A 144,179-nucleotide genomic window follows, 5' to 3' on the forward strand; every position below is an offset into this window, starting at 1 on the left:
CAAAGTGAAGTAAAATGGGGATAAAGTTAATTTATACAGTTTTTCTGTGTTTTGAGGGCTTCCAGTATTGGCATGTAATCCGCTTTTGACTATCTCTCATTTTTCCAATCAGATTCTTTCAGGACTTTGCTTCCAATGTGTATTGCCATAAAAAATAAAAATATTGCTTATTTTCTTTAGTTGAAATGTGTAACCGTTAAAATTAGAATGGAGCAGGGCAATGATTTTAAAGCAACATCTGCCCCCAAAATCTGTATGTTCCTAGGTAATCAATCATTTCCAGGTTTCAAAAATTATTAAGGAAGACAATCTGTAGTAACTACTTGGTTAGGCAACAGAATTTGTAAAACGTCATGTTTGCTTCATGGCAAAGAATTCAAAAATAGCTGAAGATAAACTGGGAAGGATTATCCTATTTGCAAATACTTATGCTGGACAGCTAGGTGGCCCAATGAATAGAACACTGATCCTGGAGTCAGGAGGACCTAAGTTCAAATCTGAGCAATCCTGGGCAAGTCACTTAACCCAGGCTGTCTTGCCAACAAAACAAAAAGCAAAAGAAATAAAAATGTATGTTCCTGTGATTTTATACTTGTTAATAGTTTTGCAAATGATTCACGTATTAAACAAAAAAATAAAGTTGATTATTGGCCTAGCCATTGGAACTGATGTGTCCTTTGTTCCACTATATTCATATCCAAATAGCTGATTTTCAAAGTGGAGTGAATGAATTTTTAATGACAAGATTTTGAGTATTTACCTTGGAGGAAAAGAGGGTCAACAGGCAAATTAATCATCATTTTCATGTACAGAAATGAGACAGGAAAATCTCTACTTCTAAAAGTGGGAAAAAAATGTCAAAGATACCCAAAATAATTAAGTTGTAATTGTCAAGAAATTGTCTGGAATTACCTAAGAATTTATTTGCTTTTATTTATTAAATTACTGTTTACCTGTATACCTATTCAAGGTGTTTACATAAAAAATACTCTATGTGAAATCTTATGAAATAAAAAAACAACTTCAAAAGACTTAAGAACTCTGACCTACCATGATTCCAGAGAACCAAGGATAACATGCTACTTACCTCCTGACTAGTGGACTTCTTTTGCAGATGAGATATACATTTTTTAAAAAATGGTCAGTGTGAAAAATTGCTTTGCTTGACTATGTATAATACAAAGATTCTGCTTTTCTTTTTTCAGGGAGAGGATAGGGTAGATGGAGAGAAAATAAATGCTAGACAATCCCCCCCTCCCCCCCCAAAAAAATCAACGCGTAGTCCCAAGAAATAAACTTTGTAGTCTTTTCCCCCACATAATTTTCAATAAAGGAATACCAGAATATGTTAATGACAGAGTGTTATACCTGGAGTCAAAAGGTCTGAATTCAAATCCGACCTTAGGTGCTTTACCAGCTACATGGCCCTGAAGAAATAATCTATTTCAGTTTCTTCATGTATAAAGTGGAGATAATATCACTTAACTCTTGGTTGTTTTAAGGATAAAATGAGGTAATATTTTTAAAAGCATTTTCTAAACTTAAAACACTATATATATACATCACTAATGCAGAAAATAATTCCAAAAGCCAGCCCAAGGTTGCCACTGCTAACTAAGCAAGTAGTAACTTACTGAGTGAAGGCTTCTGTCCCTGCACCTGAAAGGTGGACAAACCTGCTTCCCTGAATTCAGACCTGTAAAACCCTGGGAACCCCTGATTGGAGGTTATTATAAATAAGAGGATGTGACTGTCATATATTTCTTATGGAATGTTAAGAGTTGGAAGGGAACAAAAAATTCATCTACTCCAACATTCTTGCTTTTATACATTAGGAAATTTGTGATTTGTCGTTAGTTCTTCAAGAAAACCCAGATGATGCGATGACTTGCACTGAATTGGATCTGAGTGAGGGAAGGCTGTGCAAGTCACCAGCCTCACTTTCTCATCCAGAGGCATCTGGGTCCAGTGGCCACATACAGATCAGAAGAACTGGAGATGACATAGCATGCAGTGGGAAACCTTGGCTTTTTTAAGCTCAGGTCTTTCCAAGTTCTCACTCTGAATGAGGCAACAGATATTCCATGAATAGATCTGTTGAAGAGTGAGTCAAGGGATGGCCCCTTAAAAAAAAGAAAGTCAAACTGGGAGGGGAAGACTCTCAGGCTTACTGGCCAAAAGAGAAACAATGGCTAAAGCACCAGAAAAGATACGACTTGTCCCAACATCACAAAATCAATTGGCAACAAAGCTTTCACACTAAGTAAAACAGCAGTGCTGTTTTCTTTTTTTTTAAGCCAATCAGAGCAACACTTGGACTAGGCTTAAATAATCCAGAGCATCATGTGAGCCCAAAGACCCAGGTTAGAACAGTGAGAGAGAAGGAAGGAAGCAAGGGAAGATTACATCCTGTTAAGTCTCTCCCTCCCTCCTCTGCTCTCCATGATCTAGAATGGTGAGAAACAGCACCTCTTAACCCCTACTTGTCAGACCTTCAGCAGGGAGGTACTGGGTCCAGCTCAAATCTGCTCTCAAGAGTCAGCTGTTAAATTTTTAGTTGTGAGTATTAATACCCCTGAGGCTAGAAATTAGGCCCTGGTTGATTGTTTTTTTGGCTGTCTACACTTAAGAAAGTGATGGAGAAAATGTTATCCTGCAAATTAAACTTAGAAGTGTGTTAAGCTTACTTCCCCCAACCCCCAACCTCCCAGAGCCAACTGTCCCATTACAGCACACTGAGACCTTCCCCAGTTCTAAAGAGGAAAGCCACAGCCATGAATGGCCACATCTCTGTGGCCAGGTGTCACTGACCTAGAATAAGTAGTCCTCAAAATAGAAACAGAGGCTGATGGACTTGTGTCTTCCTTGCTATATGGAATTCTCAGTTAAGGAAACTCCTTCTTCCAGTGCAGGTCAGGTCCTTCTCTGAAACTGCAGAGTTTGCAAGGTAGTGTACTGATAAATTTTAACAACTGGCTCTCCATACAAGACATACTTTAAATTTTAATCTATACTGTATAACATTTTCTTCACTGCTTTGTTAAGTGTAGCTAATCAACAAAAACAATAACTCAAGCCCTGACTTCCAGCGTTTGCCCATGTTGGAGGTGTAAATGTTCACAGTTTCTAGTGTTCACCAATGTCTGAAGTGTACATGAAAATTTCAGAATCTGCTTTCCAGAGCTGGTTGGAGCTCAGCACACCTCTGGACATGACTTGCCCAGAGACACACAGCTAGGCTTCAGGGACAGCTGTCATACCACCTTGTGATACTAAGTGGGTGGCGGGGAGGAGGAGGGAAAGACATAATTCTTTGGCTTTTAACACCCCCTGGCAAGCTATGAGGAAGTTTGAATCCGCTGTTTCTCTAAGGAAAGACAACCCAAGCTTCTCGAATATTGTACTTTATTGGATGATTAAGAACAAGTGTGCAAATCCTGAAATCACTCATTTATTGAAACCAACCAACAATAAGCGTATTATGAAGAAACAAAACTGCTCAGTGCAAACCCGTGCCTGGCGTTTTTACTTCTGTGATGCTCGGGTACAAAAGTGTGTTTATGCTGCTCAACACTAACGCCCCCAGATTATATGAGGACAAAAATCGCCTCAGACAGAATGCACGACACACAGATGTGCTGTGTTCATGCTCGCACACATGAAGAATCTGGGGAGCAGGAAGAGAGTGGAGTGGACGCGCAGAATTCTATGAAACATCATCTAAAAAAAACTTATTATCAACCATATTTTTCTCTATTAAATTCATGTTTATTGTTTAAGTTGTTTGTTTTATCACAGTGGAGATTAACTTAGGCTTAATCATCCGGTCAGTGCTTGTCTTAGCTATTTTCTTCAATACCCAAAACAGTAAAACCAGCTCATTCATACACTCTAAGTCCTATTACCACCCCACCAATCATTGCCTGTGTTTATGAGTGCTCTTTTAATTGTCCCATTATGCTAAGAATGTAAAAAAAGGAAAAAAAGGAAGAAAAAAGAAAAAAAGCATCGCTAATAGGCTTATTTATAATACCATTTCTTCAAGTATTCAGAAAGCAGCATCCTTGTCTGCACTGTACATCAGAAACCTATATGTGACATGAACTTGCACAAAGGGATGGCGGCTCCTGGTGGGATTGCTAATGAAATGTCACGTCACTGTGTATGATGATGATTCTTCCATGCTCTTATCTAATTTTCATAACGTTTCCTATGTTAGTGAACAAGACTAGATAAATGGTTCTTTTCCCTTTTCTTGGTGAGACATGAGATTTAAAACTATATATAAATAAAGCATACACTCAGCATCTGTAGTGCAAACACCAAGTAAACAGAATGACATGGAAATAAACTCATAGTTGCCGACCTCGACGGTTTCAGCAGGATGGATCGTTTTGGTTATTTTCTGCCCAATTTCCAGCATCCCTGTTCTCAATTCAATACTGTTGATGTCCCACGTCAGCCACAATGATTGAAAGAGACTGCCAGGGGAAGGGGGCAATGAGGATCATGTTGGGAAAAGAAAGACATGATCTCTGTGGTCTTTATGTATGGTACATAGGATTTGATTTTAAACTTCTTGTCAAAAAAGCAGTTCCCAACTAAGAGAAGTGCCTGTCCCATTTTTGAGAGCATAAAATATTGTCAACAGTGGAATGAGAGAGTGTGGCCCGAACCAGCAGAAGGAACAAAGAAGATGCTGACTTTTTTTTTCTCCTTTTGATACAGAACTGTTCAAATGGAACAAATTTTAGGTATAAATATCCTATTATAGGAAAGACTTGAAATATTTTTTCATATACCACTTTCCCTCCTCTGGTAAAAAAAAGTCTGTAAGAGAGAAAGACAGGAAGGAATAAAGGAAGGAATGGAAAACAGAAAAAGAGGAAGGAAGAAAAGGATGGGAGGGGAGAGAGGGGAGAAAGGAGAGAGAGAAACTCCCTTTCATAATGCTATGTATACAAGGTGAAACCTTCTGCAAAAACATTGTTGTCAGAGCTTCATTTCTTCTTAATTATTATTTTCAACACGTCTGTGCTCTTTGTTGAAATTAACTTTTTAAAAAATCCCATAAAATTTGTCCAGAGGAAAGTTATTGGTAAATGGAAAACACAAGAAGAAAACAAAATATGTGTACATCTCTTAAGTGACAATCATTTGTACCATTACTTAATTTCATGTTTTCAATAGCAGAGGCCAAGAGTTCACATATAATAAAAAGATCATTTTCTCCTTCAGTGCTCAGTTTAGGGAGGAAACATTCTTTCATAGTAGAATTCTGTGTCTCCAATCTGTTAAATTTCTGGGTGCTAAATATTCTGGGATCATGGCCTTATTCTCAATCTCATTCTTAGGACTGTTATGACTTCAACAAATTTAATACATAGCCAGCAGAAATTCTCTCAATTAAGAGAGAAGCATTAAAAAAAACTAAACTAAAAAATACTTTTTATAAGACAGAAAATTTCTTACCTGGGTCATACACATTCTGGTTTTGAAACTAAAAACTCTTAGGGTCATTCAATCGATTCAAAGAATTAAGGCTACTAAAAATTTCATTGCCAAAATACCTCTCTGCATCAGTATTAAGAATGAAATACATTTTTGCATTTTAGGTTTGTGCTTTTTTTCTTTTTTAAGACATCTTAGTTCCGTAGAATTTCATCCTGTAAGGTTACAAAGGGGAGTGTTAGAATTTGTTTACTGAGGTTTTCCTTTAAGTAGCTGTTAGACTAAGTTACAGTGATAAAAATTCAACTACTGAACTGATTCCTTGAGATAATGCAGGTGGGTTGGCTCATTTGACCTTCTTCTCATGTTTAATGTGGCCATTTCTTTTATACTTGCCGTTGGGGATTCCATTGTGGTAATGTCCATTAATAGTGCTGTGCTCATTTCTAGACCAGAGACGTGTGCTTTGTTTGTAGGTGAATTTGACCATCCTTGCCAGAATGAAGTAAAGTAATGCAGCACCCAGTAACAGCACAAAGACGATATCCAGTAAAAAATACTGATAGAAAGAGATATGGTGGACAGCGGCCCGCAGGTGGTGTGCTCCATTATGACGGAGAATGTAATCAATCCAATAGACAGTCCGATTAACAGGGTGACTAGGCTGATCCTTGTGAATTTCTGACAACTTCTGGGCACGTGCACGGTAGCTAAGTGGCAACAAGGGAAGAGAAAATAAGGTTTAAAACGTTAATATCACACATTCTTCAATGGGACTTGATAATAACAATCTGTCTAGTTGAGCAATGGGTAAGTACACCATTTATAGAGGGAGGATGAGATTCACTCCTTAGACACACTATTTGCAGTTCACACCCCACCATCTGGAACACACTAAGACTACAAGAGGGTAGCCCCTTAATACGTTTCTTGGCTTGCCTGTGGTTTAGGATAACAGAGCAGGTGGGGGAGGTAACATCTCAGAGTAGTTACTCACTTATTCACAATATTCCCATTGACAATGTTTTTTAATGGTGCTGGTCTGTTTGTTTGAACTGGACCAATAGACCGCCCCTCCGTCATCCCCTATTATATCATTTCTTTTCAATCTTTCCCTCTCTATTGGCTCATTCTCAACAGCCTACACACTCTTCCTCACCTGAACCTTCCATCCCTACTTATGATCTCATTTCTTCTGCCCTTGGCAGCTAACCTCCTTGAGAAGGCCCTGTCTACCATAGGTACCTCTACTTACTTTCCACCTACTCTCTTCTTAACCCTCTAATCCAGCTTCCTATCTCCAAAGTTCCCAAGGATCTCAGCTGCCAAATCCAAAGCCCTTCTCTCGGTCCTGGTTCTCCTTAAGCTCTCTGGAGCCTCTCTCCTCCCTGATGGTCTTCAGCACACTGCTCTCTTCTGGTTCTCCTCCTGGCCACCTGACTGCTCCTTCCCAGTCTCCTCTGCTGGATTCTCTTCTAGATCATGCCCTCTAACGCCAAGTGTCCCCCGGCTTCTGTCTTTTATTCTCTTCTCCCACTGCACTACTTTACTCCCATGGATTTAACGACCGTCTCTGTGCTGACAATTCTCCAATCTGTCTGCCCTGCTCCAAACCCTCTGATGCCCTCCATTCCTCTACCTCCAACTTCATTTAGTAATCTCAACCTACATGTCCAGGACACATCTTAACCTCAGCATATTCAAAGCCAAACTCTTCATCTTTGCCCCCCGAACCCTCCTAACTTCCCTATTACTGCAGAGGGCAGCACCATCCTCCCAGACCCTCAGGTTCACAACCTAGGAGTCATCATGGATTCCTCTCTACTTCCCCCAATCTAATCTGTTGCCAGGGTATAATGATTTTACTGCCACAAAATCTCTCATCTAACATGGCCACAACTCTGGTGTAGGCACTAATCATTTCACATCTGAATAAATACAACAGCCTGCTGATGAGTCTGCCATTCTCAAGTATCTCCCCACTCCAATCCATTTTTCGTTCAGTGATTTTTCTAAAACACAAGTTTGACCAAATCAATACCCCCCTCCCCAACCCCATCTCGTGCCCCACCCCTCAATAAACTTAAGAAGCTTATAATCACCTCCAGGATCAAATAAAAAATGCTCTATTTGGCATTCAAAACTCTTCATAACCTTCATCCCTCCTACCTTTCCAATCTTCCTACACTTTTCTCTCTTACATGTTCTTTGATCCAGTGACCCTGGCCTCTTGGCTGCTCCTCCATGTCTTCACTCCAGGCATCCTGTATGTCTTGCATCCTTCATCTAGCTTGCTTTGTACATATTTATTTGCAATTTGTCTCTTTGTTAGACAGTAAGCTCCTTGAGGGCAGAGACCGTCTTTTACTTTATGTGTTCCCAGCACTCAGCACAGTTGCTGGCACATAGATGGCACTTAATATATATTGATTAATTGATTGAATTTGTGATTTTATCAATATGGGAACTCCTAAAGAGGAAACCTCTTCTGCCAAGGCAGATGGTTGCCCAAGACAGTGAGAAGTTAAATAAGTTACTCAGGGTTATGTACAGCAAGTACAGAGGCATAGCCTAAACCTAGTTCTTCCTGACCAGTTCTCTATTCATTAAGCCACCCTGACTTCCATAATGTAATCATATTATAATAAAGTTTAACTTTTCTAAAATATGTAATAGCATAAACTGACTTCTCCTGAATCTTCAAACTCTAACCCTATACTGTGAGATTTAATATTACTTCTAATGAGCTAATAAAAGAGAAATAGAAGTTTCCCATTACAAAGTTTTTTGAAAACAAAATGTTCAGAGAGAGAAAGACAATCCTATTAATGTTAAACTTGGACACTAGAGATCTAGAAAATGAATTTTAATCATTTATTTGTAAATAACAACTAATAATAAAATCTACCTCCAAATACAATTTAAATCTTGTTGCTAAAAAACGAAAGTAAGTCACATTTGTGAAGGCTTTTCTGGGGAGGATCGCCTTTCAGGAGGTATGACATTTAATATCACAAGATGGGAACAGGGTATCATAAGCCTGGTCAGTTTGGATAAGTCATTTGATCACCATTCTAAACCTGTCTCCATATCTATAAAAGAGGGCTGACCAATCGGACCAGTGATTTCATTAGCACAGGGAACTGTAAGTTGAGGCAGTTCTCTCTACCAATGCAGGCTGGAACATTCTCTGCAATTTACAGTCTAAAGCTAGGTGATGCAGTGGATAGAGCACCAGTGCAGGAGTCAGGAGGACCTGAGCTCAAATCTCACCTCAGACACTTGACACTCACTAGCTGTGTGATCTTGGGCAAGTCACTTAATCCCAATTGCCTCATCCTGGGTCATCTCCAGTCATCCTGAAGAATATCTGGTCACTGGATTCAGATGGCTCTGGAGGAGAAGTGAGGCTAGTGACCTGCATAGCCCTTCCTCACTCAAAACAAAGTAAGTCATGTCATCATTTCTCTGATGGCATGGTCTTCTTGGGCAACAAAGGAAGAACACACAGTCTAAAGAGAGTTGTCTAGAACCTTGAGATATTGTCACTTATGCATGGTCACACAGTCAGGATATGTCAGAGTTGTGACCTGAATGCTAGCATTCTAGGCTTTGAATTCAGTTCTTAAATCTGCCATGCCAAGCTACTTCTCTTTGTAAAAAAAAAAAAAAAAGGGTACTGTACTACCTGCCTGTATTACTGATCTCCCTCAGTTGTTGGAAATCAGCAATTCTTTTTAAAATTATAAAGCCACATTAAGAATATATTCAGCTACTCAAATGAGGCCATGAGAGAACTAGTCTCTTGTTAGATGATTCTTTATCCCCAAGTTGGTTGGGTTCATGCCTGTCCCAAATTGTTGCAGTAGCTTTGGGACAACCCTGGAACCATCTAGAGTAGAATGTCAGCTTATTCTCTGAGGACAAAGAATGTTTCATTTCTGCTTCTGTACACCTACCACACTGACTTCAGCACAATGGGTACTTAATCAATACTTGACTGATCTGGTGGATGCAAAATTTTTGGATGGTACAATGACCTACCCAGTTTGCCAGAGCAACTCTCTCTATAGCAGTGATGACAAGACAACTGGACCAGACTCTTCATTTCTTTGACAATTTCTGAGGCCCAGCTCAGTCTTGGACTTGGAGGGTACTAGCTACCCGAAAATTGCCTCCACATGACAGCTCCCCTCTTCATTAAGCTATTAAGTATCTGGTGTTTTCTTCTTGTCCCCTGGAAGTGGAGAACTTCCAGGATAGGGAGCTCCAATCTCAAGAGCTTTACCCATTGGGAAGAGTCCACAAAAGCCTTTTGGTCCAAAGACTCATATTTCCAAATATTATAGATAGTTTACTCACTGTTCACCCAGTAAACATGCTTTATCACACTTGTTTTAAAATTTACATTGTTCATAAAATTCATCATTGTAGAAAAAGCCACAATTGTTTCAAAGTCTGACTTTGAAAGGAAAAAGAATGTGGATGGGATGGGATTGTAGATCTAGGACTTTAAATATACCCCTGCTATGCAGATAGGTGTTTCTAGACTTACCTAGCAGAGTAGGGCTCAGCTGGCCTTATTGACAATGGAGATTCTTATTAACTGGTTCTTCTTCCAAAACTACAGAATTAGTTCTATCTCAGGGGAATCACTTTTTTAATCTCTAGAAAAGCCTATGGCATAGAGAAAGATGCCTACAACAGACTACATTTATACATGCAAAATCTGCATGAAAATTCTTTTGGGAAATTGGAGCCAATGTTTGCATGTAAATTGGCATCTGGGCCTTAACAAGAATGCTATGCAGAACATTAAGAACAGGACTCATTTGGGCATCATCAAGTCTTAGAACAAATTATTACCACAGGCCCAAGGGTAAGAGACAATTCTTGCTTGGTCCTGAATGTAGTGACACTTATTCCCCTTATTACCTCTCCCTAAAAGCAACAAGAAAGGAGTCGCCTGAGTTAGAACCTGGGCCTTCACTGCATGCCATAACACATGTAACCACTCTGAAAGCCAGGTGCAATAAGGTGCTTTTGAACAGGGGACTGTGGGAGGGGATGGTCAGCCTAGAATGGATCAAGCAGCTTCAGTAAATAGACCTACACAGAATGGCCAAGGCGAGCATGCCTCTCTGATGCTGGAGGGAAACCTGGCAACTTCTAGCCACAATATGGATGCTATATGTTGCAATACTTTTTCATATTATAGTGGAAGGAAGCTATGCATAAGACAGCATGGACAGATTTAAAAACCTCTTATCTTCTATGTTTCATCTGTTTCAATAATAAAGGAAACCAATAAATATTCCTTACCTTGGATCATTAATAACTTTCACCAAGGCTTCATATAAGTCCTGTTCAGTCATCGACTTCCATTCCAGCAATATCCCCATGCCTTTTGCCTGAACTCGGATCATTGTATCATAATGGTCTCCAAAGAGTGGAATACCTACCACAGGAACTCCATGGTACATAGTTTCAAAAATGCTGTTCAAGCCACCATGGCTAAGAAAGGCTTTAATATTTGAGTGTCCTAAAGAAGGGAGCAATGATGAAAAAGGAATGTTACATATAGCGTAGAGATTTTCTTAACCTTTTTTGGGTCAAGGACACCCTTTGAAAGTATTCTGAAGCATATGGATCCCTTCTCAGAATACTTGCTGAATGAATTTATAATTGAGGGAGAAGAAAAAGCTCAGTTAGAAGTTAGTGGAAATGAAGATATAATTTTTCTCCTATCCAAATTCATAGACACTTCCCCACCCCCACTCCCCATCAATCTGTCCCCAAGTGAAGAACCCCTGTTGCAGAGGTACAAATGTGTCACAGATGTTTCTAGAAATGGAAAACAATTCTGAATAAATTGTTTATTACTGGTAATAGCTTAAAAGATTGGTATTTGATAACTGGTTATTGTAAGTGGCTTTAAAGGAGCATTTTAACAATTTATTTTTAATCTGAGTGAGCTGAGGAACTCCCAGCATGGGAATTTTTACCAACACAGAGTGCAGATTGCATCATTTTTTACGATGAGCTGCCCTAGACCTTCAGAGGTTAACAATCAGAAATCACACAGATCTAGGGCTAAAAGGGCCACCTGGTCCAGTCCCTTCCTTTCACAAATGAGTTAACAAATGATCATGGGGTTTTCAGGGGGTTTTCTCATGATCAGACTGGTAGCAAACATAGGTCCTCTGACTCCAGGCAGAATTTGAACCCAGAGCTTCCTAACTGAAGGTCTGGCATTCCATCCACTATCCAGCACTGCTTCTTATGAAATAATGAAAATAAAGCTGCTAAAAAGAAACTGTAAAATGTAAATGCTATAAAAATGTATGTCTATGTATATCTATATATATACATTAAAATCTATGTATAGGAGTTCCTGTGGTGGGTATTCCAGTCTTTGGAAACGTGTGTGTGTGTGTGTGTCTGTCTGTCTGTCTGTCTGCCTGTCTCCATATCTATGTCTGTGTCTGTGTTCCCGGCTCCTTGGACTCCACACCTACCACTGCTTCTACTGAACTGAATCAAGTATGACAAATACTCATCTGGCAGACCACACACTTTAGGTGACTCAACCACATCATCGGGCTACTGTAAAGACACTGGCCTTCTCTTTTACTATCTTGTGCTGCAACACATTAAATCAACCTACTAAAGAGGCCCAGGTCAAACGGAATCCTAATATTTTTACAACGAGAGGGACCCGCAAAGATGATCATCCAGAATAAAACATGCAAAAACAATTCAGGACTCTGTGGACCTGATGGGGCCACAGAACACTAAACGACTCTGTATAAACCTTGGCAACAACAAAGGGTCCAAGAGAGACTGCAGTTGTTTTTTCAGTGCCTCAAGGAGTCACTAGCTGACATAAGAGCTGGAAAAAGGAGTCTTAGATGGGAAAGATTCAGGCTGAAAAGGAAGAGAAGAATAGAAGCCAGTTTGTCCCCCCCAAAAAAAGCCACAGACTTATGAGACTCCAGGTCAAGAGCTGACAGATCATCTTATAAATGGAGGCAGGTAAGGATTATTTTTTAAATTTGTTTTAGTAATTGGTTACATTTAAGAAAGTGATTGAGAAAAAATGAACACAAGATTTAATTGTGTCATGTGAACATTTTTTGCCCCAGAAAGCCAGCAGTTAGACATTTATTAGCACACAACTGATCTTGTCCTTTAACTTGGAAATGATGATATTCACACTGACCCTTGTATTTGGCCAGAGTTCTAAAATCAGGAAGACTTGCATTCAAATCTCCCTACAGACACTTTCTGGCTGTGTAACTGTGGATAAGTCACTTAATCTCTTAATACTCTTTGTAGATTTTGAGACTATAAATTAAAGAGAAATGGAAGAGTAATTCAGAGAAGAGAAGCACAAGCAGAGACAAACTGATAACAAAAGGAAGAAATAATAGACAGGCAGTGATTAATTTGAGGATTGGAGAGACCCTGAATAAATGTGCAGAATGTGGGAAAATATTCATCGAAAAGGAAATCTTATTTGAATATGGTAGAATTTACTGCAATGAGCAAGGAAGAGAGGTCATGATAGCTCTCTAGGGAGGGAAAACTGATAGAATTTGAAGAACAAATTATTCTCTGTGACCAAAGAGCTATCTATAGTTATTGATTACCAATACTGATTACCAATCAATAATCTACTGATTATTGATTACCTATAAGCTAGTAAGGGATTATCACATCAGAAGGTCCTCCTGATGCTGGTAACCAACACAGCTTTGTCAGGGAGTTGATCTCTGGGTGTTTGGACAGCACGCTGACAATGGTTTTTACTGTACAGAGAAAAAACACAGTGCTGTGGTCCGAGCAATTGAGGTAATGCTGAAAGGGCTGTAAGTCAGGAGCGGGAGGAAATATATGATGAGGGAGTGAGGAATACTTGGGTGGGAACTGAACACCATGCAAAGATAAGCAACTGAGCTGAATATAGGCTATTCGTGAATGGTATGCATTTGGGCTGGGATGTAAAGCAATTACAGGAACAGCTCCCCAACACAGTGTAGCTATCTTGATGTGGATGTCCAGAGTAAAGGTTGGTTATCCTTTTGCATGAACCTCAATTTAAAGATCATAAAGCAGTAATGCAGAGGCCCATGGCTGGTACGGCAGGCTACAACACACCACCAATGAGGAACCAGGAAGGACAAGAGCAAAGGCTGTCATCAAGGAATTAGAAGGCGAGGAGGATGGTTATATGGAAAAAGATGACAAGCAGATGATCAGAAGGCTCCTCTGGTACCCCTGTGATGTTGGGAGAAATTGAGAAAGGCCTTCAGCACAGTGGGGTGGACTCCCGGTGACAGACATTTAGAAAATCAGACAGGAGACCAAAGATGGGAGGGCATTTCTCCAGTTTAAAGCCAAGTATCATAGAATCAGAAGGGTTGCTTGAAATTTCCTCCCACTCACTCTACTAAACTGTTCTCCTTTGTTTTCTGTGACCTTTTAAATTCAACTAAACACCAAAATGTGGTTGACTAGAATTCAGAAGACTTGGGTTACACTTATATCTCTACCACCTTCTAGCTGTGTGTGAATTCGGTTAGTCCCTTAGACATCCTAGTTTTTCAGTTTCCTCATCTGCAAAATTAGAGTGAAAAATACTTACCCTGGTAATTTCATAGGATATTTGTAAAAATTGAAATAAGTTTAAAAGTACATTGAAAAAAATTTTCAAATACTGCACAAAATGACAATATTATTGTAATAGGAAAACACTGCATATAAGTATGATTGTATTATGCCCTGCAGATACAATCAACAATTTGCTAAAAAGAAAAAAAAATATTTAAGAAGCCTAGAAGCAATTTAAGAATCAAACTATTTGATGAAATTTATCACAAACGTCCAGTAATCCAAGAATCAAACTATCTGAACAAAATTGTATTTCTGCACAGTTCTTAAGATACAAACACAATGACTGCATTTCCATAATCCACAGCAAACAGAAGCAACAGAGAAAGAGCCTCACCGAGCAGGTCATTCTGGGGCAGCCATTCTATGAGCTTTGTGTTATTTCCGAGATTCTTTGGTTTGAGTCCAGAAAACCTAAAACGCAGCAGAAAAGAAACCATTCAGAAGACAGAGAGATGGAAAACATATCACTGGATATAAAGCAAGTGAAGATAAATGAAGTTTGACATTCCACTACTTTACACAATTATGCTCGAACACACGATGCTTGACTTAGTAACAATGAAGTGAAAGTTGGTGACTTTTCTGTACTATCATTATTTGGGGTATGACAAAAAAGATATTCGTGTTTCCATCTTATTGCCCAAATAAGGGTCCACGAAGGCAAGAACCTTGCCTAATCTTTCCCAGTGCCTAGCACAGTGGTCTGAACATCATGAATGTTGGAAGGAAGAAAGGGAGGAAAAGAGGGAGGGAAGCAGAGAGACTATCCACAATAGGACCTTCGCTCTCATTCCTTATACACATAGAGAACATGAAAGCTCATATGCATAAACCCATGTAAGAAACTGTAGTTAGGATAAGATTTTGATGAAGAGATGACCATTCTCAAGAACAAATAAATGCTATAGAATCTGGGACAATTTTGTGGCTCAGAAAAAGTTAATTCACACTTAAGCCTGGGTGAAAAACTGGATGAATATCCAAGGAACGAACTAACTAAAGTAAACTCACATGTTCAAAAGCTGGGGGTGGGTGTGTTAGTGTAGGGAGAACAATGCCTCTCTTGCTGCTCAGAAGGTGTGTACACAAACTGAAAATACCAAAGAGGACATATCAGAGTAGGCCAACAGGAAAAGGTCCTTTTTGCTGCACATGTGCACACCAGGAAAGAAGTCTTTTGGGGCCTCTCCAAGTTCTAAGTTCCCTCTCCCTGGAATCACAAACACTTCCCTCTGATCTGTGAACCCTTGGATACATACATATATTCTCCAGTCTGTACCAGTTCATTCCCTCCACATTTGTTTCCTCTGGCTTCCCCATGGTTAGACAGAGAGAAGTACTTTGCTCTCCCCAGATTAAGAGGCACATGAAGCAGAGGTCTGAAGCTAATTTTCATATGGCAGGGTCACAGAACATGTCTTTACTAATCACGGCTCCAGATAGAGTGCTTAGAGAATCACTCAATGTAGCACAGGAAGAATAAGGATGGAATCAAACTAGTTTTAATCCTCAGTGAGAAAAATCCCAGAAGGAATCCCATCTCATACTGACTTCTTGCACTGGGAATGGCCTCTGTGACAAATCTGCCAAGTTCAGTCCATATTAATGAATGAGTGAATGTAAACACTTAGTGGTGGCCAGAGAAGGTGTTTTAGCCTGGAAGGTCACAGGGAGGATTCAACCAACATGCTCTTTTGAAAAGAAATGGTAAGACTGGCTTGATCACAGCTCCCAGAAGAAGAAATGGAGAAGGCAGGTGGAACAGATAGGGGAAAAGATGGCAAGAAGATGGGATGAGGGAAAGGAGAAGGGGAGGTTCTGGAAGCATGATACAAGGTCTGGAACACTACGTTTATCACAGCCTGTAGTTACTAGAAGACCATCATGTGTTCACAGAAGGCTGCTTATTTTACTACTGTCATCATCCAGGAAATGCCTCTGGATTTCTGAGTCCAGCCTTTTGGACAACAGGCTATCTGTACTCTAGAGATAACCTCTTCTCCTTCGGGGTAATCCTCTGTGGAATTCCTGCTTTCCCATTCTGTACCAGATACTAGGCTAATCACTGGGGACATAAAGACAAAACAAAATCAGTCCTTGCCCTCAAGAACCTTACCTACTACAGGGAACAGGAAGAAGTGATAAGCATCTACTATAAGTCTGGCACTTGAAGCACTTTACAAATGCTAATTCATTTGATTCTACCAACAATAGGGGGGCAGGTCCTATTATTATCTTCATTTTACAGTAGAGGAAAATGAGGCCAACAGAGGTTAACTAGTATCTGAAGTCACATTTGAACTCAGATCTTTCTGACTCCAGGCCCAACGCTGTACTCATTATACAACCTAGTAACCCCTAAAGAGAGATAAGATGTGCACATGTAAGTGCATAGAAAACAAATAGAGGGCATTTGGGGAGGGAGGGGAAGGGAAATAGTCTCATTAATATTCTTATTTTGGAAATATCAAAGTGCCCCTAAAGTAGCTGAATAAACTGGGACATTCACATGTATATGTGTGCATGGGGCTTAGACACAAAGGTTCTGTCATGTTTTCACCTCTGTATCCCAAGTACTTATTACAGTACCTTGTCCATATGCATTTAACCGATGATGATGATGATAATGATGCTGACAATAATAATGGTTCACATTTATATGATCTTCGAAGGTTTACAAAGTGCTTCCTATGTTACCCTAAGAGGCAGGCATTATTATTATCATCCCCATTTTATAGTTAAAAGAACTGAGATTGAGAGGGTAAAGGATTTGACAAGGATCACACAGCCACGAACAGTCTGGTGGAAGCTGAACACCTCTTTTCCTGATTCCAAGCCCAATACTTTATCCACTACATTGTCAAGCTGCCTTAATGCTTCAAATCAATGTTTGCATTGTAATTAAAATGAAATAAAGGTGTTTTCAGAGGTACAGATCAAGTTTAGAATAAATTTGGGCATTTCCCATTATGGGAATTTAAGCTGCCATCATGCCAACTTTTGTTAGTTGTGAATCTGAAACCTCCTTAATTAGTTTGATAATTTTACAAAATTCTCCCTTAAATTTCAATTCACTGAGAAGCCAAATGATGACAGAGTTACCATTTAACCTTGAAAAAGCTAACAGTTACTGAATGCTGGTGACTCAGTGAGCTGAATGTTACTGGATCCCAAGGGTTAAATGATGGGGCAGATATCGTGTAAATCAAAGGCATATAAACGCTCCCTGGCTTTCTTATGGCCTTACCTCCAAATCACCTTTTGAGGCAGCCTTGACAAGGTTCCTGCCAGTTTGTGGGTGATATCTTCTGATAAATACTTTACACCAGCTCCAAAAGACACCAAAACAAAACCATGTTCACTGGCATCATTTACCCATCTTTGGAGATCCTGTTAACACAAAACAAACAACTTTATGTAACATCCCATCCAATGATCGGCGTCTAGAGTAATGGTTTGCCTCTGTACTAGAATATAATATCACTTCTGTTTTTAAGTGTTCAGGTACATTCCCCAAAATACAGCACTGAATAAACAAAAGACCAGTATTCTCACAGGAAGATTCCTAGAAATCTCATTTCAAACAAAACAAAACATAAAATCATTGATGATTCCACATAAAGAAAGAAGTTAAAATGTTGCATTGGAAAAGATCAGCAAAACGGACAAAAAGTATACTCATGCCTTGTATTAATCTGAGTTGGTTGCATACTTTAATGACAACATACAAACACAACCTCAGCAATCGGTGCTCAAGAGATCAACGATGTCCAAAGGCCAGAACTGACAGTATATACATACTTTCAAGAGCATAAAACTAAAAGCTACAGATAGGATCAAGAAAAAAAAAATCATAATTTCAGAGTTGGAAAGGACCTGTGAGGCCATCTAGGAACGCAGTTGGCAAATGGCGATCCTTGTTCATATTTGACCTGCCAGCTATTTCTGAATGGCCTACAAGCTAAGACTGTTTTTACAGTTTTAAAAGTAGGTGGATGGGCCAGAACTGGCACACAGGCCAACACAGGCCTTGATCTAGGATGACCTCTACTTGAACAAGAATAGCCCCTACAGAATATTCAGTAAGTAGTCATCTACCCTTTGTTTGCAACTAGGTGCAGTGGATAGAGAACCAGTGCAGGAGTCAGGAGGACCTGAGTTCAAATCTTACCTCAGACACTTGACACTCATTAGCTGTGTGACCTTGGGCAAGTCACTTAACCCAAATTGCCTCATCCTGGGTCATCTCCAGTCATTCTGATGAACCATCAGGTCACTGGATTCAGATGGCTCTGGAGGAGAAGTGAGGTTGGTGACCTGCACAGCCCTCCCTCACTCAAAACAAAGTCAAGTGCAAGTCATGTCATTATTTCTCTGATGGCATGGTCTTCTTCGGCAACGAAGGACAAACACACACATAGTGAGCAGAAAAGTCACTAACTCTGGAGTCAGCTCATTTCACATTTGGATAGCACAAACTGCTGGAAAGTTTGTTTTATTTTCTTAATTCTTACATTAAGCTGAAATTTGCCTCTGCGCATTTTACACGTTCTTTTAGTTTCCTCTAGAGCCTGGTAGAACAGGTCTAATCCCTCTTTCATGAACCCGTCCTTTAAACCAGTGATACTAGAAGCCCAAATCTCCTTTTCCAGGGTAAAACTCCTGTTAACTACACCTCAACTGCCCATTATATAAAATAGTTTCAAGGCCTTTCACCTGCCAGACAACATGGAAAAATGTATCTTAGCTAACCAAAGTCTTTCCTAAAAAGTGGTCTCAACTGCCCCCTTCAATCTGTCCTGGGTTCTCCTTCTGGTGTCTGTTAAAAAAAAAATGGCTTCGGGTAGGTACCTCATTAGGTTTATAGCAAGTTAAGGGTCCAATTAATGCTTAGGAATAAGTTTGAACTAACTGACATACTGTTAGCCCTTAGCTGCATAGGTAATTGATGCTATGTTGTCCATAGAAGGTGACTTCTAGGGGTCCTAACAATGCCAGTCAGGCTTACTATGTGCAAGGCAAGATGGCAGTACATTTATATTTTAGCTACCTTTTTGTTTGTTTTTGCTTTTATATTACATGATTTTTAAAAAATAACAAAGACATGTAATTTATTTTTTCTTCCTCCAAGGCCCTATCCCAATAGAAACAAAACAAAAATGCATGGTAATACAAAAACATATTCCCTCACTGGACATCTCCAAAAATATCTGTATCACTCTGCACCCTGAGCCCACCACTTCTGTCAGGAGGTGGACATAACGAATGCCCATGATCAGAGCTCTTCCAGGTTTCTAAGTTTAAATTGTTCTCTTGGTTCTGCTCATTTTATTTTCCAAAGGTTTAAGTCTTCAAAGTTATTTGTTTCCTAACTTTGATGATGTAGTACAAATCGTTCTTCTGTGCATCATCTTTGTATATTTCTTTGAAATCATCTTTTTCCTCATTTCCTACCAGACAATACTATTCCATTACATTCATATATCACAATTTGTTTAGCCATTTGACAACTGATGGACACCTCTTAGTTTCCAGGTGTTTTCCTGCCACAGAAAGAAATGCTATACAAGATCTTTTCCATTTTCTTTTTCCTCTCTGGGGCTATCATCCTAGAAGTGATACAACTGGGTCAAAAGGCATGACCTGTTTAGTAACTTTTTGTATGTAATTCCAAATTGCTTTCCAGAATGGCTGGACCTATCCACAGTTCCAAGAAAAGAGGAAAATGAATAAAATTCATATCTAAAATCAATGAATATGTTCCACTTAAAAAAACTATTTAGAGCTCAATTTGGGTTCAATTTCAGGAGGTACATAAAACTAGATGGAGGATATATATATATATTTATATCTTTACTTTTTGCTAACTTCTAATTCCAATTTAGCACTTACTTCTACTATAAATTTAAAATTACAACAACAACATAATTCTCAGAAAGGGTCCATAAGCTTTCCCAGGGTAAAAAAGGAGTATGACACCAAAAATAGAGTAAAACCCTCACTTTAGTAAAAAGACAACTGGTTTAAGAATCAAGATAACTGGGTGTTACTTTAAGTTCTTCCACAATAGATTGAGACAATAGCTTTACTTTACCTCACCCAGCCTAAGATTTTTCCAGAACACATTCTAATTTAGCCAAGAAGGGTCAAGAGTTGCATTTGCAGTGTGACCTGCTAGTAAGATAGCGTTAGACCTGAAGTCAAGATCCTTATTGGAAAAACAGAAGGAAATGAACTCAATAAACGCAAAGGTCCCTCCTATCTGTAAATCAATAATCCTAGAATCCCATGATCCACTAAATAGGCAAAATAATGTGACTGTATGAGCATAAGGTAATCCAATTCACTGGTTTCACAGTAATTTTCTCCATGTGTATCCTGTAGAAGGGTAAACGTTTGCTATGCTGTATATGCATATGTAGGCATGGGCAGGTATCTTTGTGTCAACCAAGACATGTGGAAATGGATTAACAACTGCTATTCCTCTTCTGAGCTGTCTGAAAACAGTGCTACTCTGCCTCTTCAGACACTAGAACACACTGGATTAGACTTTGGCTACGTCAGACATTGAGCAGAAAGATGAATAATAAATAGCTTCATGCCAAGAGAGTCTAATTTTCATGGAAAAGAAGACAAAAGCACACAGAGAGGAGAAAAACAATATCCTGCATTTCTTATTTTGTAACACTGCCTGATCTTCTCTTAGTGTTTGGGTACCTGTTTGGTTTTATGTACGGGTCATAACTCAAGTGGTGTCAAAACTCTTAACAGAAACAGATCCCTGCCCACCACATCAACTTAGAAAAATGACATTATCTAAATTGTACTTTATTTTTTAATTGTTTTGTTAAATATTTCTCAATTACGTTTTAATGTGGCTTGGGCTGCATTTGGTAGTTCTCCAGAGTTTTCCTCTGCATTCTGGTCCAACCCTTAGATCCAAAATTCTGGGTCTGAAGTATCTTGTAAAGTGTTTACTATATGCAAAAGCATGATGCTAAGCGTTGGGGTACAAAGAGAAAAGGAAGATGATTCCTGCCCCCAAGAAGTTCACATTCTAAGGAGGGAAACCACACATCTGGAAGGCAGCTGCAAGTCAGATACAAATGTCTCATGCCCTTAGGGTACTGCAGCAAAGCAGGTGGTAATGCTTTCTCTTTAATGTCATTTCCATTGATCAAATGATACCAATACCTGATGCTGAATCATTTGGCAGTGACTAAGACTTTAATGAAAAAAATTTTCTTTTTGGCCTCATAATTTTGTCACCCCCAAGAACAAGAAGCCTGTCTTACCCTTAAACAAGACTTGTGGTAAGTAATGACAACATGAAGTAATGAAATAAGTCTGTCAAAAGGTAACACATGATACTTTTCTTTCTTTTTTTAAAAAAAAAGTATTTATTTCATTCTGAACTTAAGAAATAAAACAAACATTTACATAGTATGGTAGAATAGAAAAAATGATTGTAAAGAAACTATAAATCTCTTATGTACTACTTGCTATTACTTTTAAAGATACAATAAAGTTATCCTGAAACTTCCCATCCTAGAGATGGCTACATTACACACACATGAATATGTGTGTACGCATGTGTGAATAAAATCATTCTACACATACTTCTATTTGTCAGATCTTCTGAAAGTACAATATAGCCCATTCTATTTACATGTTGTACAAGTAATAGTATTAGAAAAGAATGGAGCCAAAAACTATTTTCTTTGACATAGGCAGATTTCCTGTTCCCTTCACAGGGCTCTCTGTTAATGAAAGTTAACGTGGTACCCTTTTTTTGAGACATTTCCACTTTATTACCTCGCAGGTCATAGAGCACAGGCTTTGAAGGACAATGGAGAGTTGAATGACAGGCATGAACCAATATATTATAAACAAAGGCTGGCACAGGTAAAATAGTATAATGGATGTCATCAGGGAAATTATAACCAGAAAACAAGATAAGTCAATCACCCAGTGAAAGAAAATGGACAGGGTCAGTCAGCTAGCCAATCAACATTTATTAAGCACTTACAGGTGCCAGGCACTGTGGCAGGCACCAGGGATAAAAAGTAAGGCAGAAGACAGCTCTGACCTCAAGGAGCTAATGAGCTAATGTAGATGATAACACACGAAAACGTGCAACAAGCTATATCACAAGAAAATAAGAAAAACAATACAAGAGAGGAGGCATTAGAATTAAGAGAGATTGGGGAAATCTTCCAGTGGAAAGTGGGATTTTAGCTGGGACTTAAAAGAAGCCAAGGAAGACAAAAAGCAGAGCTGAGAAAGGAGAACATCCCAGGCACAGTCAGTCAGTGACAATGCATTTTGTTTGAAGAGCAAGGGAAAAGGAAGAAACTGAAGAGTCCCAGGGGGCAGGGACGTGAGAAGACTGCAAAGATGAAGGGTGGGCTGGGGATGGATTTGAAAGGACTCTACCAAACCCAAGATTTTATATTTAAATCTAGAGGTGACAGAGAAACACTGGCTATTTCACTGGGGATGGTGGTGAAGGCTAACATGGTCAGACCTGTGCTTTAGATCACTTGGACAGTTGAATGGAGGATGGACAGCTATGTGGCAAGTAGACCAACTAGAAGGCTACTGCCATAGTCAAGGAGGGGAGTAATACCCTAAAATGATGAGAGTAACACCAGTGTCAGAAGTGAGAGGTGGGCACATGTGAGAGATACAGCAGAGGGAAAACTCAGAGGCTTTTGGCAATAGATTGGATATGTGAGAAAGGTGAGAATGGAGTATCAAGGATGCAGGGGGGTGAGGCTTGCTTACTGGAAGGACAGATTGGTGGTACCCTCAACAATAATGGAAAAGTGTGGGAGAGGTGAAGGTCAGTGTTCTAATCAGTAATTCCATCAGCCAACTAACATTTATTAAATGCTTAATAATGTGCCAGCACTGTGTTAAGAGCTGAGGGAATAAAAAGAAATTTACATATGCATAGTTTATTTATATATATATATATATATATATATATATGTACATATATATAGAGGGTGTATGTATGTGTATTTATATACATATATGTACAAAAATACATATACATATATACAATATATACATATACATATATACATACAAATATGTTCAGACATATTTTGTGTAATATATAAAAATATTACATGCGTATGTTTTCTTCCTTGCTTAAGGATTTAATATTCTAAAGAGGGATACATGCAAACAATTACATACAAAAAAGGTACATAAAGGATAAAATGGGAGAGGGAAGAGTCTCAGAGCACTACAAAAAACTTCATGTAGAAGACAGGATTTTAGCTAGGACTTGAAAGAAGACAGGAGGCAGAGATAATAAGGGAAAGGGTCCCAGGTATGAGGGGCAGCCAGTGCAAAGGTCCAGAGTTGGGATTCCTCCTTTCACCCCCCTTTCCCCCAGAATAAGAGAGATTTAAGGGAAAGCTTGGCAAATATTGCCCAGCAGGGGCAGGCCCAGAGGAGTTGTGATCTACCTCATCAGATGACATCACCTACATTTATGGGATCACATATCTATTTATATATCAAAATCTCATACGGTAAGAAACAGCAAAAATATTTTGTTTATCTTGGGGCAGTTAAATCTCTAAGATGAATAACTAAGCACAAAGAATACTTCTGCCTTTTCCCTGTCCATAACGTATTCCAGCTACACACTGTAATTTATATTATTTCTGTAATGCTACTATTCAGTCATTTCCACGTGAGTTCTCACCCTGAGTTACCCCAGACCTGAAAGTACTTTACATTGTGATTTTTAAAGGCACGGGAATTTCCTATACTGGCTTAAGGAGAAATTCCTCTAGGGTTTACTAAAGGTATAAGCAAGGATGAGTGAAAATAGGGTGACAGAATGAGCCTCCTAGTAAGACTGGCTCAGGAACCCCACAGTTACTTAGTTAAGTGCCAGAGCCAGTTTCTGAAAGTGGAGTCATAGAATCTGACTCTGCCACTCACTCACTATGGAGACATCTCTGATCTTTGGTTTCTTCATCTGCAAGAAAAAAAAAAAGACTTGGACTAAATGACCTCTAAGGTCCCTTCCAGCTCTAACAATCAATGACTGTTTTATTTCATCTCTGTATCCCCAGTGCCCATAACAGGCAATTAATAAGTGTGTGTTGAGGTGGAATGAATTAGCAATTCTACAGCTGCCCATATTCAGCTGTGCTTTTCCCTGATTCAGCAGGGCTGTGCCCTCACAATATTCTTGGAAAGTTTCACCTCCTTGCCTGAAGTTTTATCCATTATGTAAACCTAATGGCTTCAGTCAGGGTTTCAAATTTTGCTGGCTTCTTTTCAATTTAATTGTTATGGTCACTGGACAGAAGTCACAATAAGATTAACGAACAAAACTGTAGAATCAAAAGGAAACCTCATCCAGTGTGTCTTTCAGTTTTGTATTTGACACTACTGAGCATTCACTGTGATCAATAAAGACCCTTCCTGTTCTTCAATCTTCAATTTTTTAATTTATTTAGAGTTTTCAACATTCATTCCCACAAGATTTTGAGTTTCAAATTTTCTCCCCATACCTCCCCTCCCCCCCACCCCAAAACATGGAGAATTCTGATTAACCCTTGCCCCAATCTACCCTCCCTTCTATCACACCCCTCCCTTCCCTTATGCCTATCTTCTATCTTTTCTCACAGGGCAAGATAGATTTCTATACCCCATTACCTGTATTTCTTATTTTTCAGTTATATGCAAAAACAATTCTTAACATTGGTTCCTAAAACTGTGAGTTCCAATTTCTCTCCCTTCCTCCCTCCCCACCCATTTCCACTGAGAAGGCAAGCAATTCAGTATAGGCTATACATGTGTAGTTTTGCAAAAGACTTCCGTAATAGTCATGGTGTGAAAGACTAACTACATTTCCCTCCATCCTATCGTGCTCCTCATTTATTCTATTCTCTCTTTTGACCTTGTCCTTCTCCAAAAGTGTCTGCTTATAATTACTGCCCTCCTCCCATTTGCTCTCCCTTTTATCATCCATCCTACTTATCCCCCTCCTCCCCTACTTTCCTGTAGCAGAAGACAGACTTTCATACCAAATTGAGTGTTCATGTTATTCCCTCCTTAAGCCAAATGTGATGAGAGTAAGCTTCACTTTTTCCCTCTCACCTCCCCTCTTTACCCTCCACTGAAAAAGCTTTTTCTTGCCTGTTTTATAATTTGACGCATTCCATTTCTCCCTTTCTCCTTTCAATGTATTCCCCTCTCACATCTTAATTTTATTTTTTTACACATCATTCCTTCCTATTCTACTTAGCTTGTGCCCTCTGTCTATGTATATGTGTGTGTATAATGCCCCCAAATACCCAAATACTGAGAAAAGTTTCAGGACTCACAAATATTATCTTTCCATGTAGAAATGTAAATAGCTTAGCTTTAGTAAGTCCCTTATGATTTCTCTTTCCTGTTTACCTTTTCATGATTCTCTTGATTCTTGTGTTTGAAAGTCAAATTTTCTATTCAACTCTGGTCTTTTCATCAAGAATGCTTAAAAGTCCTCTATTTCATTGAATGATCATTTTCCCCCCTGAAGTATTATACTCAGTTTTGCTGGGTAGGTGATTCTTGGTTTTAATCCCTATTTCTTTGACTTCTGGAATATCATATTCCATGTCCTTTGATCCCTTAAAGTAGAAGCTGCCAGATCCTGTGTTTTCCTGATTATATTTTCACAATACTCGAATTGTTTCTTTCTGGTTGCTTGTAATATTTTCTCCTTGCCCTGGGAACTCTGAAATTCGGCTACAATATTCCTAGGAGTTCTTCTTTGGAGATCTCTTTCAGGAGGGGATCAGTAGATTCTTTCAATATTTATTTTACCCTCCGGTTCCAGAATTTCAGGGCAGTTTTCCTTGATAATTTCATGAAAGATGATGTCCAGGCTCTTTTTTTGATCATGGCTTTCAAGAAGTCCCATAGTTTTTAAACTGTCTCTCCTGGATCTATTTTCCAGGTCAGTTGCTTTTCCAATGAGATATTTCACATTATCTTCTATTTTTTCATTCTTTTGGTTTTGTTTTATAATTTCTTGGTTTCTCGTAAAGTCATTAGCTTCCATCTGCTCCATTCTAATTTTTAAAGAAGTGTTTTCTTCAGTGAACTTTTGAACCTCCTTTTCCATTGGGCTAATTCTGCTCTTTAAAGCATTCTTCTCCTCGGCCTTTTGGGCCTCTTTTGCCATTTGAATTAGCCTATTTTTAAAAGTGTTAATTTCTTCAGCATTTTTTAGGTCTCCTTTATTGACTTGATTTTCATGGTTTTCTTACATCACTCTCATTTCTCTTCCCAATTTTTCCTCCACCTCTCTTGCTTGATTTTCAAAATCCTTTTTGAGCTCTTCCATGGCCTGAGACCATTGCATACTTATTTTGGAGGTTTTGGATGCAGAAGTCTTGACTTTTATGTTTTCCTCTGATGGTATGCTTTGTTCTTCCTCATCTGAAAGGATGGAAGAAAATACCTGCTCACCAAGAAAGTAACCTTCTATTGTCTTATTCTTTTTCCCTTTTGGGGGCATTTTCCCAGTCAGTTACTTGACCTTTGAGTTCTTTGTCAAGAGGAGGGTATACTCTGGGGGCCTGTAAGTTTTTAGTTCCTCCAAGGTGGCACAATCAAGGGAAAGGAATTTCTCTCCTGGCTTGCACTCTGGTCTGTCAGCAGGATTCCCTCTCCAGAGGCTCCACCACACCAACCAGCATTCCTTCTCACCCCAGGGCTCCCACTCAGGGCTGAGATCCAGATCAGCTGATCAATTTCCCCAGTGGCGCCTTGAAACCCCAGCAGTCCTGTTCTTGACATGGCACAGCCAAGGCTGAGCTGTGCTCCGCTCCACCCTCGGACAGACAGACCTTTCCTGTTGGCCTTCCAGGCTGCCTTGGATTGGAAATCTCTTTCAGTCTTGTCATTTTGTGTCTTCTGCTGCTCTAGAATTTGTTTAGAGTCATTTTTACAGGTTATTTTATGGGCTATGGGGGGAGTTTCTACAGGTCTGTCCTTCTACTCTGCCATCTTGGCTCCATCCCCTCCTTGAATCTTTTTAAGCTTATAGTTTACTATCACTCTGACCTTGATTCCTTCCACTGCTTTTGTAAGAATGCAGTCAATTTAGCTGAAGTCTAAGGTGTTGTTGTTTAATTCAGCCTGAAAATCAGTTATGAAACCTGGAAAACTGATAAGGAGATTGATAGCTTGGTTCAAAGTGCAATTTGTAATTTTACTGCTCCCACTTGAGGGTGTTCGATGCCCAGCTTCATTTGGAAGAAAAAAAAAAGTTGCACAGACAACAAGCATTTATTAAGGACCTATTTATATGTGCTAGACATTGTGTTAAGAACCTAAAAAAAACAAAAGAATGGTCTTGCTCTCAAGGAACTCATAATCTAATGGAAAAGACAACAAGAAAATAGAATAAAATCAGCAGAGGGAAGACACATTGAGAAGGATGTATGAAAGGGTCTATGTGCAAATCCAACAGACATTGTGATGATTCTGTTTGTAACTTTATAAGCAAGGAACAAATTAGTGATGGCAGAGTTTGCAAAAGAGAAGAGATTGCAAAGCACTTACATGAGACTGCTGAGGGTTAGGAATCGTCCAAGGATCCTGGGGCCTTACAATCTCTGCAGTCATTCTGTCTCCAGAGAACAAAAGTAGTGTGTTCAAGGGAAGGTGGCCTAGCTGTAGCAGATCTAAAATTGTATCATAAGGTAGCAATCAACAAGTAAAACTACTTGGTACTGGCTAAGAAACAGAGTGGTGGATCAGTGGAATAGGTTAGGTACATAGCAGTCTTGACTACTTGACTATCAGTAGTCTCCTATTTGATAAATCCAAAGACTCCAGCTGCTAGTATACTCATTATTTAACAAAAACTGCTGGGAAAACTGGAAAATAGTACAGCAGAAACTAGGCACAGACCAACATCTCATCCTATACTAAGAGAAAGTCAAAAGGGATACATGAGTTAGATATAAAGGGTGATACTATAAACAAATTAAGAGAGCAAGGAATAATTTACCTTTCAGAGCTATGGAGAATGTAAGAATTTACAACCAATCAAGAGATAGAGAACATTATGAAATGCAAAATGGATAATTTTGATTAAATTAAATTAAAAAGGTTTTGCACAAATAAAACCAATGAAATCCACATTACAAGAAAAACAGAAAGTTGGAAAACAATTTTTACAGGGAATATCTCTGATAAAGGCCTCATTTCCAAAATATATAGAGAAATGAGTCAAATTTATAAGTATACAAGTCATTCCCCAAGGCATAAATAGTCAAAGGACACAAATAAATTAAAGCTATCTATAGTCATATGAAAAAAATGCTCTAAATCACAACTGATTAGAGAAATGCCCATTAAAACAACACTGAGGTACCACTTCACACCTATCAAATTGGCTAATATGACAGAAAAGGAAAATGATAATAAATATTGGAGAGGATGTGGGAAAATTGGGACACCAGTGTACTGTTGGTGGAGTTGTGAACTGATCCAATCATTCTGGAGAGCAACTTGGAACAATGCCCAAAGGGCAATCAAACTGTGCATACCCTTTGATCCAGAAATACTACTTCTAAGTCTATATCCCAAAAAGATCATAAAAACGGAAAAGGATCCACATGTACAAAAATATTTATAGCAGCTCTTTGTGTGGTGACAAAGAATTGGAAATTGAGGAAATGTCCATCAGTTGGGGAATGGCTGAACAAGTTGTGGCATATAAATGTAATGGAATACTATTGTTTCATAAGAAATGATGAGCAGACTTCAGAAAAACCTGTACTTATATGAATTGATACTGAGTAAAGACAGTAGAACCAGGAGAACACTGTACCACTGTACACGGTAACAGCCACACTGTGCAATGACTACCTTTGATAGATTTAGCTCTTCTCAGCAATGCAATGATCTAAGACATCCAAAAGACTCACGATGGAAAATGTTATCCACATCCAGAGAAAGAACTATGGAGTCTGAATGCAGATTGAGACATATTATTTTTCTTTTTCTTCTTTTTTTTGTTTTTTTTCTTTCTTGTGGTTTTTCTCTTTGGTTCTAATTCTACTTTACAACACAACTAACGTAGAAATTTTTTATAGGACTGTAAATATATAGCAAATTGCACACCATCTTGGGGAGGGGTAAGGAGAAAGAGGGGAGAAAATTTAAAACTCAAAATCTTATGGAAGTGAATGTTGAAAACTAAAATTAAATAAACAAATATTTATTTTTAAAGTAGTCATTATAGGAGATGATAAATACATTTCAGATGACCAGGTAAAGTTGAATTTGAGAACCTTTAGAGAAACCATAATCTGTTACTTATATATGTATGTGAATGTATATGTATATATACATATATATATACACATACACACACATCACTATAAACATACATACACCCACAGAGACACACCTAACACATAATCTTATATGTATTTTATGTTTGCTAAAATGATGAATATAAACATATACTAAGCACCTATTATATATAAAGTATCATGCTAGCCAAAGGGGAAAGAAAGACAAAAACAAGAAAGAGCCCACCTTACAAGTGTTTACAAACTACTGTTTCTAGGGATAACCCAAAGGAATGAGCACAAAATTGTGTGTATAAGTATGAAAAACAAATTTGTTGACTGAAGAAAAAAAGTTTTTACTTTTCCCTTGAATTTACAAGAAGTTGATGTAAATCTGCTTCAAATTCTAGTTATCTTGAATATATATTTTGAGTGCTACAGACTATGTATGGAATGGAAGGTCCTTGAGGACAAGAATTATTTTTTTTTCTTTATGCCCAATACCTACCATACTACCTTGTACATAATATACTGTAGTTTATCCTTAATATATGTGTGTTGTATTGAACTGAATGTGGTCTATTTGCATTTGTAAACAGCTTTATATTCTTCATGTGAAAGGCTGAAAATGGGTAAAAGCCAGGAATAAAAAATAAATATAAAATAAAAATAAAAAATAAAAAAGCAGAACTGGCAACATGAAACTGTTATGAGTAGCCTTGTTGCTCTGGCTTTATGCTTCTGCTTAAATGCTTCAAAGGCTTGTGATACCCCCAAAAGTGACCTTGTTTTCTAATCTCTAATGAGGATGATAGCATTTATATAGTGCTTTTAAGGTTTACAAAGCACTTTACATATGTTATTTCACTGCGGGGGGAAGGGAGATGCTATTATTATCTTCCTTCTACAGAAGGGAAAAGTGAGCCTGAGAGAGGTTAAATCAATTACTCCAGGTCACTGGGTAAATGGCTAACACAGAATTCAAATTAAGGTTTTCCTGACTCTAAGTTCAGCACCTGACTCCCTGTACCACAGAATTTTAATTCCCTATCTCTTTGGACAATGAACTCATATGTACACACACACGTGTGTTATCTGTATCTCTATTTACACAGACGTGTGTATATATATATATATATATATATATATGTATATATATATATATATATATGTGTGTGTACATATATATAATATAAAGATAATCCTCAATGAACTCTTTTGACCTTCATTAGACTTCCATTTCTATTTCTCTTCTTGTAGAACATTCTCTCTTTGACTTTGTTCAAAGGAATTCTTCAGACTTTCTATTCCTGAATGGTCCTTCCTTCCTACCTCTGCTACATACACACTGCCCAATGGACTCTCCATCTCCCTGCCCACAGTGGCTGTTCCATAAGACTTTTTATTCTCTCTCCAAGCTCTCAATGGTACTCTCTTCCCCAACTCTTTTGGCAAAAGACCCTGCCTCATACTTGGCCAAGAAAATCAAGGCTAATTAGTCATTAGCTCCCTCTTCTCCCTTTCTCATCACTTTACATCTCTTTGAAATCATCCCCTACTATCTCCTTCTTTACTCTAATCTCTGATTAAGAGGTGGGCCTTTTCAACAAAGCCAATCTGTTTACATGTATCCTAATTCCCAACCTCTTCCACTCTTGCCCAGCATGTTCTCCCCACTGACATCCTCCCTCAGTGCCTCCCTGCATATTGGCTACTTTTCTGTTGTGTGGTTATACCCAAATCTCCCTCAACTTTTAAAAAAAAATTTTGTTAAATTTTACAACCCCTACTAGATATTCTCCCTCTCCTACTTTTCTCAGCCAAACTCACTGACAAAGTCATGCGTGATCATTGTAGACACTCCTCTCCCCATCTCTTTTGAGCCTCCTGAACTCTAGAAATCAAATTGACCTCTTCACTCCACTGTTCAATATAAAATCACCAATGATCTCTTAATGGGGACATCTAATGGCTTCTTCTAATCTTTTATTCATTTCACATCCTCAAAAGCATCTGATACAGCTGACCATCCTCTTCTACTAGATATTCTCTCTTCTCTGGGTTCTCTTAACTACCCATCTGACCCATTGTTCTCAATTTCTTTTATTGAATCATTATCCATGCCAAACCATACAATCTAAATGTAGGCATGCCTTAAAGCTATTTCCTAGGCCCTCTTTTTTTTCTTTTCTCTATACTTCCTCACTTGGCTATTTCATCATATCCCTTGGGTTCAATAATAACTTATGATTGTCCAGATGACTCTTTGATCCACACATTCAGTCTGAGTCTCTCTCCTGAACTACAATCCTGTATCAGATTGCTGATTGGATATTTCAAATTCTATGTTCTACAGCTTTTTCTAACTCAACATGTTCCAACCAGAATTGTTCATCCTCCCCCCTTTCTCTGATTTCTCTCTTTATGTTGAGGGTACCATTATCCTTGCTTTGCAAATTTGGTGTCTTGACTCCTTACTCATCCATTATATATGATCAGTTGTTAAGTCTTGTCATTCTTATCTGCACATCATTTCTCCCTTTTGTTTTCTTCTCTCCATTTATGTAGCCAATATGTTAGTTCAGACCATCATCAATTCTCACTTATTCTATTAAAATAGTTTCCTAATTGGTATCCCTGGCTCAAATGACTACGTACCTGAACTCTGAAGCCTAGAGAAAGCCTAATCCATCTTCCAAATATCTGAAGGTGGCTAGACCCCAGAACTTCTCTGGGGTCCAGTTCATTCAACTATAAATTTCTCCTACAACTGGAGGAGTTCTATCTGAAATCTTCACTCTTTATTTCTTATGAATTTATCACAACCTATTTTTTTCATAGTTAAGCATCAGAGAACTTCAGAGGGTGGTAGAGATCTCAGGAATTATCTAACCCAATACTTTCATTGCATATATGAGATAACTAAGTGCAACAGAGAGGTCTTGCCCAAGTTTCCAAAGTACTTGAGTCCTAGAGCCTGGCTGATCAAACCCAGGGGTTCTGATTCTAAATATAACTGTCTTTCCAATCCATCACTCTTTGAAAAATGCCTATACTCTTATCATGAAAGCCCTCCTCTACTTGGTTTGGAAGTTATTCATGGATGGTATAAAGCTTTAAACTAGAAAATTAAAAAGTCTCTTAAATGGGTCAAATTCTGTGACCAAGTCAGGGTACACCAATTCCCTATGACAATGACTTGCTTAAAAATCACAAAGGAAAATACCATGGGAATTATCTGCAAGACCAATATGTATAGAAATGCTTTTAAAAAAGAGATTCAGAACCTCAAATTTATTTATATGTACATTACCATGGAAAAGAAAGAAAGATGAAGGAAAAAGTATAAGAAAACCTAAAACTTGGCTGGCTCTCTAAGATAGGATTAACCTTTAGATATATACGAACAGTTTTTCTTACTGGTTACAAAATTCTAGAATATCCCTGAGATCTAAAGGTGAGTCATCTGATTCAATGAAACACTGCAAATCCAGAAAACAAGATGAAGTTGCTACTGGGGCCTATAAATCTATCTGATGAAATTGTAAAAGGAGAAAACAAACCTGCATCTTTACCTTTAAAACCAGGTTCCTTTAACAAATCACAACTGAAGGGCAGTCCAAGGGACTCTAGTTTTTATGTCTTCTTAGAAAATTCAGATAATGGCTAAGATATACATTCTGAAAATCTGCCTTACATGTTACAGAAGACAACCACCGTGGAGTCAAATGATTCAATATTTTTTTCAAAAGTGTAGGCAGGTGTACTGATTATATTAATAGACAGATGGAGTTAATATCAAGATGAAAATATATTGATGGACTATAATATTTTTGATATGAAATAATTCTTGGTTATACACTTAGGTTTTGTTTTTAAGTTTTGTTTTTTTTTAATTAAATTTATTTATTTAACTTTTAACATTCATTTTCACAAAATTTTGGGTTACAAATTTTCTCCCCTTTTATCCCCCCCCCCCCAAACACCAAGCATTCTAATTGCCCCTATGACCAATCTGCTCTCTCTTCTATCATCCCTCTCTGCCCTTGTCTCCGTCTTCTCTTTTGTCCTGTAGGGCCAGATAGCTTTCTATACCCCTTTACCTGTATTTCTTATTTCCTAGTGGCAAGAACATTACTCGACAGTTGATCCTAACACTTTGAGTTCCAACTTCTTTACCTCCCTCCCTCTCCACCCCTTCCCTTTGGAAGGCAAGCAATTCAACATAGGCCAAATCTGTGTAGTTTTGCAAATGACTTCCATAATAGTTGTGTTGTATAGGACTGACTATATTTCCCTCCATCCTATCCTGTCCCCCATTACTTCTATTCTCTTTTGATCCTATCCCTCCCCATGAGTGTCGACCTCGAATTGCACTCTCCTCCCCATGCCCTCCCTTCTATCATCCCCCCCACCCTGCTTATCCCCTTATCCCCCACTTTCCTGTATTGTGAGATAGGTTTTCCTACCAAAATGAGTGTGCATTTTATTCTTTCCTTTAGTGGAATGTGATGAGAGTAGACTTCATGTTTTTCTCTCACCTCCCCTCTTTATCCCTCCACTAATGAGTCTTTTTCTTGCCTCTTTTATGAGAGATAATTTGCCCCATTCCATTTCTCCCTTTCTCCTCCCAATATATTTCTCTCTCACAGCTTGATTTCATTTTTTTTAAGATATGATCCCATCCTCTTCAATTCACTCTGTGTACTCTGTCTCTATGTATGTGTGCGTGTGTGCATGTGTGTGTGCGTGTAATCCCACCCAGTACCCAGATACTGAAATGTTTCAAGAGTTACAAATATTGTCTTTCCATGTAGGAATGTAAACGGTTGAGCTTTAGTAAGTCCTTTATGACTTCTCTTTGCTGTTCACCTTTTCATGGTTCTCTTCATTTTTGTGTTTGAAAGTCAAATTTTCTTTTCAGCTCTGGTCTTTTCATCAAGAATGCTTGAAAGTCCTCATTTTCATTGAAAGACCATTTTTCCCCCAAAGTATTATACTCAGTTTTGCTGGGTAGGTGATTCTTGGTTTTAGTCCTAGTTCCTTTGACTTCTGGAATATCCTATTCCATGCCCTTCGATCCCTTAATGTAGAGGCTGCTAGATCTTGTGTTATCCTGATTGTATTTCCACAATACTTGAATTGTTTCTTTCTAGCTGCTTGCAATATTTTCTCCTTGACCTGGGAACTCTGGAATTTGGCCACAATGTTCCTAGGAGTTTCTCTTTTTGGATCTCTTTCAGGCAGTGTTCTGTGGATTCCTTGAATATTTATTTTGCCCTCTGGTTCTAGAATCTCAGGGCAGTTTTCCTTGATAATTTCATGAAAGATGTCTAGGCTCTTCTTTTGATCATGGCTTTCAGGTAGTCCCATAATTTTTAAATTGTCTCTCCTGGATCTATTTTCCAGGTCAGTTGTTTTTCCAATGAGATATTTCACATTATCTTCCATTTTTCCATTCTTCTCGCTTTGTTCTGTGATTTCTTGGTTTTGCATAAGGTCATTAGCCTCCATCTGTGCCATTCTAATTTTGAAAGAACTATTTTCTTCAGTGAGCCTTTGAATCTCCTTTTCCATTTGGCTAATTCTGCTTTTGAAAGCATTCTTCTCCTCATTGGCTTTTTGAACCTCTTTTGCCAATTGAGTTAGGCTAGTTTTCAAGGTGTTATTTTCTTCAACATTTTTTTGGGTCTCCTTTAGCAGGGAGCTGATCTGCTGTTCATACTTTGACTTCATGTCTCTCATTTCTCTTCCCAGCTTTTCCTCTACCTCTCTAACTTGATTTTCAAAATTCTTTTTGAGCTCTTCCATGGCCTGAGCCCATTGGGTGAGCTGGGACACAGAAGCCTTGATTTCTGTGTCTTTGCCTGATGGTAAGCATTGTTCTTCCTCATCAGAAAGGAAGGGAGGAAATGCCTGTTCACCAAGAAAGTAACCTTCTATAGTCTTATTTCTTTTCCCTTTTCTTGGCATTTTCCCAGCCAGTGACTTGACCTCTGAATATTCTCCTCACACCCACCTCGCCTCCTGATCCTCCCAGCCAGCGTTTGGGGTCTGAGATTCAAATGCTACTTCCAGCCTTAGGGCTTTTGGAGGTGGCAGGGCTGCTATTCAGTGTGAGATTAAGTTCAGGTGCTGAGGTGGGGGCAGGGCCGCCTCTCAGGCTCAGTTCCCTCAGGGGGTTTATGCACAGACCTTCCACAATGGATCCAGGCTCCTGCCCCCTTGGGGAGCCCCGGTCTGCACTACCTCCTGGGGGGGGGGGGGGGGGGTCTGAGTTATGGGGGCATCCCACTCCCCTCTCGACCCACCAAAGAGACTCTCTCACCGACCCCCGTCACCTGTGGGTGGAGGGACTTGTGTGGCCGCTGGAGATCCCATCCCTGAAGCCCGCTCGGATCTTTTCCTCTTGGTGCCGCGGCCGCGGCAGGGCTGCACTCAGCTCCCAGTCCCGGCGCCCAGTCCGCAGCACGAAGGACCCCCCACGAGAGGTTTGCAGGTCTCTCCAGAACAGAAATCTCCCTCGGTCCAATGTTCTGTGGCCTCTGGGTGCAGAATTCGCCGTGAGTTACTTCCCTGTAGCCGTTCTATGGGTTGTGGGTTCGGAGCTATGTGTATGTGTGTCTTTCTACTCTGCCATCTTCGCTCCACCCCCTTAGGTTTTGTTAAATAGATACTTACTAAACTTAACTGAATAAAGTCTTTTTTTCCCCTTGTTAAATACTCCTTAGCTAACTGAAAGATCAGATAAGGGGAAAAGATAACATTTGTAAATATTTTCTAAAGTAAATGTACTTATTGTCCAGATGATCAAAAATAACATAAAATTTTAAATGATAAATGTTACTACCCCACCATTCTTTTATCATGTAATGGGTTTCCTTGGTTTGTATAAAGACATTCTTTCTTTGGGAACATTTTATAAATACCTAGTTGTATAAATACCTAGTTGTAATGTGATATCCTTCCCTACTACATCCATACCTACCAGTTACATATTTGCATATGCAATAATAATGGACAATGCAAATATAACACACAGCTATTTAACCATAAACCTTCTGATAATATTGCTCTTCCTCCAAAAATGAGCTACTTTCCTGTTATGTAGCTATACTCAAATCTCCCCCAACTTTTAAAAAAATATTTGTTAAATTTTACAACCCCTACTAGATATTTTCCCTCTCCTACTTTTCTCAGCCAAACTCACTGACAAAGTCATGCGTCATCATCTCCCCATCTCTTTTTAACCTCTTGACCTACAGAAGATTTCATATTAAAACAATTCTGAGGTTCTACTGCCCAACAGTAAGCTTTGCAAAAATGAGGGGAAAAAAAAAAGGAAAATATCAGTTGCTGAAGGTGACATGGGTGAACAGGCACACAAAGACAATATTGGTGGAGCTGTAAATTCATCATCCTTGGAAAGCAATTTGGAACTATAACTAAAACACCGCCAAATTAAAATATTCACATCATCACTCTGCTGTTCTGCAGGGAGAGAGAAAATCAACAACAATGATGACGATGACAAAAACTCTGAAAACTAAGAAAATGCCCATCAACATTGGGGAATGGCTGCACAAATAATGATGTATGAATGTGATGGAATACTGTTGTTCCACATTAAGTCATCACTGAAGCGACCAGTTTAAAGAAATCTGGCAAGACGTGTATGAAGTGATTGGCATTAAAGAGAGCAGAACCAGGAAAGTAACTTATACAGTGATTATGACATTAGAAAGAAAGATTTAAGAAGTACTTTGGTAAGTGCAATAAAGAGCTTCTGTTATTCAGTCTCTTCATTGGTGTCAGACTTTGTGAACCCATTTGTGGTTTTCTTGGAGTGGTTCTGGAGTGGTTTGCTGTTTGCTTCTCCAAATGAAGGGCTAGACTTCCAGAAAAACAATGACCTCCTGATAGAAAAGTGATGGATTAAAGTTGAAGAATGAAACATACATTTTCAGACATGGCTAACCAATAGATTTGTTTTGCTTCAAGAAAGTTTATTTGTTAAAAAGAAAGGCTTCAGTGTGAGGAGGGGCAATTAAATATAACGAAGCCCCCCCCCAAATTTTTTTTAAAGGATAGGAAAAAAAGAACATCAATTAAACATTTTTAAATGCATAAAAGACAACATAAGAAAGTATAATGAAACTATATAAAAACTGGTCATTTTTAGAACATGTTGAATTTGTTATATACTTTACAAACCAAAGAGTACAAGACAGTGATTCAGTTTCATATATAATCTTTTTTCCCCCTGTTCCTCATATATGGATGTTTAAGTTGGTTGTTTTGTCGATTTTGTAGTAATAACAATTTAAAATAAAATAGAAATGAAATATGAAGTTCAGGGACGAGGATCCTGACCAGGGACAGAGTATACCTAACAAGTGCTCACCAACTCCTAAGTCTCCCCACAAATCTAATCAGAAGAGTTTTAAAATGCAAAGGAAGGGTAAGAAAGAAAGCTATCTACACATCTTTTCCAAGCCAGAGATCAGAGAGAAGCTCTAAGGCTGGGGAGAGTTGAGGAGGGAAATAAAATGAAACAAAACAAACAACCCTAGCATTTACATAATGTTTAAAAGTTTGCAAAGCTTTTCAAATATTATCTCATTCTATCCTCACAACAACCCTTGGAGGTAGGTGCTTTTATCATCTCCATTTTAGAGATGAGAAAACCTCCTGTGGCAGACAAAGGTTAAGTGACTTGACCAGGACCACACAGCTGTTGTTACGTTTGTCCATTGCCGAAGAAGACCATGCCTTCAGAGAAATAATGACATGACTTGCACTTGACTTTGTTTTGAGTGAGGGAGGGCTGTGCAGGTCACCAGCCTCACTTCTCCTCCAGAGCCATCTGAATCCAGTGACCAGATGTTCATCAGGATGACCATCCACCAGGATGCAGTGGGAGACCTTGAAATGCACTCTAAATCCAATTCTGTTCAGGTACCTTATTCAAAAAGGGGAAAAAAATACCTTGGGATTTGTGATAGAGGACAGGAAAGCTGAGAACACGCACCATTTGCCATGCACCATCAATTTTACATATCAAAGGGTTTGAAGAAAAAACAGGTACGATTTCTGGCCAATCTAAAGGGAAAGTCAGATCAGGTGAGTGACAGAAGGATCCGATCTCCCCAGAGGGGGAAAAAAAAGAGGGTTATTTAGAGGGTTCTATTTGGATGTAAAGAATATTGATCAATTTAGATTTTACCAAAAAAAAAAGGATAAAAAGAAGTGCAGATAATGAGGAATGTCACAAACCTGCAACACTCCTAAAACAAGTCAGGAAGAGCTGAGGCTTACAAAAAAAGTTTGAGCCAACAAAAACTGGGTTATTTTAAGCAATATTGGGGGAAAGAGTAGGCTCAGAGAAGAATAAAACCACCAGCCTTGCAAGGAGAGGACCATCATAATGGGTTATAGAAAAAAGATGGAGCTGCTGCTCAACTATTTTGCTTCTGCAAGCTCTGCAAAGGAGAAGGACTTTTGGAATGGGAAGAAAGAACGCAAATGGCACACGGGTGAATACAACCTAAGATAAAGAGGGAAAGACAAGATAATCCCTAGCTGCCACTGTTCAATCGCCAAGGCCAGATGAATTGGATCTTACAGGACTCAAAGGATTGACAGCTGGGTCAGGCTGAATCATAAAAAGATGGTGGAGAATGGGAAAGTTGGGAAAGGATTAAAGGAGGGTATAGTGGGAGTGGAGAAGAAGGAGCAGAACGAAGTGTGCACAAAGTTTAGGTTGGTGAATTTTGATTCCAGGAAACATTCTAGACGGTTTGATTAAAGGGAAAGTTTATGGATATTTAGGAGGGGGAAAAAGTCATAACACCCAAGGGCCAGGATGGCTTTCTCAAGATGGCTAGATCTCATTTCTTTTTTTTCTGACAGTTAGTAAATAGGAGGATAAAACCTACATTCCTAGATTTCAGTAAATATTTGTCAAAGTGCCTCAGGTACTTTTGGTGCAAAAGATGTAGAGATAGGAGGCACCGAATGAATAGAAGAATCAGGTAGCTAGAACCAGCATTTAAAAAATAAATAAATACTATTGCTTACTGTTTACATCAACAGCATCTCTCCCTTCCCTCACTGGCTGGCAGAGCCATTCCATATAACAAGGAATACCTCTGCCTCTTTCTAATTTCTACACGTTGCTCCTGGTTCTGCCCTTGGCCAAAAAGAACAAAGATAACCGCTCTTTTACAACACTAGGAAGGGAAAGGATTGAAGAAATCAAGGACCAGGAGAAGACCTGAGGGGACTGGACCAAGATCCAAAGTGAAAAAAGTGAGCTTGACCAAGGAGGGTGGCATAATTTTATTTTGTAAAATGAAAAGGAAGGAGCTTGAGGATTTACATATTTTGAAATGTGTAGAAGAGATGAAGGAGTTCACAAAAGCTAATGTTCCTAGGAAAGTTATGGAAAATTGCTGATAGTGAGGATGGGGGTGGAAGACAATGGCTTAAAGTGACCAGGGGAAAGTGAGAGAGTAGTAAATGTTAGTATTTATATCACACAAGGCTTACAAAGCATTTTACATACATGATCTCATTTTCCTCACATCCTTTGGGGTGAGTTCTACCATTATTACCTCTTTCTTAGTCTGAATAAGCATTTTGCCAGGGTCACACAGCTAGTAGGTACAAGAAAAGAGGATTTGAATTCAGATCTTACTGCCTCCAAGTCTAATACCCTACACCTAACTGCCTCAAACTGTCAATCAGAGATACATAAAAGGTAAGTACTATGATGAAGGCCCAGCCAAGGTTTCTACACCTTGCCAACAGGATTTTGTGCCTTCCTCCCACACTTTGCAGAAGCTCGGGAGGAGAAGCAGGCAAGGGTGGAGGGTGGTGTTTTATTGAAAAGGCTTAACACCAGGTGAAGATTGCAGAGGACATGAACAAGAACAAGGTAGACAGTCTGTGCAGATGGAGAGGAGAGAGAAGGGCACCATCAGAACAAAGGGGAGGTATGTGAATCAGTTAGGACAATATGAAAATTCATTATGAAAATATATGTACTTGGTCTTCTTATTTTGTTGTCCACTAAAAGAAAGGGCAATTCAGGTTTCCAAGGAAAAGTGATAATCAGACATGCTACGTCAGTAACCTCAGATCTCATACAATGCTAAGTCTTTGGATATAGGCCTGAGAATGGTTAAAGCATTCTTCCCTATGTAAATAGGGTTTTGAGACTTTCTTGGCTGTCTAACAAATAGCTGAGGTTGCTGGAAATCAGCAGGATGGAATGCTGTAGATGTGAATGAGAGCAAACTGATAAAATTCTAAAATGCAAGAAAAAAACTGCTTTGCAACCACTGTGTCCGAGGACAGTGAGACCCTGACATTGAAACCTCCCACCCCAAGATTCATCTATTTCTTGAAAGGACTCTTTCCGCCAGAAACTGGCTGACTAAGCTAAATGAGAAGCCATCAACACCAAGAGTCCCAGGGGTGGGGAAACCTGTGGCCTCGAGGCAGATATGGCCCTCAAGGCTGCAGGTTCTCAACCCAGGACCAAGATCTTTTCCTAACCACTTCTTATCTTCACCAAAAGCCAGCTCCTTACTTTTCCTTTGCTCGTGAATATTCCCACAACTCACCAAGACCACAGTTCAAATCCCACCTCAGACATTTACTGGTTAGATGGCCTTGCACATGTCATGGAACCTCTGTCTGCCTGTTTCTCATCTATAAAATGAAGATACTAATACCACTACCTCCCAAGGTTGTAGTGAGGTTAAAATATGGTATTTTAATATTGCCATACAAATGCTAGCTATCATTATTACTTAAGATGGCTTAGGTAATTTCACTTCCGGCTATTCTTTCCTTCAAAATGCAGAGACTTTTTTGTTATTCTCCCTTTATCTTAATTACCTTAGAAAAGTTTTTAAAAAGGACATGTTCTTTTTTCCTTCCGCTTTTCTCTATTATTATTCTCTATTATTCTCTTTCCTTTATTTTTGAATCAAAACTCCTGGCTGATAAATGCAATGACAATACTCCGGATGAGCTTACAAAAAGGAAAAAGAAAGTAATAAATTTTGAAGTGAAATTAGAGATAATGTACCAAAAAATTTTTTTGCAATATGGTCATAATGGAAATATGTTTGGAAATTCAAAAAAGAATGTTTAAGTATTTTTTTAAAAAGAAGTGGAAAAAAAAATCTACAAAAAATGTTTCCATTTACCTCATCTTCTAAATTAAGCCAGGTTTTTTTTTTTTAAGTGCCTTGAATGTTGGTGCTTGAGGAAAACAGAAAACATTTCCATTGTTCCAAGTTTCAAATACCAAAGGACTAAGCTAAAAAGAAAATTTTGGAACGGCTGCCACTTTACCAAGATACAATCTTCCTATCTGTGGGCATCCTGGTCCAATGCAGAGGGTCCTGTACTTAGAATAGTAAGACCTGAGTTTGAATCCCACCTTTGTGACCTCAATCAATTCATCCTCCTCTGCATAGCAGAAGGAGAGCACTAGACTTAAAGAGCCATCCTGCCTCAGGTGGATGATGCCATACAGCATCAACTCTATGATGCTGGACAAATCACATAATTTCTCTGGGTCTCACTTTCCTCCTCTATAAAATTAAGGACTTGGACTTGACCTCTAAGGTCCATTCCAAATCTAGATCAACGATCCTCCCTTGACTAGAAGGTAATAGAAATGGAGAGACGGATAGATATACTGATGGGTGGACAGAGAGATGAAAAGACTGATAAATGGATGGATGGAGAGACATAAAATGACTAATAGATGGAAATGGATGAACAGACAGATGGAGGGGGAGAGATCTCACTTATTGGACCCTTTCTCAGCAAAGTTTTTAAATAAACAAAATAATTTTTAAAAAGAATTAGAAAATGAATCAATTATACTGAAATATAGATATAAAATTCTTTTAAGTCTACAGACCACAGGTCAAGAACCCCTAAACTAGTGCATAACTTAGTCAATTCTATTATCTCCTCTCAAGAGCACTTAATGTGGGGAGATGATGTCAAAATTACAAGAAATCTTAGAGATTACTAAGTGATCATCACTTATTTTAAATAAAACTAAAGCCTAAAAGCATGAAGTCGTTTACCCATGGTAACAAGCAGAGCAGTAGAGTCAGAAATGTACTAGTCAGGTCCTATTTCCAAATTCAGGGCTTCCGCTCAATCCCATTACCTTTCATAAGGAACAGTCTTTCTGATTTCCTTAGCTGATAGCTTGCTTTATTTATTTATACATATACATACAGACATTTATGAAAAGTAGCCAATTAGTAATTAGTATATTAAATTTGACTCGTGATAAATTGTCATACAAAATATTAACTGTCAATGAAAATTAAAAACAAGTTTGCCTATCAGTTTGATTGTTTGCATTTCTGGAAGGCTCTCTATTACTAGCTTTTTTGCTGCCTGATCAAACTTCTCACTTTTGCCGAACATTTGGGGAAAGGGCCCTGAGGACTGGAGTTCAAAATATTCACTGGGCCTTATTCCCTGAGTAACTCTGAATAGGTCTCTCATCCTCTCTAGACCTCTCTTTTTTGTCTAAGAATGGCTGATCTCTAAAGTTCCTTCCTATTCTAAAGCTCCAATCCTACAGCACTATGAAACAGCTGTTATTTGTGTCAAGCAAAAGGGAAGTTGGAAAGGTGGCATCAAGAACTGAAATTACTTTGGAATTTGTTCAGTCAAATTTGTTCAAGTCATGTCTGACTCTGCCACTGGAGGTGTTCTTGGCAAGGAGTGATATGCTATTTCTTTCTCCAGCTCATTTTGCAGATGAGGAAACTATGGGTTTAGGCGACTTAGCAGGGTCACACAGGTAAGATGTGAGATAAGATTTGAACTCAGGAACATGAATCTTCCTGACCTGAGGCCAGGTACTCTATGATACCTAGTTGCCTACTTTGAAATAATAAGTAACATTAAAATAAAAGCATCATGACAAGAGAGCCAGCCTCAATCAGGAAGACAAGAATTCAAATACTGCCTCAGATATGAACTAGTTCTGTGATTTCTGAGTGATTCAATTAATATCTCAGTTGCAAAGCAGGTGTTGATTTGCATTGGCCAATAAAAACAAAGAAAAGCAAAACCTTCAAATGGCAGATTAAATCCGGGACTGGTAAGGTCAAGCTAAAAGATGAAAAAAAAAGGCCTGTCTGGTAAAAAGGGAAAATCAGAAAATTTTAAAAGTTTTCCATCAATAAATCAAGGACTTCCTATGAACTAGACACTATGCTAGCCAACAGGGACACAAAGAAAGGCAAAAATAGACCCTGGCCTGAAGAAACAATTCTAATGATATGTACAATAGGCAAACAACTATGTTTAAACAAGACAGGCACAAAAGCTGGAGATAATCAACAGAGAGAAGGTACTACTAGCATTAAGGGGGATGGAGAAAGACCTCTGGCAGAAGGTAGGATCTGAACACAGACTGGAAGAAAGCTGGGGAAGGTAAGAGTCAGAGGTGAAGAGGGAGAGCATTACAAGGGTAGGGGACAGCAAGTGAAAAGTGGAGGACTTGTGAATGGAGTGGCTTATTTAAAAGAAAAGAGACCAAAGTCAATGGATCACAGAGGGAGTAGCGCATAAGAACACTAGAAAGGTAGGAAAGAGATTATAAAGAGTTTTTCAAAGTCAGAGCGAATTTATCGATGAATAATCAATATTTAATCATACTGATAGAGCCTTAAAAAAAGTTTTTGGATCTTGCACCTAAGAAAATCTTTACTAAAGGCACTTGGTTAAGTGACATTTCCAAAGACCTGATGCAAATGCTCATTCACCATCAACAGTGATCTTGGGCACACACTCTGGGCCTCAGTTTTCTTATCTACAAAATGAAGGGGGTGGAATTAAGGTCTTCTAAGGTTCCTCCCAGTTCTAACATTCTGGGAGTCTTTCCAAGATCAAGCAGGTACTGGAAGACAAACACTACTATGTCATCTTGCTTCACAATTTGTCCCAATGTTTAATGTTTTTCCTTTGAATGGATTTTGTTGAAGATGCTTTCATTTCATTCAACCCTCTCCATCTCAGGAGAAGTTTAAAAATTTATCAGATCAGGAGGAAACACTCCTGATCCAACGCCTGCTAACATTCATTTTGTATTTATTCTCCGTACACTTTTATGAGTACATAAAATCTCCTTAGATAGAACATAGTTCCTTGAGGGTAGAGGTTTTACCTTTGTATCTCTAGTTCTTAATACAATGTTTGGCACAAATTGGGTACTTGTTTACTGACTGATGAAAGCAGTCTTTTAGGAATATTAATCCAACTGTGGTAGTAGGTTGAAAGAAAGATTGAAATAAAAATGCCAACAGGAAGATCACTGAGGAGACTGTTTCAGTAACTGTAGGGTGAAGTGAGAAGGGCTAAAAGAAGGATAGTGGGCAATGGAAATAGACTGGTAAAATTCTGTCACAGGATTTAAAACTAGGAATGTTTAGACCTGAGGCTTTTAACCTTTTTTCCGTCAACTCTTTAATTATATGGAATAAACCCTTCTCAGAATAACGTTTTTAAATGCATTTTAAAAAACATATTACAAAGGAAACTAATTATATTGAAATAGTTATTAAATTTAAAAAAAAATAACATTCTAAATTAAGAATTTCTGTTTTTAGGTTATTTAGTCTTCAAAACCTTTCACTTTTTAGAAATGAAGTCCAGAAGAGATTTCCTTAAATTAACCAGTTCAGTCAGAGTTGCTCATATGGACCAGAGAGAACTCTTGAGACTCAAACCATGATTCCCTTAGATTTCTTGAAGTTTAATAGAAATACAATTACCTATGAATCCATGAATTCTGCCTTTCTTCCCTGACCTGTAATATGTCCCTTATTTTCTTGAAAGAATTATAAAAAAAAAACAAAAACAACTTTTGAAGTAAATAAAAGCTACGAAATTGATTCAAAGGACTTTATATGGATTCAGCAAGGGTGTGCAATCTGCCGGGTATAAAGTATACAAAAACAAAATGAAAAACGGTCCCCTGCCCTCAAGGACCTTCACAGTATAAGAGTGTAAAAAGCAAATATTTGTGTGTCCTTGTTTATTGACTCATAAGTTAAACAGAAGAGCAAACGATAACAGGATATGCAAGCTTTTTTTTTAAAGTGAAGTAAATAAGCAGTCTACTACTGGATTCTGTGCCCTTCTCACTAACACTATCATGCCTCTTAAATTCAAACTCTAAGTCTCAAACCAGGGTGCAATCTGATTTCTCCCAGCCTGGGTCAGGGCTCAGGCTAGGGGTGAGGCAGAGAACAGTCAAAGAGGTCAGCTAATAACCAGCTGAATTTGGAGGCCACAACTCAGAAGGGCTCCAGGAAGGTGAACAGTTACCGGATATTTTTCTTATGCAGGATATTTCTCTCTGCTAACTTATACTTGCAGCTTTTACCAAATTTCAAGCCTTTAGGCAGTGAGTAATGTATTACCGTGAATACAGAACTGAACCTAGAAAAGAAGAGCCCTAACTTCAAATCTAGTCTTAGATATTCACTCACTAGCTGTGTGATCCTGGGAAAGTTACTTAATTGCCATCTGCCTCAGTTTCCCCATCTGTACAATGGGGATTTTGTAACAAGCTTTAAAAACCTGAAAGCACTGTTTACATATACACACATACTATACATATATAATACACACCCATATATATACATATACATAATCCACATACAAACACCTATATATCTATATGTACATATGCACATACATGTAGACACACATACATATAAACAAACATACATATATTTACTACATAAAGCACTATTATCATTTCTCCAGTGTAAAATAAAGTGACATGTAGAGTGCTTTTGGCAAATCAGAAAAGTATTATAAAAGTCACTGTGGTACAGTAGAAAGAACAGTGCCTGGACAGTCAGAGGATCTGGATTCAAATCCCACCTCTGATCCTTATTACTTATGTCATTTTCAAGCTTCTTGATCTGTAAAATCAAAGTGTTGAACCAAATCAGAGGTTTATAACCTGGGACCTGGGGCCTTTAAAATTTTTTTTCGATAAATATATTTTGATATGATTAAGTTTCCTTTATAATATATATATCTTCTTTTGTGCTTTTAAAAAATCACTCTGAGAAGGGGATCCAGAGGCTTCAGCAGAAGTCTGAAGAGATCCATGACACACAAATATCAAGAATCCCTGAACTCAATGACTTTAAGAAAGTGTGAAGAATCTTGTCCCAGCATTGTTAATTGCTTTTCCTCTTAAAACTCTTCTTAAAACATAAAACAACCTTTTTCTCTGAACTATTTAAAGTCTTTAGAATAAAAGAAGCTACCAAAGTGCCAAGTTTCATTGACTCAAGCTAGGAAAATGTGGTGCTGCAGTCCTGCTGCCCCTCCCCCTTTCTAAGCTTCAGACATTCTTCTCCATTTGCACCAATGGGAGACTCAAACAACCTCTTACCTCCATCCCCTCCCCAAACCCCCTCCCCTGCTTTGATCTGCCTAAGCAAAATTCATTCAAGGTCCTGACTGCCAGTCTGAAGTCCTATGATCCAAGCAGCTGTGACTATTTACATACTCAGGAGTCAGTATTCCAAATCTCCGGGGTCTCCACAAGAATGAAAAGTTATAAAAATATCATTTCCTTTCTAGTTCTTGTGACATGGAAATTCCTAATCAACCAGAAGCCATACGTGCCGTGGCATGTCCAACTCTGCTCATTCATCCGAAAGTCCTGTTTTCCTAACTCAATGTAAGTGGGAAAAGCTGGAGAGAAGGGTGACTGCCCATCTACAGCCAGGGACCTCAGCCTCCACATTCTCACTTCCCAGCACAGGCATTAACAGGACCAAAAAACAATCCAAAGGCTCAAAAAGAAAGTAAAAAAAAGAAACACCTTTCTTCTTCCAAAGCTTCAAACAAATCTCAATATATTTTTGGGAGAACCACACACACACACACCCCTTTTGTTTTTGTGTTGCTAAGTAGTTGTGATTTTGAGAAGCTAATATATACATAATGCTAAAGGACTCAAGGCAAGAATCCACACCTCTTTTTTGGAAGAGGTCATTTTTAAAAGATCAATAGAAATATAAATTCCTTTTGAATCAACTGATTCTACCCCCCCCCCCCCATTTCTCCTATAACTAACCTTTTGGTCTCTTAAAGAAAAATAAACAAACTATTGAAGTAAATGTAAACCAAAAATTCGATTTAATTCCACTCCTCAAGAGCAGTGACTGCAAGGCGCTGGGCCCAGTAAAGAGTGAGGCAAAACAATTTGAAAACCAGTCTCTGCCCTTAAGGTATTTAGACTATACCACAAGAAAAAGAAGTATCAGTATGTCCCCACCCAATTATCTACAACTTAAATGAATATAAAGAGACAGAGAATCTAAATGCTAGAGACTGTTCATAACTGTATAGTTCAGTCATTTCAGTTGTGTCTGATTCTTTGGGACCCCATTTAGGATTTTCTTGCCATTTTCTTCTCCAGTTCATTTTACAGATGAGGAACCTTAGGCTGACAGGGTTAAGTGACTTGGTGAAGGTCACACAGCTAGGCAGTGTCTGAAGCTGGATTTGAACTTGTCTGACTGCAGGCTCAGTGCCCTATCCACTGTGCCATTTAGCTGCACTTAAAAAGAAAAGTTTCTTTTTAATAAACTTGCTTGGTGTCACAGAGATTCTGAGAGCTGGTATAAATTCTAAGCCAAATTCTTTAACTTGGGGGTATATGAATTTTTTTCCCCATAATATATTTTGATAATTTTCAATACAATTGGTTTCCTTTGTGATCCTATGTATTTAATTTTGTCCATTAAAATATTCTGTGGTAAAGAAAGGGTCAGAATAGGCTTCACCAACTTGACAAAGAGGTCCATGGGGGAAAAGGCTAGGGATAAATGCTTCTTATAGAATGGAGGAAACAAAATGGTAGAGCGCATCTGAGCAGAGGGGTTTACACAGACTGATCAGGTTGAAGGGCCCCCTGAAAGTATTCCAGTAAAGGACAACCCAACATAAGGGCTCCCATATTTGAAAGTATTCTAATAAAATACTATCCAGTAGAAGGGGTTCCACACTTGAAAAAATATTCTAGTAAAGTACTACCAATAAAAAGGTTCCCACATTTGAAAGTATACCAGGAAAGGATAATCCAACAGAAAGCTCCCACACTTAAAATTATTCCAGAAAAGTACTACCCAATAGATGGACATCCACATTTGAAAGAAAGTCTCAGTGCATTCCTATTCTCATTCACATAACCGGCTCCATTTTGACAACACCATGATATCTAATCCTCACCTCTTCTTCTATCATAACTACAACAGCCTCAGATTCCCAGGTTTGAGAGATTAGACCCTTAGAGATAATCCAGTACAATCCCCCAGTTTTTACAAATGAAAGAAGTAAGGACCAGATAAGTTAAGTGACTTACCTAGTCGAGGACCACTGAGGAGGGGATCTTTACTTCTCTACCCAGCATGTGTCCCCTGGTGTTTGTTGTTCAATGAGTTCTCTGGTGTGTGTTCCTCCTTTTACAGTTTTTTATAGAGATTAATATATCAGATCTTTCTCAATTTCATTCCTTCCCAGGTTCCCCCCTGGGTTTTCTTCAACATGTCCCAGACAACTCTTCACCCTGGAGGCTCACTCCAGTCTTGAACTTCACACACTGGAATTATCTTCCATGCTTGGATATTTCCCTCTGATTGGATGGCTCCTCCCACTACTTCTGTTAAGGACTGTGACCAAGCCAGCCAGGTCTTCCATTTCTCTCCAGGAAACATTCTGGATTCTTTTCATTTCCCCTCTTCCCCAATTTCCATCTACTTTTTATGTTCTGTCTTCCATTAAAAGGTAAGCCCCTTGAGGGCAAGAACTATCTTCTTCTTTATGCTTGTAATTGTATTCCTAGCCCTTACCAGAATACCTGGCACACAGAAATTGCTTAATAAATCCTTACTGATTGAGTGACTCATGTATCTTTCTTAATGTGTGCAGAGCAAGACTGACGATATTTTTTATAAGTACTTCCCTTATTACAAAAGAAGATGAGAAACATAATCTAGGAAATTAAAACTCCTACACTTTAAAAATCCCTCAAGCCAAATTATTTTTGAATGTTTATAGAACATTATGCTATGAAGTGATTTTTATCCGAGTTCCATTTATCACTTCAATAACACGGCTGATTCCCCAGGGTAAAAATGATAAAATTCCTTTTTACTCCAGAAAGCAGAAAGTGTGCTGGAGCCCAAGTTTTAATTTTGCCCTCTGCAACTTATAATCTGGGTGACCTTGGACAAGTAGTTGGAGGAGCAGTGGATTCGGGGGTCAGGACGACCTAAGTCTGAATGAAGCCTTGGAAACTTTCTAACTGTAGGACCCTGGATAAGACACTTATGTTCCCTGCTTCGCTTTCTTCTGGTGATAATAACAGCATCTACCTTTAGAGGGTAGTTGTGAGGATCAAATAAGATGACTGAGAGGTAGGCAGATAGATAAGATAGACAGACAGACACACACACACACACACACATGCAGCTAGGTAGTACAGTGGATAGAGTGCTGGGCCTCAAGTCAAGAAGACTCATCTTTCTGAGTTCAATTCTGGCCTCAGACACTTACTAGCTGTGTGACCCTGGGCAAGTCACTTAACCTTCCAGCTCCATACATATGACTTCCCCTTTGTGAGATCTTTATTTTTCCTTAGATGATCTACATCAGTGTAAAGCCTACCCAAGAACCTATACGTGACCCCATCAGCAATGAAGTACTTAACCACGTTACAGAGGCATCATGGGACTCATACAAGGAAAGTCTAAGGTTATCTCATGTTACACTAAAATCTAATACTGAGATTCTAATGAAGGGGCAGTCAGTGAGTATTCAGGTAAACAATGACTCAATGAACTAAGAATAAATAAAGTGAACTTGTGGTCCACGTATAAGAAAGAGTTTAAAGATACTCAGGGCCAAGAAAGGTGGTGGAAAAAAGAGTCATAGTAGAACAAGGTAGGGAACACTTTCTTCCATTTTCAGCACAGGCCATATCCTCCTTTATTTAAAAAATAAAAGGAAAAAGAAAAAAATCATCCTGAGAGCTATGAGAAATGATGAACAGGCAAACTTCAGAAAAACCTGGACTTACATGAACTGACGCTGAGTAAGGTGAGCAGAACCAGGAGAACACAGCCACAGTGTGCAGTGACTGACTTTGACACTTAGTTTTCAGCAATGCAAGGATCTAAGACAATTCCAAGACTCATGATGGAAAATGCCATCAACATCCAGAGAAGGAACGCAGAGGGAAGCAGACTATTTGCTCTCCTTTTCTTTGTTGTTTTATTTTGTTTCTTCTTTCTCATGGTTCCTTCCATTAGTTTAAATTCTTCTTTACATCATAACTAATGCAAAAAGATGTTTAATATGAATATGTTAAGTGGAGCCTATATCAGATTGTACACCATCTTGGGGAGGGGGAGGAGAGAGAGAGGTGGAGAAATTTTAAAACTCAAAATCTTATGAAAGTGAATGCTGAAAAGTAAAAATACATTATAAAAGGAAAAAAATCTTCCTGAAAAGCTCCGTATCTATTTTCCTATCCATTTACATTATTATTTAGGGGGTGTTTTATCTCCATTTCTGACTGATCTCCAATTGGCAGTGACTCAATCCCCATGGAATGTCATTTTGTGAGAAGCATAAAACTACTCTAAAATTCATAGTACACCATTTCAAACCACTAATACTCACTTCCTCAATCTCAATGATAATAAGATTCCAAAAAAGCCTAGAGCTGATAGTATAAAAATTAACAACCTGGTGTTCATAACAATTTAAATTTGACCCTGACTGACTAGAAAATAAAACTTTAGAAGTCAGGGCTTAAGAATTTGCTTTCAACCTAGGCAGCTAGGTGGCTGAGTAGTTGGAGCTAGGTTTGGGAGTCACAAAGACCTGAATTCAAAACCTGCCTCAGAAGCTTAGAAGCTGTATGATCCTGAGCAAGTCATTTAATTAATCATTCTTAGCCTCAGTTTCCAGAACCTATAAAATGGGGGTGATAATAGCACCTATCTTCTAGGGTTAACTATAAGGATCAGATAAGGTAACATATAGGTGAAGGGATTACACACATACACACACATATATAGACAGAGAGCACAGGTTGAGTTGAATCAGAAGGGATGATATCTATAAAAAAATAAATAAAATTAAGGGTTGAGAGAGGAATATATTGGGAGGAGAAAGGGAGAAATGGAACATGGCAAATTATCACTCATAAAAGAGATAAAAAAATCTTTTTCAATGGAGGAGAAAAGGGAGGAAGTGAGAGGGGAAAAGTGAAGCTTATTCTCATCACATTTGGCTTAAGGAGGGAATAACATGCACACTCAATTTGGTATGAAAATCTATCTTTCACTACAGGAAAGTATGGGAGGAGAGGACAAGTGGGGTGAGGGGAATGACAGAAGGGAGGGCAAATGGGGGAAGTGAGTAACTAGAAGCAAACACTTTTGGGAAGGGACAAGGTCAAATGAGAGAACAGAATAAAGGGGGGACAGGACAGGATGTAGGAAAATACAGTCAATCTTACACACCATGACTATTACGGAAGTCTTTTGCAAAACGACACGTATACAGCCTGTATTGAATTGCTTGCCTTCTCAGTGGGGATGGGTGGGGAGGGAGGGAGAGAAGTTGGAATTCAAAGTAGTAGAAATGAATGTTGAGAATTGTTATTGCATATAACTGGGAAATAAGAAATGCAGGTAATGGGGTATAGAAATCCATCTTGCCCTGCAAGAAAAGACAGAAGATGGGGATAAGGGAAGGCAGAGGTATGATAGAATGGAGGACACATAGAGAGAAGGGGTAATCAGAATGCAAGTGTTATGGGGTGGGGAGAGGGGAGAAAAATTGGAACTCAAAATTTTGTGGAAATGAATGTCATAATCTAAAAATAAATAAATTTTTAAAAAACCATAAAAAAAGAAAAAAAAGAAAAAAGTCAAGAAGATCTTTCCAAATGAGAATTATTACAAAGCCCAAAAAGAAACTTCATTATTAGAGAAGGAACTATTAAAGAAAAGGGGTGGGGAGGGTGGGGGGGTACTGTTTGGTATATTTAAAATTGGCCTACAGAGGACTAAAACCCAAGATACTTGATAACTCCATTTTGATGACCAGAAATCATCACTCTAAAATCAATTTATTTTTAGAAACAAATTATTTTTTTCTGAATGATTCAACTGGGTAACATTTGTTGAAATTATTAAAGAAAAGTGTTCTGACAATTGTTTGACAATCAGGAAAGTGGAATTCGGTACCAAGAAAATCTTGTTATAAGAAACTAAGTCCCTGAGAACAGCAAAGCAAATAGCGAAGTTTTAGTGTAACATACTTTGTTACCTAGCCATGAGAAGCCCTGGATAAGGAATGCCTCTACCTAGGATCAGGATTTTAAGTTCTGTTGTACTCCGCTGGTCCTGTTAATATCTCTAATACAGAGCTATTTATCCAGCACCTTTATAGGGACAGAACTACTAGCTTGGCATGAAACAAAATGTGAATAAGTGTGACTTGAGCTGTATAAATGTTATCTCTTTATTAATATTAATTTCAAAATAGGAAACACAACTTGCATATGCCAGAGGAATAAATGTGTAGACAATGAGGTCAGGCCCTGCTTAGAAATTCTACCTTTCCTCCTAAGACACACATGCCAAAGAATTTGACTGTTGAAGGCAAGGCCAGACTAATGCAGATGGCACTATTAGAGACAACAAATAGTTTACTGACTCATCTTCCTTTGAAAATTCCTAACTTGCCCTCTACTAATGTTCAAAAGATAAGCCGCCAACCTTTGCATCCTCTGAAACCTTCCTTTCCTGAAAGAAATAAGCCTCGGGTCTGCCAGGGAAAGAGCCTAGTTTGAAAAATCTTTATCTTCTTCTACTAGAAACGTATTTTCAGAATACCAGAAAACTATACACTGATGCAGGGTGCAGTCTCTTCATCATGCAGCCTCCATGAAGGTAGGAATTATTTGGATTGTTTTCTTGCTTTGTTTCTGAACCTCTAGCACATACTTCAGTGGCTGATGCATACTTCTCTGTTCATGAATGACTACTGGGATGAAATGCATTTAAAACACACAAACATGGTAGAATGTGTTGTTTAGTGATTTGTTCTGTGAAGTTTGAATTCAGTCCAAGGGATGCACTTGAGGACCTAGAGGGCCACAAGTGCCCTGGAAGCCACAGGTTCCCCACCCCACCCTATACTACTGAAACTATAGATCAAGTCTCATTCTCCATTGATTTCATCATAGCTCTGGCCACTCTGTATTTTCTCAATCAATCCCTACAGATAGTACAACTACTATCAGGTAGGTCATGGTTTTAGAAATTTGCTAGCATTACAGAAGCATCTTCAAACTAAAAAAAAGTTAAGAATCACTGCCCAGAAATCATGTGCTTTTTTTTCCCCTTCCTAAAGTTCCAATAGCCCTTCTTACCCCTCCTCATTTGCTACTGTTCATGAGTTTTGAGTGTGACAGTCTGAGGGCTTCTCATAAAGAGAGTACATGAGCTTTGGGACATATACTTAGGGAACTCTTGAGAGATTTTTCTGCTACTGGTTCTCAGCTGTGCTCCAGAGAGGTTGCCTGAAGAGTTAACTTCTGAAAAATTAAGCTGGTACTTACTCTAATTAGTAGCAAGGGAAATTACAAGAACCTAGGTTTCCTGAGACTTGTAGCCAGGTGGTCTTTTAAATATATGGCTCAAGAAATCACTATATGCACTAAATATATGCCGACAGTGCTGGCTTTATGAATAGGCCTATATCCTTCAATTTGAAAAGGAGCCAAAATGTTCCCCTGTGTTTCCCCAACAGTTGTACTCATTGCCTCAAATTCCTATATTTAGATTTTGATGCCATTAGAGTAAATACATCATGAATGCTTCTACCTGCATAAGCTGATGAGCAGCCCCTCTGTGTGACAGCTAGTTGACAAGTTTGAACACTTGAGGAACAGGAATTTTGATAAAGTAGAAATAATTTGGGGGCATAAGCAAAGTAGAGATCAGACAGGCTGCTAAAATAGTGGAGGAGGTCAAAACGAAAGTATGGGGTAGATGGAAGGGGCATCCGAATTAGAAAGAAGGAGAAAAGGAAAAGTAGGCAAGACTACGGACAAATTTCCTGATTCTGCCCAAGGCTAGCTGTGAATTTATGGATTTTGAAGAAAGACTTGTTATTGAAAAGATAGCACTTTCCTAACATCTGCCTGTTTTGTACTCTTAGTACAAGTGTTCATTACTAAAGGCACTAATATATGGAAAAATAATTTCTCCTTGATGATTTGCTAACAAAAATGGTATTGTACCAATGCTACTATGTGAGCTTTGTTCTGTTTGGTTTTCCTAATTAGCTATTCTTAGCATGGCTAAAAACTAAATGCACAGCTGTGGCCTCAGTGTGAAGCCTCAGCTGGCAGTAACCAGTGGTGCCTAATACTGATCTCCCCCCCACACAAACAAAAATGCACAAATACAAACATAATTGAGTGTAAAACTTTTCAAGGTTTTCCTTGCTCAGCTGTCTAAAGTAAACTGTTATCAATATATCTTCTCTGAATTTGGTCATGAACAATCACACATTCACAAGAATACAGCTGAGAGATGAATGATATTTGCAGTGTATTAACAATGATGCTTCCTATTTGAGGAATGTTGAAAAAGACACCAAAATCTTATTTATGATTTCCAATGATATAATTTTAATTAGAGGGGAAAATCTGAATAGTGATTTCAGAACCAATAGAGGAGAATTAAGCTTTCAAAATTAAAGCTGTTATCCAAATATCCTGTGGACTGTTTAAACAATTCACTGGGAAAATTATCCCACTTAATTTTCTATGAAATATACGTGTATATATAACACATACACACACTTCAGGTAATGAGGACAATTCTATTTGACCATGATATGATCTTCTACCTTTTTTTTTCCCTTCTGTAAATTTGTGCTGAAACTGTAGATAAAAGAGGACTTGGGAAACAGAATTGAATGATAACTGGATGATGTCTGCCTTAAAAATCAGTGACAAAAATGTCATAATCAACATTTTATTTATGATATTCATCAGATTATTTGTCATTACTTGTCTGCCAATGTTTTAGTCTGTAAGAATATAGATATTAAATTCTACGGGTAAAAGACAAACTTCACTAATAATGTTTTCTTGAATCTCCTGGTCCCCATGTGAAGTCACCACTTTCAGACACCTGGCATAATGGTGCTAGAGCATGTCAGGCTTTGGGGACAGTGTCTCCTTTCTCACTACCTGAATCATAAACTTCAGGATGAAATAAAATAATGCCAAAATACCTGGGCTCTAGAAGGAGGAACTGTCCAGAATCTTATTAAAAACAAACAAAAAACTCACTATACCTTCTGAAAAAAAAAATTCACTTGAGAAATTAATCATACATTTCCCAGAAACTGAGTAAATATTTCCATGTAATCTATTCAGTCTATGTTTCCCAGGAGAACCTTTACCAGCTCCCAAGCTGACCAGAAGTATCTCCTGGAAAAATCCAAAAAATATCTCTCAGAAGAAGGAATTCAGCATCCTTTGGAGTAACTAACCAAGCTCCTCTTAGCTTCCCTGAACAGCAGGATAGCTTGTGGAAAATACAGTAACTGCTTAATAAAAGCTTGTTAACTTAGATGTGGATTGTATATTTGTTGCTGGTAATTATGTTATCCAGTCACAGGTTAATTGGTGTTGATGCTAATATTCTGATTTTAAAGTTTTAAAATGCTAACCATCCTCTGTAGGGAAATTAACAATAGAGTATCATTAGTCATCATTTACTATAATTACCCAGTCTTAAATCCTAGGGACTACTCTGTGTCCCTTGCTCAGGTGAGGAAACACATTTCTACTATTTACACCCACCAGCACCAGAACTCATTAACATATTAACCAAAACATTAATATTTGGTTAACATTTTAGCCAAAGACAGACATCCCTAGTTAAAAGACAACCTAGTAATAAGTGAGTCCTCTTGGGGAATTTTTTGTGAGGGAGGTGGGGGGAATGAGGGTCTACTCCCAGTACTGAAATCTCTTCCACAAGCTGAACCCAACAGCTCCTCGGAAACTTACATTCTAAAAGAAGTTGCCTAGGGCACTCCTCAGGAACCCATCCAGATTCACACAATCATTTTGTGTGAGAGACTGGATTTGAATCCAGGTCTTTTTGACTCCAAGGCTGCACTGAACTACTTAAAATCAATACCTGTGATAGTTTAGAGGACACTAGGAGCTTATTATCAAGACAGGATCTCCTAGAAAATTTCCATTCATATAGAAGGATATAGCTATTGCCCTCAAGGCTATCACTTAGCCTTCCTTCCAGGAAGCCAATATTGAGTACATTTCCAAAGACAGGTGGGGACCTAGTGACTAAGATTCCTGCTCCATCACACACACTTCCAAAATTCAATAGTACTTTAAAGACAGCAAATTGTAAACTAATAATCTTTGACCACTTTTATAGAAACTGATAATGCTGATAATAAACTCTTTAAAGGCAAGGCCCATGGACTATCTACTATCTCTCTATTCCCCAGACTTCGTACTTTATCCCAGCTGAGCTGTACTGTTATTTTATACTGATATATTGAGATTCAAGGATCTCCTTGTAAGAGATTTCTGGGAAGTCTTGCCTATGATGACTGCTGCGCTACATGAGTTATGGTATTACATCCTGCTGAAGTGGTTATTAGTAAGAATAACGAGAGAAGAGGAAGGAAAGCAAAGGATTGTTTTATTAGTTTTGGAGCCACAATCACCCATCTAATGACTATAAATGGCATAATGAGACAGATAACAGCCAGAGCAAGAGTAGAACAGGCAAACATGACTTCACAGTCTCCCAGTGGCCAGTCTCTACCACTGCTGCCATCACCTTGACAAAAAACATCATTCCGTTATCTTCTGCTAGGCAGGGATGGAGAGCCTGAGTAGGCAAGGAGTTGGCCTTGTAAAGCCACATATGCAGAAAGGCTGGAACAAATGGGCAAATCAGAGAATCAATGAATTCAGGGCAGCCACAGTCCTTAGAAATCACTTAGTCCAACCCAAAGGCTTAGTATTAGGTAAAAGCATATACCACTGACCCTGATAAAGAAAAATGCCTCCATTGTCTTATCAGTCAGAAACAAAAGTTTGAGCAATCCTGAGGAACGTAGTACAGTTCGGCCAGCTGACTTATCACACCCTTCAACATGGCCAGCATCCACTAAAACTATGAAGATCAAGCTTGTCTTCAGCACCCACCTTCCAAGGTCTTTCTCCCTATTTGGTAGAGTATACCTCAGGTGCACAGGGCTTCCATGTACTTATCAACCTCCTTGTTTCCTCCTGACCCCCATATGGAAAAGCAGAAAGAAAAACAAATCCCCAAAAACCCTTTGGCATTACTGTAAAATCTGCCAAGTTCATTCATAACAAAACTTATTAGCAAAAGGTACGAATGTACATTACCAATAAATTAATTTCAGAAAAACCAAATAAGAGGAAAGAAGGAAAGGGAATGAGCATTTATAAGATACCTACTACATGACAGGCACAATGCTGTACAAATACAACCTCATTTGAGTAACAGGACCTGGAGAAATTTCAACCACTTCAGCAACTTAAACCTTCAATTCTGGTCTCTGTGCAGTCAAAATAAAAGTCAGAATCTTTTTCAACCAGAGAGAACTTTGTGAGGTTATATCATAATCATAGGCTCCCACAGACCATACAGCATTTCTGCTTAATCATTAAAAGACCAGGAGGTATATAGAGATGAGGACATTTAGCAAATACTGTTTAGTAATATTGCCAAGCAGGAAGGTACAGCTTTGCATTATCAATAAGGTGGTATCAGGAGGTTCTAGATGGGGGATGGGAAGGAAATATGTATTAGAAAAGAGAACATGGGGAAAAAATGAGGCTTTCAATTGAGTGGCTTAGATAGAATGTGTTACATTCATGTCTTCATCTTTAAATTCCATAAAATCATATTAGAGACTGAGAATTCTGTACAATAATTTAGAAATGGAGCAGTCTCGATCAATAAGGTCTTCTTTTCTCAGATCAGCTGTGCTAGCAAATCAGCTCTTTTTGGACTCAAAAGCACTGTGCTCAATTTTCTATCTGAATTCTTGACTCTCTGGATGTTTCATAGGATCAGACTTAAATTTGGTATGGATCTCAGAGATCATCCAGTCTGACTTTCTTGATTTACAAATGAGAAACCAAGGTCCAGAAGAGTAAAGTCATTTGCCAAAGGTCACATGACTAAGTAGGGTACCCACCCAAACCCAAAAAAACTCCAAATCCCAAGTTCTTTCCACTGTACCAGGTTCAACCTTGAGCTAATGCACAAATCCTTATCTGGAGCATCCCTGATAAGTGATAATCTCATTTTAGGTTAAAGACCTCAAAGAAGTCTTAGCTTTCTGGTAGAGTGCATTCACTGCAGTTTGGGATACTTCTAATTGTTAGGAAGCTTTCCCTTATTGAGTAGAAATCTTCATCTCTATTTTAACGGCTACCTAATGGTCCTAGTTGGACAGTCAGAAACTGAAAGAAATCTGATCCTTCTAAGCGGTGAGATCCTCAGGGCCAGGGACTGTCCTTTTGTCTTTCTTTGTACCCCTAATCCTTAGCACAGTGCCTGGCATGGAGAAGGTACTTAATGAATTTTTATTGACTTCTATAAAATAACTTCTATGTAATAACTTCTTAATAATAACTCTTTATATTAACTCTTTTAAGTAACCTGAAGTTATCGTTTTGTCTACCCTAAATATGATCCCTAACCAAAAGACACTAAGTTCCCTCAAATAATCTTCAAATGGCATTTAGTTCATTAACAGTTATGATGCCAAGGACACCAAAGTCCACCCCAAATATAGTACAACTAATTTCCAATTTCCCATCTTAACAAAACTGAATACAACAAAGCCTCATTTGAATTACTGTCAGATGGTTACCTCAATTAGAATGTAATCTTCTGGAAGACAGGGTCAGCTTTTTGTCTTGGCACTTAGGCCAGTGCTCCACAAAGTTAATAAATTAAATTAAACTGAAATTTATTATTTCACAACAGGTTCATGAATAGGAGACCCATAAATGGTTATTAAAATAAACTAACGTAAACCAGATCTCTAGGACAGGGGTTCTTAATCTGGAGAACTGAGTTGTGAATTTGTTTTTAAGAATATTCTGATAAGACTATTTCAACATAATTAGTTATCCTTTTTTATTTTATACATTTAAAAACATTATTCTCAGAAAGGGGTCCAAAGGTTTTACCCTACAAAAATTACAGATTTCTGTTCTAGGCTATCTTGGAGAGAAAAGCCATGGCTTCGCCATGCAATCCTTTTTGGTTGCTGTTGGTAACAAACATGGAACTTCTGGGGTTATGTATCTGCCCTAGCACAGAAATACTTAAGTTTCATTATCTGTAACAAATAATGATTTCTTCAAGTTACAAAAATAGGATATATAATGAAACTCGTCAAGCCTTGCATTCTAATCACAGAGACCTGAGGTTTCACTGATAAGAGGAACTTCCCAATGATGAAACTCAGGTTGGCAGTTTCACTATATTAAAACATAAAAATTGTCTTGGATATGGAACAGTAACAGGGTAGACTTAGCTCCAACAAGTAAGTTTGATTATTAACTCATGAAGATTGACTGAATTATCCTCATTCTTCTAATTATTTTACCTCTCAGATCTGGTAGTTCTCTCATTCTGGAACCCACCTAAGTGTCACAGAATTATACTTTGAGGGCTAGAAGGGGCCTTAAAGAACATTTGGTAAAACCCATGCATTTGAAAGCTGAAAAGGGAGAAAAGGCAATGCCAGAATTTGAAACTTTGACTCAGAACAGTGTGCTGTCTACACTGGAGGTGTCAAACTCAAATTGAAACGTATCCCTACAGTCCCTTACTGATTTAGCAAACCATAAATTAACATTACCCATGTTGTACTGTATTATTTTTCATTTGGTTTTTTTTTTGTATTTTTTTTTCCTAATTACATTTTAATCTGGTTCAAACTTCCCTTGGGAGTTTTCCAAGTTTCCTGTAGCCCTCTGGCCATGAGTTTGAAACCTCAGCACTACCCTACTGAGGGCTCCTCTCTCAAAGGGCTGGCTCCTTCTCCACTGCCCACAAATATGTTCAAGTCCAACCCATGCTTTCAAAAGAACAAGCAAACAAATGTAATATTCTCCTGATGCAGCTGTATTCTTAAGATAAAGAACAATATCCTTCTTCCATTTCACTGGGACATTTCTAAAACAAAACTAGTACATATTCATCATCTCCACATCTCCACCACTTGTTCACTCATCAATCCCTTGTACACTGACTGTCCTGCTTCCTTAAATCTGTATCCCCAACACTAAACACAATGCCTGGCAGAGAGTAAACAAGAAATGTTTTATCAATTAGTTATATATATTAGCTGTTCCCAGAATTGAATATGCTATTTCTAAACTCTATACATTTTAACTCTACATTTTCTAAAAATTTAATTCACTTCTCTCTAAACTTAATCTTTCAAAATCTTTTTTCTTCCACAGCACAATTCAAGTGTGACCTTCCAAGATGTCTGATTCACCTAGCTGACTGGACTCCTGGCAATCAAATCATCCTACAATAATGGACAGATCTCCTCCCACGAAGTCCCATCATCTTGCCTTGTATTATATTCCCTTGAAAAACATTTCATAGTCAAATTCCATCCCAAATAAAATATATGCTCCATCAAGCTGAGGATGATCTTTTTGCCAAAATTTACTCCTACAAGCTTGAGCCAGCTTGAACCTACTCAAGAGAGACAACTGTAAAATTTCAGTAAACATTTGATGGGGGGTGGGGGTGGGGGTGGGGGAGGGGGTTGAGAACCCCACCAAAACCAGAGTACCAGGGGCAGGTTGCCTGGAAGGAATTCACGGACCCAAGCATTGTTGAGGTCAAGATAAAGATTTACTACACTTTTCAGCGGGCAAGAGTTATTAGGGAACCTGCAATCTTAGAGAGGTACAGTTAAAGTTTATATAGGATATTCTACAGTACAGCATGTGCCAAATATGCTAACTAGGTGTTTTGGGGTGGGATTAGGGAGTGGTTAAGGAGTGATCAGTTCTTAAACGAACATACACTTTTGGCATCAGGTATTTTACCCAGAGTTCATTGGGAAATAGCCCAAGGAGCGGGGGGGCTGCCTGGAGGTGTGGCTTTAGGCTTGAAACATCACTAAGTCAACTAGTGGTCAGGATTGACTCAGAAATACCAGGCTGCTCTCATCAATGCCTTGTTAGACAAGATAAACATAAGGGAGTATACATATGTCTAAGTCTAGAATACATGATTGGTCAGTGAGTAGTAAATGTCTTTATGACCCGGTGCACATAGCTCATTTAGCCAGTACACAGCTTGTTCAGACTAGTTAAGGTCTATAGGTGCACCTGGCTGCTAGGAAAAGAGGTAAAAGTTTTGCTGGGGCAGGTTGTGCTCTTGGGCTAGGGAGAAACTGGCTGGGATAATGTTTTGAGGCTAGAGAGATATGTGACTTTTAAAGAAAAATGTGATTTTAGAATTGGGGCCCAAGAACATGTACCCAAGCATCCCATCACATTTACACTTCAGAAATCAAAAATTCTCAAAAAAAAATCAGGGATTGATTTGTTTTGAGGAGTGTTTACAATTAAGAAAGAGATAAAATGAAAAAATGCAAATCAAACTTCAAAAGCATATCTTGTGTACATTTTTAAATGTCTTGCAAGCATATGCATACACACACACACACACACACACACACACACACACACACACACACACTTTCCCCTAGTAGGGTAGCTATTCAACATTTGCCAGTATACCTCTTTTGTACCTATGACAAGAAAGTACTCTGCAACCTTCCACTTCTGATAGTGTCTCAGAGGCACTGAGAGCTTAAAATGACTTGCTCAGAGTCCCAGATGTTAGAGGAAGGACTTGGACTTGAATTTTCTTGACAGTGAGGCCCATTTTCTATCCACTATAGCAAACTGCCTCTTCCCTTGAAGAAGAGTGGATTCTTCACCTTTACTTGTGTAATGAAATTTTCTGGGGGCCATCTTTGCTTAACTATGTAACAGTTGTTTCTTCAAAAAGAATGGCATTCAGAATTAGCACTACGCATTATTTCCAGATTTTATATTGTTCTAGACTCTCATATGTCTCACATATTGCTTAAATGTCACAAATATTTATTTAATTTTTGTATTTCCAAAAACATCAAAAGCCAGATGGCAATACCCTGGACAGCCAAGGGACAACTTGTATTTTTTTTTTAACATTTAATTTTTATTTTTTTAATTATATGTAAACAAAAATCTCAAGTTTTTATTTAAATTTTATGTTCCATACTCTCCTTCTTTCTCCTTCCACCTCCCTGAGAAAGCAAGCAATTTGATACATCGTACTTATATTTAAACCCTTCCACATACCCAAATCTCCCAGTAAAGTAGGCATCAAGGTAATCCCAGATACCTGGGAGAAGGAGACATTATCTTTGATGCTTTCAACTCTCCCCTGAACTCCCATCTACAATCAGCTGCCAAGTCCTGATGACTCATCTTATGAGTCCAACAGCTCTTGCACACACCCCCTAACTCAGGCCATAACAAAAAGCCTCATCATAGGCCTCCCTACCTTCTGTCTGCACTTCCTCCAATCCACAGTTCCTGCAACCGTCAACATAATCTTAGGATCATGTTACTCTCAACTTTTAAAGTGGGGGCAATGTTGCTTGGGGATAATAACTGGAGACCAGTTGTGGTTGGAGTTGGGGGAGGGAATCTGAGGGAGCACACAAGCAGGGTCACATGCATACGCACATGTGCACACACACGCACACACAGAGATACACATGCATGCACAGGCAGACACACAGATATGCGCACACACACGCAGACACACACCCAGACTTGCAGACATAGGCACACACACACAGGCACACAGACACACACAGGCACACAGACACACACACACACACATACACACACCCCTCTAAGTAGTATCCATCCAATTACCACATTCCCCTTTCATTACACGACTTTTCACTTGGCCAGGACTTCCATTTCTGAGACCCAGCCAATACAGCACATGGCAGAGCCTCAAATTACACAAGTACCTCATTCAGAATAGGAACATGAATAAAGGCACTTATGTGGACTCTGCCAAGCTCTACGCTGTCTATACCTGTTCCTGAGATTGCCATTGGTTACTATCACAATTATCCCTCTCAATTTCCTGTTACAGCAGTCCAGAAAACATTTTTAAGAATCTTCCACCAATCCTCAAAAACTTGACCTTTATAGTATGAAAAAATTACCGTAGAATTCAGCAAACCTTACTTCTGGTAGCGGGTTGGCTGGTTTGGTCAGGATTCCTCCCACGTAAACAACATTAGGTAGAGTAGGTCTTGGGAACTCCAGTGCCACATCTGTACACAGCATCCACAGGCTGGTCTCCTGAACCAAATCATACATGGATCTCCCCGGAAGCAAGTTGTACTTTTGCATTATTCTTTCATATTTTGGAAGAACCAGATAGCTGATCCCTAATCTGGAAATGAGGTAAACGCCAGTATTTTTCATTCTGTCCAGAAAGTTCATATTATCCGTGAGAAGTGAGTTAAACTCTGGAACATAAGACAGTGGCATGGGAGCCCCCACTTCAGCAGGGTACCAAAGACCTGTGGAGAATACTGCATACTTCACCCCTAAAAGATGAGCTATAACAAATCCACACATCTCATTAGGGTCCACCAGCAGCAAATCAAATTTTTCTTCTTTCAGACCCTGCATCAAAGCACTGTTGCCGACCATCCTCTCACAGTTCTTAGAATAGTGGTCCAGTATGTCGAACAGTTCTATTACCGTAAGTTTCCCAGAGAAAATATTCCGCATTTTGGACTGTAGGAAAGCATCTGAAGTGGTACTGTTAAAGATCCCTGGGTAGCGCTGGAGTCTGTAATGATTAGATGGCATGATGTCTCTGCCTTCAGACAGGAGAAACACTGTCTGGTGGCCTCTCTCATGTAAAGCTGAGGCCAACGTCTTGAAAATGTACATATGGCTTTCAAACATAATTGGCGGCACAACGACGATTTTGGCAGCCTTTGCTAGTCCAATAGCACTCCACAGGAGTACGAAAAATGGAGTGTAAGACTTCATAGCTGAAATGACAACCAGAAAATAACTTTAAAAAAGTTTACAATTCTTCAGACTGTATAGAACATTCAAAATAAAATACTACACAATCATTATTTTTGACAATTCTCAGTGAGACATTTCAGATCAACTAACTACTCTTTATCCCCTAAGGACATATGTTTTTAATCCCCTTATAAATACTAACTTAATGTTATATCTAATTAGCCTCATAAATTTACATACAGCATTTAAGAGGAATAAAGCTGTCATTCCAGCAGTTTGTATATGTCCATATCAGTTTTGTACCTTGCAAGACACCCTGGTTATCCCTAAACACCCTGTAAGGATATGGAAATTCAAGACATGACTTGCAACGTTAAATAACAAACATTTTAATACTCCTCCCTCCACAAATAAATAAATATGTTAAATAATGAACAGCTTTGTTCACAGTCACAGAGAATGTAAATGTTAATACAGAAGAAAATCTAAAACTTCTGATTTTTCATATTCTTACTTTGGATTATTTCAAATATTTATTGTTTTTCAGAATATTTTTTAGCTTTTTATATTATTCAGATAATTTATTCAGATTATTTATAGAATGTAGATCATCTTTCCACCCTTTATATTTAATTACTCCCTAATATTTAATCAACGGTTACACTGTCAACTATTCTGAGATTACAGGAACAAATTCTCAAAATAGGAATAAGCGTAGGTCATAGCTGAGGGGAAAAGTTCACCTGTTATAATAATAGTGTTTCTTCCATCCCAAAAGCTCTACATTCAGAAGGTTTTCTACACTGAGATAGAGATGACATTTGTGATTTCATAGACACACAGACTCTCAGGTAAGAACATTCCTTCTACTAAAACAGATTACAACAAGTCTTTGAGATTTTGCTTAATGTTCAGTGACTTGCTCACGTTCATACAGCAGTAGACGTCAGAAGCTAGAACTGAATTCAGCTATTCCAGTACTTGAGACCAGCTCTATCTACTACTCCAACTCACTATAATCACCATATATCTCTTTTCTCCTAATTGCTCTTCGTACCCTGACATTTCTCCCTTTAGCAGTTTCTGTCATTAAGTGTGTAACTTTGGATGTTAATCCAGGAATGACACTGAATACCATGGTTACTGGTCGCAACTCCTTCCAAATATCCCTGGCTCCATTCCATTTGAGGGTCTATGTGACTAAGATGCAAACAAAGCCCAAGAGGGCAGTTCTCCACCTCGAAGACCCTATTTTCTACACTATCACCTTATCAGGTTATATAAAAATATCAAACATACCTTTGACTACTTATACAACAAAAGTCCTGTTTTCTTTCTAAGGAGATTGCAAAGAGGGTAGTCTCCCTTCTTTCCAGCCAAGTAACTTGGTAGCTACTGGCTCAAAGCTAAAACTGATATTAAAAATCAGAATATATATGCATGTGTTATATTTTATATATTAAATACACATACATAACCATTAATTCTAGGGGAATTAGAAAAGAGTAAAGCTTTTTAAGAAAAACTATTTTATATGCATATTATGTATATATATATACACACACATATATATGCGTGTATAAGACTATTAAATTTAAAACTTTCCTAACGTTAGCATTAGCACTGATTCCTACCACCTACGTTCTGTGTTAGCACTACTTTCTCTACGTTGTAAAACTCAAAGTAAGTTAGGAGACAATGAACAGCCACCATTTCACCAAGTTTTAGAATATTATGGTCTAAATGGCACTTGCATTTCACCCCAGGTTCTCACCCTCCACCAAAACCACACCCAAAAAAGCTCTTTACTTCCTGGTCATTTCCAAAGCAGACCTGCACTCTGAGCCATTCTCCTCATACCCCTCCCTCCAGAGCAGGAGCTGTACCCCAGGGGCTCTGGACTGAGAGGTGAACTTCATCTCCCCAGGCCCAGAATCAGGCCTCCCCCACCAAGGCTTTCTTTCATGTGTTGCCTTCACCCAATAGAATGCAAAGCTTCCTGAAGAGCTGTCTTGCTTACTTGTATATATATATCCCGAGTTTACGGCAGTACCTACAATATGGTAAGCACTTAATAAATGCTTTGTTCATTAAGATATGAGACTGTACCTTTTACAGAAATTTAAATAAATGGATGCTCCACACAGTGGCCTGTAGACAGGAAGACCTGAGTTAAAATTAGCCTTGGAACCTGGCTGTAAGACTCTGGAAAAGTCACTTAACTTGTTTATCTCAGTTTCCCCATGTGTAAAATAGGAATAATAAACTCCCAGGGTTGCTGTGAGGATCACAAGATAATAATTGTAAAGCACTTAGCACAGTGACTAGAAGATAGTTAGCTATTATGGCAACACACTGCTTAAACACACATTTTTGTGGAAGGTTTCTGTGAATGGTAAATATCTGGTCCAATGGAAATGCATTCAGTTCATTAAAAACCAGAGGTGGGCAAGTAGGACAATGGTACAAATAAGGTAGAGGGGGAAACACGGTGGAATTAAAGGGGGAAAAATTTTTCATCACTCTCTTCTTTTCTTTCAGTTCATGCTATCCATTCTCTGTCCTCTCTTCCCATTCCAGTAACAATGAAAGGTAGGGGGTCCGAACAGTTATAACGCTAACCTCAGCAATGAAATGGAGGCCACTATTAATACTGCTGCCTTGTCTGGCAATGGTATAGAGTGTCTGCCATCACTGGGCTTCGCAAAGGTTTGCGCAGACACTGGACAAACCTTATTCCACCTATCTCAGTACCACAGAGGAAGGAACCTTAGCTCTTATAATTACTAACTTAACAAGATGATTAGCAACTGAACCACTTCATCATATAGTAACAATAACATAATTATACATATGTATAACAAATTCTATAATAACAATAGCCACCATTTTTGCAGTGCTTTAAGGTTTACAAAATTCTTTACAAATATTATATTATTTAATTTTATCCTTAGAACAATAGTAGGGAGTAGGTGCTATAATTATCCCTTTTTTTACAGATGAAGAAACTATGGCAAATAGAGGCTGAGTGACTTGCCCATTCTAACTGTAGGTTTCGTATTTCATCCATTGTACCTAGCTAATTGCTTCCTTCTTCCCAAAGTATTTTTCTTAAATATTTATTATCCTTTCAGAAATCTGCAAAAATTCGAAGTAAATCATTACAAATTAGTTAATTTTAAACAAAAAATAAACAAATAATCCCCTTTAAACTCAAGGGAAAGCTAGATGGCACAGTAGACAGAGTACTGGGCCTGCAGTCAGGAAGGACTGAGTTCAAATTTGACCTCACACACTTACTAGCTGTGTGACCCTGGGCAAGTCTTTCAATCCTGTTTGCCTCAGTATTCTGATCTGGAAAATGAAATGGCAAACTCCTGCAGTGTCTTTACCAAAAAAAAACCCTAAACAGAGTCATAAAGAATCAGAAACAACTAAAACAAGTGAACAACACCAGACCCAAATTAGAGAAAATTAGCTGTACAGGCTCTAAAAAGGCAGTCATATTCCAAATTCCAATTTATTTTTAAACATACAATAATATTCACTGGTTATACTCACTACTGGGTTTTCATTTTGATTTTAGAAAAATATGTTAATTAATGAGAAGTGCTAAAGATGTCAGGGTCCCAAAATGTGGTGCTAAAAGGTTACTAAGTATAACTTTTATTGTTCTTTGAAAATAATACACACTTGATAATATTTGAATACCCTACTGAAAACAGAAGTATTGCCAGCTTTTCCAAGTCTATTCTTTTCTTATCAGATGACTTAACGGATCAGACTTAATCAATAGGGGTACCTTATCCTCTCCATTGTGTCTTAATTCTTTTCTATGCATTCCTCTAAGTCCTGGGTGAGGATGGTGGGGTTTCAGGAGGAGAGGGCCCACTCTCCCCAAGGAAATACATTTTTTATCATATTTAATGAATGATGAAAGGCAAAATTTACAAGCTATCTTGTTAGGAAGGAAGAAAGGAGGAAAGATGAGAAAAAGAAAGAAGGAAAGTGATAGGAAATGAAGATGTATGTCTTCAGTTAAATTATGGAAGCAATTTTAAACAAGGCGAATGTAACAATTTAAACAAATTAACTTTGATGATATTGGTATCCATCACATTCCATGCTATTTTTTTTATTTTGTTAATCATTAGATAATGATGATGGGGAAGCAGGTGTTATTATTATCCCCGTTTTACAGATGAAGAAACAGGCAAACAAATTAAGTGGCTTGCCAATGATCACACAGCTAGGAAGTATCTGAGGCTAAATTTGAACTCAGCTCTTTCTGATTAGCCTGGTATATAGCTAAAAATAAATTCTAAAGATTCTATTAGCATGTATCCATGATGGAGACATTATTCTGTCATCTCCACTGAATAAATAGCTGAGAACTGTTCTTAGCTTTCATGAAAAAAAAAGAATAAAAGCACTAATGACATGTACTTGCTAATAATATGTGAACACTACTGAAAATATAATTCCTGTTTCCAATTCTTCCTAATTAATTCATTTTATGTTTCAACTTAAAGTTTTAATTCATTTAACAAGCATTTATTAACTGACTACAAACTAAGAATTACAAATGTAATTTACAATAACTAAAATAGTTAACAACAAATCCTCTCTGCTCTCCAGAAGTAACATTATTTTGAGGAAAACCACAGTAATAGCTAATACAAAATATATGCAGTTTTGAATGGGTAGAAAATAGCAGCAGACTGGTTAGGCCAGGCTTCATGTCAAAGGTGGCCCTTGAGCAGGGCCTACAAAGGATGCTCTCCTTTCTATAAGAACCTGACACTAGGGATAAAAGAGGCTGAGCACCAGACAGTCTTCTCATAGAAAGGTAAGTTGACCCATTTAGAGAATACAGGAAGATAAATGTCCAGTTAATTTTCAGATATGATGGAAAATTATATTAACAAGCAATCTTGGAGTGGGAGAACCAATGAGGAAAAGGGGGAGAAAAACAAGAAAGAAGAAAATGGTACAAACAACATTTTTTTTAAAAAAATGAGGGTTTTGGTGATAAAAGTTACCTAAGACCTATTTCTTCATAAACTAAGTAGGCCTGCATATGCAAAGGTACCGATTTTTAAAAAGAACAAGTTGGTAATGATGTTTTTTTAAGGTTTATTTCACTTTAATTATCCAATTTGAGCATACTGGATGAATTTACCATATAATAGTTACAATGCTGACCTCTAATGTTTCCTTCATTTGGAGAGAAATAGTCTACTTGCTGGTATCACTGTCAAATCCAGGGATGAGGAACCTGTGGCCTGGAGGTCACATGTGGACCTCTAGGACCTCAAGTGCCACCCTTTGACTAAATCTAAACTTCACAAAACAAATCCCCTTAATACTACAAAGGATTTGTTCTGTAAAACTTGGGCTCAGTAAGAAGATTACAGCCGCACCCAAGGATCTAGAAGGCTATATGTGGCCTCGAGGCTTTATTAAATCTCTCACTCTTCTATCTCTGGCCCTGAAAACCCTGATCCTCCCCTCCCTGTACAATGGATGCTCACCAAGGACCCATCCTTGAATCCATTCTACCTACAATCTTTCTCTGTATGTGTTTGTGGGTCTCTCTCTCTCTCTCATACACTTTAGGGCCACCCTTCATTCACCTATATTCCATGGCCTTCAACAGGACTATAAAGATTAACTTCTAAATGTTCATCTCCAGATCTAATCTTTATTCTGAGCTCTATAAGCCCTCATTACAAGGTACTTCTATGTGTCCAAAAGTAAACTCCTTCAAACATCTTCCACATGTAAAAATTCTTATCTTTGTTTAGGACACCTCCCAGTTTCCCAAGCTTGAAATTCTAAAATTACTTTTCAGTCTATTTGCTGAATAGGGCCTATGTCTTGCATCCCTCTCCTCTAATCTACCAAGATTCTCACAGACGATCTTTCCTGTCTACATGATTTCCCCATTCTAATCCATCTTCTCCTACTGGTGTCAGAATAGGCTGTTCCATAGGGCAATTATTATTCCCCTTTTGGTATTAATGAATATCCACCAGTCTTTAAAACCCAACCTAAATGTCTTTTGCTAGTCCCTCTCCTTCCCAATTATTCCTCTTTCAGGAACTGCTGAATAAATTATGGTATGGAATTGTAATGAAATAGTATTATAAAGCTTTTAAGAAACGAAGGAATATTTTCAGAGAAACGTAGGAAACTTGCATGGACTGATGCAGAATGAAACAAAGAGAACCAGGAATACAATATATATTGTAAAGATATAGTTTTTAAAAAAGCAATTTTGAAAAACTTAAGAACACATAATAATGCAATGATAATTCATGATTCCAGAGGACTTAAGAAAAAATGTTCAACTCTTGACAGAGGAAGTGACAGACTAGTTATGAAGAATGGAACAGACATTTTTGGTGATAATTCACTTTGCTTGACGATTCTTAAATACAAGAAGTTCTTTCTCTCCCTGTCCTTCTTTCTTCCTCTCTCTCCCTTTTCCCCTTTCCCTTTTTCTGCCCTACCCCCTTCCCTTCATCCCTCAGTGGTGAAGGGGGGAAGGATAAATGCTTGATAGGGTTTTTTTTAAAGACCAAGTACTCAGTTACCATGTGTAAAAATAGGGATGATTAGTTGTAAATGTATACTCCTTTGGATTTATTGATGCTTAAACATTTATTAAACGAATAAATTATTTTTCAAATAAAAATTTTAAAAAAATAAAAATTCCTCCAAGAGCCATCCCCCTCAAGTGTAATATACTTTGTGATCTAATTTTTTAATGATCATATCCATGCTGTTTTGCATATTTTCTAATTCTGCATGTGTCACATTCCCCTACAAGATTTTAAATGTCTTGAGGAGAGGATGTCATGTTAAAATGTTCTGTCTTTCCCAACAGCTTACCACAGATCTCTCTCTCTCTCTCTCTCTCTCTCTCTCTCTCTCTATATATATATATATATATATATAAAATCTGTATAACTCAATGTAGGTTTTTAAAGCATTTACTGAAGGAGGGTGATAGGGTGATCCTGGAGAACTCTCTAGTTAATAAAATAATAACCACAACAATAGTAGCATTTATCTATCACGTTAAGGTTTGAAAAGCACTGTACACAGATATTATCTCATTTAATCCTCACAACCACTCTGGTAGTTTACTACCCCATTTTATAGATGAGGAAACTGATTTTAAGTCCAGCACTCATATTAACTATACTATCCAACTATCTTGTAACTGGTCAAATAAATCAGAAGCTAAGAAGATTCTAAGAAGAAGCTAAGTAATCTGTCTTTATAGTTCCTTCTTGCTCCAAGATGCATAAAGTGGCCTTCACAACAGAACCTATGAAACTATCCATTTGCTTTTTTAACTACGTAAATGTAGGTGGCTAGGGGGATGCATGGCCTCTCCTCATAACTCCAGAGAGAGAAAACTGGCTTGCTGCAGGATGACTGGTTTTATACATCAGGTTTATTATTGACTCCAGTTAACTGGACATGGAGAGAGCTGTAAAGGTTGAGTGTGTTTTAATGACTAATCGGACGGCTAAACAAAAACTATTTTTAAAGGTCTCGAATTCCTGAAACATGCTTTTGGAAAACAGTTCTGAAATCTGATTAATGAGGCTTGAGTAGGATTTGTTTCAGATAATATGAATCTGAAACCAATGAAGAAATCACTCCCTTAGGAAATGTATCTAATTTTAGGGTTAGGTTCATGATTATATCCAAGATGTGTTCCAAGTTCACATACTATAAAGCTGGCCTGGAAGGTGAGGCCACCTATATCTGTAAAAAAAAATATATATATATGTATATATATATAATATATATACATATATATTCCTTCTGCTAAATCTGAGTCTAGAGAATCAGAGATCATAAGATTTAGAGCAGGAAAGAATTACAGAAAATACCTAGGTCAATCTCCTCTTTTACCGTATGAGGAAACCATAGCTCAGGAGTTTAACAACTTACTGAAGGTTACACGTAGTGATTTTCAGGGCTGGAGGTCACAAGTAAAGTGCTAAGTAGCCACTTCAAGATACTGACTTAGGAGCTCCGACATCAGAAGCAATGTCTCCCCCTCCTCTCTACTCTACCACATTACTGAGGAGTTCAAATATTACCTCTGCAGCTACCAGGAAGGGGAGGAAGAGGAAAATGAAATAGATGCAAGATTTTTTTTAGGACAGCTTTGCAGCACTTAAAATTCTCTTTCTCCACTGATAATCCAGCAGACTGCCTCAGACAATAGTGGCCACTTCATTAAGATTTGTTGAAATGATTTCAATGAGTATACAATAAATCTGTAGGCTGGAACCATTAAAGGCTAAAATAATAAAATTTAGTCCACAGTAAATGATCGAACCCTTTCTCCAAAATGATGCATGATTTAATATTTTTCAGTTACCTGGCTACAAAAGCAGCCAGGTGTTCTGGGGACTGTGGACAAAAGAACTGGAGTCAGGACAATAAAATGAGTTTATGGCATACAACAGCCCTTTCTCAGCCTGAGGTGCTAAGCTACCCAGTTTTCAAATGGAGATGGGCTAAAAAAAACCAAATATTTACAACAAAATAAAATCAACATCAGAATGTAAAATATCAGGGCCACCTGGGATATGTGCTCTCCATGATGCTGCTATATAAAGATGTCAGTATTTGTAACCCAGAAACCAAGGTGCGGGCAGGTTCTTGATGCTTATTAAACAACTTCTACTACCCTGAAATTGAGGTTTACGTAACACAGGTTTTTTGGGGTTTTTTTTACATATATTACCTTACTTGATTAGCAAAACAACACAGATGAGGAGCATTACTGATAGACATAGTCTTTGTCTCCCTTAACATTTCTAACTATCCAATAACTATTTTGCACCTACTATGGTATGGGTGAAGCACTGGGGTAGGTGCTGAATTAAAAGTACAAAGAATGAAAAAATCTGATTTGCATTCTACAGGAGGAGATGAAAAGTTTATATAGAAATATAAAAATAGTACATATGAAGAAAGAAAAAATAGTATATATGAAGGAAGAAAAAAATCTGACTTACATTCAAGAGATTAAAAAGTCCATATAAAAAATACACCGCTAGCACATAAAGAATATTTACATGGACAATATAGGTAATTGGTAATTTGGCAATAGAAGGTAATCTGGGAGGAGGGCATTAGGTGCGGGAAGAATGACAAAAGGCTCAATGGAGAAGATACCTAAACTGAGAGGGGAGGGGGGGAGGAAAAGGGGGGAAGAGAGAAAGAGAGAAAGAGAGAGAGAGAGAGAGAGAGAGAGAGTGTGTGTGTGTGTGTGTGTGTGTGTGTGTGTGTGTGTGTGTGTGTGTACACGTACTCCTGATTGACCTCCTACCTATCTGACCACTCCTTCTCTGTGTCCTTTGCTGATTTATCCAACATCACCCCCATTAATTGTGGCCAACAGCCAAAGTTACACACCCACATTCTCATTCATTCTCTCTTTCTCCCTCTCTTTCTCCCGCCCCCTCTCACCTGAATGGTTATGGCTGTTAAACCCATGGGAGCTGAAGAGGTTACCAATAGAGAAGATGGCCCAAGCTAGAACTCTGGTGAATACCTACAGTTAAAGGCAAAGGAGCCTGAAAAGAAGTGATCAGATAGATAAGAGGCCAACCAGGAGAAAAGAGAATCACAAAAATTCAGAGAAACAACTGGTATCCAGGATGAGGTGTCTAACACTATCCAATACAGCAGACAAGTCAGAAAAAGATAAGGACTGAAAAAAATATCATTAGATTTGGAATTGGTAATTTGAGAGTAGTTTTTCAGTTGAGCAATATGAGGTCAAGAGCCAAATTACAAACCAAGTCAGCAAGCATTTGTTCCCATAGGCACTGTGCTAAGTGGGGGTGGTTCAAAAAAGGCTACAAACAGTCCCAGACCTCAAAAGAGCAGAGGGAGCACCGAGGGCCACCATGCAAATAATTACGCACATACAAGACAGACACAGAATACAGTTTTAAAGGGATGGTATTAGGATTAAAGAAAAGACTTCTTACAGAACATGACACTTTAGCTGAGACCTGGAGAAAGTCAGGAGGGAGATATGGGTACTAGAGAGTCCCAAGCGTGAGGGACAACCAGGGAAAATGCCTGAAATTGACAGGTGGTTGTGTGTGGGGAAATAGCAAGGTTAGGAAAGGTGAAGAGGAGTGATATAAGAAAACTGGAAAGGGAGGAAGGAGACACATTATGAAGGTCTTTATAAGCAGTCTAGAGGAGGGTGAGAAGACTATGTGAGGGGAGGAATTGGAGTCACTGAATGCCGGCAACTTTTTAAAATGATTTTGGCTAAGAAAAGGAGAAGTCTAGGATTATAATCTCAGGGGATAGTAGGATCTAGTGAAGTCTTTTTTTTTTTTTAAAGGATGGGGGAGATCTAGGAAAATTTGAAAGCAGTAGCGAAGGAACAAATTCAAAGGGAGAGGTTGAAAATTGAAGAGAGGAGGATAGATTAGGGAGGATAGTCTGCTGGAGAAGATGAAAAGAGGATGAGATCACGTAGACATGATAAGAGGACAAGCAACCTCATCAAAGAAAATATCCAACTCTTTGCCTAAGATTGGGGTGGAAAGAGTGGGAGATATCAAGAGAAAGGGTCTAAAATGAAGAGAACTGGAGAATAGGGAGCTCACATCTAATGGCCGCAATTTTATCAGAAAAGTAGGGAGAAAAGGTCCTTAGCTAACAGAGGAATAAGGGAAGAGGAAGGGGATTCAGAAAGGAAGATTAGATTTGGAATAGCTTCTGTGGGGAACGATATCAGGAATCAATTAGTTTAATAGCACATAAATATAAAGAATATTAAACGTAGTTTAATAAAACTACCCTGCGGCAAAAAGAGTCCAATTAAGGTTGCATAACATAAAGTCAGTATGATTGAGAGACTTCCTCCAGATTTGTTCATGGAAATATCCAAGAAAATCTAGGATTGGGGTTTGACAAGAGTGGTAATAGGATAAGAAAGGAAGAAATTCAAGAAGAGAGGACAGTGCGGATTTAAAATACTGGGTTGAGGCTGGAGAATAAGTAAAGTGAAATCATGGCAGGACTTGAGAAAATACACAGAAATAGAAAGAATGGAAGTGTTGAGGAAGACAAAGAGCAGATACGGAAGGAATGAAGTAGAGAAAACTTGAGTGAAGGCAAGATCTTTAATTGTGGCTGAGGTGAAGGACTAGATCATGTGATTATCCAGGTTAAAGAGTTAGGGGGCACATCTACACTGATATGCAAGTCCCTCAGTAAAAGGCCAGGGGATGAGAATTAAAGAAAGATGGTGAGTCAGGTGCTGAACTCCTTAAGAAAGAAAGCAGAATGTCATTCTGCTCCATTTACTACCCCTTGTAGCACCACCAACTTCTTTGCTTTCTGAAATTCTCCCCAAACTCTATCCTAGTCCTCCTTCTCTGATTCTTCTTTATTTCTTCTTCCCAGTACCTTGTGTGCTGAGGATGGGGAAATACTGCCCTAAGACTTCTCTTTCCTCCATTCACTGTTGATGGAGCTATGAACTGGGAATAAGGCAAATAAAGTGATGGATTTGATAAGTTATGCTGATTGTTTTCCTCTTCTTTTTTTTATCTTTTTATTGAAAAAAAGTATGACCTAGGAAGGTGGAAAGGAGGGATAATGGGGAAAGCTATGATGATGATGTGAAAAAAAAAATAGATCAATAAAAAAATATTTTTAAAAAATAGTTTAAAAAAATAAAAATGAAAAAATAAATAGTTCAACCTAGTTATCCAGAAGGAAAGAAAAAAATACTAGATAAAGAAGATAAAGAACTGTCCAAACTGTGATGTGATAACAAATCCATTATGCAGATTATGTTGGTACATATAACCTGAAAGACTGTGCAGATAAACAATAGCATTGGTTCAGAACTGAACAAGAAAATGGACAATACTGCATTGGAGAAATTCAACAGTACTTCTCATGACCCTCATGACCCTACACTTCCTGTCTGAGACAAAGGTATATCTTTTTATTATAAATCTTCCAGCAAGGGTGCTATTATTCCAATGTCTTGGAAGTCTGAAAAATTCAAATGGTGAGTCAACCATGGTGAAAAGTTTGTAACATATAACCAACAAAGACACATACAACAGAAATACAGTAATTGACATGGCCTAACAACAGCTATGACCAGGAAAAGAGGTGGGTCAGTCACAGTCAAAAATGAGAAATAAATAGACAAGCCCCATGCTCTACTGCAGTAGTGTCAAACTCGAATAGAAATGGCTTCCTGGGGCCTCACATTAACTTGGAAATACACAAATAAACATTGCATATGTTGTACTGCATTCTTTACATTTTGTTAAACATTTCCCAATTACATTTTAACATGTTTTGGGCCATTTGAGGCTCCCTAGATGCTGTGAGCTTGACACCTATGTCTACCAGCAATATCAAGAGATACAGAGAATGGCATCCTGAACATAGGTTACTATAGACTATATGTCAGGACATGCATAAGAATTGTCCAGGAAGAGAAAGCATAAATTATTATATATGTGTGCTTACATATGCAAACATACAAAAATATGTGAACATATATAATATACATACCTAGGCACTGACAATGACCTATATGAATACTCACATGAACACATATGTGCACACAGATATACACCTATGCACACACAAAAGTCAGTGAAGTTTTAAGCTATTAAAAAACTGTTTGGGGGGAGGAGCCAAGATGGAGGAGTAGAAAGATACACATATGCTAGCTCCGAACTCACAACCCGTAAAGAACTCCCAACAAATTCTGGAGCAGCAGAAGCCACAGAACAACGGAGTGGAGGAAATTTCTGTTCCAGAGAGACCTGAAAAACTGACACCAAAGGTCCGTCACACACCAGACACGGAGCAGAGCCCAGCCCTGCCTCAGCCCACACAGCACCAAGAGGAGCAGATCTAAGCAGGCTTCACGGACAGAATCTCCAGCAGCAGAGAAGGTCCCTCCACCCACAGGTACCAAAGGTCAGTGAGAGAGTCTCTTTCGCTGGCCGAGAGGGGAGCAGGGAGTCCCCACAATCCAGGCCCCCTCGGGAGGCAGCAGCAGAGGCAGCAGTGGACAGGGGCTCCCAAAGCAGGCAGGAGCTCGCATCCATTGTTGGGGGTATCCACATAAACCCCCTGAGGGAACTGAGCCCTGTGTGGAGGCCCTGTCCCCACCTGAGCACCTGAACTTAATCTCACACTGAACAGCAGCCCTGCCCCCTCCAAAAGCCCTGAGGCTGGGAAGCAGCATTTGAATCTCAGATCCCAAGCACTGGCTAGGCGGATCTGGAAGCGTGGTGGGTATGGAGAGGACACTCAGAAGTCAAGTGACTGGCTGGGAAGATGCTCAGAAAAGGGAAAAAAAATAAGACCATAGAAGGTTATTTTCTTGGTGAACAGGTGTCTCCTTCCATCCTTTCTGATGAGGAAGAACAATGCTTACCATCAGGGAAAGACATAGAAATCAAGGCTTCTGTATCCCAAATATCCAAAATAAATATTCAATGGGCTCAGGCCATGGAAGAACTCAAAAAGGATTCTGAAAACCAAGTTACAGAGGTGGAGGAAAAACTGGGAAGAGAAATGAGAGAGATGCAAGAAAAACATGAAAAGCAGGTCAACACCTTGCTAAAGGAGACTCAAAAAAATGCTGAAGAAAATAACACCTTGAAAAATAGGCTAACTCAATTGGCAAAAGAGGTTCAAAAAGCCAATGAGGAGAAAAATGCTTTCAAAAGTCTTTAAAAAGAATTAGCCAAATGGAAAAGGAGGTTCAAAAGCTCACTGAAGAAAATAGTTCTTTAAAAATTAGAATAGAACAGATGGAGGCTAATGACTTTATGAGAAAGCAAGAAATCACAAAACAAAACCAAAAGAATGAAAAAATAGAAGATAATGTGAAATATCTCATTGGAAAAACAACTGACCTGGAAAATAGATCCAGGAGAGACAATTTAAAAATTATGGGACTACCTGAAAGCCATGATCAAAAGAAGAGCCTAGACATCATCTTTCATGAAATTATCAAGGAAAACTGCCCTGAGATTCTAGAACCAGAGGGCAAAATAAATATTCAAGGAATCCACAGAACACCGCCTGAAAGAGATCCGAAAAGAGAAACTCCTAGGAACATTGTGGCCAAATTCCAGAGTTCCCTGGTCAAGGAGAAAATATTGCAAGCAGCTAGAAAGAAACAATTCAAGTATTGTGGCAATACAATCAGGATAACACAAGATCTAGCAGCTTCTACATTAAGGGATCGAAGGGTGTGGAATATGATATTCCAGAAGTCAAAGGAACTAGGACTAAAACCAAGAATCACCTACCCAGCAAAGCTGAGTATAATACTTCAGGGAAGAAATTGTCTTTCAATGAAAATGAGGACTTTCAAGCATTCTTGATGAAAAGGCCAGAGCTGAAAAGAAAATTTGACTTTCAAACACAAGAATGAAGAGAAGCATGAAAAGGTAAACAGCAAAGAGAAGTCATAAGGGACTTTACTAAAGTTGAACTGTTTACATTCCTACATGGAAAGACAATATTTGTAACTCTTGAAACTTTTCAGTATCTGGGAAGTGGGTGGGATTACACACACACACACACACACACACACACACACACAGAGAGCACACAGTGAATGGAATAGGAAGGGATCAAATCCTAAAAAAAATGAAATTAAGGGGTGAGAGAGAAATATATTGGGAGGAGAAAGGGAGAAATGGAATGGGGCAAATTATCTCTCATAAGAGACAGGCAAAAGACTTTTTAGTGGAGGGAAAAAGAGGGGAGGTGAGAGAAAAGCATGAAGTTTACTCTCATCATATTCGACTAAAGGAAGGAATAAAATGCACACTCATTTTGGTATGAAAACCTATTTTACAATACAGGAAAGTGGGGGAGAAGGGGATAAGCAGGGTGAGGGGTATGATGGAAGGGAGGGCAGTGGGAGGAGGGAGCAATTTGAAGTCAACACTCTTGGGGAGGGACAGGATCAAAAGAAAGAATAGAAGCAATGAGGGCAGGACAGGATGGAGGGAAATATAGTTAGTCTTACACAGCACAACTATTATGGAAGTCATTTGCAAAACTACACAACTGCTTGCCTTCCCAAAGGGAATAGGTGGGGAGGGAGGGATGAAGAGAAGTTGGAACTCAAAGTTTTAGGAACAGCTGTTGAGTACTCTTCTTGCTACTAGGAAATAAGAAATAGGGCACAGAAAGTCACCTGGCCCTACGGGACAAAAGAGAAGATGGGGACAAGGGAAGGGAGAGATGATAGAAGAGAGGGCAGACTGGTGATAGGGTCAATCAGAATGCTCAGTGTTTGGGGGTGGGGGGAGGGGACAAATGGGGAGAAAATTTGGAACCCAAAATTTTGTAAAAATGAATGTTAAAAGTTAAATAAATAAACTTTAAAAAAAACTATGTATGTGTGTATATACACATACCCTACAGAATAAAATGAAGGGTGCTTCTCCCCTCCCCCCACACTTCAGCTAAGACCATCATGGTGATCTTCATAACACACCATCATATCACAGTCAAGAATTCAAAGAATGATAAAGAATTTCTTTGTTTAGCTTTTGGTGTCATCTTGTAACAAATAAGAAAATTTTAATAATTCACATGAATGGAATCACAAAATAATGCATTCCAAATTCTACCAGGTATTACAATTAGAAATAAATAAATAAAAGGCATCTAGCTTAAATCTAGCAGTTAGTCCTCCTCCTCAACTACTTAGTGAGTGTATCATTATTTTGGGAAGCCAGAGGTATTCTGGGAAAGGAGAATCTCATCAAAAACTCATATTCTCCAACAATAACTTAATTGCCTTATGAATCAAATAGAATTCTAGATCTTTTCAACTTTTGATTTTAAATACATCTTTTTCTTTCTCTCCAAAATCGCACAATGATTAATAATAATAATGTTTTTGTCTTTGATGGCTCTAGTCCCCACAAAATGTGTCTGCTCTGTATTTTGTTAGTACTTTATTACCCTTCTATTCTCAAATCTCAGTAGCTTTTTTGAGGATTTCCTAACATAATCCAGGTTGGCATTCTGCTTCCTAAACTAATCAGAAAAAATGGTCACCCTTCATGTCACTGTGCTCTGCTAATACCCGTCATGGACATAACACTTTCTGGGAATTCTTCTAGGCAAAGAACAGCATTCCCCACGATCAAGTAACAACACACTATATTTTCTTTCATTCTACTTCATAGAAATTCTCAGTGCTTTTCTTAATAAATGAGTACCATTTGTGAACATGTTCCCATGTTCCAGTCTACTCTTCACTGGAGGGAAAAAATGCTATGGATCCAAGGAACAAATCGGCAGAATTAGAGCCATCTCCAAGGATCAGATTGAGGCATATCTTATAAGCAGAAAAAAATAAATTCTAAAAGTATATTGTAATTAATGATAGGAGAAGTTTTATTTTAACTCTTTCTCTTGAGAAACCTGGGTTAAGGCCCACAAGCTGAGGTGTCCATGGATAGATTTCAGGTAGAACCCAAACTTGGACGGGAAACACTAACCTTTGGCTTCCACTGCAATGCTTTGTTCTATGCATTTAAAAGTATTATTCTAGAAGGGTCCATATGGGTTTCATGAATCTTGATAAAAAGATCTATAGCACAAAAATGGTTAAAAATCTCCGCTCTGCATCTTCACTGGGTTGGTGCAGCAATGTGGTTCAATGGAAAGAGTAACAGATTTGGAGAAAAATGCCTACATGCTGGCTACTCTACTGTGGCTTTGAGTCACCAGTAAAGTCTCTATTCCTCTATCAAACAGCTTCCTCTTCGATGAGGATTAACTACCATCCTCACAAGGCTGTTGTAAGGGAAGCTCTCAGATTCCTTGTCCAAAAATCATGGGATATGGAGTTGTTATCGGTGAAGATCAAATAACAGGATGGGTGTTAAGTGTTTTGTATCCCTTCAGCTGTTTTATAAATATCAATTATTCATATAAGGAATGCATACATCAGTAGTATAAACAAGTTATTGCTTCAGAGGATTTCTGAGTCCTCTAACTTTATAAATACATGATGGGAAACATTGACTTTTGGTTGAGGAGGAGGAGACCTAGAACTTTGCAGATCATCTGGTTCACAGTTCTTACATCTTTGGGATAGGGAAACTAAGGCCTAATTAAAAAAAAATAAAATGCTTGCTCCGGGTAACACAGATAGTCAGACATCCAAATGGGCAAATGAATTCTAAGCCTTGTCACTAAATATTATTTGCTTCTCAAAATAGACCATGGAAATATTTCATATGTTAAATCAAGAAAACTGACTAATAGAATATCTTTGGGTACCTAAACTAAAACAACACCTGGACCAGTGTAAGGGTTGGCTTATAACACTACAGAATTATACCTAAATTTTTAGCTACAATCAAATTAAGTAAAATGTTTTACTATCCTAAATTTTTTTGTTACTACACTTCTTCAGTTTAAAAAGATAATATATGTAAATTAAACATACAAACATAAAAAAAAGTTTATTCTGATATTTTTTTCAGAGTAGAGTTTAGGAATTATGCCATGATTAAATTAGCTCCATTTGGCACAATGTGTTAAATTAATAAGCAAGTGCTTAATAAATACTTTTTCAATCACTTCATTTAATAAATATAGCAAGCTAATATTCATCAATCAGACCATTTAACAGTAAAAGAATGAACAAAGCACACAGACACACACACAGACACACACAGTGGAACTTGATAACCTCTGAAGTCCTTTCTATCAATTCATAATTCTATGGTAGGCAAATATACCATATATTTTCACAGAGGTAAGTAACTAGAAGCATGAAAGATGGGAGGGTCATCTCTACAAAGAGACAGATTGGGTAGCCACCTACAAAGTACACATTTAGGGGCAGCTAGGTGGTGCAGTGGATGGAGCACCACTGCAGGAGTCAGGAGGATCTGAGTTCAAATCTCACCTCAGACACTTGACACTCACTAGCTGTGTGACCTTGGGCAAGTCACTTAACCCCAACTGCCTCATCCTGGGTCATCTCCAGTCATCCTGATGAACATCTGGTCACTGGATTCAGATGGCTCTGGAGGAGAAGTGAGGCTGGTGACCTGCACAGCCCTCCCTTACTCAAAACAAACTCAAGTGCAAGTGATGTCATTATTTCTCTGACAGAATGGTCTTCTTCAGCAATGAAAGACGAACACACATACATCTCAATACCCTGGGCTTGTCAGAAATCTCTCCCCTACTGGTCTAATAATTTGGTGATCACCATTAACATCAATGAACAGTGGTAGCTATCCTGTTCTTAGGAGACACTGGATCTGACTTTCATTGAGAGAGTACTATATATAAATTGGTGATTTCATCACATTTTGTGAGTTGAATTATCATCTGTTTTTTTGATCATGGTTTTTCAGGTAGTCTAATAATTCCTAAAACATCTCTCATCAATCTATTTTCCAGGTCAGTTGTTTTTCCAATGATATATTCCACACTTTCTTCTATTTTCTCATTCTTTTATTCTGTTTCATTGTTTCTTGATGTCTCATTGAGCCATTAGCTTCCACTTGCCTAAATCTAAGTTTCAATGAATGATTTTCTTTTTTAAAAAATTAAATTTATTTTTAGTTTTCAACATTCACTTTTGTAAGATTTTGAGTTCTAAATTTCTCCCCCCTTCCCATCTAACTCTCCCCAATACAGCATGCAATTTGATATGGGCTATACATACACTATCATATTAAGGGATTATTTTCTTCAGTGAGTGTTTGCACCTCTTTTTAGCCAATTCCAATTTTTAAGGAGTTGTTTTTCCTCATTTAATTTTTGTGCCTTCTTTTTCCATTTTATCAACTCTGTTTTTGAGCTCTTTCAGGAATTCTTTTTTGGGCCAGAGAAATTCACATTTTTCTTCGAAACTCTGAATGGAGCTGTTTTGACTCATCCTCTTCTGAGCAGGTAAGGAGGGCATTCCAGACATAGGCCACACCTGGTGGAAAATGAACTGGGGAAATGGAATGCTGGAAAGAGATGAGTGGAAAACTGTTTGGTTTGGAAAGAGACTTAGAGGCAAAGAGACCAACCAGAAGTCTATGTTAGTCCTGAAGACTTAGGCAGATGCCTATGTAAGTAAAGAGAAGGGGATAGACACCACAGATATTGGGAAGAGATAAATTAAGATCATATGAAGTGAGAGGGAATGAGGATTTCAAAATGATATTAAATTGCAAGGCCTGAGTGCCTGGGGAAGTGCTGATGTTATCCAAATTTGAGAAGAAGAAATAGATGATAGAAGGAACAGTTAATTTTTTTTTTTAAAGAAATGTTGAGTTAGAGATGCCTACCAGATGTCAATTCAAGATATTCAAAAGGCAGTTGCTGATGAGAGACTGGAGTTCACAACAGAGAATGAGACTAGAGAGATATATCTGGAAATCATCTCTATAGAGATGAGAGGTGAGGAGAGACAGAGCCAAGATGGTGGAATAAAGACAAGAACTTGCCCAAGTTCTCCCAAATTCCCCTCCAAAAAAAACATTAAAATAATGCCTCAAAATGAACCCTGGAAAGGCAGAACCCCTCCCCCCCCAAAAAAGATGGGGTAAAACAATTTTCCAGTCTAACACAACTTAGTTGGCAGGAAAATCTGTCTCACTGGGGTGACAGGAGCACAGGCTACACCCTGGGGCAAACCAGCAGCAGGCTTTAGGGGCAACTGAAATCAGCAGCAGTGACTTCTGGACCTATCAGTCCATAAACTAAGGGGGTCAGACAACTGGTCCGAAGGAGTTTACAGGGGAACTTCTGCTGGCACTGGGTACAAGACAATGTTACATTGCCCACACATTGCTCCCATCATAATCTCAAGGCAAGGAGGAACCACAGCAAGAGTTGGGACTCTGAATGCTTGCAGTAGTTCATGGGCAAGAGCACCAGCCAGCAGAGCAGTGACCACACGTCTACTTGGATTGTACTACCTTGGAAGAACTGAAAACCTGCAGACCCCCAGAATTAGCTCCTGAGAACAGGAAGTATTGTCCCCTCCACTCCTGGAGCAGACCCCAATGCCCTCAGGAGTATGCAGTCTAGTTAGGGAGAAATAACTAACATCATTTAAAAGCAATTTAGTGCAAAACTATCTTGTACTAATTGTAAATCAAGAAGGTATATACAATGAAGAGTAAATGCAACAGACATGAGTATGTACTGGAGAAATCTGATAAGTTTTGATGGAAAAGATGAAAGAAATGTGAGCTCAATCCTTTTGGATAGAAAGGATTTAGCCGGAGGGATGGGAGAAGGCACAATATTTTATAGAGTGAGAGGAATAAGTTAAGTGACCCAAAACCAGGGATTAGAGATGAGAACAGCATGTGGCCACTAAGAAACCACTAGAGTGGAATACTAGGGGGAATATTTCATTTTGAGGAGTAAAGAGGAATAAAACTGTGGGGGACGGAGGAGGTAGAACAGAGCCAAATTACAAAGGAATCTGAAAGCCAGTTTGAGAAATTTACATTTTATTTAAGAGGAGCTATTGTATGTTCTTGAGCCCTATGAGTGACACAAGGAAAATGGTGTTTTAAGATGATTGTGTTAGTATTAAGTAGGATGAGGGGTGCAGAGAAAGAAAGCAAGGAAATTACTCAAAGATTATTATATAAATACAGGGATGAAGTCCTTAAGGACCTAGACCAGAGTGTTGGCAATGGGAATAAAAAGGAGGTAATGAAAAGACTTCTGGGGGAAAAAAACACAAGATTTCATAATAGACTAGATATTGGGAATTAAGTAATCAAGGTGGGGGGTGGCAGACTATAAGAACAGTGATACTGCTAATAAAATATGGAACAGTTGGGGTACTAATACAGAAAGGAGGGGGGAAAGAGTAATGATCCTCTGTAGGCATAAGGAAAAGTAGAAGTGGACCCACAACCCATAGAACGGCTACAGGGAAGTAACTCACGGCGAATTCTGCACCCAGAGGCCACAGAACATTGGACCGAGGGAGATTTCTGTTCCGGAGAGAGCTGCAAACCTCTCTCGGGGGGGTCCTTCGCGCTGCAGACGCAGAGCCCAGCCCAGCACAGACCTGCAGCAGCCACGGCACCAAGAGAAACAGACCCGAGCAGGCTTCAGGGACGGGATCTCCAGCGGCAGCACAAGTCCCTCCACCCACAGGTGACGGGGGTCGGTGAGAGAGTCTCTTTGGCGGGTCGAGAGGGGAGTGGGATGCCCCCATAACTCAGACCCCCCCCCCCCGGAGGTAGAAGCTGAGAGGCGGCTGCAGACCGGGGCTCCCCAAGGGGGCAGGAGCCTGGATCCATTGTGGAAGGTCTGTGCATAAACCCCCTGAGGGAACTGAGCCTGAGAGGCGGCCCTGCCCCCTCCAAAAGCCCTAAGGCTGGAAGCAGCATTTGAATCTCAGACCCCAAACGCTGGCTGGGAGGATCAGGAGGCGAGGTGGGTATGAGGAGAATATTCAGAGGTCAAGCCACTGGCTGGGGAGAATGCCCAGAAAAGGGAAAAGAAATAAAACTATAGAAGGTTACTTTCTTGGTGAACAGGCATTTCCTCCCTTCCTTTCTGATGAGGAAGAACAATGCTTACCATCAGGCAAAGACACAGAAATCAAGGCTTCTGTGTCCCAGCTCACCCAATGGGCTCAGGCCATGGAAGAGCTCAAAAAGAATTTTGAAAATCAAGTTAGAGAGGTAGAGGAAAAGCTGGGAAGAGAAATGAGAGACATGAAGTCAAAGTATGAACAGCAGATCAGCTCCCTGCTAAAGGAGACCCAAAAAAATGTTGAAGAAAATAACACCTTGAAAACTAGCCTAACTCAATTGGCAAAAGAGGTTCAAAAAGCCAATGAGGAGAAGAATGCTTTCAAAAGCAGAATTAGCCAAATGGAAAAGGAGATTCAAAGGCTCACTGAAGAAAATAGTTCTTTCAAAATTAGAATGGCACAGATGGAGGCTAATGACCTTATGCAAAACCAAGAAATCACAGAACAAAGCGAGAAGAATGGAAAAATGGAAGATAATGTGAAATATCTCATTGGAAAAACAACTGACCTGGAAAATAGATCCAGGAGAGACAATTTAAAAATTATGGGACTACCTGAAAGCCATGATCAAAAGAAGAGCCTAGACATCTTTCATGAAATTATCAAGGAAAACTGCCCTGAGATTCTAGAACCAGAGGGCAAAATAAATATTCAAGGAATCCACAGAACACTGCCTGAAAGAGATCCAAAAAGAGAAACTCCTAGGAACATTGTGGCCAAATTCCAGAGTTCCCAGGTCAAGGAGAAAATATTGCAAGCAGCTAGAAAGAAACAATTCAAGTATTGTGGAAATACAATCAGGATAACACAAGATCTAGCAGCCTCTACATTAAGGGATCGAAGGGCATGGAATAGGATATTCCAGAAGTCAAAGGAACTAGGACTAAAACCAAGAATCACCTACCCAGCAAAACTGAGTATAATACTTTGGGGGAAAAATGGTCTTTCAATGAAAATGAGGACTTTCAAGCATTCTTGATGAAAAGACCAGAGCTGAAAAGAAAATTTGACTTTCAAACACAAAAATGAAGAGAACCATGAAAAGGTGAACAGCAAAGAGAAGTCATAAAGGACTTACTAAAGCTCAACCGTTTACATTCCTACATGGAAAGACAATATTTGTAACTCTTGAAACATTTCAGTATCTGGGTACTGGGTGGGATTACACGCACACACACATGCACACACGCACACATACATAGAGACAGAGTACACAGAGTGAATTGAAGAGGATGGGATCATATCTTAAAAAAAATGAAATCAAGCTGTGAGAGAGAAATATATTGGGAGGAGAAAGGGAGAAATGGAATGGGGCAAATTATCTCTCATAAAAGAGGCAAGAAAAAGACTCATTAGTGGAGGGATAAAGAGGGGAGGTGAGAGAAAAACATGAAGTCTACTCTCATCACATTCCACTAAAGGAAAGAATAAAATGCACACTCATTTTGGTAGGAAAACCTATCTCACAATACAGGAAAGTGGGGGATAAGGGGATAAGCAGGGTGGGGGGGATGATAGAAGGGAGGGCATGGGGAGGAGAGTGCAATTCGAGGTCGACACTCATGGGGAGGGATAGGATCAAAAGAGAATAGAAGTAATGGGGGACAGGATAGGATGGAGGGAAATATAGTCAGTCCTATACAACACAACTATTATGGAAGTCATTTGCAAAACTACACAGATTTGGCCTATGTTGAATTGCTTGCCTTCCAAAGGGAAGGGGTGGAGAGGGAGGGAGGTAAAGAAGTTGGAACTCAAAGTGTTAGGATCAACTGTCGAGTAATGTTCTTGCCACTAGGAAATAAGAAATACAGGTAAAGGGGTATAGAAAGCTATCTGGCCCTACAGGACAAAAGAGAAGACGGAGACAAGGGCAGAGAGGGATGATAGAAGAGAGAGCAGATTGGTCATAGGGGCAATTAGAATGCTTGGTGTTTGGGGGGGGGGGGGGGGGGATAAAAGGGGAGAAAATTTGTAACCCAAAATTTTGTGAAAATGAATGTTAAAAGTTAAATAAATAAATTTAATTTAATATCAAAAAAAAAAAAGAAGTGAAGCATATGTGACACTTCAGGGTTGAAGATGCAGTTCTCAGAATAATGCCCAAAGAAGGACCACAGAAGTTATGGCAATGGAAGTAAATATGGAAACAGAAGAGTAGACTGTTCAAGACCAAACTGTGAGAGGCAATCACAGTTAAGGAGCTGAAAGAACAGCCAGCAAGAAAAGACAAAGTAGGAGTGGTCTGAGAGTAGGAAGGGAACAACAAAAAGACCTTTCAGGAACACAAAAGAAGGAATTGCTACATAAGTACAGTGTTGATATTAAGTGCTTAAATGTAAGCACCAAAAGCTCCATGTCCTTTTCAGGTGGGCAAGACCAATAAATCCAACAATTCTATAGGTGGGGGGAGGTAGGGTAAGGGAGAAAGTGGCCCATTCACAAAACAAGTATTTGCTCCTAAATATTCTACTGTTACTGCTATTATAGAAGCTCATGAACAATTTCATCCATGCTTCACGGCTCCATTTTTACACACAGGCTGGAGTAAAAATTTTATCTTGACTTTTAGTGAAGTAATTCTGAAAAATTAAATTGCATTCAAAAGGCAACTGAAAGTATGCCTTTTTTTTTTCCTGTTTTTTAATGGTCAAATGAAAACATGAACTTATGGGAGAGCTAAGTTTGATGCTGTTTCATTTTACAAAAGGACTAAGCTCCCTCAGTAAATTTAGGATGACTAAAAAACTTGAAAAACCCACTAACTTAAGAGAAATGAAAATTAAAACAATACTGAGATACTACTTTATACCAACAGATTGGCAAAGTTGATAAAAAAGGAAAATGACACGTGCTGGAGGGGCTGTGGAAAAACAGGTGCTTTAATACACTGGTGATATGAACTTGCCCAACAACTCTGGAAAGCAATTTGGAACTATGCCCCAAAAGCTATTATACTTGACCCAAAGGTCAAAGTCCTAGGTCTATATCTCAAAGAAATCAAATAAAGAGGAAAAGGAACCATATATGCACAAAAATATTTATTGTAGTTCTTTTTTGTTAAGGCAAAGAACTAGAAACTGAGAGGATGCCAATCAATGAGGGAATGAATGAGCAAGTTATGGTATATGAATGTCATGGTGACTGAGTATGGGCTTTGGATCCCTCCCCCTTTGAACTTTCCCAAGAATTCCAGGAACCCAGCCCCTAAACTCAGATCCCTGGGCTTGCCAGAGGCATCTGTGAACAATCATTTTAACCCACCCTAGACCACCACTTCTAGATTCCATTTAGACCCACTCCTTGAACACCACATATGTGTGTCCATCTTGCCCCCATTGGATTGCTCAGATTCCTTACGAGTCTGATTCAGTTGTACTGCCATCACAAAGGCTCAGATTTTTAAAATCTCACCCATCTCAACCAGAGTTTTAATTACCCTTGTCTCTGACTGAAAGAAGGCTTGAGTTGAATTCTTTTGAGGAGGGACGCACGTCTTTTGCCCCTGAATCCTGGAGACCCCACTGCCCCTAGACCTTAACAATTGAATACTACTGTGCTGTAGGAAATAACAAAAGGGATGGTTTCAGAAAAACCTGGGAAGATTTGTACGAACTGATACAAAATAAAGTGAGCAGAGCTAGGAGAACAATTCATGTAACAACAATAATATTGTAAAGATAATCAGCTTTGAAAAATTTAGGAACTCTTGACTGAAACAATAGTTTTGTTGCTTCAAAACCCCTTTTGTTTTGTGACCCCTTTTTGGGGTTTTCTTGGCAAAGCTATGGAGTGGTTTGCTATTTCCTTCTCCAGCTCATTCTACAGATGGGGGAACTGAGGCAAATATGGTTAAGTGACTTGTCCAGAGTCATACTGCTAATAAGTATCTACAGGGAAATGTGAACTCAGCTCTTCCTGACTAGAGGCCAGCACTCTATCCACTGTGTCACCTAGCTGCCTTCCCCCCTTTACACACACACACACACACACACACACACACACACACACACACACACACACACCCACCCACAATTCCAAAGGACTCACTATATACCATCCACCTCCAGACAGGGAGGTGAAGGACTCAGTACAGAATGAAACATATTTTCTTATTGTTCTTTCCTTTTCTTTCTTTTTTTAAGACTTGGCTAATGCAGTTACTTGTTTTGCACACCTATACATATTTGTAATGAGTTCTACTTGTCTTTTACCTTCTCAATTGGCAAGGGTAGGAGAGAAGAAAGGAAAATAATTCAGGCCTAAAAATTTTTTTTAAAGTGAATAAAAAAGTAATAATTGGGTTTATTTGATTAAAAAGTAGTCTTATTTCTGGTCAGGACGGCTGCCTGAACAGTGAGATCACAGAGTTCCCACATATCTCCACCATCAAAAAATTTGAAGATTGCACTAGGTCCAACAATGATCAAGAGATCCAATAAGAAATTACAGCAAGTTAGTACTTTCATACTTGAATTGCACAAAAATTCAGTCATAAGTCTTATAGCTATGTAACAACAAGAGAGCCACAAGTAAACTCAGGTTCAGGAGGCAAACAAGTTTCCTCTGAAGGAAGACAAGAAACCTGAGAATTATACAAATATATGAAGCTTTCAAAGGTCATTGTCCACAGGCATCAAAAATGGAGCACTCCTTTAAGAATGGCCAAGAATGTCCAGAAGTCCACAAAAAGTCCACAAAAAGTATGGTAGCGACCAGTGCCTGGACAATCCAAGTACCTAGAACTTCCAACACCCTAGCACTCTGTCCTAAAACACCACAGATGACTCTTACTACCCAGAGGGTCTAATCTTTGAAGATTATAGATGGGGAGGGACCTAACCCAAGAGGCAAAGTTCGGGGACATGTACCCAGAGCAAGACCTAACTGAGCCAATCATGCTGGCCCTAGCACAAAGCCCTAATTCAGAAACCTAAGCTTAAAAAAATGAATAAAGCTAAGACAGTGATGAGTATAAAAAAATTACTATAGATCTAGAGATGCCCCAAAACACAGCTTAGAAGGGGAAAGTACATAATTAATGACTGCAATCAGAGATTTAAAAAAATAGATTTTCTATAAGCAATGCATGAATACATAGACAATATGAAGCAAGAGGTTAAAAAAGAAAAAGGAAAGAAAAGGAGAATAGATGAGAACAGAAACTGGCCCATAGTAATGAATTCCTTCAAAGACAAGATTAAATAGAAATCAATGATTTTACAAGACAAAGAAATTTTAGAACAAAGCAAAAAGATGGAAGAAAATGAGATATCTGATATTGAAAACAAATGACCTAGAAAAACACTGAGGAGAAAAAAGCCTAGACACTATTGCAAGAAACAATAGATGAAAAATGGCCAGATGATCAGAATCAGGGCACAAAGATAGAAAGGATCCAATGATCACCTCCTCTTAGAAACTCCCCAAAGTCCCACTTGTGCCACATGTAAAGCAAAACAAACTTTAGAGGAATTAAAAGCAGGGAGTAAAAAGGAGAGCAAATAACTAGAATCAAAGCTGTTCATCATTTGAGGAATGGCTGAGTAAACTGGGGTATATGAATATAATGGAATCTTAGTGTATAGTAAGAAATGACGAGATGATTTTGAACTGATACAGAGTTAAATGAAGAGATGTTTTAAAAAATGTTTATTGATTGAAGTGAGCAGAAGTAGCAGAACAATTTATAAAATATTGTAAAAAAAAAAAAACAAAAAAAAACCTTGAAAGATTAAGAACTCTGATCTACACAATGATTAACTATATTTCCAAATGACCTACGACTGAGCATCTTACACACCTTTAAGAGAAGTGATGGGCTAAAGATGCAGAAAGAGATACACAGTTTTGTGTTTGGAAACCCTATGTCTGACTATTTTTACTAGTTAAAATGTTGTACGTGTGTATATGTGCTTTTTTTCTCTTGGTTTTTAAGTGGATCTTAGGGTTAGAGGTTAAAGAAACAAAGTTAGCAATAGGGAAGCCAAAAAGGGGCGTGGGGGAGGAGAGGGTCAAAGAAACTTTTTTAGATACACAGAAGAGATCAGAAAGTTCAGGTGGAAGTGAAGACAAGTAGGATACTTTTTAAAGTAACATGCAATTTATTCCATTAAAAAAGCAGTATAAAATGTAAATTCACAGTTTCATGTGCAATTTATCTTTTTTATTTTCTTCTAGATAAATGGAAATGCTCATTATTTTGGTCTGTAAGTTCAGAGGAACTTTTTTTTTTTAACTCAAAATTATTATATATATATCTGTTTGGAAACTCATTAAATTGAGGTTAGAGGTGATTTTAGTTTCTTAGTTCAGTAAATGTTATCTTTAAATCTAGTTCAGAAGAAAAGATCCCTTTAATTTTTATTGGGGGTAGGGACTTAGAAAAGGGGACTAGATCTGTCATTTCACTGGTTTATGGAAACTTCTAGTAAAGAAATTCCCTCTACCGAAGCATAAACCTGCTCTTCAAATTAGCCTCTGGGAAGTACCTGGGGCATTATAAGATTTAATTACTTACTCAGGGTTAAATATCAAGTGGGACTTAATGAAGTCTTTCTCACTTCAAGGTCAGCTTTCACTACGCCAAGCTGCAACTGTCTTTAACGTAACATGTTTATTTAAAATAAGTTCAACTTAATGTACTACTGTATAGTAAAATGTAGTAATGTAGTAAAATACATATATACCTCTATGTTAACAATAACCTGAGGTTGTTACATGACCCAGCAAACCAAAAGCTCATAACTGAAATATACGCAGACATGTATGTGCATATTAATATTGCTCATGTTCAAAAAGCATAAAATCGACTTTCCCAAAAACAGTTACATGTCTAATATCACTAAACTAAAATCCTTAAATCTTCTACAATTACAAAAAAAAAAACAAACCTGGTTAGTCATTTCAGTGGGAATCAATCACATGTACTCAGATAAAAACAATATAGTGACCACTTTAAAAAAAGCCATTAGAAAACCATACAATGAACAGAAAATTTTCCTATTACACACTGACTGGCTCTAATCCAAATATCACCACACCTACATAAAATCTCAAAAGGTACACTACCTTGCTCATAATTCCATTCATAAATGTGGAAAGCCCAGGGATTTTTTTTTTTCTGTTTTGTCTCGGATACGTATTCTGGAATGCTAATCTTCTTAAGTGACTGCTATTCAAATCAATAGCAAGTTGGCCTGTTACCCAATACAAGAGAATGCTGAGCTTGGGGGGGGGGGGGGGGGGGGGAATTCCCAAGAATGTACTGCTACATTTAAAAGGTACACAATGAATGAGTCAGTGGCGATCTTAAACTGAAGTCCATCAATCACCATCATATTTTCCCCACAAACAAAACAAAATAATGCCTCAGGGAGAACCTTGGCCTATAAAAATAAACAAGAGTGGGGCAGAACCTTGGTCCTCTCAGAAAGGAAGGAAAAATCCCAGGACCCATTTGGTACTGGTGAAGTGTAAACACCTCTAGGCTAGTTCCACTGAAACAACAGAGAGGAGCCCTGAGGCTAGCTGGGCTCCAGGTAGCCTCAGCACCAGTCAAGTGAATTTTCACCTCCTGGCTAATGGGCTAGTGTGGAGAGTCAGCTGTCTGAGCAGAGGAAGATTGAGTGAAGCTCTGCAGATAAGAGATGCCAGGTCCAGCTGAACTGCTTGAGACAAGACCCTGGACAAGAAGGAACCAGCACAGTGAGTGCAAAAGCATTGGGGCAAGGCTGAGTTTTTGCTTTCCGTTTCATGGCATAGGGGAGAACTGATGGAGGACCTGAAGCTAAAAGTACTATCCCTCATACCCAAGGATCAGAAGTGATTTCAAGTTGTTACGAATATTTTTTTTTTTTTAATGAGCAGGCAAAGGAGAAAGAACCCAACCACAGAAAGTTACTATGGGAATAGAGAGGACTGGGGTTCATCTTCAGAGGAGGATAATGAAGCAGAACAAAGTCTCTCTTACCCCAAAAAGTAATCAAATGGTCACCTACTCAAAAGAATTCATAGAAGAACTTAAAAAAGACTTTAAAAATCAAAACATAAGAATAACTGGACTACCTGAAAATTATGATAAAAAAGAATCTGGATATGAAAACACACGAAATTATTAAAGAAAATTGTCCTGAGGTGTTAGAAGAAGAGAGGAAAGCAGAGACAGAAAAAAATTCACCAATCACCACCTGAAAAAGATCCTACAAGGAAAACCTAAAGGAATATCATAAATTCAAAAACCCCAGCTCAAGAAGAAAATATCATGAGAAAGCAAGAATAAAATTTAAATGTGGCAGAGGTACAAATAATCACACAAGACTTAGTAGTGGCTACACTAAAAGACTGCAGGTCTTAAAACACTATATATCAAAGAGCAAAAGACTGGTCTTTTGGCCAAAAATATCATACCTAGTAAAGTTAAGCATAATGCTGAGTGAAAAAAAGGGTGGACATTCAATGAAGGGCCAGACTTTCAGGATCTTATAGTAAAGAGATCTGATCTAAATGGAATATCTGACATACAAGATCCAAGAGAAACATGAGGTAAACATCAAAGACTAAAAATACAAGGGGCTCAATAACAAGAGACTCTACTTTTTATGAGAGGAAATGTAAACTGTATGTCTAAGACTAATTAGTAATTAGAGGGTTCAAAAGAAAGCAGAGCCAAGTGTGACATGATTCTAAAAAGTAATACAGCCTACAAAAAGGTAAGAATAAATAATTATCTTATATAAATGATGTCCTAAGGAAGAATGGACACCAAGGAATTAGGTGGGGGAGGAGGGCTGGGAGTTCTGGAACCCTACTCTCAACAGCAATGGGTTAGAGGGGGAACAATACATATAGCCTTCTAAATTCAGAAAGAATGGCAAAATCCCTATGATTGTTCACAGAGTTGAGGTACACAATGGTAGTTTGGAAACTGGGAATGTGGAGGTGGGAACTGTTCATTGTTTGAGTTTGCCTGTGAGGTTAGAGACAGTAGACCAGACTTCTTTAAATAACACACCAGATATTCTAGAAGGATGGCTCAGGGGTGTCGAGATATTGGACCAGACTCCTAGGTGTCCATCCACATCCTACAATTTCCTCAAGGTCAGAATAGAATGTGATTAGCAGAATTGCATTTCTAAATTTAAAGTTGAATTTCGAAACTAGTTTAGAGACAAAGAACCATGATTTAGGCAGTAATAGGGCAGACTCTCAATTAACTATAAATAGGATCAATTAAATTGATAACATAATCAAGATGATCATTTATTAGCAACTTAAAAATGTGCAAAGACATTATCCATGTGCATTAAGTACCAGGAATTGATTGATAAAAATTTTAAAATATATAGATTCAGAGGATTTCATGTTCCTCGGTCACACACACACACACACACACACACACACACACACACACACACACACACACACTGAGAACAAACATTAATTTACTCAATAAAATAAATCAGCCCAAGGAAAACCACGGATATTGATCACTATCAGGAGTATATTAAATACTGTTATCAAGTATTCTATTAAATTGGAACTCTTGTTAATCAGCACTTTCTCTTCTAGATAGTTCAATAATTGATTTAATAAAGATGATTCACTGAGTACCTGTAATGTTAAACAGAGTTAAATATCTTCCCAGCCCATTAATAGGCCTCACCTGAAGCCTGTTAAAGGAAGGTTTTGTTAATTTCAATGAGGTGCTGGGTAAGGAGGGTCATGACAGCCCTCTGGCTCTGAAAAATGTATATAAACTCTGAAGCGAGGTTACTTTGAGGTTTACTCTTTGGAAGAAGGTTCATGTGCCAGATGAGACTCTAGGTAGCTGTTAAGAAGTCCCCTCCCCCCACCCCACCTTTGAAAATCCAGATGTTGGTGCTCCTCTCTCTGGTAACTATGTATGTATGTAATGGTCAGACAGTTGGATCTGTCTCTTGACCTGTGGTGTATATATTGCTTATGGTCACACAGTTAGAAGCCCTGTCGGTCTTTATTTCTTTGCTTGTATTTTCTCTGTTGGTGAATGTAATTAAAGCAGATTGTTGACCCTTCAAAAGTTGCTTTTCTTTTAGGAAAGCAGATCTAAGAACCTGTACAGCAAGCCCTCCTATGTATGTCGGGGTACTTGCTGCTATAATACCTCTATCAGTTTTCTGCCAAAGGTAACCAACCTAAAAGTAATTTTAGGTACCTCCAGCATTACGAGGAGGTAGTTTAGTGGGGCCTGTAGTCAGAAAGATTCAGAAACTTACGAGCTCTGTGACTCTGGGCAAGTTACTTAACCCTATGTCTAACCTGTAAAATGAGCTGGAGAAGGAAATGGCAACCCTCCCACCCCCACCCCAATATCTTCACCAAAAAAAAAAAAAATCAAATGAGGACAAAGAGTCAGACACAACTGAAATCACTGAACAAACAACTGGCATTATGGAGACTCATCACATTTTCTCATGTAATAAATCTTGTTTTTATATTTTATATGCTCAAAGAACTGGTGTTCAAAGAGACTTAGGGATCACTGAACTAATACCATCTCAAACATTTCCTTTTAGAGGCGAGGAAACTGAAATCCCTGGAGATTAAGGTACTTGTCCAAAGTCATATATGTGTATATACACATGTATGTATGTATGTATGTATGTATGTATGTATGTATGTAACCCCACTTGGCAGAATCAGCTTTTGATCTCAGGTCCCGAGACTTAAAAATCCAATGCTTTTAAGTAATGCCTCCCAAAGGATATGCAAAAAGACTTGTGTATCTTTACCAGTAAATAAGGTGCCAAGATGTCCTTAGGTTTGAACAATGTAAATTTAATTATATTTGTTTATGCAAAAGCTATATCAAACCCTTCCAAATCTACTGGATGAATTCAAACAATGCTTTGGGGAAAAAATGTCAGACCACCAGAGCTTCATGTCTCCTTCATCTACAAAATGAGGGGCCTGGTCTAGATCCCTTCTAAGGGATCTTCAAGCTCTAGATCTACTGATGCAGGAAACTCTCAAAAGAAGAATCTCCTACTGACAAAAGCTGGGCTGTGCTCTGTTATTTACAGTCTTACGGAGCATCAAGAGTGTCACCAGGGGAACCTTAACCCATATCTGTATCATCTAAGGACGGTACTTTATGTAATAATTGTTTCATTACTTCAATAATCATTCATTTAGATTTAACCAATTTTTTTCTAAACAGCCAACTTTCTGAATTCATTTTGCCCAAATTGTTTACCTGAAGACCATGTCTCAGTTGAAAAATTAAGATTTTGTAACTGTCAAGAGAAAAATATACTTTCACATCTCCCTTTTCATTTGCATTAGTGAAAAATGCTAGTCTTCCCTGTGTAAATCATTGATTGCACCAAGGAAGTGGCAGATTTATGAGTCGAATGAAATAAAATATCTTATCCAAATGCCCTTCCAGAACAGTGCATGCAGTTCAATATTCAACATGAGATAGTGTCAATCTATGGATACAGCCACTGAGAATCATTCAACCTTCGTCCTCAAATCTTTTCATTCTCCAAAAAGACTAGAATTTTCAATAATGGCTAGGTCAGCTATACGTCTGTATAGATCAAATCTTCTGATATCCAATCAAGGATTCTAAGGTTCTTATATTCAGCATGTGAACAATTTTTTTCTCTTATAGAAATATAAAAAGGAGTAAGGTGGTGCAAACCGCTACAATATCTCTGCCAAGAAAACCCCAAAAGGGGTCACAAAGAATCTGAAATCATGCCAAAACAATGAGAAAGAAAGATACAGACTAAGTAGGTTTTAACCAAATTTTAGTGCAAAACATACATGTTGAACGATAATCTAAGGATAAACTTTCTGTTTCACAAAGACCAGATACCTTTTCATAGTTTACCTTAATTTACATAAATTTCTTTTAGTTTATAGATTCTGAGCTAGAGGGAACCTCAGAAGTTATCTAATCGATCATTCTACAAATGAGGAAACAAGGACTAGAGAGGTTGAATAATTTTCCCATGTTCCCATAGGAAGTCACTGGCAGAGGTGGGATTTGAACCCTGGTCCTTTTACTCCAGATCCACTGAACCAATGACACTGCTTTTCTAAATTGCTTCCTGATCACCACCAGAACAGTGTCAAAAACCAAGACAGATTTCCCCAAAAAGCTATAATCTAAAAAAGGTGTAAAGATGATTATTCCCCATTTTGACTGGATCAGGAAACAAGCTTTTATTAAAAACCTGCTATGTTTCATGCACTATGATAAATACTTTACAAATATTAGCGCATTTGGCAAGATTGTAGAAATATATTATATAGAAAGCAAATACAAAATGAAGAGTGTTTAAAAACTAGTCTATATAGAGACATAATTTAAATGCACCATAAACTGCTAACTGTAAAATTTTTTTCTGTACTACTAATTTGTATAATTGTAGGAAGAAGTTAAGTTTCATTTCAATTAAGACTACTGTTTTAAGCCTATAGTAAGGGTTACACATGCTGACTTTAAGTACCCAGTTTTAATTAAGATTCACAATAGAGGTTTAGACCACCCCTGCCATGATGTAAAAGAATAAAAACAAATCTAAAGTTAGATAAAGTTAGTCAAACTCTGTGTCTAAACATACATATTAAGCTGGATTCAAACAACCTTCTCTCCCATTACAAAAGTATCTAAGAGAACTAAATGTTTTGACTAGAGACAGCTTGAAAAACCCAGTTTGTTCAGAACCACCTATACATACAGTTAACACATAAATACAGCATGTGTATGTTATCTCTAAGTGTGCACGTACATAAGTCTTAGTCAATTTTTAAGTTTGTGGCTCTCTCTCATGAGCTGGTATTATACATGCATGCATATGTATATATGTGTATTTATGTATGTGTATATGTACACAGATACATAAACAGGGAGACAGACAGATAGGTCTAGCTCTGGTTATTATGTATACAGGGGCTTCACTGATAGAGAACACTTAGATGAAGAAACTCTAAATTCAGGTCAGCACCTTGTGTGTTGCTCCCCATCTTAGAGCTGCTTAGGATGGAGAAGTTAAGTGACTTATCCAGGGTGTTTTGCATTGAGATAGGGCCCTGAATCCAGATGTTTCCTGGCTCAATGGCCAGCTCTCTACCTATACATGAAAAGGTAATATTACCTTTCAAAAGGAAGAAACTGATGTATACCAAATAAAAACTATACCTCCTAATAATTAAGGAATTTACCTTTTCCAGAACTATGTTGACTGCTTAACTGTTCAATTCATTGTCCACTCAACCACTAAAGTGATTTTCCTAAAACACTAAGTCTGATCACGTAAATCCTTCCCATTCAATGAATTACTGTAGTTCCACCGTCACCAGGACCAAATACACAAAGCTCCGCTTAGCATTCGAAACCCTTCCTAACCTAGCCCTGCTCCTATCCTTCCAGTCTTCTTATACCTTACTCCCTGATGTTCACTCTTTAATCCAGTGACACTAACCTCCATTTCTCTCCTGCCCAGGACACTCTCCCTCCTCTGCTCTGCCTACTCATCCCCATTCTCATGGGAAGCCTTCCCTAACTCCTTTTGATTCTAGGTCTTCTCCTCTGTTAATTATTTCCTATTAACTCTATATATTAACTTGCTTTGTATATATTTGTTGGCATACTGTCCCCTTCATTAGTTTGATTATGTAAGAGAACCAGAGAGCCATGTGAAGAATGGGCAAGTAATCTAAAAAAAAGTTAGTACTTCTGAAAAACTAGTCATACAATTTGTTATAAAAAATTTAGTACCCTAACACCACTTATCTAGAATTCTTTGACATCTACCACAGAGACCTCAACCTCAAAAATGACCTTAAGAGGAATAAAGGAGACAAACATTTGTCATAATCCTAGCGTACTCAGTTCTACAGGTAAGTCAGAACTCCACTGCCATTAATGAAGCTGAAGGGAGGGGGAGATCATATCATCATATCATCTGGACACATAACAGGCTACAGAAGTTAACAGAAAAATTGTAAAGAGCAGACTATTTCTAATATGCTCAATTTCTGGTAGTGCAGTACCCAAAATGTAGTGTAGGAGCAAAAAATCCAAAAAAAGTGCAGTTATCTTGTGACTGTACTGCTCAGTTCAATAACTGCCGTTCATAATGAGAGACAGAGACAGAGAGAGAGAGAGAGAGAGAGGAGACAGACAGAGAGACAGAGAAAGAGAGACAGACAGACAGAGAGAGGAGAGAGAGAGACAAAGGAGAGAGAGAGAGAGAGACAGGAGAGAGACAGAGACAGAGAGAGAGACAGAGAGGAGAGAGACAGACAGAGAGAGGAGAGGAGAGAGACAGAGAGAGAAAGACAGAGACAGAGAGAGAGACAGAGAGAGATTGAGAGACTGATTTTAGGGGAAAAAATTCTCATCAGAATGTTTTATTTTTTCAAAGAAAAACCTGTGGGATTTTATGGGGCTGTTTCAGTTATCTGGAAATTCACTTTCTACTACTTACATTTTACAAGAGAAACCGTTCTATTTTGACAGTAAAAAAATGAAATAAAACATTATTCACAATCAATCTAGGAAAGCACTTGTAACAGAAATAGCTCCAATTAAATGTAGTGGAATAAGGGTTCCAGTTGTTCAAGGTGGAGGGGAATTTGGTTTTTTTTTTTAACTTTCCTCAAAATTCTGATGGCATTTTATAGGATTCAATAATTTTTCTCAAGATTGCATTGCATATTAAATCTTCATAAATGGGTCAGAGTTTCTTCAGTACAATATCCTTGTTTTACACAGATGTGGAAATTGAGGCCCAGAGAGATGATTAAGCAAAATCTCCCAAGGTCAAAAGGTACTAAGTGGCAGGGGCAAGCCTATAATCCACATTTTCTGACCCCACATCTTTCAGTCATTCCATAAGCATTTCTCCAAAGACTAGTAACATACATCCATCTAGAGGCCACATAGGACAGTTAAACAAATAAAGACAAGTTTCTTCATCTGAGAGATCCCTATACTAAAGAAATCACAATCACTGGTCTAGCTTAAACCCTAAAGTTTACAAAGCAATTTTCTCACAACAACCTTGGGAAAAGTAATGCAAGTTTTTGTTTGTCCTTTTAGACTGGATCTTTAATTTGATTGGTGTACACAACTCCCAGGAAGAAAATAACTTCTGCTCCTGCAGGTAACAGCACCTCTTCTGCAACTTAATACAAATATCATTGCCTATCTCCAATTTACACGTAAAGAAACTGAAGCTCAGACAGCATGAGTGACTTGCCCCCTAATTATACATCATATGTCTTAGAGAAGGATTTGAACCTCAATTTCCTGACTCCAAATCCAGCAATCAGACACTCAGTCCTCAAATGACAACAGAAAATTTTAACCTTTTTGAGTGTCATGGACTCCTCTGGTGGTGTGGAGAAATCTATATAATGCTTTGAATGTGTAAAATGAAATTTATAGGACTACAAAGGAAATCAGTTATATTGAGATAATAATTAAAATGTAAAAATACCAAATTCGTGGATCTCGGGTCAAAAACCCTGGATTTTATTGTGCTGCTTCTGCAACTAAAACAAGGTGTGCTATGGGCATTTTCAGTCCCTGATTTTGTGCCTGCCACTGAACAAGTCACGTAAAAATGAAATGGCACCAAGATTCAAGAATTGTTAACAAAAACAGGTGAACCACCTTCCACAAGAAAACTATTTCCTGACTAGCAAACAAGTTTAGACGCCATTGGAAAGCATTTTCTAGACGTCCTAAGGTGGGGCGGAGCTGGTAAGCCCCAGTTTGAATGACTGGCCGAGGAACCCTGCACAAACCACCTGTCTCCTCATCTCACCTGGATGTTAAAAATGCCTCACACGCCTTCCTGGGCTACATACATCCCTGTCAAGGCTAATCAGAAGCGGTCTGCCCAGATCACTGCTAACTGTCTCCTCATCCTCAGGGGCAGCGAGGCCTAAGGCAGCTCTTCCCCCGGAATGATCTACGTGACCGCCGGACACACAGCCCCAAAACCCCCAAACGGCCAGGGAACACCCAGTGGATGCTGAACCTGCGGCTGGCCTGGTGTTTAATGCGATTAAGGACGAACCGGTGTCTCTCCCTCGGCCCCACTGGAGCTCACAAATGTGGAAGTAATTAGACTTCATTACTTAATTACTTAAGCCCCAGGAGGGACCAAGCCGGCCCGAAGAGGCTCATTCCAAGCGCTCCCCTTCCTTGGGGGGCCGAACTCGCCAACCTTTCCCGGGGGGGGGGGGAGGGCAGCCTGGACAGGTCACCCGACAGCCGGATTCGGGAGCTCCTCCACCCAAGGAAAGCGTCCCCCCGCGCCGGGGCTCCCCACGGCCGGGGGCGCAGGTAACCCGCCTCCCCGAGGGAAAGGCGGCCCCCCCCCACACACACTGCACCCCGGGGGGTCTGCACCCCTCCTCCCGCGGCTGCTTCCCGGGGGCCCCCGGGCGGCCGCACGCCCATTTTTAATAGCTTCTCTCCCACTTCCCAGGAGTTCCGGACATCCCGGGGTTCTTCATCGTAGTAAGTCCCAGAACTTCCACTCGAGGGCTGGGAGCCGGCGTGATTGGCGTGGAAGTTATCCCCCCCAGGACCCCTCTCCTTTCCCAGAGGACCCCAACTCCGCACGTCCGTTCCCGGGGGGGGGGGGCCGCCTCGCAGCCCGGAGCTGGACGGCGGCGGGCGGCCTTTAAGTCCGGACGCCGGCGGGGAGGGGGCGGCCGCGCGCCCCCCGCCTTGGGGCCCTCCCCTGGCTCTCACCTCGTTCCCCGGCTGCCGCTCCGCAGTCACCCCCGGCCCGTGTAACCTTAGCCCGCTCTCCTGCTCCCGTCTCAGGTGTCGCCCGGCCTCCGGCGGCTGGCGAGGGCGGGGGGCGGCTTTTCTTAATTGCGGCGGTCGGTCGTTGGCCCGCGGCCCGGCCGGCGCTGCACGGTGCCCTCCCCGGCGGGGCTGTGCGGGCGCGGCCGGGACCCCCGGCCCCCCCGGGCGGGGCTGCAGCTCCCCTGGGCGCGCTCAGCTCCGCAGCCCACGGGGGGCCGGCGCTTCACGCGGCCGCAGCCGGGCGCATGGACTGGGCTCCGCTCCCGCCCGCACGCAGCACCGACGGACGGACCGACGGCCGGGCCGGGACTCCCAGGAGGAGGAGGAGGCGCGCCGGCACTCGCGGGCTGGCCCCTGGCGCCCCCTCAGGGAGCTGCTCTTCGAGTCTATTCCGCCGCTCGGGCTAGTCCCGGCGGCGACCCAGGGGACACCCGCTTGGCCCCGCCCCCTGTCCCCTCCCCCTCCGCGGGGCGTGGCCTCCGGGGTCCCTGCGCCCGCCCGCTTCCCTCTCCTCTCCGGGTCCCTCTACCTGTCCCTCCCCTCCCCCCGTCGGAAAGTTTCCTGCAGGGACCAGAGATGTCAAAAGGAGCCCCTGGGGGGCGGGGCGGGGGCGCTTGAACCTCTGACCTTGACCCCGACTCTGACCCTCTCTCTCCTGGGAGCGTCTGCGCAGTCAGGACCCTTCCGGGGAGGGGGCTCGGGGGCCGCTGCCCGGGAAGATGCCCCGGCCCACTTCATCCGGGCAGCGAGCCTCAGCCCTCCTTCGTAGTTTTTCCTTTATTTTTTATTTTGGGTGGAGGTTTATTAAAGAGACGAGCAAGCATTTATGAAGCACCTGCTGTACACCAGAGGCCACCCCATCCTTCAGTGACATCTCAGGCCATCTGCAGCAGGACTTTTTAATGGAATTTTGGTTTTTATCTTGTGCCACGTGGGCACCCCTGGGTGGCAGCGGGTCCATTTTCAGCCCCCTCCCCCTCCCGGGGGAGAAGAAAGGATCGATTTCCTGCCAAGTACCCTGGGGCTACTCAGCCAAGGCTGGGAGAGAGGAAAAGAACCCAGCGCAGCCTTTGCCAGGGGGCATTGGAGGGGCGCAGGGAGCTGGGCATGAATCGGGGACGCTCGTCTGAGCAGGTGGGTGAAATAGCCCTCTGACTGCACACCTCGTGAAGGACTGGATTTGGGAAGAACAAGTCTGCCTCAGTTTCCCCCTCTGTAAAACGGGCTGCTAATTGTAAGCCCTGCCCCTTAGGGGTTGAGGAGGTAAAATGAGTTGATAATAGTAAAGCTTTTTTTTTTTTTTAAATCTAAATAAATAAAGCCAACCTGCTAGTGCCAGGTACAGAATATGCTGCTTATTGTGGAAACTTAACTTTTGCTGCCTCTCACACCCCAGTACAAATAGAAATAAAAAGGAGGAGGGTTCTTATCCTCCAGGAGCTTGGGATCTATTGAAAAACGGCAATGAAAAGAAAAAGTAGGGGGAAGGTCCTGGCAAAAGTCCCTAAGACTTCGGCTTGGTGGGATTTGAAAAGGTAGTTGGCCTGGGACCCTTCCTTAAGGAAAGTGTTGGAGTTTATGCCCCCAGATCTTAATATAAAATGTTATTACTTTTGTTTTTACGTATTAGAGGCTTGAAATGTTTAAAAACAGTGGCTAAGTATCAAATTTCCTAATTCTGTTGTGAGTCAGAACGTTTCTAGCTTTAATAAAGATTTCATTAAAAGAATTTAAAATGGTTTGCAACCAACATGGGTGATACTCGAAGATCACTGAAATATATTAAAAAAGTCATTGCAGACTCTTTTGTAAACTGGGACATGTGAGGTCATAGCCCTTATGGAAGACCTGACCTAGAATTTCTACCACCTAGAGGAGTCAGTGGGTAGGATGGCGGGCCTGGAGTCAGGAAGACTCACCTTCATGAGTTCAAATGTGATCTCAGACACTTAGTGTCTGTGTGATCCTGCCAAATCACTTAACCTTATTTGCCTCAGTTTCCTCATCTGTAAAATGAGCTGGAGAAGGAAATGGTAAACCACTCTTGTATCTTTATCAAGAAAATGTCAAAAGGGGTCGGGAAGATTTGGACAGGACTGAAACCCTCTGGCACTGATTTCCTCATTCCCAAACTATCTGTGTTTCTATGTGCTTTATTTCTAGGTATCCTTACTACACACCTGCCGCACATGATTGTGGTCATTTGGGCCAGATGGGTGAAAAAACATCTGTAATTTGAGTATACATTTGTCAGCTTTCATTACAGGTAACCATATGAATGTCAATTATTTTTCCCCTAAAATTCATGAATAATAACTTATCAAACAAAATGCATTTGAAAATGAATGTGTAACCTATCCAGATGTCTCTAGTGAGGTTTTTTCAAAACAGGTAATGAAAGGTTCTAGAAAATTCACTTTTAGACTTTTAAAACCTTTATCCATATCTCATATTTGAAAACAATTTCAAAAAAAGGATTCATCTCTTAAGTAAAACATGCTGAATATCCTTTTTATGAATGAGTATCATCACTGTGAACAGCAATGATTATGCTTTATACGGTGCATTGACAAAAAGATCACTTTGTAGTTTGGCTTTTTTAACAAACTTGCCATGCAGAGTTTTTAATTTAAAAAAAAACAAAAAACAAAACTGGTATAATAAGAGTGCTAGACTGGGAATCAGAAAGACCCTGAGTTCAAATTTGGCCTGAGATGTTTTTTATTAGCTATTTGACACTGAACAATTAATTTAAACTAAATCTGCCTTAGTAAATGGAATAATAATGTCACCTTTGGATACTTTATACTAATTTTAGCAGTGCTGTCATACAAACATTTTTGAAACTTCTGTTGGAATTTCCTTCAAAGCCATTGTTTTGCAATACACACACACATACACACACACTCACACACACACACACACACTCACACACACTCAAATCTCTTATACTTCTATATAATTAGGTTATGCTGCTTTTTAGTATAGAAGTATACCGGGGCTTTGGGAATGCTTAGGGGTGTTTTGTCCCAGTACCAAAATAGCCCCAGACCACTATACTTCAGGGGTTTTTGTTACTTCTTTAAAAACTTTTTTTTTTTTTCATCTGTTCCTTCATGGATGTGACTTTGTGCTATTTAGGAGAGCCTGGATCTATTTAGACCCATTTTGGTCCTTGGTCACCTCATTTGGGGAATTTTCTTGACAAAGATATTGGACTGATTTTGCCATTTCTTTTTCCATCTCATTTTCCAGATGAGGAAGTTGAGACAAACAGGGTAAAGTGACTTGCCCAGGGTCACACAACTAGTAAGTGAGAGCAGATTTGAGCTCAGGAAGGGGAGTCTTCCTGACTCCAGGCCTGGCACATATCCACTGCACCAGCTAGCTGCCAGTACAACTTCTAAAATTTCTTGTTTCTCATTTCTCTTAGCTAGGAAACCAGATAACCAAATTGTTTAACATTGCTTATGAAACAAAAATTGTCTTAGTAAGGGTCTTTTAAATTCAACAATGAGTTAAATACATTAACTTTTTGAATGTTTTAAATATCCTGGTTACACCAAAGGTTTTTTGTTTTGTTTTTATCCTTAGTTCCAGAGCCTTAGCTACCCTTGAGATAGGTAAGATTATGTTATTTTATGAGAGCCATTTGAGTATGTCCACAAATGCACAGGTCCACCATCATGTCTAGATTTTCAAGCCTCTTGAGGACAGTGGTATGTCTTCTCTTATTTCCATAGTTCCCACATAGAGCACTCTCTAACTGTTACTATATTGGCAAACCATAAAATCTGGAAGAAATGGGATTCACATATTTGAAATATGAAATTATGAATAACTTTTCTGAAAGTGCTTAATAAACCTCAAATTGACTAGTGGATAAAGAGTCAGCCTTAATAAAAACTGAGTTAATATTTCCCTCTGACACAAACTACCTATGTGTCTGAGTAGTTCGCTTAATTTCTCAGTGTCCCCCAGGCAAGTCTACATTTGTAGAGGGAGTTTCTTCATGAAGACTTTCCTAGACTAATGAAATCACAAGTCTACTCCAAATAATAAAACTACTAACTAAGTGATTGTTAGGGAAAAATCTCAGTTTATCTTTAAATCCATCCTTATGTACTTGATTTTATAATCTTTTAAATATCTTTAAGACTCACCTCCAAACTCATTCATCTTTAAATGTAGATTCCAGAAGTGGATAATTCCTGAGTAATGTCCATCTAGTTCAGAGTATGATGGGAAAAATTTCAGTTCAACAATATTATTGTCAGCACTTGACAAGGGTATTGTTTGTCAACAATCGACAAACAATAAGAGCCTACTTTGAGTAAGGTCCTGAACTGAGTGTTGGGGAAACAAAACATAAAAAATAAGAGTCCCTGTCCTCAAGAACTTACATTTTCTTTTTTCCCTATGACTGACAGATTTCACTGTGAGCACAAGAACTGCATGATGAAGAAAACTGAATCCATTAGAGGAGATGAGGTCTCCTAGGGAGTTAGTGAAGTGTGCAAGGAGACCAAGACCCAAGAGAACTCCATGGAATCTCACACCAAGAAGGAAGGATATGGATGAGAATCCAACAAAATGAGATTGAGGAGTGGTTGAAGAGGTAGGAGGAAAACCAGGAGAGAGAAGGCCTCAAATCCTTGCAAGGAAAGAGAGAGGGGCCTCAAAGATCAAACGACAGGATGAATAAAAAGCCATTGAATTCGGCAGCCAAGAGATCATTGGTAATAACTCTTCTTCTTGACCCTGTCCACCCTTGTGTTTCACTAAAATACGATGTGTGCTTCTTCATATTCTCCACTTCACACTATCTACATTTTCACCCATCACTTCCACCTTTACTCCTATATTAGAGGAAGGAGGGGCCTTCTCTTTTCCCAAGACAATTCCTTTTCCTGTTCTCTCGCTGCTTTTACACCTCCTTAAATTTACTCCATCAATTGTCCCCCTTCCCACCTACCTCATTTTCCATCTCTAGACATTTACTGTCTAGACCATCTGCCTACAAACCTGTCCACCTGTCCTTAGGAACTTCACCTCATTCCACCATCCTCTTATCTTTTTCCTTCCACAGCCAAACTTGGAGAAATGTACCTTTGTTGTCTCTGTTTCCTTCCCCCTCCTCAATTTCTGACCCTTTGACTTCTGATCTCACCATCTGACTGCAATTGATCTTTACAGGATCTCTGGCAGCTCTCAGTTCCAGTGATTCTGTAAGAGGGAAACCCCTGCAGAGAAAGAAGAGGAAGAGGAAAAATTTGGGGTTGAGAGAATTAAAGAATCAATATTTAGTAGTGGTAGACTGGAAGATTTCATTTTTATCTTTGTATGCCCAGTGTCTAGTATGGAGCATGGCATGTGAGTGCTTCATAGATTAACTGAGGCAGAGAAGTTGTTTTTTCAAATACACTGTGCTTCTATATTGTACCATTGATTCCTGTAATTAAAAAGTGTTGAACAGTATGACTGCAGCCCGTTCGGTAAAGTTTCCCCATTCCTTGAGAAAGATATAACAAATAATAGACTTGTAATAGACAAATAAACTAATAAAAATTAGTTTTCTAAGTCACTTTGTCTCTATTTTTAAAAGAGAGCAGATTCATCCAAGTTTTGCACTTCGGGGAAAAAATGTATTATCCACAAAACATGAAAAAATTTCCTGAGAATTTTTTTTTTTTCTTCCATTCTGACAGAAAGCAGTCAGGTGGAAAGATCACTAGACAAGGAGCCAGGTGACCTTGGGCAATTGAGTCACCTTGGGCAAATCACTTATTCTCCCTAAACTTTGTATTTCTCAATAAAGGGGTTAGATGAGATAATCTCTAAATCTCCTCCCACCTCTAAAGTGCTCTCATTCTTTCTCCATTTAGATGTTAAGTAAACCTAGAGGTTTTTGAAGGCACTGGAGCCCTAACTCATCATGACTTGGAGTTGACTCTGGTTTTTCAAAGACCTCATCATCTGGGCACAACCTATGGGAAATCCTACCAAGATCAGAAGAAGGAGTTCAAGTTCAGTCTCATCAATGGTCTGTGTGTCTGTCATCTGAGGACCCAGCCAAGCTAAGTTCTTTAAAGCCTCATCAGTTTGGATGTGGAGTGGTTGAAATGTTCAACCATCAGAAGTCATAAAAACTATTTAATTGGGTGTTGGTGTGTAGGGATTATCCATGCCAACAAAATCATGGAGCATTAAAAAGTTAAAATGTTGTGCGACAGTAATCCTTTCCAGGTCATTGGGTATTTCCCCACTTACTCACAACTCTTAAGAATTGCTTGGAGAGAGATATTAACCTGGAGTCCATGAACTTCCTTTGAAAACAAAATATTTTGAGAAATGTATTTCCATATAATTGGTTCCCTTATGTATTTTATTATATGCATTAAAAAACAAAAACCTTATTCTGAGTTCATGCTTAAGGTTGAGAAAAGAGTCTATAACAAAAATAAAACCAGTTAAGAACTGTGCAGAAGGGATTTTCTCCTTTTGTTTTAAAATACAGTTCAGAATAGTAGTAGATGTTATCATATTAGCAGTTTTTGTTGTTTTTATTGTTGTATTTTATTTGTGATTTCTTTTGCAACATGGCTAATATAGAAATATATTTTGTATGACTTCACATCTATAATCGGTATCAAACTGCTTGCCTTTTCAAGGAAGTGATCTGGAAAGGACTCTTTCAGAATGTGGGATTTGAAGCAAACATCAAAGGAGGCAGAGATGAGGAATAGAATTCCCAACAGAGGGGACAACCAGTGAAAAGGCACAGAGTTGGGAGATGAGTGTCCTGTTTGAGGAGGAGATAGTCCAGTGTAGCTACAACATAGGGAAAGTGGAATAGAATAACATATAAGAAGACTAGAATGGTTTTAAGGGGATTGGGTTGTGAAGGGATCTAAATGTCACACAGCATTTTGTATGTGATCTTCAATACAGATTAAAGGTCCAGTTTTAATCATAACACAAACAACTAACATTTTTTCTGAAACGAGATTTGTAAAGTACCTTACAAACCATAAAGAACTACGTAAATGCTAGCTATTACTGTATAACATTTTGTAATTTGCAAATGTTTTCATCTATATTAGCTCACTTAACCCTCACAAGAACCATCTGTTATATTCTCCGTTTTTCAGATGGAAGAAAATGAGGCTGAAAGGTTAAATAACTTGCCCAGGGTCATACAGCTGGTAAATGTCAGAAGTTGAATTTGGGTCTTGCTTTCTCAAGTCTAACACTTTTACAGAGAGGCAGAAGATTTCCATTATATCTGATTGGTATTTCACCTCTTATGCTGTGTTTGTAGGATGCCAGATATTGACTAACAAGACCTGTTCCAGCTCAACTGGGACTGGAAATATATAAAGGAGAGAGAGAGTGTGTGTGTGTGTGTGTGTGTGTGTGTGTGTGTGTGTGTGTGTGTGTGTGTGTGTGTGTGTGTGTGTGTGTGTGTGTGTGTGTGTGTGTGTGTGTGTGTGTGTGTGTAGAAGGAGGGGACATCTTGCACAGAAGTACCTTGCTCATTTGAGCCTTATGAAATTCAATGAGACCCCCAAACTCAGGTTTTCTTCAGAATACCAAAGCTAAAGAAATTAGAGAAGAGTTCTTTGGGGATATTCCATGTGAGCTAGGACTTAAAGCATGGGTAGGATATAGAGTTCTTTGAGAATTTAAGAAATGTATTCAGTAGCTGAGCAGCAAAAGCTCAACCCTGAAGTTCACATGGCAGCATGAAAAAATAGTAAGCCTGAGGTCTCCAAATGAGCCAAGATTTTATTTCTATTTCAAGGGTTATTGAGGTCATCTACTTGAAGACTCTTTACCTTGATAAAGAAGTAATAGAGATCTACAAAACTTTAGGAGAGTACTTCGTGAGTCACTGTGACAAAAAAGAAAACTCATCAAGAAGCAGCTGGCACACAATGCCTATGCCATGTCAATGGAAAGAACCACCACCACACAGTGACTGAAAGTCAGTATCGTGGGATTATAAAGAACAGACTTGACCCCAAAGAAGAAATATGAGGAGACACATTCTGCCCCAGCTCCTTTGCAGAGGTTAGAGTGTGGTAACCAGGGGTGGAGTATTCATTGCGTATGTTATCATATTTTTTCTACATATTGAATGATGTTGCTGATTGTTTTCTTTTTTTTTTTTTTTCAGTAAATTATTTTCTTATGAAAGATGGATTTCTGGGAGAGAGTTTAAAGACTAGGGATACAAAGGGGAAATGTAGACTGTATAAAAACAAAAGATAGGAAGAAAAAATATTAAAACCAGCAAAAAAAACTATCAGGAAGCCCTGTCTAATGATGAGTTTTGTTGAACCTTGGCTAATCCTCAGAAGAAAATTCACCATCAAGCATTTATTAAGTATCTATTGTATTCCAGGAGTTGAGCACACTGTGCTTGACTGGGCTGTAATCTAAGCCTTTCCAGGTTATAGGACATGCCACAGCTAACATTTCACTGGTATAGCTTCAAGGAACCTGGGCATACCTTCATGTCATTGGCTTTTTTCCCTTTCCTCACAAAAGGACTTAAGTGAAAGAAAATGTATTTATCCACATAGAATATGTATATATATAATGTGTATGTGCATATATATGCATATATGTGCACATACACATGTACATAAACTTATTTATAATATACAAAATGTACGTATGTGTACGCATATAAAAATATAAAAGTCCAAAATTAATAAAAGCATTTTCTTCATGCCAAGTTTTCACAATACTCTACCATGAATAAATGTAGGAATTCTACATTATTCACGTTTCACTTTCATCGATTACCCTTGACGTTTGTGAAGTTTGTTGTTGTTTGAATTTTGGGGTTTATTTTGTTTAGTGGTCTTGTCTTTCATTAATTCATACTTTTCATGATTAAGTATTCCTAAGAATCTGCATTCCCAAAGAGCAATGTATGTGTGTGTCCTATCTATCTGTCTGTCTGTCTACTCATCTATCTATCTATCTATCTATCTATCTATCTATCTATCTATCTATCTAATCTATCTAATCTATCTATCTATCCATCCACCCATTCATCTATCCATCTATCTCTGTATCTATCACCCTGATGCAGTTTCTCCTCCTCCCCCTGCCCCATACACCCTATCATTGGCCTCAGGTTCCCTGATATAGATTCTGAGTCTAGGAGCATAAAAAGTCCCAACCTCATGTACTTTCCAACTTAGTGGTTCCCTGAAACCACGTCACCAAATTCTGATGACTTAACCAGACAAGTTTCCAGATGGAGAAAGACCAAGTCAAGGGAGACTAAGGGCTGCTTCATCCTGGTTGTATATCTTTGTTGCCTTGGGACAGAGTAAACCTCCTTCTTTGTTAAACATTCAGTAATTTGGGAGTGCTTCATTTCATCCCATCTAACCTGAACTGAGAGGGTACTGCCATTAGAGCCATACCTACAACATTTTAATCCATGATCTAAATTAATTTGATCAAGAACTCAGCATCAATTGAATCCCATTTATGATCAATATAGAATAAAAGTAAATATTTAGCCATTATAAATCTTAACCTTTAAAAACAGTAACATTTATAATGCAAGCTATATAAATAGCATATGTGTGTGTGTGTGTGTGTGTGTGTGTATAGAGAGAGAGAAAGTACCTGTTTGTTTTTTATTCAAGAGACTTTAACATACTACAAAGTATATATAATAATAACTTTTTCATTCTCAACTGCTACCCACCACCTCCACAATTCCATTCCTCCAGTCACCACACCTAGGACAACTTAACTCCTGGCTGTAGATTTAGCTTTATCCAAGATCTATGGCCAGTTTAAGGGGAAAATAAAGAGGATCCTAAGGTTTATAGTTCAGACAGATCAGCAGCAAATAGTCTTGGTCCTAGTAACATTCTCATTTTATTCTTTGACACGAAATCCCAATCTTAAGTGTCATTGAAGCAATTAGGTCCCTGTCTTCCTTGGTTACCTGATCTGTGACCCAGGTGTGAGTATTTTCCTTGCTCTCTTATTCCTTCCAAGAACTGTATTCTGCCTTTGAATTCCAGTCCCCTCAGCTATCCTGTGTGCTCTTTGGATTCCCTGGAATGGACTGACTCCTTTCCTGAATCTTTGAAAATAATCTCCCACCAGACACCCCCCCTGACAGGATGTCATTCACTGCCTTCTGGAAGGCCCATCTGCCATACTTAAATGATCCTGTTTGCCTATTTTCTTGAACAGACCTACATACTTACCTGCTGTCAAGACATCCCTTGTGCTGTGCCCAATCCCCACCTACTAGTTTGCCTAATCAGTGCCAGCTGGCCTCTTTCACAGTCATGTTACCTGCTGCCTTAGGTCCATAACACATCACCTACTTATCTAGTCTCCTTTTACAGGGACTTTCTTGGTTGGCTTGCTAACCCCAGGGTCTACTCAGACTCCAGTACTAGCTAGACCGGTGTCCTCCATCTCCTTACCATGTGAATCCCAATACTAATGAGTACATTCTGCACATAAAAATACAGCTTTTTCATATTATAAATTTGACTCATTTTTCAAAAGTATATTAGTTGATGGCGGAGCCAAGATGGCGGAGTAGAAAGACGCACATACACATAGCTCCGAACCCACAACTCACAGAACGGCTAGAGGGGACGAACTCACCGTGAATTCTGCACCCAGAGGCCACGAAATATTGAAGCGAGGGAGATTTCTGTTCCGGAGAGACCTGCAAACCTCTCGCGGGGGGTCCTTCGCGCTGCGGACTGGGCGCTGGGACTGGGAGCAGAGGGCAGCCCTGCAGCGGCCGCGACACGGTGAGGAAAAGATCCGAGCGGGCTACGGGGACGGGACCTCCAGCGGCCACGCGGGTCCCTCCACCCACAGAGGGACCTGCAAACCTCTCGCAAAAGGTCCGTCGCGCTGCAGACGCAGAGTCCAGCCCAGCCCAGACCTGCGGCGGCCCCGGCTCCGAGAGGTACAGATCCGAGCAGGCTTCAGGAACGGGATCTCCAGCGGCGGCACAAGCCCCCCCACCCACAGGTGACGAGGGTCGGTGAGAGAGTCTCTTTGGCGGGTCGAGAGGGGAGTGGGGTGCCCCCATGGCTCGGGCCCCCCCCCAGGAGATAGAAGCTGAGAGGTGGCTGCAGACAGGGGCTCCCCAAGGGGGCAGGAGCCTGGATCCATTGTGGAAGGTCTGTGCATAAACCCCCTGAGGGAACAGAGCCTGAGAGGCGGCCCTGCCCCAACCTGACCATCTGAACTTAATTCTCACACTGAATAGCAGCCCTGCCCCCGCCAAAAGCCCTAAGGCAGGAAGCAGCATTTGAATCTCAGTCCCCAAACGCTGGCTGGGAGGACCAGGAGGCGAGGTGGGTGTGAGGAGAATATTCAGAGGTCAAGCCACTGGCTGGGGAGAATGCCCAGAAAAGGGAAAAGAAATAAAACTATTGAAGGGTACTTTCTCGGAGAAAAGACACTTCCTCCCTTCCTTTCTGACGAGGAAGAACAATGCTTACCATCAGGCAAAGACACAGAAATCAAGGATTCTGTGTCCCAGCCCACCCAATGGGCTCAGGCCATGGAAGAGCTCAAAAAGAATTTTGAAAATCAAGTTAGAGAGGTGGAGGAAAAACTGGGAAGAGAAATGAGAGGGATGAAAGAGAAGCATGAAAAGCAGATCAGCTCCCTGCTAAAGGAGAACCAAAAAAATGTTGAAGAAATTAACACCTTGAAAACTAGCCTAACTCAATTGGCAAAAGAGGTTCAAAAGGCCAATGAGAAGAATGCTTTCAAAAGCAGAATTAGCCAAATGGAAAAGGAGATTCAAAAGCTCACTGAAGAAAATAGATCTTTCAAAACTGGAATGGCACAGATGGACGCTAAGGACTTTATGAGAAAGACAGATATCACAGAACATAGCGTGAAGATTCGAAAAATGGAAGATAATGTGAAATATCTTATTGGAAAAACAACTGACCTGGAAAATAGAATCAGGAGAGACAATGTAAAAATTCTGGGACTACCTGAAAACCATGATCAAAAGAAGAGCCTAGACATCATCTTCCATGAAATTATCAAGGAGAACTGCCCTGAGATTCTAGAACCAGAGGGCAAAATAAATATTCAAGGAATCCGCAGAACTCCGCATGAAAGAGATCCAAAAAGAGAAACTCCTAGGAACATTGTGGCCAAATTCCAGAATTCCCAGGTGAAAGAGAAAATATTGCAAGCAGCTAGAAAGAAACAATTCAAGTATTGTGGAAATACAATCAGGATAACACAAGATCTAGCACCCTCTACATTAAGGGATCGAAGGGAATGGAATAGGATATTCCAGAAGTCAAAGGAACTAGGACTAAAACCAAGAATCACCTACCCAGCAAAACTGAGTATAATACTTCAGGAGAAAAAATGGTCTTTCAATGAAATAGAGGATTTTCAAATTTTCTTGATGAAAAGACCAGAGCTGAAAAGAAAATTTGACTTTCAAACACAAGAATGAAGAGAACCATGAAAAGGTGAACAGCAAAGAGAAGTCATAAGGGACTTACTAAAGTTGAACTGTTTACATTCCTACATGGAAAGACAATATTTGTAACTCTTGAAACTTTTCAGTATCTGGGTACTGGGTGGGAGTACACACACACACACACACACACACACACACACACACACACACACACACACACACATGCACATGCACATGCACACACACAGAGAGACAGAATGCACAGAGTGAATTGAAGAGGATGGGATCATATCTTAAAAAAATGAAATCAAGCAGTGAGAGAGAAATATATTGGGAGGATGAAGGGAGAAGTTGAATGGGGCAAATTATCTCTCATAAAAGAGGCAAGCAAAAGACTTATTAGTGGAGGGATAAAGAGGGGAGGCAAGAGAAAAACATGAGGTCTACTCTCATCACATTCCACCAAAGGAAAGAATAAAATGCACACTCATTTTGATAGGAAAACCTATCTCATAATACAGGAGAGTGGGGGACAGGGGCACAAGCAGGGTGGGGGGGAGGATGGAGGGGAGGGCATGGGGAGGAGAATGCAATCCGAGGTCGACACTCATGGGGAGGGAAAGGATCATAAGAGAATAGAAGTAATGGGGGACAGGATAGGATGGAGGGAAATATAGTTAGTCCTATACAATACAACTAGTATGGAAATCATTTGCAAAACTACACAGATTTGGCCTGTATTGAATTGCTTGTCTTCCAAGGGGAAGGGGTGGAGAGGAAGGGAGCTAAAGAAGTTGGAACTCAAAGTGTTAGGATCAAATGTAATGTTCTTACCACTAGGAAATAAGAAATACAGGTTAAGGGGTCAAGAAAGCTATCTGGCCCTACAGGACAAAAGAGAAGACGGAGACAAGGGCAGGGAGGGAGGATAGAGGGGAGAGCAGATTGGTCACAGGGGCAATTAGAATGCTTGGGTTTGGGGGGGGGGGGAGGGGAGAAAAGGGGAGAAAATTTGTAACCCAAAATTTTGTGAAAATAAATGTTAAAAGTTAAATTAAAAAAAAAGTATATTAGTTATAATAAACATTGAAATAATTTTGCTTACGTTTTCTGAACTTAGAGATCATACAGTCTTCAGGGTTTTTCACAGCTATTTACAGAGGAAAAAAGAGAGGGCTAGAGAAATATTAAAAATTAAAGCCTAAGGATGGTAAGAAACCTTAGAGACCATCTACTTCAAGGTCCTACGACATGCAGAAATCTCATTTATAATTTCTTTGGTAAATTGTGGTTCAGCCTCATCTTGAATACCCTCAGAGATAGATAAGTCACTCTTCATGAGACAGGTCACTTCAATGTTGACCTTTAAGTATCTTCAGTGAAGGCATATATAATGCTTAGCCTTATTTTAGTTTAGCCTGATGTAAATTAAAAGTTCTAAGTTGCATAAAAGAATGAAATGATACAAAACATCTCAGAAATAATTAAAATGACTTATTTTTACCAAATTAATCACTTACAATAACTTGTACAACTTATCTTTATTAACTAGTGCAGTAAAACTCCACCCCCAAGTCCCCAAGACTCACTTGATTCTAAAATAAATTAATTTCTTTTTTTGGTTTATTGCCCCTCCCTCAACCTGGCATTATTCCAGGAAACTTCTAGGATAAAGCTAAGGTATTGCTGTAATCTAGGTTTCCCCAGAAGTGGCTAGCAAGGTACCCAGATCCCATATGGTCACAGCAAATAACAATGCATATAATCAGGACATCTGCTATTTCACCCACAGAAAATTGGACAGTAACCCATAAAAAGATGAAGAAACACACAAAGCATTCAGATAGTCCAGAAAATCCCCTTGGGAAGGGAAAAAAGTATCTGTCTACTGAAGACTGATATTAGGAACTAACTACAAAGTGCACTTTAAATGGGTGAACCCAACTGCAAACTAGTCTAAAACAATGTATTGCTATGAAATTACATATTTCATTCATAAGATTCTAAAAGCATTAACATAATTAAGAAACAGAAGAATTATCTTAGGCTGACAGCTGACAGCTGGCAGGATATCTACAAGATGGCCATAAATTCTATACTTAATAGAGGAGACAGGGAAGATCTTGACTTCAAAACTTCCTAGAGAAAATTTTAGAAGTTCAGGCCTGATTTAATTGTGTCTTGTTTTATATTCTATGTGTGTCTGTTTTGTAAATGATGAAAATAAGTTGAGGAATAGTGGGTTCTTTACTTCAGATAGAAAGGGACCTTATGCAATCAGGAAAATCCTTAAGAGAATGGGAAATATGTGTCTGTTTCTGTACTTTGTGCTGATCCATAGCCAACAAGTGTTTTACCTATGCCTTTTCTTTTGGCAAAAGAAACAGGCTATTTAAAAAAAATAAACTTTCAGAAAAAGGCTTAAAAGAGGACATAATTCTCTTTTCTCTTTTTCCAATACTAGCCATGTTGGAGATTGATGAGATACAGAAATTAATTGGTAACTAAGATATATTAAAAAAAAAATGGAAACCAAATTTATGGGGGGAAAGGAATAGTTAGTTCTTTCACTTCTACATCATAATTTGGATGTTTTAGTAAAGTATTTTGATGAACTTATGGGATACTAGTGAACTCCGTAGAGTTTAATGAAAACAGCAAATTCATAGATCAATTATTCCTTAACAGAGACTTTTAAAATGACTAGGAATTGATTTAAAGCTGAAGCTTTCATTTTAAAAACTGTCTTAGTAGTCATGAGATATGCGCAGGAGAAATTCAGTGAAATAGGAATTCAGGGAAGTGTTGAAATAAGAAAAACTTAGGAAATAGTATAGGAGAAATTAGATTTAAAATCTTGTGAGCTTAAATAACTCCATAACTCAGAATTTAAAAAGAAGACACATTTGCTAAGCCAGAAGAAGTGTTAACTAGCCAATCTCTAAGCCTGAAGTTTTGGGGTATTAGTTTGTAAAATAGGTATTAATTTTAGTTTACAAGAAAGACATACTCAAAAACTGTATTTAAAGTTGGGATAATAATATTTGTAAATAATACTTGCCCAAGGTGACATCTAGTAAATAGCTGAGACTGGTTTGAAGAAAGGAATTTTTATTATTAGAAGGCAGAATGAGGAAATTTTAGATCATTTTCAGAAGAGAATAAAAGTGGGTAGAATTGCATTTACCCTTCTATTGTTTACTGCTTTTACAAGATCAGCCCACCTCGAGGGCACCAAGTAAGTCCTGATTAGGACTCTCAGTTGAAAGCGAATCCCAAAGTGCTTCTAGAAAAAGGAAAAAAAACACTTTTTTTTTCAAATCATAAAGCAACTGAAGGTAAGTGAAGTTTAATAATACTACTGCAGTTTAAGTCAATTGTCTAGATAAATTAAAACACAGTAAAACATGCTGAAATCAATTGGTTAGTGAAAATAAGTTCAAATTGTATAAACAAGTCTATAGTAAGTTAGGGAAAGAATCATTGAAGATAGAATTAAACAAGAATATGTATAAAAAATAAGTACAGAAATAAATTAAGCACATGCATACCTAATAGTGCTCAGATGAGAAAAGATCAAATTAAAATGAACGTATGGCTTTTAAAGGTACAAAATACTGAAATTTTTGAAAGGGAAAAGCAGAACTTGAAATTATTTTAAAAGCAAAATAACTGAACTTAATTTTGAGAGATTTGAAAAAAAAAAAAAGGAGAGAAAAAGTTAAATCCTGAGCCCTTCAGAAAAGTACAATCTCTATCAGATAGTTTTCCAGTAGTGCAATTCCTGTTACGTTCCTGGGCCACAGTTGAACTTTGGCCAATCCCTTTGGGCATTGCCAAAATAGCTGGATGAATGTCTTTCCAGCGTAAAAGAGGTTAACTTTGAGGAGATGAATGATTTCTTCACCAAAGTCATCCTGCTTACTTAAATTTGTGACTGAGAGAGTTGTATTTTAGTCTATAGCCTATCACTTTAAAAAATGATGCAATCATAACCAATTGCCCCAAAGCCCTTAAAAAATTGGTATCAATTTGCATTTGCAGCCACTAAAAAGCAAACAAACAGGCAAAACCAAAAAGGGCTTTACTAGAGGAATTAAGTAGAAGAAGGAAAGAGTAGTATTGCATAAGGAAATTAGAAAAGTTAAGGAGTAGATGGGTAAAGAAAGTTGGAGTCTGCACTTCCAGTGTGATTTCAGTGTTTGGAAGTAGGGGGTTTGGGAGTTTTGAAGAGATTTCACAGGGTCTTAATCCCTCTGAAATAATAATGAAAAAAAAGATGTAGGGATTTTTTTTAAGCAATGCCCTTTGATAGTTGCCGCACATCTTCCTTCCCTAGTTAATATGACTACAAAATATGTTTCAGAAAGTATATTCATTGATTGATAAAGGATGATCTCTTTGCTCCAGTTTAAATAGTCACACTAAAGAGTTAGGAATTTAGGAAGTTTAAAGGAATTGCTTTGGTTCTTTGGGTAACTCAAAGAAACAAACAAGCAGTAATGGAAGGTAGGGAGTGTCACCATGAATTCTTTTTTTTAATATAAACCAACTAAAAATAATAGAACCTTATTCCAGTTTAGTTCTTGCCACTAGTCATTATAAATCAAAACTGATTGGGTTGAAATATTGTAATGGTAGTAAACTAGAGACTTCTAATCAGTCTTTGTATGTACAAAAGGAATAATACATATTTACACCCAACTTCCTGGGTTGTTGGGAGAAGCACATGGTTGTGAAGTGCTTAGCACAGTGCCTTTGTGTAAAGGATGAGCACTGCAGTGTTCAGACCTTGTAGGAACACAATTAAACAAAATGTTATCACATTTATAGGTGCTTTCTCTAACCGGATGGAATGTCAACAAAATCGGGAAGTTATAGACTAAACATTTTAAAGTTTTATTAAAAACAGGCTTAAGCAACTTTCAAGACATAGAAAAAGCATGGCATTTGGGAGGAACTACCTAAACTACTACGATTAGTATGAAAATGGTAATAAGATAAATGACTTTCTCTGAATTGATAAGTTTGAAAGGTATTTAACTACATTATTTTCACCTGATTGATGATGTTTGGAATACAAAATGGCTGAAGTTGTTTAAGCAAGTTTCTTCCTGTTTTCAATCTGAATACTGTTACATTATACAAATATCTGTTATATGATTATCAGGCTATTTTAACTAGAAAATAATAACAATAGTAAATGATTTACTGTTAGGAAAAAAACACAGTAAGATGTCTTAAGAGACCTTTGTCTATGGGGTTGCTTGGGATGAGACCTTCGGTCATGGTATTCTGAAACTCTGCAGTGCTGCCATTGAGGGTCTAAGGTCTCTCCCACCCAAAGTGGGGAAAAGAAACTTTCAAATAGTAGAGTGGATGTCATTTGGGATCATTTGGAAACTCTTGTAATTGCATTTTTTAATGCTATTATTTTGAACCAACTATTCACTGTGTATGAACTTGGGGTGAAGAAGTAGAAACAGCAATACAGAGATAAACAGAACTCTTGAGTCTAAGTGGACTGAAGAAGTATCACCATGTATACTTTTTTTGGTTCATAAGAAGGGGTCATTGTGGCAAACAAGGAATAATAGATTTAATTTCACAAGAGTTGGTTACTTGAGACACCACTTATCCAACTTGTGTAGCTTTTAATCAGCTTGCCTTTCAAGTCCCATCCACTAGTGGCCATCTGCTAACTTATATGCCCTTTTGAGCACTTACAGAAAAAGATTATTCTTGTGCCCAGGTCAGTCCTTGAGATTGTTCCCAGGTATGACCCACTTACCTACATGGACTCTGCTGAGGGAATCTCCTCTCATTCTCATCCCACTGTATTCTAGAAGTGGTCTGATGTTCTCCCTTTGCCTTTATCTGCAAACCAAGAGGGTATGGGGGGAGTAGAGAAGAATAATGGTTGTAAGTGAATGGACTTTGTGAATAGATGAAAGAAATTCTGGATGAGATTTTGAGGTTAATATATGAGAAAAACAACAACTTCCTAGTCATAAGCTATAAGTAGTGTGATTTTGCTATTTGAGGAAGAATCTCTTAGGACTTCAGTTTGCTGCTATTCTACTGTTAATTCATCATTCAAGGGAACTACCATGTGCCCCTGCTATTTGAGGACTGCCACAAGTGGATGTCTGTCCCTGGAAGTCAAGAGAATGACCTTGCATAGGTGAAGGTAGTATTCTCTTGCCCTATCCCCATCCTGATAAATAAGACATTTAATTCTGAACCTGGCTATGATATCCTGTTGTACAATTGGCTGCCTATGACTCATACCTGAAATCAAACAGAACTAATGCCGCTATGTTCCTACCTTTCTCCTCATTTAACAAATTCCATTGATAAGGACAAGTGTAAAAGAAGATGAATGCTGTTGGCGATTTTTGGTTAATATATGCTAGTGAGGGATCACTTTTGAATTGTCATTTGAATCAGATAACAGAGACCATGAAGCTTTACACTTGGTGGGTTATTTAGTTTGTAAGAAATCACCTTATAACAAACATTCTTTCATTATGATAACATGATTAGTAGGAGATGTGACAATTTTCAAAAATGGATTAAGGATTTTACATGTAAAAATTGTTTGAAACATCCATCTAATAACATTAAGAGAGACAAAGGATCGTTTTCCAATTCAAGGTCTCATGATGCAACAATTAAAATTTTGTGAAATTTCATAGATTAATACTGGAGATAAGATTTGAGCTATTTCACCTAAAATTTTAGTCCTTCCTAAAATTAATGTGAGGATAATTGGGTATTGATGGAACAGTTTATGGGACCAGACTGCTGTTCTACTAATTACTAAGCCTAAAACAGAAATATATTCGGTTTTGGTTTAAAACTTAAAAGAATGATAGAATATCTTCTGTTACCTAAATGGGAAAAGCCAGTCTTATTTGGGCTTACTATTACCACCTGAATGTTGAACATATTTTGAAAGGCAAACATGTTTTGTTATAAATATTCAATCTATACTGTCTTGAAATTGACTATAATATCCATTTATACATCCTATCCCAGAACTTTTTGCTGTAATTGAAATTATTTTGACAACTTTTAAATTAATTCAGTTGTGTATCAGGGATCATCATCCTAGTTCTGTTAATAATTCCCTAACAAAATCTCATCCTCCAAGGGGAGAGATGAGTAACTAAAAGAAAATAGCTAGAGTGATAACTGTTCAGTTGGTTGTAACAATATTAGGTAAGTATATATGCCAAATATAAAATTTGAGTTTAAAATGTTTTAATTTTTCAGTTATTTGAATTTGCCAACCTAAAAAATATAAATTTTCTGGTATACTAATGACCATATTAATGCTATTAATTAATTAATGCTGACTTTCACTACCTGATCTGGTTACTGTCATAGCAAACTAAAATTGTATTAAGATCTATTTTGTCAGACATTTTTAACAGAGAAGGGGATCTCTGCAAGTGGCCTCAACTGGAGAAGCAAATCCACTAGAAGCTGCTTTTGAAGCCCCACTCATTCCAGTATTCCTAAGAGGAGAGACCTCCAGAGGACCAGAGGGCTTCATCAGAGGATGTTTCAGAGACTGGCCAACTGTATGAGATGCAAAGAGTAAGCACAACACCATCATCATCCTCTTCTCCACAAATGATTCCTAATCCACTTGTGACTGGAACCTTAACTACTCCTTTTCAGTCTCCTACTTCGGCCTTTGCTCCACCACCAACAGCAATGGCTGATAAGTCCTTTGTCTTATTTTCCTTCACTCCCTGTGCTGCAGCCATGTAGATCTGTTTGTATTTGCAGGGATGTTGCCTCTTGTCACCATAAGGGGGTGGCTGTTTGTCAAAATTGCTTGAATTGTTTTCTTAAACTCAAAAGATTTTTAAAACCTTTTTATAGGACAGACAGTGCTGTGGCCCTGTGGTCCCCCTGATTTACTTATCTTGTAGGTATGCTTTTCACATATGTTTTGCTAGGAAGTCCCTGTCCCTTACAGTTCTTGGTCAGTGAGAGAATTACCTCAGACATTTATTGTATATTTGGTATATTATGATTTATTGTTTAATCAAGTGGAATATAATCATTATAAGTTGTACCCATTTCTCTCTTCTCTAATGTCACCTTTGCGCCTCACTAAGGGGATGCCCCTTCTAGTCTTGTATCACACATGATGATCATAAAATGGTCACCTGCTCTGTTGGATAAGATAGAATGGTCTAGGGGTACAAAAATAAATTGGAGGACTTTCCATGTAGTGAAGTCAACTCTGGGCTTGGTCACCGTGACAAGGGAAAACAAGAGTGGAGAGCCTTTAGGTAGCTTCCTATGATTAAGCAAATTAACTTACAATCTACAGTTCATAGCTCTGAGGATAATACACAGAATTTATAGTGACTACCTCTATGAAATCATATCAGATTGATTACAACTGATTGGACTAGAATAGGGGTCCAAATGACTCAACTTTCTCATTCCTCTTTTGATCCACCAAAAGACTCTAGTCTTTCTTTGGTTTGTTACAATCTAAATGCATTTAGATTGGGTATCAAACTGTAAATACAAGAGCCTGAAAGAAGGGGGCATCTCTGATCAGGAGAAAGACCTGAGATCCACTTCATTAGAAGTGCCATTAGCTCAGACCTTTGCCTCAGTCTCTTTTATTGTAGACTGGACAAGTTTAATCCCCACATCTACGACCTCATTATTTCTATTAATGGTACCATCATTCACCTAGTTTTTCATGTTAGAAACTGGTATAATATTTGACTCCCCCCTCTTTTTTTTCTCTCATATACAATCAGTTGTCAAAACCTTTTAATTTACTTTTGCATCATCTCTTGCATCATTCCTCTTTATTATCTCTGTCACCACTTTAATTTCCCTCAGCCTCATGGATCTTATCAAGATGATGCCCAGTTGGATCTCCCCAGGAAGGAGAGCCTGAAGTGGGATGAAGAGACTGGGCTTCTGTGAACTATGTAAACAGGAAGAAAGGGGCACAGAAAGACACAAGAGGCATGAGGTTAAGACTTGCTTCACTTTACAGTTATTCCTAGAGCCTGTCATGATAGATTGGAAAGAATAGATGAAGAGAAAGAAGCAAAAGATTTATTTTAGGGTCTCCCCACTTCAGTTACCACTGCTATAAACCCAACTGTCTTCACTTTCTAAGTGGGATAGCCTGAGTGGGTTGACTTATCTTCATCCAGACTGCCCAGAAGGGCCAAGAATGGTGCATTGATGTTAATGGCAAGGCTGCCGTTTTCCTGGATTTCCTTCAGGTTCCTTTGGATTACAACTAAAGAAACTGGACCTATGGTCCCTGCCAGATGAGTAGATGGGAAACTGACTGGAGAAATCTGCTTGTAACGTTAACAGTTCAGCTTCTGAAATAAGACATAACCGGAACTGACTCATACTAAAAACAACTTGATGGTCTGGGTGTCTCACAGCTAAATTTTGTCCGGATGACCTCAAGTGTAACACCCATAGATTTCATTCTAAAGAAAGCAGTTACAGAATTCATAGTTCTATAGTCAAATCAATTCAGTTTGATAAAAAATTTATCAAACATTTATTGTGTGTAGCAATATTCTGCTGAGGTTACCTGATTGTGAAATATAGAACAGTCCAGTCTCTTTTTATTTTTTAAATTTTTTATTCATTTTGAACTTAAATATAAAATAAAGAGAAAAGAACATTTCCTTGCACACAGCAGATCATGAGAGAATTCCACACAAAATAAATTCCCATTTCTCAAAAACCTATGTAACAGGTTTGTTTTCATGTTGTTTTCAAAGCAACCCAGCTTTTCTCTGCTTCTTTCTATGTGTTTTTTGTTCTCTGCTGTGTACTTTTTTATATTTTCCTTTTCCCACTTCCCTACCTTAGAATATGAATATATATATATGTATATACATCACACATACATATATAAACGCAGATAAATATACATATACACACATATAAATATATGTAAGACTCCATTAGACATATTTCTCTTTGTCAGTCCTTTCTCTGGAGGTAGATAACATCCTTCTGCATGGGTCTCAAGCCTTTCCATGTTTTTCTAAATCAACCAGCTCATCATTTCCTTTATGCTGGCAGTATTCCATCATAATTATATCCTCTCTGAGAGAATGTCTGAAAATCCTTATTCAGTTTTTCTGCTTTCCTTCTGATCTTGGTTCAAGATCAGAAACAAGAAACTATTTAAAATTTTGAAATTATCCATTTTACACTTTAACAACGCTCCTACCTTATAATATAATTAAAAGTCTGGTATTGCTGAATCTCCTTCCTTTACATTTTTCTCCCTTAGTTTCTTTGACATTCTTGATATTTTGTTCTTCTGAATGAATATTGTTATTAATTTTTCTAAGTAAAATAAAATTTTAGTAATTTAATTGGGATGGCATTGAGTAAATAGGGTTAAATTGTCATTTTTTTCATTATATTGGCTTTATCTACCCATGAACAATGAATATTTCTCCAATTATTTAAATCTAGCTTTATTTGTATAAAAAGTGTTATATATTTATGTTTATGTAGTTCCTGTGTCTGTTTTGGCAGGTATATTCTCAGGTACTTTATAATGTCTAGTTGTTTTGAATGGTCTAAAACAATATTGAATAATATTGGTGACACGTAGTGTAGTTTCCCTATTTTTCTCTTTTAATTAAAATAAATAAATTCTACTCCAGTCATTTATGTGTGTATCTCTTGTTTTGTTGTATTTCCTGAAAGTTCCATAATGTTAAATTCAGATTTTTAATCCATTCTGCTACTCTTTTGCATTTTATGGGTAAATCTATTCCATTCATTGTTGTATATTTCCCTCCATCCTATTTCTCTCACTAACTTTCTCATCCTATTTCCCCTATTCTTCCTCACTCATCTAATTTACTTCTACCCACTACCTTACCCTACTAGTCTTTAATCTACCCACCACTCTAAGAGTCCCTCCCTTATCCTCTACCATCACCCTCTACCTAGATCTACTTATTTTTCTAAGAGTTTCTCCCTTATCCTCTCCCTCTTCCTAATTCTTAATCTACGCACCCTTCTAAAAGAACATCCCTTATCCTATCCCTAGCCCTCTTATTCCATTCTAAATCTGGACCTTTATACACTTCTAGATGTATATGTTGTTCTCTCTTTAACCCATTCCCAATGAGAGTAAGGTTACAGCACTATCTGCATTACCTCCTCCACATTGCTTCTTCTGTATTGACTCTTCTTTTCATACCTCATTTGTAAGAGATAATTACTCCTTTTTATTTTCCCTATGCTGCTTTATTTTTAGAATCACCCTATCATACGCAGTTCAGCCCAAGCTTTTCTCTCAAATCACCCAAATAATGATGACAGCCATAAGAGTACTCATAGCATTTTACCTATAAGAGGTAAACAAGTTTGACCTCATTGAGTCCTTATAATTGGTCTTTAATATTTACCTTATATTTCTCCTGGATCCTGTATGTTGAATTTTCCATTAAGTTCTGCTATTTTTGTCACAAATACCTGAAAGTCTTCCAGTTCATTAAATATTCTTTTTGTTTTTGCATTCAGAATTTTATACTTAGCTTTCCTAGAACTAGATCTGTGGTCATAACTCCAGCTCTTCTGCTCTAAGAAATATAGTATTCTAAGACCTATGGTCCTTCAACATAGTAACTGCTGAGTCTTGCGTGTAATCCTTATTGTAGCTCTATGATATTTTAATTGTTTTTGCTTGTTGTTTGCAATATTTTCTCCTTTACCTGGGAGCCCTGAAACTTGGCTATGACATTCCTGTAAGTTTTCTTCCTGGGATCTCTTTCAGGTAGTGACTGGTAAATTTTTTCTACTTCTGCTTTGCCTTCCTGTTGTAGAACTTCAGGGTGATTTTCCTTGATAATTTCTTGTAATCTTGTATCAAGATTCTTATTTTGAGCATAAGTTTCAGATAGTCTACCTATTTTATAATGTTCTCCAGATCAGTTGTTTTTCTGATGAAATGTTTCACATTCTCTTCTATTTTTTCATTCTTTCGATCTTGTTTTATTATTTCTCAGTGTCTTATAACATCATTAGCTTCTGGTGCCCAATTCCAGTTTTCAAGAGATTATTTTCTTCCTTAAATTTTTGAGTTTTTATTTCAAATTGGTTGATTTTCTTTTCATAATTTTCTTGATTTTCTTGGATTGATCTTATTTTTTTCTAATTTTTCCTTGATCTCTCATTTGATTTTTAAAGTCCTTTATAAGTTCTTCTAAGAACTCTTTTTGGGCTTAGATATTTGAAATTTCTCATCAAAAGAAAAACAATGACTTTTTTAGCTCCATTCTCTTTGAATATGAACCTAGCTCTTCTTTATGCACATAGGCTCTCTATGCTTGGGTTTTTTCTCCTTTGCTTCCTCTTTTTAATTTTGTTTTTAGCAGCTATTATTATAATCAAGTTCTAGTCCCAAAGTAAAGTAAGAGGAATGATGCTCCAAGCCTGAGGTCCTCCTTACTGTTATTTTCTGAGCTCTGTCCCGGGGTCCAACTTTAGACACTCCTCTCTACCTTTAGGACACAGTCAGATCAACCAGCCCTGCTGTTCTTCAAATGAACATGTTCCTGCAAACCTCAGCAGTCTTGTTTATTCTGGAAGTGAAACGAGGAACTGTGCCCAGCAGCAGGTGCTCACAGCCAGTAGGGTCCCCTCAACCTCTGCTATAGCACTCGCCAGGCATGTGCTAGCTCTTTCTCACAGCCACAGCCGAGGATGTGTCTGGTCAGCACAGCTGTGCTTGGTGTCCCTTGAGAGTGGAAGGTCCTGCAGTCTTCTTCTATTCAGTCTTCCAACATCCATACTGTCCCTGAGGTGAAAGTTCTTCAGGCTAAGGCTGCCTTCAAAGCCAGCTCCCTCCAGAGCTTGTTTGTTGTTTGAACTGGCCTGAAGGTGTTTGCAGTTTTTGCAGTGTTTGCAGGCCAAACCTCTGCCCCTGGACGTTGATTCTTTCCTGAGGTCTTCTCAAGGTGTCTTAGGAAGACAATGACTTTACCCTGGCTGTTGATTTTTTCTGCTGCTCTGTGTTCACTCTAAGACAATGTTCTGTCTCTCTTTTTTTTTTTTGGAGGAAATATGAAGAGCTGAAAGTTTTCTGACCTACTCTGTCATCTTCCCAGAATACTCCCAATCTTTTTTAACATCTAATTTTAGTTGCAGGTGATAGTTTAAGCCATAGTAGAAATGAAAGTGCTAAGTGAGAGAAATCACAAAGAAAGGAAGCCACATGACTGAATGTGTAAATTGAGATGAAGTGGGGTTTTTTAAAATTTATTTTTATATTTATATATGTTTTATATTTTGTATTTATGTATATTATTTATTTATTATGTATATTTATGTATGCTATTTATTTGCATGGTTATATATTTTATTTTAATCTGTAGCAATGTCCTATAACAATGTTAGTTGTTAGGGCTTCTTGTAAAGCAGTGATATGTACACAATGTGGATTTCAATCTGGAGCACCTGGTATATAGCTCTCCTAATTTAGAGAGAGAAAAAGAGGCAGAAGAGAGCTGAAGAGGGAAGGACCACTTGGATTTGGGGAGGGAGAAGTGTTCAGGGAAGAACCCTGCGAAGGGTTGGCATCAAAGTTAGGCTTTGCAAAAAATGGAAGAATTTCAATATGCAGTACTGCAAAGGGGCCCCCTTCCAAAAAGACTCAAATTCACAGAGATGGGAAAGGACAGAACAAAATTGAGGCCTAACAGAGTTTGACAGGAACAGAAATTGGGTGAAAGGGAATAATATGAAATAAGGCTTAAAAGCCATGCTGGATCAAAACCTTGGAGGACCTTAAATGGTAGAGTAATGAGTTTGTAATTTATCCTCTAGACAATGAGAAGTGACTGACAATGGTGGAGGAGGCTGACATGATGAGAAATCTACACTGATTACTTTAAAAGGTTATGTGACGATTGGTATGAAAGGACCAACATTTTAATGAAACTTTTTTTCCTCCCATTCACAACACTGGAAGACTTTCTCTGAAAGAAGACAAAGCTGCCTCTTTGGTGTCCAAATGGCTTTAACTTCCTGAGCAAGCTTCCTAATCATCTAAGAGCATAAAAAGTCCCAGCCATGTGTTGAGCCTGCACCTCTCAGACTTGATGGACCATCCTATCTGGCATAGTGTCATGACACTCACCAGGCAAGATTCTTGGATGGATTTGGAGATGGGGTGGTGGAGGTGGTGGTGATGGTCTGCATTCAGAAAATCTAAATGCTTTTGTATTCTTATTACATAGCCTTGCTCTGATAAGGCAATGCAAGACTCCATTGTTATATGTTCAGTGACTTATGAGTGTGTCATTTTGTCCCAACCAATCTGAAATAAGAGTGTTCTGGTATGAGAGCCACACTTCCCTGTTGGGAATTCCTACTGGACTTTTGAGAAGAGATTTGAAGCAGTGGAACCTATTAGGACTACCTATTTTAATCTATTTTAGTAGACAAAAAGTGGTGGGAACCTAAACAAGGTCAACGGCCATGGGAGTAGAAAGAGGAGGTTGGGTGAGATTCTAAGAAAAATTACACAGATAAAAATCTATAGTATATTCCATTGGTTGAATATAGGCATGAAACATGATGGAGATGGGGTGATGGAGGAGATATCACTCATCTGGATGTTCTTTACCTCTGATATATCTTTTTAAAGAAATATTTGGGTTCAAGAAATATGTTTTGGATCAGAGGTATGATAAATCACCCTGTTTGGTTTCATAAAGATGTCCAGAAATGTGCTGGCCTGGGACATCATTAAACATTTTACTTGGAGTTCACTTGTGTTTTTATTATATTATGTGCCATAGCACACTATTAGACTCCATCAGAGGAAAAAGAGAATTTTTCTGAGGGATGAAATGTTCAAATGATTAATTCTCAGATGAGGTTCTTAACAAATGTGTGGTGTTAATCTTTCCATCTCCTCCAAGGCTTAGCATAAAGTGCAATAGGTATTTTAAATTTGTGTGTGTGTGTGTGTGTTAAAAGAGCCATGTGCTCAGGTCTGACTTTAGCACTGAAAAGAATTTCTCTGAGGCATGCTATATAAACACTTAATAGTTTACACATAACTGACCCTCCCATAGTCTTTGCAAATAAAGCAGGCTCAATAACTGGAGACTTTGCCCCGAAGTCTTTTTGTTCCTATGTTATCTGTCTTAGCTATAACTGTTCTGATATTTCCTTGTTGCCACACCTTGATATCCAGCCATTGATTTTACCTGTCTGTGTGTGGAAAAGGAGTAAAGTTTTGTCCGAAAGCATTTCTTTCCTTTGGTTGCTGTTTTTAATCTGGCTCTATCTTCCCCAGAATGGAAGTACAGTGGCTATATGTGACCCAGTACCATTACCGACCAGCACATGAGCTTTGACCTGCTGTTGCTGACCTGGTCTGGTTCACTTTTCCTTAGGCTACTTGGATGCCCACACTCAATCTGGCAATGCCCACTGAAGCTCAGAACCATCAGCTCAGAAGATCTACCATCCTTTCCCTCCACCTCTCCCTCATGCCCCTGCCCCAGGATGGAACTACAGGCATACATGTCTATGCTGGGTCTTTAGATTTATATTATAAGGGGATCAAAACTGGACAATGAAAATAAATCACATTTAAATGGATCTTTAAGGTTCAAAATGCATGTGGGTGGTAGTGGTGGTGGGTTCTTTATATCCCAATGTGGTAGGTATTATTTCTTTTTTATGGATGGGGAAACTGAGTCTCAGAGAAGTGAAAGTGTTTGTCCAAGTCAAAAGGAGAGTATGACCATGAACTCCAAATCCAACACTTTTTATGTGCCATACTGCCTCTCAAAAGGAAAAAGAAGTATAAAAGATACAAAATGTGCATATTTTCTTAATGTGAGAATATGACTTTCAAATGCTACATAGGTACAAAGAATGAATTTTTATATAGAATGAAATATTCAAATGGACATTTTTGGATTAAGGATATTAACTCTTTATGTGTGTATGTAAATGTATATATATGTACACATACACATAGGATATAGAGACACAGATACATATACATGCATGTATATATATATATATATACCTTTACCTATATATATACACGCACACAAATAATCAGAAATATTAACTTAACACAAACAAACTTACACAAAAAGCTAAATACAAGCTTGTTTAAGAAGGATGACCCCGAGACTTAGGATTAAGAAAGGCTTTCTATAGAAGATGATACCTAAGCTTCATCTTAATGAAACAGAGAAATTCTATGAAAAGAAGATGAGAGAATGCATTCCAGTCATAGGGGATGGTTAGTACAAAGGCACAGAGATGGGAAATGGCTTGTCACATGTGAGGAACAGAGAGAGCAGTTTGGACTGCAGAATACTGGGGGGAGAATAATGGTCAGTTATACTACAATGATAGGTTAAGATTGTTATGTAGGGCTTTAAAAGCCAAAGAGAGGAGTTTGTATTGTGTTCTAGAGGCAATAGGAGGAGCCAAGATGGCAGAGTAGAAGTACTTTGGCTGAGTTCTCCCAATATTCCCTTTCAAACAAACAAAATAATGCTTCAAATTGAATTCTAGAGTAGCAGAGCCAACTCAGAGCCAGGGTGAGACAACTTAGGAGGTTGGAGAGACCTGTGAGTTGAGATTGGGATCTAGGAATGGAGGCTGACCCAGAGCCAACGTGGATTAACACTGATGTGAAACTAGATGGTGGTGACAGAAGTAGTAACAGCTGCTTCAGGAGCTCTCAAACCAACAATGGTATGGGGACTTGGAACCTGGTCAGAAGGAGATTACAAGGAATCCCTGAGCTAGCACTGGACATAGGCTCAGATGCTTTTTGACAACTCCATTGCCTATATCCACTTCTGGGGCACCATTCAAAGATGGAGATTAGCACTTCTGGGTAAGAGGGAGCAAAAGTCCTGAGGAACAGTATCCCTTCCAGCTCTGAGTAATTAGGGGATCTTCCTTGTTCAGATCAGAACACAGACTAGGAGAGACCATATCTTTCCCAGGATGACACTATCTTGGAAGCACCAAAACCTTGCTGAGTCTGAGAACTAGCTCAGAAAAATAGCAGAACAAAAAAGCCTGCAGCTTGGAATAGTGCCTCCTTACTTTAAAAAGTTTAACAGAGTCCAGCTTTAACATAAAGTACAAAGTCAAGAAATAGACTGGAAAAAATCAGTAGACAATTAAAAAGAAAGAATTTGACCATAACAAGCTACTTGCTAAAAAGCAAGGAAGACCAAGACATGAACTCATAAGAAGACAACAATGTAAAAACAGCTACCAGAAAGCTCAGATGAAAATATTAACTGGACTCAAGCATAACAAGATTTCCTGGAAGAATCAAAGAAAGAGATAAGAGTGATAGAGGGAAAAATTGGAAAAAGAAATGAGAGTGATACAATAAAATTATGAAAAGAGAAGGTAAAAGAAACACAAAATAATACCAAAGAAAATAACATCTTAAAAATCAGAACTGATCTAATGATAAGAAACATAAAAGATGCGCTGAAAGAAAAGAACTTAAAAGGCAGAATAGGTCAAATAGACAAAAAAAGAAGTACAAAAATTCACTGAAGAAAATAATATCTGAAAAATTAGAATTGGGCAAACGAAAGGCAATGATTTGAGTCATCAAGAAATAAACAAAAAAGTCAAAAGAATGAAAAACTAGAAGAAAATGTGAAATATTTTATTCGAGAAAATAACTGACCTCAAAAATAGATCCAGGACAGATCATTTAAGATTATTGGACTACCTGATAGCCATCATCAAAGGAAGAACCTAAATGTCATATTTCAAGGAATCTTCAAGGAAAACTGCCCCTATATAATTACATCAAGAGGGCAAAATAGAAATTGAATGAGTCCACCAATCATCTCTTGAAAGAGATCCCCAAATGAAAACCATAAGGAATAGTATAGCCAAATTCCTGAACTCCCAAGTCTAAGACAAAATTTTGCTAGAATCCACAAAGAAACTATTCAAATATCATAGAACCACAGTAAGGATCACACAAGATGTAGCAGCCTCTATGGAAAGGAGTGGAAGGCTTGGAATATGATATTCTAAAAGGCAAAGGAGTTAAGATTATAACCAAGAATCACCCACTTGAAAACTGAATATTATCCTTCTAGGGAGAAAGTTCATATGTAATGAATTATAGAACTTTCAAGTATTTCTGATTAAAAATTCCTGGGATCACATGGATTTGTAAGTGAATTCTACCAAATATTTAATGAACAATTCATCCCAATATTACATAAACTATTTTTTAAAAATAAACAAAGATGGGGTCCTACTAAATTCTTTTAATGACACATATTTGGTTTTGATACCCAAACCAGGGAGAACAAAAAACAGAGAAAGTTATCAAACAATTTTCTTAATGAATATCAATGTAAAATTTTAAATATAATACTAGTAAGGAAAGAGTATCCAGGAGAAAAGTATGGTCCACAGTGTCACATGCTGCAGAGAGGTCAAGGAATGGGAAGCAGTATCTATTAAGTACCTATGATAGGCCAGGAACTGTGCTCAAATGCTGGTGATACAGTTAGGTCCTGATTAGGGTGAATAATGTCAAATGTATTTGAATTTGCACAATTATGTAGGATATGATCATTGGCTCCAGCTCAGTGAAAATATGTTTTGTAAATTAAAATAATGTGGGAGTGAGATAAGATTTTAACTCTATCAAGAGTGGGGGAATAATCTTACAAAGGGGAGCCTAATCTTTAGACATACATGTACTGAAAGTCAGAAGTTGTCGTGGAGGCTAGCTACCCTACTTTTCTGTGGTTCCAGGGTTTCAGTCTCTCTCTCAAGAGTCCCCTTTTATCCTCTTAATCCTTTTCACTTGAGGTCCTTTCTTGAAGAGAATTTCTAATTCAAGGTAATTGTGGTAGAGGTCAGGAGTGGTGCTGACAGCCTGAGGAATCAGGAAAGGCCTCATGTGGAAGTACTTGAACTTAATCTTGAAGGAAACAGGGTTGCTGAAAGGAAGAGATAACAAAGCAGCACTCTTTGGGCATGAAGGATAGCCACATACAAAAGTACAGAGACTGGAGATGGAGATTCATGTGTGTGGAGCAGAAAGTGAGACCAAAAAAAACTAAAGGTAGGAAGGGGGCAGGTTGTGAAGAGATCCACTTAAATGCTGACTAGAAGAAATTATATTTTATCCCAAAGATAAAAAGAAATCACTAGAGTTTTTTGAGCACATGTCTGTTGGAGGAGGTTATGCCACTTCTGCACTTTAAGAATATCAGTTTCAGTACAGCTAGGTGACATGGTTCTGTAGCACTGGTTCTGGAGTCAGGAAGACCTGAATTCAAATCCAGCCTCATACACTTATCCTTATTAACTGTGTGACCTTGGGTAAATCACTTAACCCCAATTGCCTTGCCTTCCCCCCTCCAAAAACAAACAAACAAAAAAGAATAACAGTTTGGTAGCTATTTGGATGGATTGGAGTAGGGACACTTGAGGTAGGGATACCAGGTGAGAGGTTATTTCAAAAGTCCAGGAGGAAGGTTAATGGAGCATGAATAGAATAGTGGCTATGTGAATTGAGAGGAGATGACATATGCAAGACAGAGGGAAGCAGAAGTAGGACGATTTGGCAATTGACTGGATATATAAGGTGAAAGAGAGTAAGGCGTTAAAGATTAAACCAAAGTTATGAACCTGGGTGATTGGAAGGACGGCATTACCCTTGACAGTAATAAAGAAATTTGGAAGAGGAATGAGTTAGGGATGCTCCTGAAGATAATCGGTTCTGTTTACATATAGGTAGGGGAACCTAACCCTAGTAATGACCTCTGATTTTCAACACATGTATCTCTAAAGAGTAATCTCCCCTTTGTGAGATTATTCTCTTTCTTAGCTGAGCTACAATCTTATCTCACTGCTACGTTATTTGAATTTATATAGCATATTTTCAAATATCAAGTTTAGGAAGCCTATGAGACTTCCAACTGAAAATATCTAATAGGCTTTTTGTGATAAGGGATAAGAGCCCAGCAGATTGTGGCTGGATATATAGATCTAGCAGTGGTCTATACAGAGATGAGCATTGAATGTATGGGAGCTTGAGTCAAATGGACTGTATTTTTATTTTTAGTAAAGTATAAGGAAAGGTCCAACTGAGAGTGTGGAAGTGATGTGGTGTGTCATAAATTTGAGGAGAAAAGTGGTTTGAAAAAACCTTTGGAGAGTGGAGGTGGGATAAAGGATTAACTGCAATGAAATGAGAGGACTGCCTTATTCAAAGCAGGTTAAGGAATGGGAGTGGGGAGCTAGTTGAGATTAGATAACAAAAATTTTTAGTGGGCCCAGTCTCCAGCACTTATGGGTGATTTCTTCAGCTCTACTCAACATCATATCAGAAAAGGATGGAGCAATCTGGGGACTGGGTTTTGGCAACATAGAATCATAGATCTCGAATTGGAAGATATATTAGAAGCCAACAGTCATTTTGAATTTTATTCTTATTTTTAAGAGAAGAGAAAACTAAGTTCCAGAGAAATAACTTGGCAAAATCACTTAGGTATCATGTAGCAGAAGTGGGATTCAGATTCATCTCTAGATTGTCCAAGTTTAACATTCTTTCTGTGTTCCTACTAATGATATAGATCTGGACTTATCCATGTGTCCTTATGCTTTGCAACCCTTGTCCAAGTTCTCCTCTAACTATAAGACTTAAACTTGATGTGAATGTGCTTGAGGCCTTACTTTCTCTTGACATCATAAGGATACTAATGAAACACATGGATTTTCCATCAATTATACCTCCCTCTTGCAACTTAACCATCTTGTCTACTTTTGGGTACCATTTCTGCACTCAACCTTGATATCTTATTTTGTTGATTCTCTATCAAGGCAGTTATTTCATTTTTTCTTTTTCGGTCAGAATGTCCTGGGAACGTGAACAATCTCTAGGGCAGAAAGAAGCAATTTTAAAAGATTTTATCAAGAAAAAAAAACAAAAACAAAATGAATTCACTTTGCTGAATGGTGTTTGACTTGCAGGATTTTCTAATATCTCAGCACCTGGAAGTTGCCTTTGATACAGACTGTCAGGTAGGGCTGGTCTGATGAATGCAGCTTTCTTTTTTTTGATACTTATTTAATATAATTTCTGGTACCATTTAAGGTCTCATAATCACAGTAAGGAGTAGCTAGATAGTGCCAAGGATAGAGCAATGGATCTGGAGTTAGGAAGACTCATCTTCCTGAGTTCGAATCTGACTTTAGACACTTATTAGCTATGTGACTCTGGGCAAAAGCGCTGAATCCCGTTTGCTCAGTTTCATCATCCACAAAATGAACTTGAGAAGGAAATGACTCACCACCTTAGTAAATTCACCAAGAAAATCTCACATGGAGTCAGAAGGGTCAGACATGACTGAAAATGATTGAACAACACCTGTACCACCTAATCTATGCATTATCTATGGCTTTTAACTTTATCTCAGCCACAACGAAAGTGCCTAGTGAACATCTATACCCTGGACCTTCAGATTCAGAAGAAGCGTTCCTCAAATTTTAGATAAATTCAATGTAAGAGTCCAAAGACTATGTGAATTCAAGTGGGAATTATACTCCAAAGTGCCACTTACTCATATGAAGTGGACATATTTGACATATTTTTAAATTGATTTGTTTGTAAACCCTGAAGAATTTGTAAAATGATGCAAGTGTTGGTTTAAAATAGTTTACTTGAGAGGCTAGCTAGACACATTCAATAATGCTGCTATTGGTCAAAACATTTTTTTTTTTTGCCACTTTCTTTTAGAATCTCCAGAATCTATTTTCAAATACTCCCAGTGTTGATGTATATTTGACCCCTGAGGATGGTTTCAGTTTTTAGAAAGGTACAAAATTCATTTGGAGTCTCTCCTGTTAAGAATGTAGGTGGTCTGGCTTCAGGACTCCAATTCAACAAGCATGAATGTGTGGAGTGAGAAGCAGGCTAGGAGCCAGAAAGATCTGAGTTTAGGTCCCAACCATAACACAACGTTTGAAATGTGCTTCAGCTATGAAATGGTCTAAATGTTATTTTGTCTTTTGTGTTTTTTAACTTTATTTTTTCTTAATTACACGTGAAAAGAATTTTTTAATTCACTTTTTAAAAATGTTGAGTCCTGAATTCTCTTTCTCCTTCCCTCCCCTCCTTCTTCTTTGAGAAAGCCCACACTTTGCTATATATTATACAAGTGGTGCAGTGAAGTAAAATGTATTTTCATATTAGCCATGTTGCAAAAGAAAATAGATGACCCCCTCCCCTGACCAGGAAAAAGAAGAAAGCATAAAAGTATGCTTTGATCTGCATTCAGACTCCATCAGTTCTTTCTCTAGAGGTGGACGGCATTTTTCATCATAAGTCCTTTAGAATTATCTTGGATCATTATAATGTGGAGACTAGTTAAGTCCTTCCCAGTTGATCATTGTACAATATTGGGGTTACTGTGTACAATGAGGTCCTGGTTCTGCTCACTTCACTGAATCATTTCATGTAAGTAATGCCTAGCTTTTTTCTGACAGCATCCTACTCATCATTCTTATGGCACAATAACAATTTTGTTACAATCATACACCATCAATTCTTTGCCACCACAAAAAGGGCTCCTATCAATATCTTTTGTACATCCAGGTACTTTTTTTTTTTATTTCTTTGGAATGAAGACCTAGTAGTGATATTGCTGGGTCACAAGGTAGTCACAATTTTAAAGCCCTTTGGGTCTAGCTCTAAATAGCTCTTCAAAATGGTTGGATCATTTCACACTTCCGACAACATTAGTGTACCAGTTTTTATTAGGAATAGGTAGCAAAGTATAGTATAAATAGAGAAAATCTCAGAATTTAAGAAACCTGGATCCAACTCTACCTCATACATGTGCTAGCTGTGTGCCCCTGGACAAGTCATTTAATCTCTGCCTGCCTCAGTTTCCTCAAGTGTAAAAGGAGGAAAAATAGCATCTACCTCCTACGGTTGTGGAGGATCATGTGAAATAATATTTGTAAAGGACTTAGCACAGTGCCTGGCATATAGTAGGTGCTTAATAAATGCTTATTCCCTGACTACACTTCACTTTTCAGTGCCCTAGGCAACTTTCTAAAACTATAAGTTGCAGAGAATTTGAAACTCTTAATTGAAAGAAGAAATTCCTTTCTAGGAGGTTCTTATATTTGAAGAAATCACAGTTTTAATTAAAAAAAGTTATTGGAATGATCATGAGAAATGTATTCTTTCCTTTCCCATATTTATAAACTGAGACACAAGAAAAGAAAAAAAGGAAACCATTTTGCTCCCATTATAACACTACCAAGATTTTCATTAGGTCTCTGGAAAAGTAACTGCTTCTCTTTTACCCAGGAACCCTGGGGGTCTTCCCCTCTCAGTTTGATTCTTTGGTTATTTTTTTTTCCTTTAAAGGGGACATCCCTTGAGTAACTACTTAAAGAGATATATTCATTGAATGAGTGTATCTTACTCAAAGTGAGAATCTGATAAGACCTTAGCCTAAAATGGCCAAGGTCCTGCATTGCAACCTGGGCCATCTCCAGTCTTCCTGATGAATATCATGCCACTGAACCCAGATGACTCTGGAGGGGAAAGTGAGGCTGGGGACCTCCCTCCCTCAAGTCAAAGTCAAGTGCAAGTCATGGCCTCATCTTGATGTCATGGTCCTCTTCCAGAATGAAGGACAAATACAACAACAGCAACTATTGAAAGATGATAAGATCATAAATATAGATGTGGTAAGGAATTTAGAGGCCATCTTGCCCAATTCTCTCATTTTATAGATGAGGAAACTGAGGTCAGAGAAGCTAAGGGACTAACCCCAGGTTGCAAGAGTAGTAAGTGACCTGGTTTGAACTTCAGCCCTCTTTATGCAATAGCAAGAAATGAGTTCCCACATTTCTGGAGGTCTAGAACAGCCCTAGTACACACTCTTGACTCCCTGGTTTTCCACATGGTGGTCAGAAGAAGCAATACATCGACCCTCTACTCTCAAGGTCTCTCTTATGAACTTTGGAATTGATTGTGCAATATAGGTGACACTGGTACAGGACCACTCAGCATGGTCTACCCACATCAGAAAAGGTGCTGTGCTCTATGAGAAAAGCAGAATTGAAACAGCTCCAAGGAAACACAGGATATACAAATTGGAATATCCACCCCAAATGTTCACATGGAGTATTTGTGCCTGACCTGTGATAGAGCATTCAGAGCTCATGTTGGTCTTATCAGTAACTTGAATGAAACTTGAATTTAGCATAGTGATATCATTTTGGTCCTTTTCGAGAATGAAGGACAACAACTAACGAACCAACCAATCATTTGTCCTGAAGAATGAAGACAGAATGACAGCTCCCTAAAAAAATTACCTCTCCAACTAACATTGCCCAGAGTTAGGCAAGCTTCTTTCTCTTGGGCAGCCTTAATTTGCTGAAATAATTATCACACCAATCAACCCACTCAAAAATTCAGTTAATTAAAAGACTCTGTATTTGTATAAAAGCAGACTCCAGAGGAGTAATGTATATTATCTAATAAAGTATTTAGTAGACTCTAATCATGACTACTGTAAGGCACCTGAGAATAAATTCCAGTTCATTATTGGCAAAGACTTCCATATTCCATTATGTATCTGAAAACCCACAGTACAACATTATCAGATATCTTAAGTAGACAAACTTCACATGGCTAAATGCTTTTATTTATATTCAGTTCAGCTTAAGAAATGATTGTGACACAGTCTTAGAGTCAATAAGACCTGGATTTTATTCCCACCCTTGATATATAGCAGCTGTGTGATGCTGGGCACCTTCCTTCTCCCAGTGCCCCTAGGCCAAAGTTGCAAAGCAGCTGCAGATTTGCATTGGCTGAGGGTATTTTTCTACTACATCAATGAAATCATAAATCCAGAACAAAAACCCTCCTTTACCTCCCTAATCCCCCTCCCCTCCTAAAAAATAAATAAATAAAAACATAAGACCAGCAAGGAAGTCTAAATCAGAGCACAGTTGTAATCTACTTTAGTGGAGGGATGACAATGAAACCAGTTTTCCCCAAGGGAAGTACAGAAGCTACTGAATTTAACATGGCATAGGAGTAAGGTTAGGTAACATCACTATTTCTTTTCCTTCCAAATGTGGTTTTTAATCTTCTAATTTATACAGCAAAGGACACTAATAGGGTTGGTGTTTACAATACATCTTTTTAAGGCCACAGATTTCAAGCAACAGAAGGTCACAACCCTCTCCTTCTATAGTAGAGGAAATAGAAGTCCAGATACCTGACTTATAAATACAAGAGCCATGCTTTGGAGCCAGGTCAAAAGAATATAGATTGAGGTCTCAAAGGAAACTCAAAGACCATCTATCTAGTTCAGAAATTCCTAAGTGGGTCCCGTGAACTGTTTTGTTTTTATTATTTTTGAGAATTATATTTCAATATAATTGGTTTCCTTTGTAATCCTGCATACAACATTTTATAGCATATATTTAAAAACATTTTGAGTTGAGGTACATAGACTTTACAAAGCAAAAGGGGTCAACACAAAAAGGTTAAGAACCCCTGACATAGTCAAACTCTCACATTTTGATAGATGAGGAAACAAAGGAAGGTCAAGTGATTTTGTAAATGGTCACATGGGTGACAGAAACAAGATCTTCATTCTAAAGCCTCTTTCCCCTACTTCAGGTGCTTGTATAATAAGGTGAGGTGCTCTTCTACCATAAAGTTCTTTTCTTGGACCATCAGAAGTCACATGATTTCTCAGATAACAGTGGTTGTTCAAACTACTTCTCTGCTCGTATTCATAAAAAATGAACAATTCAGGGGCAGAATCAAGATGGCAGAGAGAAGCCAGGATGTTGCCTAAGCTATCCCTAGTTTCACTTGGAAACAAAGTTAAATTAAGCCTCTAAAAGAATTCTAGGGTGACAGAATCCATAAAAAGACAAAGTGAAACCATTTTTCAGCCAAAGAGAACTTAGAAGGACTTCAGGAAAGGTCTATCTTTCTTGAGTAAGAAGGGAGCAGAGTCCAATGCAGGTAGTCTCTGGGGAAGCCAATGGGAGTCTCAGCCACAGCACAGATCAACAACCAAGGCCCTGCAGTCCTGGCTCAGCACATCAGTGGCACAATAGTCCAGCTGAGTGACCTCCAGTGCCAGTGCAGCAAGCAAACTGCCAGTCCTGGAATTCAGGGTAAAACAGGTATGACTAAGCAGGACAACCTCAGTGCAGTGGGCAAACTGCCAGAACCTTAGGCCCCAGGGCAAAAAGACAGTGAACTGGCCCTCACCACAAAAAGCTTGGGACAGTGTCCTCTGTGCCCCAGAAGCAGAGTTCAATTTTAAAATATGAGCAAAAAAACCAGAAAAGAGCCCTGACCATAATAAGCTACCATGGTGACAGGAGAGGACAACAATGTCAAAATGTGTACATGTGAAACCACAAAGGAGAATATAAGTTGTTCTCAAGGCTAAAAAGTCTTTTCGGAAGAGCTCAAAAACAATTTTAAAAATAAAATAAGAGAGGTAGAACGAAAAATGGGAAAATAAATGAGAGATATGCAATAGAGAGCCAGAAGCTTGGAACAGGAAGCACAAAAATTGGCTGAAGAAAATAATTCCTTAAAAAATACAATTAGTCAAATGGGAAAAATTCATGGAAGGAAACAACTCTTCACAAAGTAGAACTGCTCAAATGGAAAAGGAGGTACAAAAGCTAACTGAAGAAAATAATCCCTTAAAAATTAGAATTTGGCAAATGGAAGCTAATGACTCTATGAGACATCAAGAATCAGTGAAATAAAATGAAAAGAATAAAAATTAAAAGAAAATGTAAAATAGCTCATTTGGAAAAAAAATAACTGACCTGGACAATAGATTCAGAAGAAATAATTTAAGAATTATTGGACTACCTGAAAGGCATGATCAAAAAAGAGCCTGGACAGTGTTCTTCAAGAAATTATCAAGGGAAACTACCTCTATATGTTAGATCCACAGGGTAAAATAGAAATCAAATTAATCCACCATTCACCCCCTGAAAGAGACCCCAAAATGAAAAGTTCTTGGAATATTGTACCAAAATTCCATTATTATCAGGTCAAGGAAAAAACACTGAAGCAGCAAGAAAGAAACAATTTAGATATCAAGGAGCCACAGTTAGGATTACACAGGACTTAGCAGATGCTACTTTAAAGGATCAGACATCTTGGAATATTATATTCCAGAAGGCAAAGGAGCTTGGAATTACAACCAAGAATCAATTACCCAGTAAAATTGAGAATAATCTTTTAGGGGAGGAGGTGGACATTCAGTGAAATGGGGACTTTCAAACTTTCCTGACAAAAAAATCAGAACTGAACAGAAAATTTGATCTTCAAATTTAAAACTCAAGAGAAACACAAAAAGGTAAACAGGAAAGAAAAAAAAACCATGCTATTCAATAAAGTTAAACTGTTTACATCCCTACATGGAAAAATTATACTTACAAACTTTAAGAACTTTATCTCTATTAGAGCGCTTAGAAAGGGTATGCATAGACAAAGAGTGTGAGTATACATTGACTTTAATGTGATGATGTAAAAAAAGAATTGTATTGGGCAAAGAGGAAAGGGGGAGGAAGAGTGGAGAAAATTATATCACATGGGGCGGAGCCAAGATGGCGTAGTAGAAAGACGCACATACACATAGCTCCGAACCCACAACCCATAGAACAACTACAAAGAAGTAACTCACGGCGAATTCTGCACCCAGAGGCCACAGAACATTGGAGCGAGGGAGATTTCTGTTCCAGAGAGACCTGCAAACCTCTCTTAAAAGGTCCTTCATGCTGCGGACTGGGCGCCGGGACTGGGAGCTGAGTACAGCCCTGCCGTGGCCGCGGCACCGAGAGGAAAAGATCCGAGCGGGCTTCAGGGACGGGATCTCCAGCGGCCGCACAAGTCCCTCCACCCACAGGTGACTGGGGTCTGTGAGAGAGTCCCTTTGGTGGGTCGAGGGGGCAGTGGGGTGCCCCCATGGCTCGGGCCCCCTCGGGAGACAGAAGCTGAGGGGCAGCGGCAGACCAGGGCTCCCCAAGCAGGCAGGAGCCTGGATCCATTGTTGAAGGTCTGTGCATAAACTCCCTGAGGGAACTGAGCCTGAGAGGCAGCCCTGCCCTCACCTGAGCATCTGAATTTAATCTCACACTGAATAGCAGCCCTGCCCCCGCCCAAAGCCCTGAGGCTGGAAGCAGCATTTGAATCTCAGACCCCAAACACTGGCTGGGAGGATCAGGAGGTGAGGTGGGTGTGAGGAAAATATTCAGAGGTCAAGTCACTGGCTGGGAAAATGCCCAGAAAAGGGAAAAGAAATAAGACTATAGAAGGTTACTTTCTTGGTGAACAGGCATTTCCTCCCTTCCTTTCTGATGAGGAAGAACAATGCTTACCATCAGGCAAAGACACA

The 144,179-nt window shown here is 38.7% G+C and overlaps 1 protein-coding gene and 1 long non-coding RNA gene across 4 annotated transcripts; one reads left to right on the forward strand and one right to left on the reverse strand.

Moving 5' to 3' along the window:
* Positions 1–3,388: 3,388 nt before the first annotated feature.
* On the reverse strand, positions 3,389–107,456 carry UGT8 (UDP glycosyltransferase 8). 3 transcript variants are annotated; one of them, XM_072624479.1, is made up of 6 exons: positions 107,372–107,456; positions 63,970–64,793; positions 17,375–17,517; positions 14,462–14,538; positions 10,774–10,993; positions 3,389–6,161 (listed from the first exon to the last, which is right to left on the reverse strand). In XM_072624479.1, the coding sequence occupies exons 1-6, from the start codon at positions 107,385–107,387 to the stop codon at positions 5,798–5,800; spliced, it is 1,644 nt and encodes a 547-aa protein (XP_072480580.1). In that variant the 5' UTR covers positions 107,388–107,456; the 3' UTR covers positions 3,389–5,797. The 3 variants fall into 3 exon arrangements, with proteins under 3 accessions (XP_072480580.1, XP_072480581.1, XP_072480582.1); XM_072624480.1 differs by lacking the exon at positions 107,372–107,456 and adding an exon at positions 103,149–103,250; XM_072624481.1 differs by lacking the exon at positions 107,372–107,456 and adding an exon at positions 93,455–93,554.
* On the forward strand, positions 93,830–100,847 carry LOC140514299 (uncharacterized). Its single transcript, XR_011970535.1, has 3 exons — positions 93,830–95,094; positions 96,940–96,971; positions 100,196–100,847. It is a non-coding gene; the product is annotated as an uncharacterized lncRNA (long non-coding RNA).
* Positions 107,457–144,179: the final 36,723 nt, after the last annotated feature.

Source organism: Notamacropus eugenii, chromosome 7 (assembly GCF_028372415.1).
Source record: "Notamacropus eugenii isolate mMacEug1 chromosome 7, mMacEug1.pri_v2, whole genome shotgun sequence".
In the NCBI taxonomy this organism is placed as follows: Eukaryota; Metazoa; Chordata; class Mammalia; order Diprotodontia; family Macropodidae; genus Notamacropus; species Notamacropus eugenii.

Coding starts and splice junctions, on each gene's coding strand:
- UGT8 (XM_072624479.1), bottom strand. Junction 14,539..17,374: donor CCTCAAAAGGTGATTTGGAG/GTAAGGCCATAA, acceptor GCTGCGTTTTAG/GTTTTCTGGACTCAAACCAA. Junction 10,994..14,461: donor GCCCCAGAATGACCTGCTCG/GTGAGGCTCTTT, acceptor TCCCTTCTTTAG/GACACTCAAATATTAAAGCC.